This window comes from Coregonus lavaretus (genome assembly GCF_964263955.1).
Source record: "Coregonus lavaretus genome assembly, chromosome: 5".
Taxonomy (NCBI): Eukaryota; Metazoa; Chordata; class Actinopteri; order Salmoniformes; family Salmonidae; genus Coregonus; species Coregonus lavaretus.
The window spans coordinates 58,507,673-58,651,851 of NC_139992.1; the positions used below are offsets into that span (position 1 = coordinate 58,507,673).

Here is a 144,179-nt window from a genome sequence, read left to right on the forward strand (position 1 = left end):
TAGGCTTACTATATTTATTTCTCAACTTTCCTAATATTAAGAACATTGCTTCTCTTTACAATAGACGTATAGCCTACCTGGCTGTTTTAAAAATGAACCACAGGAAAAGCGTCCTCCATTCGCTATTTAAGTGCATAGATTACATGTATTTTTTCCCCTGCCCCTTTTTCGAGACAGGTGCATAATAATGGTCCATTCTAAATTAAAACAAATTTCACACATATTATTTAATATATGCAAAGACAAGATGAAATCAATAATAGTCTGATGGGTGACAATATTAGCCTATCACTTATGAATAATATATTATCACTTGTGAATGATGCCCAGCGTAAGGCAAGAAACAATGCCTTTTTCCCCCGACTTTTTCGAATCATAGTAGTACACCTCATGTAGCCTAGCCCATAGGCCTATATGTTTTGATAAGGTTTGTACCACAACTAAAGTTGCCAAATAACTTCTTAAAAGTAATCACATTAATCCGCTTTACAAGGGTTGTAGAGCCTAACTGGCATACGTAAGCAGCGCGTGAGTTTCAAGTTTGGGGAAGATCATTTCCACCATAAAAATGCACCTTTATAATAAAAGCATTACATGCATAAACGCATTTGCGGTCACTTTTGATAATGGTGTTTTCCCGCTAAGTTAACATTCGCTCTTATAGCCTACTGCCGTGTGCGCATTGCTGCGCTTTATAATGTGAAGAAATAGCCGAATAGTTTATCAACATTTTAAGATAAACGTTCTGATCTGTTGCGTCAGCTTCATTGCGTAAAAAATGTTTTTTGATGCTAATTTGGGACTGTCCCAGACTGTTTGGAATATTTATTTCTCGCACAGAATAGAATAGGTCAACTTTTGTACTATGAGGGATAGTAGATTGACATAGGCTAGTGCTTTTGTTGTTTGTTAGGCCTACTCATCTTGTCGGCTGACGGAAAGTAAATGTGGACAGTTCTCGGAATTGGATAACGACGCGCGCAGTTGCGTCCCCGATGTGTCTGTCTAAACTTGTAGCCTGTGAGAAAGACCCGATCATGTGATGGAGAGCCATGTGAGTGAGAGGCGCTTCGGAGCACGCAGCACTCAGGGAGAAGGGAATTATAATTATTATATTCAGCCTAAGGGCACAACGGCCACTGGCCGCAAAAGGCATGGATTTTTATAGGGGGCATTACGACCACACAAAGGGGATGCCGCTGGGAAATTCGAGGCATTATCAAGTACTTGTCAAATTGTGAATGGGAGACTGATGAAGTGTGTACAGCCTGCACAAAAAAACAAAGCAGAGCTCATGCCTTTCATGCAACTTTTTTCAAATCATCATTAGAGTCGCATTATGCAGCCTTACAGTGTATTAAAAATCAAAACATATAGCCCAACGTTTGTAGAACAACTAAAGTTACATGAATAACTCTAAAATAACTCTAAACACTAAAGTTTAGGTCCAAAAGGCTCCTTAACAGCTTCTACCCCCAAGCCATAAGACTGCTGAACAATTAATCAAATGGACACACAGACTATTTACATTGACCCCACCCCTTTGTATTTACACTGCTGCTACTCGCTGTTTATTATCTATGCATAGTCACTTTACGCCAACCTACATGTACAGATTGCCTTGACTAACCTATACCCCCGCACATTGACTCGGTACCGGTACCCCCTGTATATAGCCTCATTATTTTGTGTTACTTTTTATTTAATTTTTTACTTTAGTTTATTTAGTAACTATTTTCTTAACTCTATTTCTTGAACTGCATTGTTGGTTAAGGGCTCGTAAGTAAGCATTTCACGGTATGGTCTACACCTGTTGTATTCGGCGCATGTGCCATATAACATTTGATTTGATTTGAAATTAAGCATATAGGAGTACCTATTTATTTGTTAACCACTCAACACAGAATAGCCGCATGTGCGCACTCCCTCAAATCGTTTGGAGAAAATATAATTTATATTTTATTCAGCTTTGTTCAATTCTATTCTTCATACTATAAAATAATGCCAAGGAATTCTAAGCAAATCTTGTCTGCTAAATGAACTAGTGTAGCCTACAGCCATATGGCATAGCCAGATGAGGACCTAACATAAGGACAGCTCAGTGTATGCTATTCTGTTCTTCTGAAATAGACTACTTTTTCTTCATATCATGTTTCTTTAGGCCTGTCTAAAATAACTAATGGATTTATTGTGCAGATGTAGGCTATATAACATGGATTTATTAGACTCTTTAAAATGTAGATGTTCCAAAGGTCTGCATCAGTGGAAGCCAGGAGATGCTAAATGTGTATGTTAATTAACGGTCAATTACACTGAGACTGGCAGTTATTTGCTTGACAATCACCGGCTAACATAATTTTGTGACCGCCACAGCCCTAGGTATGACCATCTTAAAACAATTCCATTTGTTAGCGTATACATAACCAGCTGTCTTATTTCTAGGTACCAGTATACTCACCACCATTGGGGACCAACAAACTCCAACCACCTAGGTCCTTGGCAGGGCATGCAAACCATAGTTGGTCAATCCGTATAGCTAGGGCTTTTTAGTCTCAAACGTGTTGGGGGCAATGAAACAATGGATCCCCATTCAGGGAGGGGGTTTGATTAATCTCGCCCGGGAAGCCCGTGTAGGTGTGTTTTGCACCAGCTGAAAGTCGATCGCATTCAATTTGGAACCGGGCTGCCTCCCGGGCGTGAGCCAGGTGCCCCGCTCTGTCTGACGGCAAAGTCGGCTCAAAACAAAAGTGACTTAATTAAGCACGTGTACTAATGAGTAGGATTCTTTTTCACATGCAAAAGTGATTGTTTTTGATAAAAACCACTATCTGCCTTCCCAATGAAAACTATGTAGTTTGAAAATTCAAACATTTATTTTAAGGAACATTGATGTATGTTTCTGGACGATACATCATGCTGCTTTGTTGACAACGTGACCGAGTGGTGCAGATTACTGTTCGATTTGAGAAGGGTAAAATAACTCATTCACTGAAGGGAAGGGAAGTGGGCTGAGGGGCGATTTGCACGTGAAGCTTGGCAAAAGGGGGCATGATTTGTTGACATAATGGCTACTCTGACTATTTGCATTGACACCCTTTAGAAAAACGAATTTGCACTGACTCTCTTGCACTGGCTCTATGCAAACTCACTGGACTATACCCACACACTCACACATACTACACTGACACTCCAACACAGTGCATTCGGAAAGTATTCAGACCCTTTTTTCCACATTTTGTTACGTTACAGCCTTTTTATTAAATGTTTTTTTCTTCCCCTTATCACTCTACACACAATACCCTATAATGACAAAGCAAAAACAGGTTTTTATAATGTTTTGCAAATTCATACAAAATAAAAAACGGATATTACATTTGCATAAGTATTCAGACACTTTACTCAGTACTTTGTTGAAGCACATTTGGCAGCGATTACAGCCTTGAGTCTTCTTGGGTATGATGTTACAAGCTTGGCACACCTGTATTTGGTGAGTTTCTCCCATTCTTCTCTGCAGATCCTCTCAAGCTCTTTCAGGTTGGATGGGGAGCGTCGCTGCACAGCTATTTTCAAGTCTCTCCAGAGATGTTTGATCGGCTTGAAGTCCGGGCTCTGGCTGGGCCACTCAAGGACATTCAGAGACTTGTCCTGAAGCAGCTCCTGCGTTATCTTGGCTGTGTGCTTAGGGTTGTTGTCCTGTTAGAAGGTGAACCTTTCCCCCAGTCTGAGGTCCTGAGTGCTCTGGAGCACGTTTTCATCAAGGATCTCTGTACTTTGCTCCGTTCATCTTTCCCTCGATTCTGACTAGACTCCCAGTCCTTGACGCTGAAAAACATCCCCAAAGAATGATACTGCCACCACCATGCTTCACCGTAGGGATGGTGGCAGGTTTCCTCCAGTCCTGACGCTTGGCATACAGGCCAATGAGTTCAATCTTGGTTTCATCAGACCAGAGAATCTTGTTTCTCAGTGTCTGAATGTCCATTAGGTGCCTTTTGGCAAACTCCAGACGGGCTGTCATGTGCCTTTTTACTGAGGAGTGGCTTCCGTCTAGCATAAAGGATTGGTGGAGTGCTGCAGAGATGGTTGTCCTTCTGGAAGGTTCTCCCATCTCCACAGAGGAACTCTGGAGCTCTGTCAGAGTGACCATTGGGTTCTTGGTCACCTCCCTGACCAAGGCCCTTCTCAACCCGATTGCTCAGTGTTGCCGGGCAGTCAACTCTAGGAAGAGTCTTGGTGGTTCCAAACTTCTTCCATTTAAGAATGATGGAGGTCACTGTGTTCTTGGGGACCTTCAATGCTGCACATTTTTTTGGTACCCTTCCCCAGATCGGTTCCTCGACACAATCCTGTCTCGGAGCTCTACGGACAATTCATTTGACCTCATAGCTTGGTTTTTGCTCTGACATGCACTGTCAACTGTGGGACCCTATATAGACAGGTGTGTGCCTTTCCAAATCATGTCCAATCAATTGAATTTACCACAGGTGGACTCCAATCAAGTTGTAGAAACATCTCAAGGATGATCAATGGAAACAGGATGCACCTGAGCTCAATTTCGAGTCTCATAGCGAAGGGTCTGAATACTTATGTACATAAGGTATTTCAGTTTTTTATTTTTAATACATTAGCAAAATGTATAACCTGTTTTCGCTTTGTCATTATGGGGTATTGTGTGTAGATTGATGAGGAAGATTTTTAGCATAAGGCTGTAACTTAACAAAATGTGGAAAAAGTAAACGGGTCTGAATACTTTCCGAATGCACTATATGCTCACACTCACAACACACACACACACACATATTGACGCGACACACACTCACACATAGACATACTTTCACACTCTTTACATATGCTGCTGCTACTCTGTTTATTATTTATCCTGATTGCCTAGTCACTTTTACCCCTACCTACAGTGAGGGAAAAAAGTATTTGATCCCCTGCTGATTTTGTACGTTTGCCCACTGACAGACATGATCAGTCTATAATTTTAATGGTAGGTTTATTTGAACAGTGAGAGACAGAATAACAACAACAAAATCCAGAAAAACGCATGTCAAAAATGTTATAAATTGTTTTGCATTTTAATGAGGGAAATAAGTATTTGACCCCTGTGCAAAAACATGACTTAGTACTTGGTGGCAAAACCCTTGTGGGCAATCAGAGGTCAGACGTTTCTTGTAGTTGGTCACCAGGTTTGCACACATCTCAGGAGGGATTTTGTCCCACTCCTCTTTGCAGATCTTCTCCAAGTCATTAAGGTTTCGAGGCTGACGTTTGGCAACTCGAACCTTCAGCTCCCTCCACATATTTTCTATGGGATTAAGGTCTGGAGACTGGCTAGGCCACTCCAGGACCTTAATGTGCCTCTTCTTGAGCCACTCCTTTGTTGCCTTGGCCGTGTGTTTTGGGTCATTGTCATGCTGGAATACCCATCCACAACCCATTTTCAATGCCCTGGCTGAGGGAAGGAGGTTCTCACTCAAGATTTGACGGTACATGGCCCCGTCCATCGTCCCTTTGATGCAGTGAAGTTGTCCTGTCCCCTTAGCAGAAAAACACCCCCAAAGCATAATATTTCCACCTCCATGTTTGACGGTGGGGATGGTGTTCTTGGGGTCATAGGCAGCATTCCTCCTCCTCCAAACACGGCGAGTTGAGTTGATGCCAAAGAGCTCCATTTTGGTCTCATCTGACCACAACACTTTCACCCAGTTCTCATCTGAATCATTCAGATGTTCATTGGCAAACTTCGGACGGGCTTGTGTATGTGCTTTCTTGAGCAGGGGGACCTTGCGGGCGCTGCATGATTTCAGTCCTTCACGGCGTAGTGTGTTACCAATTGTTTTCTTGGTGACTATGGTCCCAGCTGCCTTGAGATCATTGACAAGATCCTCCCGTGTAATTCTGGGCTGATTCCTCACTGTTCTCATGATCATAGCAACTCTATGAGGTGAGATCTTACATGGAGCCCCAGGCCGAGGGAGATTGACTGTGTTTCTTCTATTTGCGAATAATCGCACCAACTGTTGTCACCTTCTCACCAAGCTGCTTGGCGATGGTTTTGTAGCCCATTCCAGCCTTGTGTAGGTCTACAATATTGTCCCTGACATCCTTGGAGAGCTCTTTGGTCTTGGTCATGGTGGAGAGTTTGGAATCTGATTGATTGCTTCTGTGGACAGGTGTCTTTTATACTGGTAACAAATTGAGATTAGCAGCACTCCCTTTAAGAGTGTGCTCCTAATCTCAGCTCGTTACCTGTATAAAATACACCTGGGAGCCAGAAATCTTTCTGATTGAGAGGGGGTCAAATACTTATTTTCCTCATTTAAAATGCAAATCAATTTATAACATTTTTGACATGCGTTTTTCTGGATTTTTTTGTTGTTATTCTGTCTCTCACTGTTCAAATAAACCTACCATGCAAATTATAGACTGATCCTTTTTTTTGTCAGTGGGCAAACGTACAAAATCAGCAGGGAATCAAATACTTTGTTCCCTCATTGTACATGAACAACTTACCTCAATTACCCCAACTTCCTTGTACACCTGCACATTGACTCGGTCCCGGTACTCCTTGTATATAGGCCTTGTTATTGTTAGTTTGTTGTGTTACTATTTCCTTATGTACTTTTTAAAAACGTTTTAACTCTGCATTGTTGGGAAAGGGCTTGTAAGTAGGCATTTCATGGTAAAGTCTACACCTGTTGTATTCGGCGCATGTGACAAATACACATTTGATTTGATTTAATTCTAATGCAAACCCAACCTTCATTTTGTCGCACTCGTTGTGTCGCACTGAGGTGCCAAACTCAGTTTTAGACGAGACTGACTTCATGACCAAAATTATTTTATTTACTTTGTAGTCAATTTTGACACTAGAATAAATGTTTCTGACTACTGTCAATGGCACATACAGTGGGGAGAACAAGTATTTGATACACTGCCGATTTTGCAGGTTTTCCTACTTACAAAGCATGTAGAGGTCTGTCATTTTTATCATAGGTACACTTCAACTGTGAGAGACGGAATCTAAAACAAAAATCCAGAAAATCACATTGTATGATTTTTAAGTAATTAATTTGCATTTTATTGCATGACATAAGTATTTGATCAACTACCAACCATTAAGAATTCCGGCTCTCACAGACCTGTTAGTTTTTCTTTAAGAAGCCCTCCTGTTCTCCACTCATTACCTGTATTAACTGCACCTGTTTGAACTCGTTACCTGTATAAAAGACACCTGTCCACACACTCAATCAAACAGACTCCAACCTCTCCACAATGGCCAAGACCAGAGAGCTGTGTAAGGACATCAGTGATACAATTCTAGACCTGCACAAGGCTGGGATGGGCTACAGGACAATAGGCAAGCAGCTTGGTGAGAAGGCAACAACTGTTGGTGCAATTATTAGAAAATGGAAGAAGTTAAAGATGACGGTCAATCACCCTCGGTCTAGGGCTCCATGCAAGATCTCACCTTGTGGGGCATCAATGATCATGAGGAAGGTGAGGGATCAGCCCAGAACTACACGGCAGGACCTGGTCAGTGACCTGAAGAGAGCTGGGACCACAGTCTCAAAGAGAACCATTAGTAACACACTACGCCGTCATGGATTAAAATCCTGCAGCGCACGCAAGGTCCCCCTGCTCAAGCCAGCGCATGTCCAGGACCGTCTGAAGTTTGCCAATGACCGTCTGGATGATCCAGAGGAGGAATGGGAGAAGGTCATGTGGTCTGATGAGACAAAAATAGAGCTTTTTGGTCTAAACTCCACTCGCCGTGTTTGGAGGAAGAAGAAGGATGAGTACAACCCCAAGAACACCATCCCAACCGTGAAGCATGGAGGTGGAAACATCATTCTTTGGGGATGCTTTTCTGCAAAGGGGACAGGACGACTGCACCGTATTGAGGGGAGGATGGATGGGGCCATGTATCGCGAGATCTTGGCCAACAACCTCCTTCCCTCAGTAAGAGCATTGAAGATGGGTCGTGGCTGGGTCTTCCAGCATAACAACGACCCGAAACACACAGCCAGGGCAACTAAGGAGTGGCTCCGTAAGAAGCATCTCAAGGTCCTGGAGTGGCCTAGCCAGTCTCCAGACCTGAACCCAATAGAAAATCTTTGGAGGGAGCTGAAAGTCCGTATTGCCCAGCGACAGCCCCGAAACCTGAAGGATCTGGAGGTCTGTATGGAGGAGTGGGCCAAAATCCCTGCTGCAGTGTGTGCAAACCTGGTCAAGACATACATGAAACGTATGATCTCTGTAATTGCAAACAAAGGTTTCTGTACCAAATATTAAGTTCTGCTTTTCTGATGTATCAAATATTTATGTCATGCAATAAAATGCAAATTATTTACTTAAAAATCATACAATGTAATTTTCTGGATTTTTGTTTTAGATTCCGTCTCTCACAGTTGAAGTGTGATTAAAAATTACAGACCTCTACATGCTTTGTAAGTAGGAAAACCTGCAAAATCGGCAGTGTATCAAATACTTGTTCTCCCCACTGTAGGCCTTTTTCAAAGGGATTAGTAGTTTTTTAGGGGCAGTTGATCTTTAAGAAATTATACACTGCTCAAAAAAATAAAGGGAACACTAAAATAACACATCCTAGATCTGAACGAAATAATCTTATTAAATACTTTTTTCTTTACATAGTTGAATGTGCTGACAACAAAATCACACAAAAATGATCAATGGAAATCAAATTTATCAACCCATGGAGGTCTGGATTTGGAGTCACCCTCAAAATTAAAGTGGAAAACCACACTACAGGCTGATCCAACTTTGATGTAATGTCCTTAAAACAAGTCAAAATGAGGCTCAGTAGTGTGTGTGGCTTCCACGTGCCTGTATGACCTCCCTACAACGCCTGGGCATGCTCCTGATGAGGTGGCGGATCGTCTCCTGAGGGATCTCCTCCCAGACCTGGACTAAAGCATCCGCCAACTCCTGGACAGTCTGTGGTGCAACGTAGCGTTGGTGGATGGAGCGAGACATGATGTCCCAGATGTGCTCAATTGGATTCAGGTCTGGGGAACGGGCGGGCCAGTCCATAGCATCAATGCCTTCCTCTTGCAGGAACTGCTGACACACTCCAGCCACATGAGGTCTAGCATTGTCATGCATTAGGAGGAACCCAGGGCCAACTGCACCAGCATATGGTCTCACAAGGGGTCTGAGGATCTCATCTCGGTACCTAATGGAAGTCAGGCTACCTCTGGCGAGCACATGGAGGGCTGTGCGGCCCCCCAAAGAAATGCCACCCCACACCATGACTGACCCACCGCCAAACCGGTCATGCTGGAGGATGTTGCAGGCAGCAGAACGTTCTCCACGGCGTCTCCAGACTCTGTCACGTCTGTCACATGTGCTCAGTGTGAACCTACTTTCATCTGTGAAGAGCACAGGGCGCCAGTGGCGAATTTGCCAATTTTGGTGTTCTCTGGCAAATGCCAAACGCCCTGCACAGTGTTGGGCTGTAAGCACAACCCCCACCTGTGGACGTCGGGCCCTCATACCACCCTCATGGAGTCTGTTTCTGACCATTTGAGCAGACACATGCACATTTGTGGCCTGCTGGAGGTCATTTTGCAGGGCTCTGGCAGTGCTCCTCCTTGCACAAAGGCGGAGGTAGCAGTCCTGCTGCTGGGTTGTTGCCCTCCTACGGCCTCCTCCACGTCTCCTGATGTACTGGCCTGCCTCCTGGTAGCGCCTCCATGCTCTGGACACTACGCTGACAGACACAGCAAACATTCTTGCCACAGCTCGCATTGATGTGCCATCCTGGATGAGCTGCACTACCTGAGCCACTTGTGTGGGTTGTAGACTCCGTCTCATGCTACCACTAGAGTGAAAGCACCGCCAACATTCAAAAGTGACCAAAACATCAGCCAGGAAGCATAGGAACTGAGAAGTGGTCTGTGGTCACCACCTGCAAAACCAGTCCTTTATTGGGGGTGTCTTGCTAATTGCCTATAATTTCCACCTGTTGTCTATTCCATTTGCACAACAGCATGTAACATTTATTGTCAATCAGTGTTGCTTCCTAAGTGGACAGTTTGATTTCACAGAAGTGTGATTGACTTGGAGTTACATTGTGTTGTTTAAGTGTTCCCTTTATTTTTTTGAGCAGTGTATGATTAGACTAATCTCTGGATCATAATATAAGATTTTGACAGTGTTCCTTCCTAGCCAAAATGTATCTTTGCATTACCGCTGTCAGATGACAAATAGGTAATAGGGTATTTTATAATGTTGTCTGGTGAAATGAATAAGTGAATGTTCACCACATACACTACCGGTCAAAAGTTTTAGAACACCTTCTCATTCAAGGGTTTTTCTTTATTTTTACTATTTTCTACATTGTAGAATAATAGTGAAGACATCAACACTATGAAATAACACATATGGAATCATGTAGTAACCAAAAAAGTGTTAAACAAATCAAAATATATTTTATATTTGAGATACTTCAAATAGCCACCCTTTGCCTTGATGGCAGCTTTGCACAGTCTTGGCATTCTCTCAACCAGCTTCATGAGGTAGTCACCTGGAATGCATTTCAATTAACAGGTGTGCCTTCTTAATGTGTTTCATTTAATCAGTTATAATAATAATATGCCATTTAGCAGACGCTTTTATCCAAAGTGACTTACAGTCATGCGTGCATACATTTTTGTGTATGGGTGGTCCCGGGGATCGAACCCACTACCTTGGCGTTACAAGTGCCGTGCTCTACCAGCTGAGCTACAGAGGACCATGATAGAAGTTGTGTTGTGTTGTGACAAGGGGGGGGTGGGGGTGGGGGGGGTGGGGGGGTTAAAGACCAAGTCCATATTATGGCAAGAACAGCTCAAACATCAACTGTTCAGAGGAGACTGTGTGAATCAGGCCTTCATGGTCGAATTGCTGCAAATAAACCACTACTAAAGGACTCCAATAAGAAGAAGAGACTTGGGCCAAGAAACACGAGCAATGGACATTAGACCGGTGGAAGTTTGTCCTTTGGTCTGGAGTCCAAATTGGAGATTTTTGGTTCCAACCGCCATGTCTTTGCGGTGTGGGTGAACGGATGATCTTAACCAGAATGGCTACCACAGCATTCTGCAGCGATACGCCATCCCATCTGGTTTGGGCTTAGTTGGACTATCATTTGTTTTTCAACAGGACAATGACCCAACACACCTTCAGACTGTGTTATGGCTATTTTCCCAAGAAGGAGAGTGATGGAGTGCTGCATCAGATGACCTAGCCTCCACGATCTCCCGACCTCAACCAAATTGAGATTGTTTGGGATGAGTCAGATGGAAGCATGAAGGAAAAGCAGCCAACAAGTGCTCAGCATATGTGGGAACTCCTTCAAGAATGTTGGAAAAGCATTCCAGGTGAAGCTGGTTGAGAAAATGCCAAGAGTGTGCAAAGCTGTCATCAAGGCAAAGGGTGGCTATTTGAAGAATCTCAAATAGAAAATATATTTTGATTTGTTTAACACTTTTTTGGTTGCTAGATGTTTCCATATGTGTTCTTTCATAGTTTTGATGTCTTCATTATTATTCTACAATGTAGAAAATAATAAAACAATAAAGAATTAACCCTGGAATGAGTAGGTGTTCTAAAACTTTTGACCGGTAGTGTATGTTTATCTTTCACAGAAGTGGTGGAGTATGTAATGCATTTAACGTTTACGTTTATAACCCTCTAGACTTCAGATGAAATTACATAGGTAAACGGCAAGACCATAAAACCCTGCACACTCACTATTCCCTCCCATCAATTTTCACATACTTTAGTTTAGTTTTTTTAAATAGGCTGGTGGACTTTCTTATTATCATGTTTGTACAAGGAGATTAACTCAAGGGCAACAAATGGCCCTTTTCTGTAAAACATTGAAAAACACAAACATTTACATTGAAAGTCAACCAGCTGTTTTCTCTAAAGGTATCAGTCAATAGAAGAGACCCTTTTCACTGCTGGGACAAAGAGAGGGTAGGAGGAGGAGGAGCTGTGGGAGGGAAACGTTACAAGGGCAGCCAATAAGGATGAGACCTCCTTGCCCCCGCCTTCGAAATATGGCAATCCTCTTCACTTCTCCCCCTCTGGCTGGTGGGCTGCAGTGTGCTGGAGGAGAATGGTGCATGTGGAGTGAATCAGTGGCAGTGGGCATGTGACAGTTCAATCTGGGAACCTGATCAACACTGCTGGTTGAGGACGAGTGGGCAGCAGCATTATGGATTGCAAGAATGGATTCCAGCTGGGTATCTCCCTTTTAGTGGTAGTCTTGGTGGGCCATTGTGAGGCATTCTGGTTTTCCTGGGGCAGTACAGACGGTACCACTGAGGCCCCATTACTGGACAATGAGGGATCTGGGAACCCAGTGACTAGCAGTGAATTACCAACGCCGGAGAACATTGAAGAAGTGGGGGCAGATATCATTGATATAGCAAGCGGGATACATACGTTTGTGCAAACTTCGGACCAGAATGCGAAGGACTCGGAGGCCCCCAAGCTGATCACTGTGAGGTCACAAGCCAGGAATGAGCGCCCAATGGAAAAGGGCGCCGGTCGGCCCACGTCAAGGGGAAGTAAACCTGGTAATGACATGTCCGCAGTACAGGGTATGGGATCTGGTCTCTGGGCGTGGTCAGGGGTTGGAAGTGGATCTGGATCTGGATTTGTAATCGGGTCGGGATTTGGGTCTGGTTCTGAATTCGGAGCCCGGACTGGATTTGGTTCTTCGTCTGAAATTGAATCTGAATCTAGTTCTGAATTTGACTCAGAGTCTGAAATCAGATCTGGGTCAGAAATCAGATCTGGGTCTGAAATCAGACATGGGTCTCAAATAAGACCTGGGTCTGGAATTGGTTTTGGGTCTCAATCTGGATCTGGGTCTAGCATTGAATCTGGATCTGAACCAGGAGCCTCTATGTGGGAGAGCCAGGAGGGAAAAGTTTTACCCACAGACCTCATAGGTTTAGCAGAGAATGTTGAGATGCTGGGTATTACCCAGGTGGACCTTGCAGAAAGTGCTTTGGCCGAGCACAACAGAACAGCTGAGGAGCATGCTACGGGTTTCCCCATAGACAGTCAGCCCGTCCCAAGTGTTAATGTCTCTCTTGAGACAACTCCCAGTAGCAGCAGTAGCAATATAATAATTAACAGTAGCTCTAGTTGGAATGCCAATCATTTCAACTCAACAGAGTATTCTGATGATTCAGGTGATTTACTAACCCCTTTCGACAGCAACCACTCTCTCTTAGCTACTAGTGAGACGCCGGCCCTGGAATCCCCACGCTGCTTGCCCATAGATTTCCGTTTGCCTTTCTGCAAATCCATGGGTGGCGACAGCTTTGTGTTGCCCAACTATTTCAATCACGGCAGCGTGGAGGAGGTCCGGGCTGTTTTGGGCTCTTGGGCGTGGCTCTTGGGGTCGCGCTGCCACCATAGCCTGGAGTGGTTTTTCTGCCTGCTGCTGGTGCCCAGGTGCCCCCAGGGACTGCCACCTTCTTGGCCTTGCCGCAGCTTCTGCGAGGTCCTGCAGGACAGCTGCTGGACAGTCCTCGATGAGGGCCACCTCCCTATGGAGTGCCACTCTTTGCCTGATGAGGACGACGGGTATCAGTGCTTGTCAGTTAGTAACCAGAAAGGTAATCCCTGGTTAAAATGTATCCCCTTTTTGGGAATCCATTTTCAACCATCCCCAATCTCACCCTCCGTTTCTTTTTTTATCACCCAGTAGTCCTTTGACATTTTTCTCGTGTTTTTTAGGGTCATCCTGACACAGTGTGTTTTAAGTGCATTATATGACGGTTCAGGGGACTAACCAGTGTATTTCCGTTTGCAACTCAACCCTTCGGCAAAAACAACGGTGTGAGCAAAGACTAAACAAGCATGGCACTGGTGCTTTCCTAACAGCCCAAACCTGTTGCATGTCAATGTATGTTACATTGAGCGCATGGGAAGTGATTATTTTGGCTTTTGTGGTTTGGCACGATACATTCAACCAGCCCACCTTTGTGTGTGAATATACTTGCATGACAGTTGATCTTATTTTAGATTGATGACTGTTTCAACTTGGAGACATATTGACACCAGTTGCATGTATTTCAATGGCCTTGAGCATGATGGGGAAAGATAAATGATACTGGTAGAGAACTTTTTTTTCCCCCCTGTACAACATAAACCCTGTTCAGTCTGCATATAAAAGTGGCTGGCTGCACATGCAACATTGTTCCTCCGCTAGTTGGGCAGAAGTTGGGTTGAGCAATAATTTGCCTATGCCATCAGTGTACCAGGATGGTAGCTCATTATATTCAGTTAAGTCAGCCAACAGCTATCACTGACCTTTCTAGCAGCCTCCGATCTCATGATTAGATCCCACCCTGCTGTTATGGTACAGTGAGAGGGGACTCTCAGGATTCACTTTTGGCCTAAGCATGTTGTGGGAAAATCTCTAAACCACATGTTGAGCTCCAATTTACTTTATTCTCTTTGCCAGGTAGTAATGTGGAAACACATGCTTATGGTTGCTATGTCAAACGAGTGCATTTTCTTTTGTAGGCGGTTTTCTGAATCAGCACAGAACTTTTCAAATACTTCAACAGGCACATTTCCTAAAATGATAAAACATGAAAATGGTACAATGTATGAAAGTAGGTGGTGTAGGTACACTACAAAAGTATGTGGACACATTCTCGTCAAAAATCTAATTCCAAAATCATGGGCATTAATATGGAGTTGGTCCCCCCTTTGTTGCTATAACAGCCTCCACTGTTCTGGGAAGGCTTTCCACTAGATGTTGGAACATTGCTGCGGGGACTTGCTTCCATTCAGCCACAAGAGCATTAGTGAGGTCGAGCACTGATGTTGGGCGATTAGGCCTGGCTCACAGTCGGCGTTCCAATTCATCCCAAAGATGTTCGATGGAGTTGAGGTCAGGGCTCTGTGCAGACCAGTCAAGTTCTTCCATACCAATCTCGACAAACCATTTCTGTATGGACCTCGCTTTGTGCACGGGGGCATTGTCATGCTGAAACAGGAAATGTCCTTCCCCAAACTGTTGCCACAAAGTTGGAAGCACAGAATCATCTACAATGTCATTGTATGCTGCAGTGTTAAGATTTCCCCTCACTGGAACTAAGGGGCCTGATCCATGAAAAACAGCCCCATACCATTATTCCTCCTCCACCAAACTTTACAGTTGGCACTATGCATTCAGGCAGGTAGTGTCCGTCAAACCCAAATTCGTCCATCGGACCACCAGATGGTGAAGCGTGATTCATCACTCCAGAGAACTTGTTTCCGCTGCTCCAGAGGCGTTGTTGCTCATAGACGTTTCCACTTCACAATAACAGCACTTTCAGTTGACCGGGGCAGCTCTAGCACGTCAGAAGGTGACGAGATGACTTGTTGGAAAGGTGGCATCCTATGACGGTGCCACGTTGAAAGTCACTGAGCAGCCATTCTACTGCTAACGTTTGTCTATGGAGATTACATGGCTGTTTTCTTGATTTTATACACTTGTCAGCAACGGGTGTGGCAGAAATAGCCGAATCCACTAATTTGAATGGGTGTCCACATACTTTTGTATATATAGTGTATATTTCAATGACGGAAGTAATTCAAAAGGAAATGGACGAAAAAAGAAGGGGCACATTGTTTGCCCTATTAAGACCCCATGAATGTTTTGGGGTAAGGCATTCCACAGTTTACAAGAAGTAGGTGTTTAAAGGTACTGAAAATGGCTCCAGATTACGAAGTTGTAAAATAAATGTAGTGGTGGAAAGTTATGCATTTTCACCCTGACCAGGGTGGTGTATTTGGAGTTTCAGTAAGTGCTCAAATTCATATCATCAGTCTTTACACTATCTCTTTTTACGGCACTGCTATCTCTAACACAGCATGCTCCACTGACAGGCTTTAGTGGACAAGATGTCTCTGGTCCGACACTAAGTGAATCTGTGGAGTGAATCTGAAAAGTCTCAGAAGTGTAGGAAACACCAATGTGATTCTCTGAAACATTCAGAATATGTGCCAGCTAAATTAAATAAAAGTCACATTGTAAATGACTGTAGGACAAGTCATACTTTGCACTCATGTTAGTGAGTGAATTAGTCCTTGAGGGCAGGAATTTTTATTGCCGCTTCTAAGAGCAGTAGTTCAGCAGTGAGGCTGAGGCATCTGTGCTTGGTATTGCCTATTAGAGCTGCCTTGAGGTACAGCTCTATCTATCCATTACAGCCTATCATCTTAGTCGAGACCAAAAAAAAATCCCACTAAAAGATCATCTGGTAGCACTCATCCACATAATGGTCCCTCAGACACTACAGGCTGACTCTCAGGTATGGATTGATGGTTGAAGTCCATCAGCTGGCGCAAAACAAATGAGTTTTGGGTGTAACCTAACAAATGGCTCTCTTATCATATTACTCCCTTTCTGGGCGATCGCTGAGATGCTGAGCACACAATTGCCTTAAAACATGCACAAATGTGTGATTTACTTTAGTAAAAAAAAACTACTCATATGGTACCTGTTACGATGGCAGAATTATTCGATTTTCTGAAGTGAACTGCAGTGGTGCAGTTCAGTGTTGAAATGTTAACAGAGTTAACAGGTTGACGGCTTCAGCTTTCATTAGACTGCAGGACACGGTTGAATTGCCGAGCTAATGTTTCACAACCTGTAAAGACCAGGCCTAAAACTTAATATGGGTAATTTTCCAACCCCCAACACACTTCCACCACATCCTTCCCTCGCTGGTAAATACTTTCATAGTGTTTGGTGTGCTTCGTCATGGCTATTATTTCAAACACTTACCGCTATCTACATTTCCTATGGCCATCGTGTGTGGGAGAGGGCACTTTCTTTATCCCTATCTGTACCCCTTCATGCCCCTGCTAGTCATTTGAATGGTGATGGGCCGCCTATGGAACAGTCTCTCATCGCCTCCCTTTATAATTCTGAGCCGGAATTTGGGCGAGTGCTTGGTGTGTTCACAGGGGGTTGTCATGTTGACTTCATCAGAGCCCTGCACAGCAGACTACAATGAGGCAGTTCACACACTTTCTATATGGAGAGATGTGTGTGAGGGTCACTGCCTGTGGGAACATTGCACTGCTATTGACCTTGTGCATGAGTGGATCAGATAGTGGGTAGTTCTATCACGTTAACAACTGGGAGCACCCCAGTGGCATGAAAACAAATGGTTTAACTCATTAGCCATTTTAGTCATGTCTATGGTTTAGTCATGGTCACTTGCTTTCCTTTGAAAGATAAGCGGTCACAGATATCAGGGTTGTTGGGGTCAATTGCATTTACATTTTATTTGTTTTAACGTGGTAAATTGGGGACATTTCCTAGAAAGTCCTCTTTGAAAAGAAGGAGACATTGGGTAAGGGCACTGACTGACCTAGTATGGGGTCCATTCCTGCAGTGGTCAGCAGGTGGCGCTAGTAACTAGTTATCCATGTTCTAAGATACCCCAGTATTTCTATATCATTAATGATATTCTCCCTTCAATGTGTAAATATACCTGATGATGAATGAAATTGTCTCCGTGAATTGTGTATACATTGGCCAATGTATAGGATGATGCTCCGTATGAATCGTATGACCAATGGGAAAGAAGAATGACCTGTAATATTTGTTGGTACATCTCCCATGCATTGTTTTCTTTTTGTTTTGTGTTGCTATGTATGCACTTACATCCTTCAGTAGGCCTATTGGCCATTTCATAGACTATAGGCTATAGGCCTGCCTACCTCTGGAGGGATAGGGTGGGTGGGAATAGAGATAGGAAAGTCATGTTGATGTTAGGTAGTATATATCCAATTTGTAAGTCGCTCTGGATAAGAGCGTCTGCTAAATGACGTAAATGTAAATGTATATGTTTGTGTATGTGTATGTATCTTGTTTGTTTATTTTGGTCTTGTCTGAATAAATAAACTATATAAAAAAGGAGATTGCTTCATAAAAGGGCAATCTGCAGTTCAAACAATAACAAAGTAGGCACCCTGCCTCTGTTTTAAATAGCGGCGGGATGTAGAAATGTAACCACTCTTAAATTCATTCACTATGGATGCAAGGACTAACCAGCCATGATTTCAAAATTATAGTTTGAACAATGTTTTATCCACAATGCAGTGGTTCCTTGCAGGGAGTCTAATATTGTATCCCATGACAGGAAGGCTTAAAGCTGGCACAGATCTCACGCAGGTGTTTGCCAAGGAAAAGTTTTCTAAGCTGCACTCTGAGGGTTCCAATTATGGGCACAATGTTCTCAATCATTCATTGACAGAAGCTCCTAGCTCCCTTGTTTCTGTTACAATGGGAAGACCAATTAAATTGTCCTTAGTATGGTAGAGATACAGAAGTAATTTTCAGCTGGAGGATGACCATGTGGAGTACCTCTTGATTTAACAGTTTTCAATTACTTTTCGTCATTTTGGTTGCCATTTAGTTTTTTCCAGAGCTATTCATTGAAGCATTGAAGGAACACCCTGCCAAATTGCCCAAGGTATAACATTCCGATCTCGTCATTTTCTGAGGTGATAGGATTAGGGCCCGGTACCGAGTCTGCAGAGCTTAAGTGGTACCCACTCCGTCAGCACTTGTCTTTGGGAAATCGAGCTAGTTGTCTTTTCATAGCAAGTTGTGACTAAAAAAAGCCTGTGGGTGAAACTAGATCTGGTCGGCATAATAGGTTAACTGTTCCATAATGAGGGGGCTTGTGTTCGGAAAACTCAGAATGCTGTAGGAGCACACAGTGCCAGGAAAAGGAGGACTCGTGCAGTAGGTTTGGCAAGGCACATCGAAAGATCAGATGACCATATCATAGGAAAATGAGGTAAGGGCATTAAGAACATTTTTACATTTACATTTTTAGTCATTTAGCAGACGCTCTTATCCAGAGCGACTTACAGGAGCAATTAGGGTTAAGTGCCTTGCTCAAGGGCACATCGACAGATTTTTCACCTAGTCGGCTCTGGGATTAGAACCAGCGACCTTTCGGTTACCGGCACAACGCTCTTACCCACTAAGCTACCTGCCGCCCGTGGAAGGTGGAGAGGAGGCAAAACTTTCCCTCCAGAAGGAACTCTATGATCTCAGACTGAGCGACTAGGCTCTGTTCGGGAAAAGGCTCTGTTTGTCTATTGTCATAAGACACAGATCTTTGTCTTTTTGTTTTATCCCAACAACCCTGAGACACCCCCATGGGTCAGCCAAAGTGCAACGCCCCTGCAGACGTTTAGGGGTTAAGTGGTGCCTTGCACAAGCGCAGGAGATGATGACTAGGACTTTGATGCCAGCAACCCTCCAGTTGCTGGCCCACTCCCCACCAGACTTTTTACCATTGAGAACTGGCAGAGAGAGTGAGGGGGTTTGTGTGTTGACCTGCAAGTGCAGGCCTGCCCGTCCGTCTGTGGCCCCTCGAGGCGTCACTCTCACTTTATCCTGACTAACATCTTGTGGGGCAGTGCGAATTACGATTTATTGTTTTCTGTTAACGGGGCAATAGTCATGAACCCACAACACCCTCTGGTCTTTTGAATGGGGCCCTCACCTGCAGCAACAAATGCCTAGTCCTGTTTAGGGTCATATGTCTTGCTTACTTAGGTAATATGTGACCGACTGGCTCGATACGGTCTTATGTAGCAACATTTGAAATTGTGTTTTTTACATTGGATAAAAGTAGAGACAGAGCTAGAAAATTGTATATCATACACTGCAGTTCAGGAACAATGGGAAAGTAATTCTGCTTTGAAAGTTGATAAACTTGTAACCTCACTTTTGAGAAAATGGCCTTTCAATGTTTTGGTATGCCTACTGAGAGCTCTTCTTTGTCTACACCCATTTGGCATCGTTCACACCCTCTTAAGCTTTAGCCCCACCCATCTCTTTAAGGGTTGATCAGAGCGTTCTGTCCTAACAGCAGTCTAGCACCCAAGCTAACTGGCTAGCTTGCTAGCTACTTCCAGACACAAATGAGAAAACAGCGCACTCTGACCATTTTACTCACCCAATCAGAGCTGGTTAGGCTGTTTTTATGTTATCCAGAGCGTTGGTGACTGCAACTGTGCTGCTGGCAACAATTTACGTTTTTTTGCCAACGTTTACTCACACCGGCCATATTCAACGGGTGTTGAGTGTTCATAAATTTGTCAGTTATTCTGCGCTCTGGCACACTCAGACGAGAGTGCTCTGAAATCGGAGTAGATAGCCAGAGCGAATTTACCAGCTATGTCTATCAACAGCTGTCACAGTGACATCATTAACATTCTATTGAAATGGTTACTTGCATAGTGGAGTCTTTTTGTTAAGACATGTAGCTAGCTAGCTAAACAATGAACCATAATCCCAACTCATGACGTAACTACCCTGCATGAATCTGCAGGTAGCTAACAAACCAGGTTCAATGTTAGCTAGCTAACATTAGGCTATAACTAGCAAAGCAAATGGCTCTGACATACGAATAATATTACTACACAGATCATACACGTAATGTTAGCTAGCGATCCAGCCAGCTAACGTTAGCTAGCTAGCTAACAGTACACTTTAACTTGAAATGAAAATTAATTGCTGACAAAATTAGAAATGTGTAATATCTGAAAATGTAGCTAGCTAGACTATCTTACCCATATACATGGATGGACGCTTCTCCCTCTGTCACAGATGCCATGGTTGCCCTTAGTTTGAAGATGTAATCCGGAGAGATGTTTTGTCCATCTCCTTAGCTATCATACTCTAATTCCACTGATTTGAAAACTCTGTCCTCCAGAAAGTGGAGAGCAACACTTATGCAGTTCTACTCCGCAAGATATATATATATATATATTTTTTTAAGCTGTGTTAGACAGGATTACCTACACATACTAACCAGCTCAAATAGACAGAAGCGCGCTACATGGCAGACCAATTCGAACTCATCTCTCGGCATGTCCAGCCCACTCATTATCTCAGGCAATCATGGCTTGCGGGAAGATTGCTGTCTTTTTCTGTGGCTAAACCAACTAGGCTCGTAATTTAACAATTGTATTCTTATTTACAGATGGCATACAAATGTGTTATTAAGGCACATGTAAGTTCACATTTTCCAGAAGGCATTTCTGCCCAAAAATGCATAAAAAAAAAAAAAGTTATGTTCAAATGGCTCTCCTGTGAAGTAGTGACGCGCGACATATGCCTAGTTTCCTGAAACTAGTCACATATACAGAATTATGCATGCTGAACTTTTAAATCCAACATTATAGTGTTGATATGCACACATTGGTGTCTAGCTGGGTTGGAGAACAGAACATGACCCAAATAGAGAGTTGTTTGGCTTTTTCATCAATTGTGTCAAATTATGTTCTAATCTCTCTGGCACCGATAGATTGACGATGCAATAAGCGAGACACAGGAAGGGGCCGCTGTTATTTCAGACCATATACACCACACCTTTTTTATATTATGTTTATAGGAGTGCTCTTCCATAGCTTTGGCATTGGGTTAAGTAGATTACCTCATATGTTTTACCTTTCAACCTAACCCCCTGCAGGCCCTAATGGCCTACACTTCTCATAGCTCCCCAGGAGGACGTTGAACCTTGTGTAATGACTCATATAACTTGTTTATCAGTCATCTGAAGTTTCTCAAATAATGTTTTGTAAAGGCTTAAAAAAACATGTCAGCTGATACTCCAAAGATGATCAAACAAATATGTAGAGGCTTTGTAGAAAAAGAAAAAAAAACATTTGTTTTTCCATTTGAGGTTCCTTCTTTATCCTTGACTGATAAGATTTTTATCTCCCATAATGTTCAATATTTATAAAGATATATTGATTTATATTTTGAATTAGAATTATGATGAAATAGGACAATTTGAGAAAGGTTATTTTCTTATCACTGTGCGATAGAGGTGCATTTTCTCACTACAAATCACAATATGCAGATTTGGGGTCGAGAGGACACACAGGTCTTTGTGTTCTCTGTTTATTTCCAAAACTTCCCCCATTATTATGCACTGATCCCAGTTCCAGTCACCCGGGGTGATGGAAGAGGGAGTGCAGATATTTGGGGAACACAGCTGTAGGTTTCCTGTTGCACTGACATGATGACATTTAACAGAGGTCACCTAATTAAAGGAGAACTGGTGTGTGTGTGTGCGCTGAAAGATGTTGGAGTAGAAGTCAGGAATTCCATTTAATAAATTCCATCAAATGAATGAATTCACTGATTCCATTCAGAAATGTATCATTATTATTATTATATATATTTTAAATGTAATTAATTTCTTATATAGAATTTATCCTTATGCAGATTATACAGTGCATAATTGTCTTCTACTTACAAAACTACAGCCTGATTACCCTTAGACCTATGTTTCTTTGTGATGATCTTGTGATGCACAGAGATCCTAATTCTGTGTTGTGATGAGTGTCATAAGCAGGGACGGCTTGTTCAATAGGGCGATATGGGCGACGCACTGCCAAACGGGAAAAGGAAGGGATTTTTTTTCTAATCAATTATTTAAAAAAAAATTAAATAAAAAAAAATATTTTTTTTTTATAAATTTATAAAAAATTATATCACGGCAACAGCAGTTATCAGTGTTCACGTCTGATCTGCCAGCCACTAAATGTCAAATCAGGCTAAAGTCGTGCTTCAAATGGCCCCGCCCGTTTTTTGGGCGATTTCAGTCAGGTTGAAAATCGCCCAGAAGTCTGTCATAGACTCCCATGTAAAATCTAGTTTTGTCACATTTCAAAGCTTTCAATACATTCTCTATGGGTGTCTGTGGGCTTGCACTTACGCGCTTTCGTCATACATAACGTAACCACGAATGAACGTAACTAAGAAAAGACCAGGTAGCAGCCTCATTCAATTCACTACTACTATCAAAATGGCTAGGCTTCAGTCCAACTCGATTGTGTGTTTGAAAGAAGTTCCTTTTTGTCGGCGAACAAATGAAGATAAATTGGCAACGAAACAATTAGGACCCCCCAGACCAAATTTAATAATTCAACAGGTGTCTACTAAAGGGGGGAAGTCCTACACCCGAGGATTTTCCAAAAATTGGTATGAACGGAAAACCTGGCTAGCAGGCTGCGATGTAGCTAATGCAGTTTTTTGCTACCCCTGCTTACTCTTCCACCCTGAAGGCGGCACAGCAGACAGCACCGCTTGGACAGCGACTGGTGTAACCGACATACACCATCTTTCAGAAAAGATTAAGAAAAATTAGCTGTCAAAGACCCACATATAGCTGTTTGAGATTGTCTGCTTTTGGGAGAGTGAATATTGCCACTCAACTGGATGAGGGATACAGGCTAGCTGTCCGCCGCCACAACGATGAGGTTAGCAACAGCAGAGTCGTGAACACTGTCTACGAGAATCGAGACGACCTCATATAATGTTTTGAAGCCATCCGGACGGGTTCATTGGGTTCATTTGACCAGCACACCTTGAGAGAGGCAGCTGGCTACGTGAGGATACTACATGATGAAGATTTAATTTTTTTCCTGCGGCTTTTTCACAAAATCATGCCCCACGTCGACATTCTGTACCAGAAGCTACAGAAGAAGGACATCGATGCTGTCTCTATCAAACGTGCCCTCGACAGCTTCACAAGCAAGTGCAGGCCATAAGGTAAGATTAAACAGATATCAAAAAATGTGGTAAAAGCTCTTGTTGATCCTGCAATCTGAACAAATACCAAGATGCTGTATTTTCAGCTGATATTTCATTTGTTTATGGAAATGCATATTGTTTATGCAGTGTTGAGGAATGTGAAAGAACACCCTTGATTATTTTTACTGTGATAACTTATTTTGCTTTTGTAAGCCAACACTTTTGAGATCAGTCAATAAATGCTTCTGGTATTGACTTATATGCTGCCCCTGTCTTCATGTTGTTGCTGGACATATCTTTTTAAAAATGTGTGTAGGTCACCTAAATCATCAGAAAAATTGCCCTCCCTGAGAATTTGTTCAGGAGCCGCCACTGGTCATAAGCATTCGGTTTAGATGTACATCTATAACCCCCGGAACAAGAATCTGGGTGGTAAGGTCTCAATGGTCTTTTCAGTACTTGTAGTGCATCTGATCTAACTGAAACATACAGTGTGAATTAACTCTGATTTCATTTGCGGTCCAATCAAGGATAATCGTCCTCCCTTTTTTAGATTAGATTAACTTTTTTTCCAAAACATGATTGGGTGAGAAAGTGATTCACATTTCGAAACACATTGGAAAAAGCAGTCGGAGGCACTTGTTTGAATAGACTTTGGTTTTGTAAGCTTTCTCTATCAGACTTCCCGTTTTCTGTTAAGCTGTGTCACTTTGTTAACGATCTTGTTAGATCCTAACGAGTTACTTCAAAGTCATACAGACAACGAAAAAAGGTTCACACACTGGTAGTACACTTTGTGCCTTGCAATATTGCATACAGTCGGTCATATCCCCCTTGGATCTATTTGAAATGCTGTCGTTTGAAATCAAAATAAGTATGGGGTCACTTAAAGTAATGATTCACCCATTTTGAATGCTATATTGTTTTTGCGCATCTCTGAGCGATATTCTGCCGATTCCCTGGGTCATTTCATGTTTTCATCATTATCTGAGCAATTGCCGTTCAAGCATACATAAATTTGGTCTGTATGACATAGCATTGCGATAAAGCCGCTCTCACTACACTGGAAGTTAATAGGAATACGACTTTTAGATCGCGAAAACGTCTATCATACACGTTAGATTTCAATACTGGCCGATGTCATTACGCGGGGGGTTGTCTTCTCTTGAATGAGCCATTGATCATACTTTTGCGATATTCCTACCTCGAGAACTTTAACAGAGGGTCTAACACATTTCCCCTATTTGTCTGCCTCTTTAGTGCATTGCATGGTGCCCGTTGCGAATGTCACATCGATATGGTGAGATTGTAGACTCCTAAATTGATAGTGCAGTTTGTTTAGGCGATTTTACAGCGAAATAGCTATTTCACATGCTGATATTGACTTTAGTATTATTGTAGTACGTCCAGCCAGCCCATAGAGAGAGCATTGCATTGTGGGCTTTGTAGTCGACTTGAGCTGCAACAGATTACGCAACGATTTTCACATGTTGCTACCAACCTTATTATAAGGACAACATGAAACATTTGTTCACAAAAATATTGTTCTCACATATTAGTGTTATATAACACTGGAAATTATAGGAATGAGTGGCACCACATCCTAATAGGGTAATTTTTACAAATAAAAATATATAAATTCATTAAATATGCACATACTGTATTTGCATATCACACAAATACATTTTTCTGGACATTGGATGAAGTCGGCCTACATTTTTGTATTTCATTTTGTTAAGACACTCCAGGACTGGACTTGTACATAGCAGATTGTGGATAAATACTTTTTTCATCTTATCTGTAAATACTTTTGAAGAAAATGTCATCTAGAATAAAAATGTGACAACATATCAACAATTACCTATGTATAAGTCTGAATAATATGTTTAAGGATAACCACACACACTGTGATGAATGCAGATGCTTCTGAGAGGCTGAGAAAAATGTGTTGGCGTGTAGGAAGAGTCTGACTTTTGGGAAATGGCAGTTAAAGTACACTGAATTTAGACTACCAAATGCCAAACACCTATTTAGACCCGATACCCATCTCTTCTATTTAGACCCAATACCCACTACTACACATATTCCGGTTTGTAACATTCTCTATGAAAAGGGCTTTTATATTATGTGTGATGATACATTTCCATCAACTTTTGTACATTTCTTTTTAGATGGACCAAAATACAAAATAATCTCAAAATTGATAAGTAGATGCAAAAATGTCATTTTTGCCTGTGGTGCCTGGCCTTAACTGACCCCCATGTTAAAACAATCTGAGACTGGCTAGCATGGAGTTCCCCTTATCCAATGTCAGTGAGGGAAGAATGTCATGTCGGCATGCATTCACAAGGGACTTTGGGCTAAAATACCTCCGTCTGTTGAAGGGATCTAGGTTCTTATAGGTCCCAGGAGAAGTGTTCTCCCAATGCTTTTTGGGGGGATGTCAAAGTTGCTATTAGTTTTTATAACCCACTCCATTATTTTAAGGCAGGCAATAGGAGTTGGCTTGTTTGAATTAGGTCCTTTGAGAAATGCCCCCATATACAGTGGGGGAAAAAAGTATTTAGTCAGCCACCAATTGTGCAAGTTCTCCCACTTAAAAAGATGAGAGAGGCCTGTAATTTTCATCATAGGTACACGTCAACTATGACAGCCAATTGATATTTTTTTTCTCCAGAAAATCACATTGTAGGATTTTTAATGAATTTATTTGCAAATTATGGTGGAAAATAAGTATTTGGTCACCTACAAACAAGCAAGATTTCTGTCTCTCACAGACCTGTAACTTCTTCTTTAAGAGGCTCCTCTGTCCTCCACTCGTTACCTGTATTAATGGCACCTGTTTGAACGTGTTATCAGTATAAAAGACACCTGTCCACAACCTCAAACAGTCACACTCCAAACTCTACTATGGCCAAGACCAAAGAGCTGTCAAAGGACACCAGAAGAAAATTGTAGACCTGCACCAGGCTGGGAAGACTGAATCTGCAATAGGTAAGCAGCTTGGTTTGAAGAAATCAACTGTGGGAGCAATTATTAGGAAATGGAAGACATACAAGACCACTGATAATCTCCCTCGATCTGGGGCTCCACGCAAGATCTCACCCTGTGGGGTCAAAATGATCACAAGAACGGTGAGCAAAAATCCCAGAACCACACAGGGGGACCTAGTGAATGACCTGCAGAGAGCTGGGACCAAAGTAACAAAGCCTACCATCAGTAACACACTACGCCGCCAGGGACTCAAATCCTGCAGTGCCAGACATGTCCCCCTGCTTAAGCCAGTACATGTCCAGGCCCGTCTGAAGTTTGCTAGAGTGCATTTGGATGATCCAGAAGAGGATTGGGAGAATGTTAAATGGTCAGAAGAAACCAAAATATAACTTTTTGGTAAAAACTAAACTCGTCGTGTTTGGAGGACAAAGAATGCTGAGTTGCATCCAAAGAACACCATACCTACTGTGAAGCATGGGGGTGGAAACATCATGCTTTGGGGCTGTTTTTCTGCAAAGGGACCAGGACGACTGATCCGTGTAAAGGAAAGAATGAATGGGGCCATGTATCGTGAGATTTTGAGTGAAAACCTCCTTCCATCAGCAAGGGCATTGAAGATGAAACGTGGCTGGGTCTTTCAGCATGACAATGATCCCAAACACACCGCCTGGGCAACGAAGGAGTGGCTTCGTAAGAAGCATTTCAAGGTCCTGGAGTGGCCTAGCCAGTCTCCAGATCTCAACACCATAACAAATATTTGGAGGGAGTTGAAAGTCCGTGTTGCCCAGCGACAGCCCCAAAACATCACTGCTCTAGAGGAGATCTGCATGGAGGAATGGGCCAAAATACCAGCAACAGTGTGTGAAAACCTTGTGAAGACTTACAGAAAACGTTTGGCTGTGTCATTGCCAACAAAGGGTATATAACAAAGTATTGAAAAACTTTTGTTATTGACCAAATACTTATTTTCCACCATAATTTGCAAATAAATTCATTAAAAATCCTACAATGTGATTTTCTGGATTTTTTTTGTCTCATTTTGTCTGTCATAGTTGACGTGTACCGATGATGAAAATTACAGGCCTCTCTCATCTTTTTAAGTGGGAGAACTTGCACAATTGGTGGCTGACTAAATACTTTTTTTCCCCACTGTAGGGTCGGCTTTCAAAAGTTAAGAGCAAAACGTCATTGTTTAGCATTGCAAAGTGTTCTAGCACAGTGTTTTGTTGGGCTGTGTGTCAGTTGCAATTAACTTCAGCCATATAATTTATTTGTTTGTAATATTTCCCTGATATCTAATTTCCATTCTCGTTTGGAGTTGATTGACATGTTGGTATGCTATGCACAATTTATCCAAGGAAGTTTCCAATGTCACGTCATATTTCTCTTAAATATTAGACCAGGAATCATTGAAATATCATTACGTTAATGCAGATCTTCAAGTGACACTGGACACTGGGTTTAATGACACACGTTTAATAACATTGCTGCCCACTTCCCTCCCTCACAAAACACTACTAAGAAAGTGGTGGCAGTCTGCTTTTACCCTGCAGACCAAAACTCACAGTGTCAAACCCCAACACACTAATAGAGCACTCTAACCCAATCCCGCCATGCAGCCCACCCCGTCATCAGCGTTTCCTGTGTGCTCTGTACTAACTTACTGTTTCTCTTCAGTAGATGAGATTGGTGTCTCCCTCCTGCACCTGATCGGGGACCCTCCCCCAGACGAGATCACAAAGATCTACGGCCCCGACAACAGCCCCGGCTACGTCTTTGGTCCCGACGCCAACACGGGCCAGCTGGCACGCGCCCATCTTCCCAGCCCCTTCTACCGGGACTTCTCCCTCCTCTTCAACCTGAAGCCCCAGTCCACCAAGGGCGGTGTCATCTTTTCGGTCACAGACGCCTCTCAGAAGATCATGTACGTGGGCGTCAAGCTGTCGCCAGTCAAGGCGAGCAGGCAGAATGTCATCTTCTACTACACAGAGCCCGACTCGCAGGTGTCGTACGTGGCGGCCACCTTCTCCGTGCATAACCTGGCCGACCAGTGGAACCGCTTCTCCATCTCCGTGCTGGACGACAAGGTCACCTTCTACATCAACTGCGACGACCAACCCCAAGTGGTACGCTTCGAGAGGTCCCCAGATGAGATGGAGCTGGAGGCCGGAGCCGGGGTGTTCGTGGGCCAAGCCGGAGGGGCCGATCCCAATAAGTTCCTGGTATGTATCATGCTATTACTGGACATTTTTATATCTGATTTCGGGTCCGTTGTGTTTCAACTTCGTCAATGCGAAAATGTATAATTCATCATTTCCTGGATTGAAGGAGTTGAAAGGCAATTTTACCCCAAACCCTGTCTTATATTTTACTTAGGGCCCTATCCTGAATAGCCTATGGGATGATAATAATAGCATAAGAGTAGGATCTGTAGTCCGCAATTCTGTCTCAAACTCAAACTTGAGCAGAAATCATAAATCAGAACGTCCGAGGCAGTCCAAGATGAATTCATAGTTTTGACTTATGTGCACTTATCTCAAGCCCTACTATCCTTATAACATTTCCTACTGGAGAAATATATCGGTGTCATGGGCAAGTGGAATCGGAAATCAGACCGGTCAGGGCTGCCCTCCTAGCCAGGCTGAGTCAGACACGTGAAACGGAAACCGTTGTGTCAGGCTAACCCCTTTTATGATTTGATTGCCCTTAATTGGCCTGCTTTAAATCAAAACATAAAAGTGGTCTGACCCCGACCATTCCCTGTCTCCTCCTGGGAAACACAGAGGTATAATTGGTGGACTTCATGGTAGGGGATCAATTAGCTCCAGCTGGCCCTCCCCTCCACCCCCCTGTGTAAGTGCTGCAGCTGACCCTTATACCGTCGCTCTGCAGCACCCAGCACCCAGCACACAAAGACAGGTGTCCCTGTAAGCAGAGGGCACAAGCAGACAGCTGCTTCTGTGACCAGGACAATTGCCCTTATGTTCCGAGCAAATGCAAGGCTGTGCCCTTTGTTTAGTTTTCGCTGACATTGTTATCTGAAGTTGGTATCTCCTCATTCAGTAGATTGTAGGGTAATACTTTAGCATAGGGATCATGTAGTGGTCACTAATTGGCAGTTTAAAGTGTGTATATAAGTAGCTAGTTAGACCTTTGTGTGCTATAAGCTATGTATCAGGCCTTTATTCAGTGTTTCATTTTCTACTTGTGTGAATAAGGAAACAATGAATATGCTACTTATTTGCTACTTATCTTGCAAATCAGTGGCCTAATGTCATCCCTATACTAAAGTGTTACCGGTTGTACATTCAAATCTGTAAAGGTTAAGACCTAACATTCCGAGAATGAACCCTGTTTGAAATTAATGAATGAAATTTAGTACAGTTTATTTCTGACTATTTGGCTTGCACTGGGACAATGTTGCTAGGATAAAGCAAAAGTTGAGATTCAACTTAAATTGATCCCCCTCCAAGAAAAAGATTCAAGTCAGTATCTTAAGCCAGTGTTTCCCAGCTCCAGTCCTTGAGTACCCCCAACCGTACTCATTTTTATTGTAGCCCTGGACAAGCACACCTGATTCGCAAAAATATGTGCTGTTGGGGGTACACAACATGGTAAGCCATGCAATCATATGATGTGAGAATGAGAACAGGTATAGACACATACTGAAAGAGAAAGACATTTGACCTGCCTTTTGACAAATAACGCAATATTGAATGCCTTTTTTATTGCTTGACTTACTTACATATTTCTGCGAGGATTCATTAGTTCCCAGACAGCATCGTAATTATTGTTTTACTTGCTGTCTATAAATGTACAGATGGTCAGAAACCCTGTCTGATTAAACGAAGATAATTGGATGATTTAAAACATGGTCAGACGAAGCAATGGTATCTTTATTCCAATAAAGTACGAACGGGCGATACAAAAACCTCAATTTGAGGGATAGTCTTTTTGTGCGTATTGACCCTGAGATAGACATAGAAAAAGATTGACGGACATGGGTTCATTTTATGTCCATGGCATGGCCTTTAAAATATGGGAATGTGTGTAGTCCTACCCACTGTTGACTGATTTTGCTAGGCTTTTTACCATTTTTTTTGTGATTTTGCTGGGCACGTCTTCAAGAAAAGTACACCTCAGGGACTCGGAATACTCAGAGCAGAGTCCCTAATAGCTCTCATTTGGGTTCAAGACCGGTCTGTCCTATCTTGACAAGACCAAATGAGGGGATTTAGACAAAAGGGTTTGGCCAAATGTCAGGGCATTGTCTCTTTTTTCCTACAAGCTGTGTGGAAGGGAGGTTTTCATATTTTTAAAGACAGTTCTTAGAGGCAGCTGAGGCAAACAATGGTTGTTTACATAGACCCCAGGCATTGCTTGAGTTCAGACACTTATCATTGCATTATCTGTAGACTCAACGCAGGGAGTTGAACCCTTATGCCTGCACTGAGGTGGTACAGGCCAGTTAGAATGAATTACCTTTTGAGGTAATTGTTTAAAGTCAAATGTTTAAATAGTCCATGAGATTGACATGATAGTTTTAACATATTTTAAAGCTATACATTGTTCATTTACACAGACTCAAATGACAACAGAAACATAAATAACAGAGTAATATCACCTTTTATTTTGGGTTATAATAGGGTAAGATAGTACCTGCTCCCAGGCCTGGAAGTAACAGTGGTGTCACATTCGTTTAAGGACGGGTCAGACCAAGGCGCAGCGTGAAATGCGTACATGTTTATTTAAATAATAAACACACGACAAAACCACAAACCAACGAAACGTGAAGTCCTAAGGCTACACACAAAACAAGCCTACTCACGGAACAAGAGCCCACAACTAACGAGTGCCAATAGGCTGCCTAAGTATGATCCCCAATCAGAGACAACGAGCAACAGCTGCCTCTGATTGGGAACCACACCGGCCAAAATAGATCTACACATACTAGAATGACAACATAGAAAACACAACATAGAACACCACACCCTGACTCAACATATAAGAGTCCCCTGAGTCAGGGCGTGACAATTGGAAATGAAAAGGCACATAGGGTATACAGACTCAGCTTCATATTGGAAAACTGTCTAACAAAGTCCTCATCAAATAAATCAAATAAATATCTTTGATAGCTATTTAGGGACATTGAAGGCTCGTGAACACATTTGTGGACATTCATCGAAAGAGAAGCTCTTCATAACTATAGCTTTTATACGTTTAAAACATGTTAAAAGCAAATTCTCCTGAATCACATGATTTGGCTTTTTGATTGACTTCATAAGATGCTATTAATGCGAGACATTGAAAGAAGCTCTTGTGGTGGCGATTTTGATGGACTGGGACAGTGGAAGATGAGTGTCATATCACAGGCATCCATTTCATTTCTCAACACTTGGGCGGCTGTAATAAACCCCTCGGCTTCTCCAGCGAGGGGGGCTTTCCCACAACAAACACCACACAGATCAGGTACACATGTTTGAAGACACAGGACTTCAGAGGGAAGATATATGTTTGATTTATGTTTAGAGCAGGGCCGAAGCGTGTGGGCTTAATGGGGCAGAAGAATGCGGACGTGTACAGGCAGAGGACCAGCTGTGCGCAGCAGCACCACAACATGCCTTGTTTTACGTCACCCCACACACAGACACACACACCAGACATCAAAAGCCATGTATTGACAACTGTGTGTGTGTGTGTGTGTGTGTGTGTGTGTGTGTGTGTGTGTGTGTGTGTGTGTGTCTGCCTGCGTATATGTGCTTGCCTGTGTGTGTTTTCCTTCATAGGGGGTGATTGGGGAGCTGAGGGTTGTTGGAGACCCCCGGGCTGCTGAAAGACAGTGTGAGGAGGAAGGGGATGACTCGGATGTGGTAAGTGAATCTTGACCCGCCCACCCATACATAAACAAAGGCGCAGCAGCATAGCGCTTATACAGTTGGCTTAGCAGGATATGGGGAGGCTTAAACTTAGAGGGAACTTGGGGTGCGTTCACTAGGAACCAAACAGAAGCAAAGGGGCTGAAATCGGGAGGGACCTACCTGAAGAAACACTAGTTCTTCATTGCAAAACGTTTTGCTACAGTTTGCACTAATGAATACAACCCTGGTCTCTCTCCGCCCAGGCTTCAGGGGACGGCGGAAGTGGCGACGTGGAAGGGAAACTGGACGGGAAGAAGAACGGCCCGGTATGATCGTTTGACTAACATTTTAGTGTTAAAATGTTGTTGCCATCCACATACAAGCGCGTTCAGTCTATCTAAGCATTTTTCCCTTTCGGATCTACACTCTTGGGGACCATGATCTAAAACCAGGTTATCCGCGACGTTTCAAAGGTCACAGAGTTTGAGCAGCAAGGCTTGGCTATGTACTGGTTGTAGGAAGTTTGGTAATGTCGCCACATGATGGGTTTTTACTACACTGAACAAAAATACAAACGCAACATGTAAAATGTTGGTCCCATGTTTCATGAGCTGAAATAAAAGATCCCCGAAATTTTCCATACGTACAAAAAGCATATTTATCTCAAATTTTGTGCACAAATTTGTTTACATCCCTGTTAGTGAGCATTTCTCCGTTGCCAAGATAATCCATCCACCTGACAGGTGTGGCGTATCAAGAAGCTGACTGCAGGAATGTCCACCAGAGCTGCTGCCAGAGAATGTAATGTTAATTTCTCTACCGTAAGCCGCCTCCAGCGTCCTTTTAGAGAATTTGGCAGTACGTCCAACCGGCCTCACAACCGCAGACCACGTGCATTGCGTCGTGTGGGCAAGCGGTTTGCTGATGTCAACGTTGTGAACAGAGTGCCCCATGGTGCGGTGAGGTTATGATATGGGCAGGCATAAGCAAGGGACAACGGACACAATTGCATTTTATCAATGGCAATTTGAATGCACAGAGATACTGTGACGAGATCCTGAGGCCCATTGTCGTGCCATTCATCCGCTGCCATCACCTCATGTTTCAGCATGATAATGCACGGCCCCATTTCGCAAGGATCTGTACACAATTCCTGGAAGCTGAAAATGGCCCAGTTCTTCCATGGCCTGCATACTCACCAGACATGTCACCCATTGAGCATGTTTTAGATGCTGTGGATCGATGTGTACGACAGCGTGTTCAGTTCCTGTCAATATCCAGCAATTTCGCACAGCCATTGAAGAGGAGTGGGACAACATTCCACAGGTCACAATCAACAGCCTGATCAACTCTATGCAAAGGAGATGTGTCCTGCATGAGGCAAATGATGGTCACACCAGATACTGACTAGTTTTCTGATCCACGTCCCTACTTTTTTTAAAGGTATCTGTGACCAACAGATGCGTATCTGTATTCCCAGTCGTGAAATCCATATATTACGGCCTAAATCATTTATTTCAAGTGACTGATTTCCTTATAACTCAGTAAAATCTTTTAAATTGTTGCATGTTGCGTTTATATTTTTGCGCATAGCTGTTGTAGTGCCTCATTTGTATGAAAATAGTTTTTGAATAATAGTCACATAATGAATGTGATGGATCTCTCTCTTCCTCCCTCTTTCTCCCACCTCTAAAATGGGACGAGGAGGTACAAAAATATGTGTGGGTTGAGGACGGTAGACCGACAGTTACGGTACGTGCCCTGAAATCCATTTATCTGTATATGTTGGCGTTCACCCACAAGCATGTGAATTTTCACCTTTTGATGTGTCAGGACTTTACTCTCTTCTCGTGAGCGACGGACACATGGGTTGCACCCCAAATGGCACCTTATTCATTATTTAGTAGGGATGTAGGGAACTCTGTAAAACTATGTAGGGAACCCTATTCTAATGGCACCCTATTCACTACTATAGTGCACTATGTATTTCAAACTGTGGGGAGGGGGTGGGTAGTGGGGAATGTATATGGCCGGTTTGGCTGTGGGTTATCACCTGGACGATGTCCTAAACTAACACGAGCATCATCCCTGCCACCAACATACAAACACACCCACACACTACTCCCACAGACCTGGGCAATGCATTGTATTCGATTACTTTACCCTCTACAACTAGCAAATGTTGCAGCACAACCTCCAGCCTCCATACAACGCCACAGTCGGGGCACGCCGGTCCAATTACAGTGGAAGACTAGGTAGAAAACCAGATGTGTCTGATCCAGCTCAGGGCGATGATATCTCAAAGGTTCTGTTTTGTTATTTTGACTGGTTTCTCAATCAGACTTAAAAGTTGTTAGAACAGGAATATGGAGGTAACGGAAAGAGATGGCGGGAAAAGCTGTGCCTGAAGCGGAGGTCTAATACTCTGTCTTCGGCCTGCCACACCTTGTAGGTTCCACAGGGCTCCAGGTGCACGGGCTGACTTTGAAGCCTTGTGCCACTTCACACAGGCTTTCCATCCACCCAACGTGTTTATTAGCATCGTATGGAGCAGCTGTTACCCAACATCCCGTTGACTTTGACCAGATTGTCTGAGCTTGAGCCTATCTGACTCCCGCTCAAGCTCGGACAATGGTGCACTAAGGGCAGGAATTCAATAAAGTCCGCACTGCAGATGTACGACAACATTGTTCCTGCTCCATTAAAGGGCTTGTTGTAACTGTGCAGGATGTGATCTTGACATACATGTTTACTACAGTGCAGATTGTATTAAAGCAGCCACTCAAACACTTAGAAGTGTTGAAAGTTAAATCATTTTTGGTATGATGAGTTACCTACCGTCAAGCTTAAGAAAACTTGCAAACTCCCATTACACAGTTGTCTGGGTGAAAGTGCGTATAGTTTAATATTGTGTGAGATTTTTTTATTTTAAGACTCAGCTCGTGACAGTGAAGTAAACAGACATCTTATTTCATTACATTTCTCACACAATTGTGTCTCGAATCTCATGTAGAGTCCGGGATTAGGCGTGTGTGTATTTGGTGTGTGAATATGGTCCTTGTGCCAGCTTTATCTTGTTGCATTAGCTTTGTGAACTAAATAGTTTAGTTCAGAGAACATATAGCAGACAAGTTTCAATCTGCATCGGGCAAAATTGGGCTTGTGCCTTCTATGTGTAACACCCTGGCTCTGGGACTCTATATGTTGAGCCAGGGTGTGTTCTTTCATTGTGGTGTATTTCTATGTTGGGAGGTCTAGGTTGTTTATTTCTATGTTGGCCTGAGTGACTCCCAATCAGAGGCAACGAGTGTCAGCTGTGGCTGGTTGTCTCTGATTGGGAGCCATATTTAAACTGTCTGTTTTTCCCTTTGTGTTTGTGGTTTCTTGTTCCGTGTTGGTCTATGTTACCTAGGACGTTACGAGTCGTTTGTTGTTTTGTTGATTGTCCGTATTTATCACTAAAGATAAATAAACATGTTCGTTAATCACGCTGCGCCTTGGTCCTCCTCTCTTAACGACGATCGTGACAGAAGAACCCACCATACAAGGACCAAGCAGCGTGTCCAGGAGCAGGCAGACTGGACATGGGAGGAAGCGCCGGGTAAGGAGATGGAGAGGCTGGCGATGGCCCAGGTGGGCAAATCGTGGTCCTGGGAGGACATGCTCGGGGGCAAAGGGCCATGGGCTAGGATTAAGGCCCTGGCGAGAGAGGAGCAGCGGCGTCAGCAGTGTCATCGTCGGACGGACGAGAGGCAACCCCAAAAAAATTTTAGGGGGGGGGCACACGGCATGGGCGGCTGGGCAGCTGGAGGCTGCCACAGGGCGATTTGGAGAGGAGGCCACCGGGTTTTGGGGGCCAGAAGGCAGGTTGGCGGAGCCTGGATGGAGAGCAGAGCCAACTCCCCGTACTCAGGCATGGCAGCATGAGACTGGGCAGGTTCCGCGGTATGCGGAGCTGCGCACTGTGCCACGAGTGGTCCGGCATAGTCCGGTACGTCCTGTGCGAGCACCCCGCACGTGTTGTGCGAAGGTGGGCATGCAGCCAGGACAGAGTGTGCCGGCTCAGCGCTCGTGGCCTCCAGTGCCTCTCCTCGGTCCCGGATATCCTGCGCCAGTGTCACGTGCTGTTATGCCAGTACGGGTACACAGCCCTGTACGTCCTGTGCTGATGCCTCACACAGAGTGTGTAAAGGTAGGCATTCAGCCAGGACAGGTTGTGGCAGCTCTTCACTCCAGGTCTCCTATCCGTCTCCACAGCCCGGTCCGGCCTGTCCCTGCTCCACGCACCAAGCCTACGGTGTGCGTCGCCAGCCCGGTCCGGCCTGTCCCTGCTCCACGCACTAAGCCTACAGTGTGCGTCGCCAGCCCGGTCCGGCCTGTCCCTGCTCCACGCACCAAGCCTACGGTGTGCGTCACCAGCCCGGTCCGGCCTGTCCCTGCTCCACGCACCAAGCCTACGGGGTGCGTCGCCAGCCCGGTCCGGCCTGTCCCTGCTCCACGCACCAAGCCTACGGTGTGCGTCGCCAGCCCGGTCTGGCCTGTCCCTGCTCCACGCACCAAGCCTACGGGGTGCGTCGCCAGCCCGGTCCGGCCTGTCCCTGCTCCACGCACCAAGCCTACGGTGTGCGTCGCCAGCCCGGTCCGGCCTGTACCTGCTCCTCGCACCAAGCCTACGGGGTGCGTCGCCAGCCCGGTCCGGCCTGTCCCTGCTCCTCGCACCAAGCCATCACGCTGCGCCTTGGTCCTCCTCTCTTAACGACGATCGTGACACTATGGTTAAATTAATTTGTGTTTTTCAAATCCATCACCACCCAGTGCCTCGTCTGTCCCCACCCTCTTCACTCCCACCTCTCAGAAATGATGAGCGCATGGGAGTATACGTGCAGGTCTGTTTTATTACATATATCCCATTGGATCTGTCATATAACACTCACTGAGTCAAATTCTTCACATAGCCAACTTCAGGCCCTACAATAGGAAGAATGTTTGCCCACAGAGGAAACTGGTTAATTTTGTGAAGAATTCCATACTTTTTCTTTCACATTGCCCCCCTCCATTCATCTATCCATTCATCTCTCCCACCCAGTACTCCCCTCTCAGATTCCACAGGTGACAATATGAGGCGTGTCACCTGGTGAAGAATGAGCTTAGAAAACACGGGTGTTAGGTTTTATCTTCCTCTCCCTGAGGGGGGTGAGTCTGGAAATGGCCTCTCCTCTTCCCCCCTGCAGATTCTCCCATCTCTAGAGCGCTAGCGGTGATGACAGATCTTTGGCAGTCCTTCCTTGTCTCTACTCCCCAACACACACACAAACACACAGTACACACACAGACACACACACACCATGCCACACACACCCTGACACTTACACCCAGACACACACACACACACTGAAACATGTGCACACACAGACCAGCTCCTCCACTCTATTCTCTGACCACTATCTTAAGAGCTGGAGCCCAAAATGGGTCACATTCCTGTTGCCAGACATGTTCCTCCCAACCAAAATACCTGCTGCCTGTCGCCATCCCATCCACTCCCAGTAGGAGAACGTACACCCACCGTCTCGCTCACAGGGTCAACTCACTATTGTATATTCATAACGGGCACACATAAACTTGGCGCCACCATCACAGCTCTTTGCAACACCACTGTAGAGACTAACTCACAGAGGGGAAGAGAGAGTGTTTTTGCTTGGTCATGGGTATTCATTTGTTTAGGGTAAGCTAGCCCGAGAGGAAATTACATAATGGACACCAGACACAGTGCTAGTCTGCCAACCATTAGCACGTTTGATTACCCCATAACAAAAATAAAACACAAAACATATAGTACATACAGTGGAGTCTGAAATTATTGACATCATACCCCCAAGACATGCTAATCTCCCGTTATTGGTAATGGTGAGAGGTTAGCATGTCTTGGGGGTATGATCTTTGACCCTCTAACTTTCTCACTCATCATTATTTACGATTCGTTCAGGATTATCCGTAATCATGGTAGTATCCACATTAATGTAGAAGTGTTTAAACCATATTCTATTCTCATTTACAATAAAATTAACTCCAAAATGTCACAATACATTATTTACCATTAATTTCTATTGGGCACAAAATAATCTGAAACACAACCAAAACTAACTGCAAATGCATCCAACAAGTTTGTAGAGTCACAAGCTTGATGTAGTTAATTGTGTGCTAGGAATATGGGATGAAATACTAAACTTTTGACTACTTTATTAATAAGAATCTTTAGGGGTGTCAATAATTTGACCACTACCTTTTTTTTAGAAAAAAACAATATTACATAATCTTTCTCTGAGCAATTGTATTAGTATAAAATAATATAATTTCCCAATTTTTTTTGCATACAATATAGCTCAGTATTTGAATTTTTTATTTTATACAGTCATTATTGCTCATCTTCACCAAGGGTGTCAATAATTTTGGACCCCACTGTATAGTGTCAAGTTTTAATGTCGCATGCACATGTACAGTGAAATGCATGTCTTGCAAACTCAAAAACTCCTTAAATGTCATTGTTTTCTTTGTTTGAAAACTACAAATAAGCTAGCTATTTGGCAATATTATGGAAGTGGAGAAGCCAACTTTGAGTATTTGAGTGCCAAAGTTGTACCACAACTTCTGAAAATTAGAATGTATGATTACCCCAAACATGTCCTAAAACATCCAACATAATCTCTTTACAAGTCATTGTTTATGGTTAGGGAACTACTGTACAAATATCAATTTAGCAATATGCCAGTTGGGAAGCCAACTTTGAGTTGTCCTTGGAGCTGGATGTATTTTTATGGTCATATTAGGTCATATTATTACCACATAACAACAAAAATCATCACAACATGAAGTCGGAAGTTTACATACACTTAGGTTGGAGTCATTAAAACTTTTTTTTTTAACCACTCCACACATTTCTTGTTAACAAACTATAGTTTTGGCAAGTAAGTTAGGACATGTACTTTGTAGTAATTTTTCCAACAATTGTTTACAGACAGATTATTTCACTTATAATTCACTGTATCACAATTCCAGTGGGTCAGAAGTGTACATACACTAAGTTGACTGTGCCTTTAAACAGCTTGGAAAATTCCAGAAAATGATGTAATGGCTTTAGAAGCTTCTGATAGGCTAATTGACATCATTTGAGACAATTGGAGGTGTACCTGTGGATGTATTTCAAGGCCTACCTTAAAACTCAGTGCCTCTTTGCTTGACATCATGGGAAAATCAAAAGAAATCAGCCAAGACCTCAGAAAGAAAATTATAGACCTCCACAAGTCTGGTTCATCCTTGGGAGCAATTTCCAAACACCTGAAGGTACCACATTCATCTGTACAAACAATAGTACGCAAGTATTAACACCATGGGACCACGCAGCCGTCATACCGCTCAGGAAGGAGACGCGTTCTGTCTCCTAGAGATGAACGTACTTTGGTGCGAAAAGTGCAAATCAATCCCAGAACAACAGCAAAGGACCTTGTGAAGATGCTGGAGGAAACAGGTACAAAAGTATCGATATCCACAGTAAAACGAGTCCTATATCGACATAACCTGAAAGACCGCTCAGCAAGGAAGAAGCCACTGCTCCAAAACCGCCATAAAAAAGCCAGACTTCGGTTTTCAACTCCACATGGGAACAAAGATCGTACTTTTGGGAGAAATGTCCTCTGGTCTGATGAAACAAAAATAGAACTGTTTAGCCATAATGACCATTGTTATGTTTGGAGGAAAAAGGGGGATGTTTGCAAGCCGAAGAACACCATCCCAACCGTGAAGCACGGGGGTGGCAGCATCATGCTGTGGGGGTGCTTTGTTGCAGGAGGGACTGGTGCACTTCACAAAATAGATGTCATCATGGGGAAGGAAAATTATGTGGATATATTGAAGCAACATCTCAAGACATCAGTCAGGAAGTTAAAGCTTGGTCGCAAATGGGTCTTCCAAATGGACAATGACCCCAAGCACACTTCCAAAGTTGTGGCAAAATGGCTTAAGGACAACAAAGTCAAGGTATTGGAGTGGCCGTCACAAATCCCTGACCTCAATCCTATAGAACATTTGTGGGCAGAACTGAGAAAGCGTGTGCGAGCAAGGAGGCCTACAAACCTGACTCAGTTACACCAGCTCTGTCAGGAGGAATGGGCCAAAATTCACCCAACTTATTGTGGGAAGCTTGTGGAAGGCTACCCGAAATGTTTGACCCAAGTTAAACAATTTAAAGGCAATGCTACCAAATACTAATTGAGTGTATGTAAACTTCTGACCCACTGGGAATGTGATGAAAGAAATAAAAGCTGAAATAATTCATTCTCTCTACCATTATTCTGACATTTCACATTCTTAAAATAAAGTGGTGATCCTAACTGACCTAAGACAGGGAATTTTTACTAGGATTAAATGTCAGGAATTGTAAAAAACAGAGTTTAAATGTATTTGGGTAAGGTGTATGTAAACTTCCGACTTCAACTGTAGCTCCATAAATGTAATGGTTTTCTTTGTTACAGATCTACAAATACTCATGTAGCATCAATATGCACGTTTTATCTCTTTGGAGCTCAGCTGGATATATTTTTATGTTTGTTTTTCAATGCTGTTTTACCGTCTTTCTCTAGACTACTCCTCCGTCGTCACGCCCAATTCAGCAGCCCCCGGTGACCCGGCAACAACCAGAGGTGTCTCCCAAGAAAGAAACGGGTGAGTTCAATAGGTCATGGTCTAGACCAGGACTCCCCAGCCCTGTGTCTGGAAAGCTACCCTCCTGTAGGTTTTTACTCAAACCCCAGTTGTAAATAATCTGATTCAGTTTATCAACCAGCTAATTATTGGAATCAGGTGCACTAGATCAGGGTTGGAGTGGAAACATACAGGACGGTAGCGCTCCAGGAACAGAGTTGGAACAGCCCTTGTCTAGACATGACAGACTGTTGTATGGGTTTGCAAGACCACGAGTCACATTGGTTGACTATTGTAGATGTGTTGGTAGGACTTTATAATAATATTAATATAAGATAAGATGTACTTTATTGTCCATTAATTTACAGAACAGAAATGTGTCTTTATGCACAAACCCCAAGCATAATTTATATGATTTGTGTTAATGATTTGTGTAACATGCGTAAGTATAAATGATCTATTATTGGCTTGTAAAAAGTTATTATAAAGTGTTACCAATGTGTTACATGCATCTGTATTATATAGTGGCTTGCTAAAGTATTCCCCCCCCCCCTCCTATTTTGTTGCCTTACAACCTGGTTTGTATAATTTAATTTACACAACATGCCTACCACTTTGAAGATTAAAAATATTGGTTATTGTGAAACAAGAAATAAGACAACAAAACAGAGAACTTGAGCGTGCATAACTATTCAACCCCCCCAAAGTCAATACTCTGTAGAGCAACCTTTTGCAGCAATTATAGCTGCAAGTCTCTTGGGGTATGTCTCTATAAGCTTGGCACATCTAGCCTCTGGGATTTTTGCCCATTCTTCAAGGCAAAACTGCTCCAGCTCCTTCAAGTTGGATGGGTTCCGCTGGTGTACAGCAATCTTTAAGTCATACCACGGATTCTCAATTGGATTGAGGTCTGGGCTTTGACAAGGCCATTCCAAGACATGTAAATGTTTCCCCTTAAATCACTTGAGTGTTGCTTTAGCAGTATGCTTAGGGTCATTGTCCTGCTGGAGGGTGAACCGCCGTCCCAGTCTCAAATCTCTGAAAGACTGAAACAGGTTTCCCTCAAGAATTTCCCTGTATTTAGCGTCATCCAGCATTCCTTAAATTCTGACCAGTTTCCCAGTCCCTGCCGATGAAAAACATCCCCACAGCATGATGCTGCCACCACCATGCTTCACTGTGGGGATGGTGTTCTCGGGGGGATGAGAGGTCTTGGGTGTGCGCCAGACATAGCATTTTCCTTAATGGCCAAAAAGCTCAATTTTAGTCTCATCTGACCAGAGTACCTTCTTCCATATATTTGGGGAGTCTCCCACATGCCTTTTGGTGAACACCAAATGTGTTTGCTTACTTTTTTCTTCAAGTAATGGCATTTTTCCTGGCCACTCTTCCATAAAGCCCAGCTCTGTGGCGTGTACGGCTTAAAGTGGTCCTATGGACAGATACTTCAATCTCCGCTGTGGAGCTTTGCAGCTCCTTCAGGGTTATCTTTGGTCTCTTTGTTGCCTCTGATGAATGCCCTCCTTGCCTGGTCTGTGAGTTTTGGTGGGCGGGTTTGTTGTGGTGCCATATTCTTTCCATTTTTTAATAATGGATTTAATGGTGCTCCGTGGGATGTTCAAAGTTTCAGATATTTTTTATAACCCAACCCTGATCTGTACTTCTCCACAACTTTGTCCCTGACCTGTTTGGAGAGGTCCTTGGTCTTCATGGTGCCGCTTGCTTGGTGGTGCCCCTTGCTTAGTGGTGTTGCAGACTCTGGGGCCTTTCAGAACAGGTGTAGATATACTGAGATCATGTGACACATAGATTGCACACAGGTGGACTGACTTTAACTAATTATGTGACTTCTGAAGGTAATTGGTTGCACCAGATCTTATTTAGGGGCTTCATAGCAAAGGGGGTGAATACATATGCATGCACCACTTTTCCGTTATTTATTGTTTTGACATTTTTGTCCATTACATGAAATCCAAATAAAAATCTATTTAAATTACAGGTTGTAATGCAACAAAATAGGGGGATGAATACTTTGCAAGGCGCTGTATTTTCATGTAGTAACAGTGGCCAGTTGATAATGATTTACATGGACCACATTTTTTGACAAGATTTTATGAGAAAGGTTCATACCATATGCAAGCTATGTGATGACAAATTATTTTCATGATTTAGGTAGACTACTGGTTATTTTCAGTGGTGAAAAGTACTGAAGTAAAAATATTTAAAGTACTACTTAAGTAGTTTTTTGGGGTATCTGTTTATTTTTTCTATTTTTGACAACTTTTACTTTTACTTCACTACATTCCTAATGAAAATAATGTACTTTTTACTCCATACATTTTCCCTGACACGAAAAGTACATTTTGAATGCTTAGCAGGACAGAAAATGGTCCAATTCACACACTTATCAAGAGAACAACCCTGGTCATCCCTACTGCCTCTGATCTGGCAGACTCCCTAAACACCAATGCTTCATTTGTAAATGATGTCTCAGTGTTGGAGTGTGGCCCTGGCTCTCAGTAAATAAATAAAAAACAAGAAAATTGTGCCGTCTGGTTTGCTTAATGTAAGGACTTTAAATTATGAATACGTTTACTTTTACTTTTGATACTTAAGTATATTTAAAACAACATCTTTTTAGACTTTTACTCAATTAGTATTTTACTGGGTGACTTTCACTTTAATTTAGTCATTTTCTGTTAAGGTATCTTTACTTTTACTGAAGTATGACAATAGGGTACTTTTTCCACCACTGGTTATTTTAAATTGCATTACCCATTTAAGGGATACCCTATTAAATTCAATGCAAATACATATCCATCACAAATATTACAAACTTACCCAAACCGTGAACTGATATGAGACATACAGTACCTTTAGAAAGTATTCATACTCCTTGACTTATTCCACATTTTGTTGTTACAGCCTAAATTAAAAATTGATTAAATATATTGTTTTTTCTCACCCATCTACACACAATACCCCTTAATGTCAAAGTGTAATATTTTTTGAAATGTTAGCAAATTTATTGAAAATGAATTACAGAAATATAGAATTTACATACGTATTCACACTCCTGAGTCAATAATTTGTAGAAGCATCTTTGGCAGTGATTACAGCTGTGAGTCTTTCTGGGTAAGTCTCTAAGAGCTTAATGGACTACTTTTGCCCGTTATTCTTTTCAAAATTCTTCAAGCTATGTCAAATTGGTTTTTGGTCATTGATAGACCACCATTTCCAGGTCTTGCCATATATTTTCAAGTAGATTTAAGTCAAAACTGTAACTTGGCCATTCAGGAACATTCACTGTTTTCTTGGTAAGCAACTCCAGTGTAGATTTGGCCTTGTGTTTTAGGTTATTGTCCTGCTGAAAGGTGAATTCATCTCCCAGTGTCTGGTAAATTACAAGCATACCCATAACATGATGCAGCCACCACTATACTTGATAATATGGAGAGTGGTACTCAGTAATGTGTTGTATTGGAATTGCCCCAAACATAACATGTTGTATTCAGGACAAAAAGTGAATTGCTTTGCCACATTTTTGCAGTATTACTTTAGTGCCTTGCAAACAGGATGCATGTTTTGAGTATATTTTTATTCTGTCCTTTTCACTCTGTCAATTAGGTTAGTATTGTGTAGTAACTACAATGTTGTTGATCCATCCTCAGTTTTCTCCTATCATAGCCATTCAACTCTGTAACTATTTTAAAGTCACCATTGGCCTCATGGGCAAATCCATGAGCGGTTTCCTTCCTCTCCGACAACTGAGTTAGGAAGGACACATATGTCTTTGTATTGACTGGGTGTATTGATGCACCATCCAAAGTATAACTAATAGCTTCACCATGCTCAAAGGGATCTCCAATGTGTGCTTTTTTATTTTTACCAATTTACCAATAGGTGCCCTTCTTTGTGAGGCATTGGAAAACCTCCCTGGTCTTTGTGGTTGAATCTGTGTTTGAAATTCACTGCTCGACTGAGGGAGCTTACAGATAATTGTACACTACATGACCAAAAGTATGTGGACACCTGCTCATCGAACATCTCATTCCAAAATCATGGGTATTTATATGGAGTTGGTCCCCCCTTTGCTGCTATAACAGCCGCCACTCCTCTGGGAAGGCTTTCCACTAGATGTTGGAACATTGCTGCGGGGACTTGCTTCCATTCAGCCACAAGAGCATTAGTGAAGTCGGGCATTGATGTTGGGCGATTAGGCCTGGCTCGCAGTTGGTGTTCCAATTCATACCAAATGATTTCGATGGGGTTGAGGTCAGGGCTGTGTGTAGGCCAGTCAGGTTTACATTGACTGCATTTAGACCTTTAGACCACACTAGAAATGTGACAAGTGAGTGTTGGTGCCAATTGTGTTGGTCACCTAAACTGAAGAATTGAGACACAATTTTAATTCACTTCCTTGCCCCTGTCCAATCAATAAACAACAATAAAACTAGCTTTGCCAACTATTGGTGCCATTTTTTTTTTCTCAGACCACAATTGGTACTGTAGTTCAAGCCACAGGAATGCACATTGATCTGTGTACCAAGAAATAGTGTAAAAGAAAGTGTCTTACTTCTTCTTGGATTCTGTTCAGTCAATGTCGATGACGCGGGCCGGTTTACTGTGGAGTCCAAGTCTGCTGCTCCAGGACTGCAACAGGACAACTGCGGTGTCATCTCAATAGTCTGAAATGGCCAGTTGCGATTGTAGCATGTAAATCTTGGTGAATGCTTACCACAGCTACACCTGTCTGGCAGCGAAACAGTTCATTCAGCCTCATTTACTGCCTTTTTAAAAAACATAGCTGTTATGGCTGACTTGCTTAAACAAGTGTTGTTTCTACTGAAATGTAAGATGTACAAACTATGGCATAAGGGAACAATGAGCGTATAAGAGACAATCAGTAATTTCGATTAAGACATTAATCAGCGAGCTAAGACGGACGTAGTCAATATAACTATTTGTTCAGCACTTTTGAAATGTACAGTGACATAATTCAGAACATGGGCTGTTCTTACAGTATTCTCCCTGTACACCAAGTCAGAATCGTAGGGTAAATAAAGGGGGCATATCAGCAGACAATGAAAGCTCTTACAATATTTGATGATGACATTTCCGTAAAACAGGCTACATGTGCACCACCAAGTCAGAACAGTAGGCTAAGTTATGAGGGGGAAAGGTACCAAATTATTAGGGTGAGGCACATGGGCTACTAACAGCTTACTACACAACATACACTTAGTATTACTTTCTTAGCTACAGTATACATATCTCCCTGGCATATTAAATCATTTATGCAGCAGCAAACAATACATTTTTGGACTCACCTTGTTGTGCTGTGCTCACTTGAACAGGAAGGTGGCGCGGCTGTCTTTCTTGCGGGCAAATTATGCCATCAAACTTTGTCATCAAAGTCTGGCATTCTCTGGATTTAAGGTGCTTTTAAGACAACTGGGAACTCTGAAAAAAACAAGGTTGAATCATGATGTCAGTGATCTTCAGGTCGGAGCTCTAGAAAGAGGCCCGAGTTCCCGACTTGGAGTTCCGAGTTGGATTCCGAGTTGGATGACTCGATTTGCTCCGGTCTTGGTCTTGAATCGGTCTCGCTTTAGGTGGTCTCGAACACAACATTAGAAAAAAATGGATTACCTTTTTTACCAGGAATTTACATTAGTGGAGATAGAAGAAAACGGACACGGAGAAGAAGTCACTTCAGATTATTGAGATGCACCCACAAAGTGTCGGACTCGGATGCTCTCACTCTGGACTGCAGGATATGCCATACTGCATGTTGCATTGGCATGCAATGGATTGCATATGTATCTGGACTTGTAAGTGATTGGCACTGTGGGTAGAACTTATTTTTTATAGATGCTTCATTACCTTTCCCCAAACTATAAGGTGTCATCTTCAACTGTTTTACTACGTTGCACAACAACAGTCCCGTGTAGCTCAGTTGGTAGAGCATGGCGTTTGCAACGCCAGGGTTGTGGGTTCGATTCCCATGGGGGGCCAGTATGAAAATGTATGCACTCACTAACTGTAAGTCGCTCTGGATAAGAGCGTCTGCTTAAATGTAACTGTCTCTTTGCTTTGTGTTGAAAATGTCATAGTTGACACTTGTAGGTTTTGGGATATCTATAGGGGCTATCCAAATTAAGTGTTTACCAATTTAAAGTGCCTGCTTGGTTGGTGGAATGATGGGATGAGGACTAGGCCAAACATGGATTTACGGAAACGATGTGCATGCAGGTGTGGAATTTTGACTCCGTCCAGAAGGTTATGACCATATCCTCCAAGGCTTCTCGACAACCTATAAATTACAGTCGGTAGTCAGGACACAAGGATGCTCTGGCCAACAAACGAGAAAGCCATTTCCTGCCGGTATAGTGGGGGAGGAAATGTAGGTTTAGGATAAGGATGCAACCATTCATTATTTTTGAAGAGGTAATAACTTTTGCCTTTCTTTCTCTCAATCTTTCTTTTGTTTTCCAGGCCCGGGTGTATCTAGAGGAGAGAAGGGTGACAGAGGAGAGAAAGGAGACAGAGGTCCTTTCGGTCCAAAGGGAGATTCTGGGTCTGAGTCGGGCACACGAGGAGAAGCACGTGGAGAGAAGGTGCATACTTTTTGATTAATTTTAAATAAACAAATACATGACACATTCATACAGTGTACTAGTTAAAATTCCATGAAACAACATGGTTGGTCTAAAACTTCTATAAAAAAACATTACGGTGTGAACAAGATGACATACCAAAATGTCTATTCATTTTCTATTTAAAAGCTTCATATGCTCTAGGTGCATTAGAACCTGTGTTCAATATCCATATATTGAAGTGAATACAGGATATACACTGAGTGTACAAAACATATTTCGATGACATGGACTGACTAGGTGAATCCAGGTGAAAGCTATGATCCCTTATTGATGTCACTTGTTAAATCCACTTCAATCAGTGTAGAGGAAGGGGAGGAGACAGGTTAAATAAGGGTTTTTAAGCATTGAGAAAATTGAGACATGGATTGTGTATGTGTACCATTGAGGGTGAATGGGCAAGACAAAAGATTTAAGTGCCTTTGAATGGGATAGCGCACCGTTTTGTGTCAAGAACTGCAATACTGCTGGGTTTTTCACACTCAACAGTTTTCCATGTGTATCAAGAATGGTGCACCACCCAATGGACATCCAGCCATCTTGACACAACTGTGGGAAGCATTGGAGTCAACATGGGACAGCGTCCTTGTGGAACGCTTTGGACACCTTGTAGAGTCCATTCCCCAATGAATTGAGGCTGTTCTAAGGGCAAAAAGGGAGGGGGAGGGTGCAAGTCAATATTAAGATGGGGTTCCTAATGTTTGGTGAATGTGTTATTTCTTAAGCACTTATTCTCAATTCACAATGTCACAACACTTGCTAGTGTGGAAGGATGCTTTTTGAAAGAACTCATACAGGGCCCAGGTGAAGCCTGCACCCATAAATCTTATTGCTTGCAAACACGCCACAATTGTTTGGTCATATACATAGATACTAACATGTTCTTTGTGTTTTTTCCTGCAGGGAGTGCCTGGAGAAAAGGGAATGAAGGTATGTTCAAATGATCTATTATTGTCACCTTGTTGTGGTCCCAAATACTGTTGAATGCTCCCTCAGGTTTATTATTTATTGTCTGGACGAAGACCTTAAGTTCGAAACGTTGCACAATAAAACTGCACGGGCCTTCAACAGAAAGCAGGTATCGGCCTTTATTTTTTAAAATGTATCTATCTTTCTGACTTTACTTTTTGTACCCTGCACCTGCAAGTTACTGGATGTGTGTGTACACTACTTCTAAACATGTGGTCCAAATAACCACATAATAACGAATGGCACTCCAATTGTCTTGTTCATGTGCTGGTCTTTTGTATTTTATAATCAGTCTCCCCCATACCTTTTTATATAGCCTCATTATAATCAGTCAATGCATTTTGATCAAGATGGAGTGACTTTGAATGAAGCACTCGCCTACCCTTGTACTTAAATCTCTTGCTCAGATTAGTGTGGACTCTACGACCTACTGTTGAAGGGAGGATTTTATGGATATGTCAAAGCCTTTGTGTTCAGTTCATTTTTAACTCTGTCATCCATTGAATCAATTGGAAGTAAAATTGTCTTTCTTCACCTCCTGAACTGCGACAAATTATGCCAACTCCCACCATTATCATCTTCTTTATTCTCTTAATTTAAAGTCACATTTATATCTGGTATGTGTAGCATGATGTACTAATTACTGTACCCATATTGTTATGTACAACACAACCAGTTTTATTTTTAAAAAGTTGTTCCTGAAGCTAACATAATGGTTTCCCATCTCCATACCAAGACGGTATTCTTTAGAAACAATGATGATGTATAACTTTTTAATGACTTTTTGATTGTCCTTTTGTCTCCGTAGGGAAAAGCAGGCTTTGGATACCCTGGGTCGAAGGGCGACCCCGGCCCCGCTGGTCCCCCCGGACCACCCGGCTCCCCGGGGCCCGCGGCAGAGGTGGTATCACGTGGCGACGGCTCCGTGATTCAGACGGTTGCAGGTCCCAGAGGACTAGCTGGAACTCCGGGACCCGCAGGCCCTGAGGGACCCGCAGGAGCCGACGGAGAGCCTGTGAGTTGCCTACCCTGCCCTTCCTCCTCCATACCACCAGAGGGCAAACAATAAGAAAGTTATTCAGTCAGCTGTGATTTGATTCTCCACATTTCTCCCAATGCACTTGCACACTCCCATCATGGATTTAAAAGCATTGGATTGGGGTAAACATTGGCTCGAGGGAGTTTCCACCATTGTTAAATCCATTAGAGGGAGTGTGCAAGTGGGCACTTCGGGAGAAGGATTGAGAATCGGAATGTACAGTAGGATGATTTAAGCCTTATGAGTAATCCTATATCTGTGCCTATGGGCCACTTCTACCTGGAATAGTGCTTAGCTTTTATGGCCAATTGCAACTAACAGGCAGAACTTAATTATTTTGTGACACATTTTAGACCAGGATATTTTATTTTCCCCTCTTGATAATAAATAGCCATACTTTATTAGACAAGTTGTAATTCATGGATTGCATAAATTGGAAAATAAAAAGTAATGAGTGTACTAACATGAGTTTTCCGTTCATATAACCTGTGCGGGTGATCTTAGTGCGTATTGATGGTTTAACGAGAGATCACCTGGAGATAAAACGGTGGTCAACAATGGTTGCAATTCACCCGTCGTTTTAAATCCTTTCCTTTTTGATCAGTGTAGTAGGCCATCCTTTTAATTTTGTTGTATTTGTCTCTTCTTCACAGGGTGATCCTGGTGAAGATGGATCTCAAGTAAGTTGACAACTTATTCAATGTACTTTGAACATTACCATGTAATGGATAACTAGTGGTGCAGTGATGATGGTTTGCCTTAAAGGTGCTACACATAGGATTTATTTTAATTTTTTTGCATTGTAATTTCAATGTCCTTAATATATCTGCAGTAATAGTGGAATGATAGTGTTTCAGAGTATTACTTACCCGCCTGTGTTGTGATTAGCTGTGATATTCGCTTATTGATTTCTCCCACCAGAGTGGCTTCTGTTGTCAAAATGGGAAAGCTGTTTTGACTTTGTGGTTTGTGTTATCTAGTGGAAATCGGGTCAAGTGGCCAATGTAGAAATCACTCTGTAATTTCCTGGTTGCTAAAGTCCTACACTGTTCGCTCAATTTCAATTTATGTTACAAAACAAGCACTGAATAGTGTAGGGAATCATTGTCCCATCTAAAGCGCTGTGAAATATATTTTCAATAACCAAAAATATTGTTTTTTACAGTTTTTTACCGAAAGTAAAAGGCTCAAGCGCGAGTCTCCGCCATATTACGGGGAAATGGGATGCGGGGAGAGATTTGTTTTGAATGCAGCCTAGTGCTATTACAATTCACCTAGCTTCCACATAGGGGAGAAATTCTGGAGCTGTGTTTGAATACTCATACTAACTGCACTAACAGTACTATTGTGATGTAAATTTAGTATGTAGTATGCTTATTGGTCATAGTATGGATATAGTTAGTATGCCAAAACTTCCCGGATGTCGTACTAAATTCGCCAAAATACGAAGTGTACAAGCAGTGGACACTATTTCCGTAGTTTTAGGGCCCATAATGCAATTCTTCAGAAAATGGGCGTGGCTTCACAACGTTTTCAGATTTTGAAGAAAATGGTAGAAAATATTCAGCCGAAGTCCGACGAGAGCGGATACAAATTCATTGCTTTAACTAATTATAACAAATGTTAAGAAAATGTTGACCAATGTAATAAAGTAATTACTTTTCAAATAAGTTACGTGACAATTTGTTAGTTACGCTAAACTTACGAACCACATAGCATATCATTACAGCAGTATGTACCAGTATGTTAGCTAGCTACCTATCTTTAGTTGGCTACTAATACATCGTCGAACTTGCCAATATATTAACTATATGCTATCTAACTAACTACCCAGCGTTTATTGACTTGATTATTCACGTCATTCTTCGCTTAGCTAAGTGGTATAGTTGTTGTCCGTTCTCAATGGGCATTGTTAATTCTGGCTATCTACTACGATTTCAGAGCACTCTCGTCTGAGTGTGCCAGAGCGCAGAATAACTGATGAATTTACGAACGCTCAACACCCGTTGAATATGGCTGGTGTCAGTAAACGTCCTCAAAAAAGCGTAATTGCCAGCAGCACAGTTACAGTCACCAACGCTCTGGATAACATGAAAACAGCCTAACCAGCTCTGCTAGGACGAGTAAAATGTTCAGAGTGAGGTGTTCTCTCATTTTTGTCTGGGAGTACAGTAGCTAGCAAGTTAGCCAGTTAGCTTGGGTGCTTAACTGCTGTTGTGAGGTCAGAACACAGTGTGCGCTCTGAACGCTTCGAATTTACAAACGGACAATCTGACGACGCTCTGAATTTACGAGAGCACTCTGGCACTCCAGATTGAATTTACGAACACACCCGAAATCGTAAGATGTCTAGCTAGTAATTTGTTATGCTAACAAGCTAGCAATAGGTTGCATAGCAACAGCATCAACTTCCGGTAGACAGGCGAAGTTATAGTACACTCAACTGAAAGGAGACCGTTTGTTTACAGTATACAAAAATTAATTAATAGTATATAGTATATACTCATTAAGTATGTAGTATATTAGTATGGGTATTCGAACACAGCTTAGGTGTAGCATCTTTAATTGCCAGTACTTGTATTTCTCAAGATACTAGTCTGCTCTCTGCTCTGTCTCTTACCCAGGGCCCTGTTGGACCGCCAGGCTTCCCTGGAACACCAGGAGACTCCGGTCTCAAAGGAGAGAAGGTACTATATGCTGTCATGTCATGACATTGTTGTATTGAGAAGCTGGCATCATGTAGCTTCGTCCCAGATCTGTTTATTCTGTATAGCCAACTCTTATGGTCGTTTGGCAAGACACTGAACAAAGGAGTTAGCAAGAAAACACAAACAGATCTCGGACCAGGCTAGACATTATCCACCTGTCGTCAGTTGCAGTCTGTTATCTGTGGATTGCCTGCCTCAATGAGTCAAAGACCAGTGTCAGTAATAGCCAGTGCCATGAGTGGGGGATCAATCCAGTTCAACAAAAGTCAAAGAAGACTTATTGATTGAAACGTTTCGAACGCTGCTTCAGATCTTGTGTAATAAACCACATGACCATATTGAGATGTACCCCTTGTTTGTGTCCCAAGTTGCACCCTATTCCCTTTATAGGGCGCTACTTGGGCTCTAGTCAAAAGTAGTGCACTATGAAGGGAATAGGCTGATATTCATCACGCAGCCCATGCCTAGGTCATTCAATACAAGTTTATTTGTCCCCTTAGGGCAATTACTAGCTAATCACTAATGCAGTCAGTCGTTCATTTGTGTCTGCTCCACAGGGTGACCGTGGTGAGGGCCAGCCGGGCCCCAGTGGACCTCCAGGGCCCCCCGGACCCCCAGCAGCATCCAGACACGACCGGCCGGTGAGTCCACATTGACCTCAGTCATTTGAGCCAAAGGCCTAGTTATGTATTTTCTACAACCACTTGCAGCTAGCAAAGTACCCTGAAACCACCAGAACAGGGTTGTTGATACCAAACATTTTCAGTTGAGATCAACAAATCATATTTTAGCTAAATTCTTTCAGATGGGAAGAAGGGGTCAAGAGAGCTACAGTAGTTGTGGAGCACATGACTTCTATGATGTGTCTGAGCTATTTCACCTTCTTTGTTTCAGACCTTTGTGGACATGGAAGGCTCTGGGTTCCCTGACTTGGAGACTCTTCGGGTAGGTACACTTTTCTTCTCCATAAGCAAAAGGGCCATAGATTGCCTCGTCATCCCACACTGGTTCAGGTGCAGTTGTTAGGGGTGTAGGGTGAAGTTTCCCCTAGACGCTGATCTTGGGTCAGTTTAGCATTTTCCTGACTAATGGTTAAGATTAGGATTGGGGGAAGGGAAGCTGATCCTAGATCTGCACCTAGGGGAAACTTAATCTCGGTGCGTTGTTAGGGCTCCACTACACCTGTATAAACAACCCCAAACTCAGTACAGATTGTTTTATGTATTCGCCTGATCAAACATCCAACTCAAGGAGCGCACAGCGTCCTACCTCAAATTGGAACGCGACTTGAGCTGTGAAATGCATTTGAAGGAATTTGGAAAGGCCTTGATTTACTTACCCGATGTCAAGCTGAAAGCATTCCTTGCTTTATTTGGTCACAAGCTATGATTTGATTTGATACAGTATGTTCCTTTTAAGATATGTTGTCCTTTACAAACTAGGGTTCATGGACGTCCATCAGCAGTTTACTCTGACAAAAATGTATTGATTTATTTACTTTTATTTTACTAAATTGACTGAGAATTGTACATTATTTTTTGCATCAACAAACTGGGAGAACAGTTGCAGGGGGAGGAGAGGAGTTGAATGGGCTAACATGATTCATGATGTATTCTCTGTGTATTTTCTGGGGTGATAGGGACTGCCTGGTTTGCCTGGCCCTCCTGGACCCCCCGGGGCCCCAGGTCCCGCCGTTGATGGGACAGGGCTCTCTCGCTCGTTTGGCCCCCAAGGTCCCCCAGGACAAGATGGTGCCCCTGGTCAACCGGTAGGTCCTCAGGAGATGCACCCTTCTCTCCATTTGTTTGCCTTTCATGTAACAAACCACAGTGGAACCATAATAGTCATAAGTGTTTCATTGTGTTTCTATCCATGATTATTTGTAATGGATGTACTGTGCTTTATCATAATGTCAGAGGGAAGGTGACCTATGTGCATTGATCTATATTTTACAAATATTTTTTATTAATATACTGTAACTAATAATCAATTGACTCACCACACCGCTGATACACTGTGCAAAGTGGAATGATTATGATGATGATTAAGTTAATAAACATAATATTAAGTCCTAAACTTGTGCTTTTTAGGGGTTACCCGGCCCACCTGGTACTGATGGTCGAACAGGAGTTGCAGGGGCCAGGGGAGAGAAGGTGACTGAAAAAACACAAATTATTCTAATGATCAAGCTCTTTCCATCTCTTCATCATGGCTTTTTGTGTCATTACCAAATGGCATCATTGATTGTTTTCTGAAGAGAAGTACCTATGGGACTTGAATGGGATCGCCGGAGGTAGAGTATCTCATGATAAACTGTAGACCACACTATTTACCAAGAGAGTTTTCATCTATATTTTTCGTAGCTGTCTATCTACCACCACAAACCGATGCTGGCACTAAGATTGCACTCAATGAGCTGTATAAGGCAATAAGTAAACTCATCCAGAGGCAGCGTTCCTAGCGGCCGGGGACTTTAATGCAGGGAAACATAAGTCCGTTCTACCTAACCAGCATGTTAAATGTACAAAAAACTCTAGACCACCTTTACTCCACACACAGAGACGCATACAAAGCTCTCCATCGCCCTCCATTTGGCAAATCTGACCATAACTCTATCCTCCTGATTCCTGCTTACAGTGAGGGAAAAAAGTATTTGATCCCCTGCTGATTTTGTACATTTGCCCACTGACAAAGACATGATCAGTCTATAATTTTAATGGTAGGTTTATTTGAACAGTGAGAGACAGAATAACAACAAAAAAATCCAGAAAAACGCATGTCAAAAATGTTATAAATTGATTTGCATTTTAATGAGGGAAATAAGTATTTGACCCCTCTGCAAAACACGACTTAGTACTTCGTGGTAAAACCCTTGTTGGCAATCACAGAGGTCAGACGTTTCTTGTAGTTGGCCACCAGGTTTGCACACATCTCAGGAGGGATTTTGTCCCACTCCTCTTTGCAGATCTTCAAGTCATTAAGGTTTCAAGGCTGACGTTTGGCAACTCGAACCTTCAGCTCCCTCCACAGATTTTCTATGGGATTAAGGTCTGGAGACTGGCTTGGCCACTCCAGGATCTTAATGTGCTTCTTCTTGAGCCACTCCTTTGTTGCCTTGGCCGTGTGTTTTGGGTCATTGTCATGCTGGAATTCCCATCCACGACCCATTTTCAATGCCCTGGCTGAGGGAAGGAGGTTCTCACCCAAGATTTGACGGTACATGGCTCCGTCCATCGTCCCTTTGATGCGGTGAAGTTGTCCTGTCCCCTTAGCAGAAAAACACCCCCAAAGCATAATGTTTCCACCTCCATGTTTGACGGTGGGGATGGTGTTCTTGGGGTCATAGGCAGCATTCCTCCTCCTCCAAACATGGCGAGTTGAGTTGATGCCAAAGAGCTCGATTTTGATCTCATCTGACCACAACACTTTCACCCAGTTCTCCTCTGAATCATTCAGATGTTCATTGGCAAACTTCAGACAGCCCTGTATATGTGCTTTCTTGAGCAGGGGGACCTTTCGGGCACTGAAGGATTTCAGTCCTTCACGGCGTAGTGTGTTACCAATTGTTTTCTTGGTGACTATGGTCCCAGCTGCCTTGAGATCATTGATAAGATCCTCCCGTGTAGTTCTGGGCTGATTCCTCACCGTTCTCATGATCATTGCAACTCCACGAGGTGAGATCTTGCATGGAGCCCCAGGCTGAGGGAGATTGACAGTTATTTTGTGTTTCTTCCATTTGCGAATAATCGCACCAAATGTTGTCACCTTCTCACCAAGCTGCTTGGCGATGGTCTTGTAGCCCATTCCAGCCTTGTGTAGGTCTACAATCTTGTCCCTGACATCCTTGGAGAGCTCTTTGGTCTTGGCCATGGTGGAGAGTTTGGAATCTGATTGATTGCTTCTGTGGACAGGTGTCTTTTATACAGGTAACAAGCTGAGATTAGGAGCACTCCCTTTAAGAGTGTGCTCCTAATCTCAGCTCGTTACCTGTATAAAAGACACCTGGGAGTGAGAAATCTTTCTGATTGAGGGGGGGTCAAATACTTATTTCCCTCATTGAAATGCAAATCAATTTATAACATTTTTGACATGCGTTTTTCTGGATTTTTTTGTAGTTATTCTGTCTCACTGTTCAAATAAACCTACCATTAAAATTATAGACTGATCATTTCTTTGTCAGTGGGCAATCGTACAAAATCAGCAGGGGATCAAATACTTTTTTCCCTCACTGTATAAGCAAAAACTAAAGCAGGAAGCACCAGTGACTCGGTTAATAAAAAAGTAGTCAGATGGCGCAGATGCTAAGCTACAGGACTGTTTTGCTAGAACAGACTGGAATATGTTCCGGGATTCTTCCGATAGCATTGAGGAGTACACCACATCAGTCACTGGCTTCATCAATATGTGCATCGATGATGTCGTCCCCACAGTGACCGTACGTACTTACCCGAAGCCGTGAATTACAGGCAACATCCGCACTGAGCTAAAGGGTAGAGCTGCCGCTTTCAAGGAGCGGGACTCTAACCCGGACGCTTATAAGAAATCCCGCTATGCCCTCCGACGAACCATGAAACAGGCAAAGAGTCAATACAGGACTAATATTGAATCATACTACACCGGCTCTGACGCTCGTCGGATGTGGCAGGACTTAAAACTATTACAGACTACAAAGGGAAGCACAGCCGCGAGCTGCCAAGAGACACAAGCCTACCAGACGAGCTGAATTACTTCTATGCTCGCTTCGAGGCAAGCAACACTGAAGCATGCACAACAGCATCAGCTGTTCTGGATGACTATGTGATCACGCTCTCCGTAGCCGATGTGAGTAAGACTTAAGCAGGTCAACATTCAAGGCCGCAGGGCCAGACGGATTACCAGGACGTGTACTCCGAGCATGCGCTGACCAACTGGCAAGTGTCTTCACTGATATTTTCAACATGTCCCTGACTGAGTCTGTAATACCAACATGTTTCAAGCAGACCACCATAGTCCCTGTGCCCAAGGACACTAAGATAACCTGCCTAAATGACTACCGACCCATAGCACTCACGTCTGTAGCCATGAAGTGCTTTGAAAGGCTGGTCATGGCTCACATCAACACCATTATCCCAGAAATCCTAGACCCACTCCAATTTGCATACTGCCCCAACAGATCCACATATGATGCAATCTCTATTGCACTCCACACTGCCCTTTCCCACCTGGACAAGAGGAACACCTACGTGAGAATGCTATTCATTGACTACAGTTCAGCGTTCAACACCATAGTGCCCTCAAAGCTCATCACTAAGCTAAGGACCCTGGGACTAAACACCTCCCTCTGCAACTGGATCCTGGACTTCCTGACGGGCCACCCCCAGGTGGTAAGGGTAGGTAACAACACATCTGCCACGCTGATCCTCAAGACGGGGGGCCCTCAGGGGTGCGTGCTCAGTCCCCTCCTGTTCTCCCTGTTCACGCATGACTGCATGGCCAGGCACGACTCCAACACCATCATTAAGTTTGCCGACGACACAACAGTGGTAGGCCTGGTCACCAACAACGATGAGACAGCCTACAGTGGGGAAAAAAGTATTTAGTCAGCCACCAATTGTGCAAGTTCTCCCACTTAAAAAGATGAGAGAGGCCTGTAATTTTCATCATAGGTACACGTCAACTATGACAGACAAAATGATGAAAAAAAATCAAGAAAATCACATTGTAGGATTTTTAATGAATTTATTTGCAAATTATGGTGGAAAATAAGTATTTGGTCAATAACAAAAGTTTCTCAATACTTTGTTATATACCCTTTGTTGGCAATGACACAGGTCAAACGTTTTCTGTAAGTCTTCACAAGGTTTTCACACACTGTTGCTGGTATTTTGGCCCATTCCTCCATGCAGATCTCCTCTAGAGCAGTGATGTTTTGGGGCTGTCGCTGGGCAACACGGACTTTCAACTCCCTCCAAAGATTTTATATGGTGTTGAGATCTGGAGACTGGCTAGGCCACTCCAGGACCTTGAAATGCTTCTTACGAAGCCACTCCTTCGTTGCCCAGGCGGTGTGTTTGGGATCATTGTCATGCTGAAAGACACAGCCACGTTTCATCTTCAATGCCCTTGCTGATGGAAGGAGGTTTTCACTCAAAATCTCACGATACATGGCCCCATTCATTCTTTCCTTTACACGGATCAGTCGTCCTGGTCCCTTTGCAGAAAAACAGCCCCAAAGCATGATGTTTCCACCCCCATGCTTCACAGTAGGTATGGTGTTCTTTGGATGCAACTCAGCATTCTTTGTCCTCCAAACACGACAATTTATATTTTGGTTTCATCTGACCATATGACATATGACATTCTCCCAATCCTCTTCTGGATCATCCAAATGCACTCTAGCAAACTTCAGACGGGCCTGGACATGTACTGGCTTAAGCAGGGGGACACGTCTGCACTGCAGGATTTGAGTCCCTGGCGGCGTAGTGTGTTACTGATGGTAGGCTTTGTTACTTTGGTCCCAGCTCTCTGCAGGTCATTCACTAGGTCCCCCCGTGTGGTTCTGGGATTTTTGCTCACCATTCTTGTGATCATTTTGACCCCACGGGGTGAGATCTTGCGTGGAGCCCCAGATCGAGGGAGATTATCAGTGGTCTTGTATGTCTTCCATTTCCTAATAATTGCTCCCACAGTTGATTTCTTCAAACCAAGCTGCTTACCTATTGCAGATTCAGTCTTCCCAGCCTGGTGCAGGTCTACAATTTTGTTTCTGGTGTCCTTTGTCAGCTCTTTGGTCTTGGCCATTGTGGAGTTTGGAGTGTGACTGTTTGAGGTTGTGGACAGGTGTCTTTTATACTGATAACAAGTTCAAACAGGTGCCATTAATACAGGTAACGAGTGGAGGACAGAGGAGCCTCTTAAAGAAGAAGTTACAGGTCTGTGAGAGCCAGAAATCTTGCTTGTATGTAGGTGACCAAATACTTATTTTCCACCACAATTTGCAAATAAATTCATTAAAAATCCTACAATATGATTTTCAGGATTTTTATTTCTCAATTTGTCTGTCATAGTTGACGTGTACCTATGATGAAAATTACAGGCCTCTCTCATCTTTTTAAGGGGGAGAACTTGCACAATTGGTGGCTGACTAAATACTTTTTTTCCCCACTGTATATGGAGGAGGTCAGAGACCTGGCCGTGTGGTGCCAAGATAATAACCTCTCCCTCATCGTTATCAAGACAAAGGAGATGATTGTGGACTATAGGAAAAAAAAAGAGGACTGAACACGCCCCCATTCTCATCGACGGGACTGTAGTGGAACAGGTTGAGAGCTTCAAGTTCCTTGGTGTCCACATCACCAACAAACTATTTTGGTCCAAACACACCAAGTCAGTCGTGAAGAGGGAGACTGAAAAGATTTGGCATGGGTCCTCAGATCCTCAAAAAGTTCTACAGCTGCACCATCGAGAGCATCCTGACTGGTTGCTTCACCGCCTGGAATGGCAATTGCTCGGCCTCCGACCGCAAGGCACTACAGAGGGTAGTGCGTACGTCCAAGTACATCGCTGGGGCCCAACTTCCTGCCATCCAGGACCTCTATACCAGGCAGTGTCAGAGGAAGGCCCTAAAAATTGTCAAAGACTCCAGCCACCCTAGACATAGACTGTTCTCTCTGCTACCACACGCCAAGCGGTACTTGGAGCGCAAAGTCTAGGTCCAAAAGGCTTCTCAACAGCTTCTACCCCCCAAGCCATAAGACTCCTGAACAGCTAATCATGGCTACCCGGACTATTTGCACTGCCCACACATCCCACCCCATCCCCCTATTTTATGCTGCTCTTACTCTGTTCATTGTTTATGCATAGTCACTTTTACTCTACCCACATGTACATATTACCTCGGCTAGCCGGTGCCCCCGCACATTGACTCTGTACCGGTACCCCCCTGTATATAGCCTCCCTACTGTTATTTTATTTTACTGCTGCTTTTTAGTTATTTGCTTTTATTTTTTTACTTAACGCTTTTTTTATTTTACTTTTCATTGTTGGTTAACGGCTTGTAAGTAAGCATTTCACTGTAATGTCTACACCTGTTGTATTCGGCGCATGTGGCAAATAAAATGTCATTTTTTTTTTTTTATTTGAATTAACTCAAGTTGATCACCTCTACATTCCCCCTCTACAGGGTGATCCAGGTGAACTCGGTCTTCCGGGAGCAGTCGGCGCGAAGGTGGGTACCGAGCCTTTTACTTTACTTTATCAAAAACTCCTTTGAAAACACAGAATTCAGATTTGAAAACATACAGTATTCTGCAAGGGCTTAAGTGTTCCCTCTATTCCTCTCTTCCTCCAGCAAAGCTCCTCCTCCTTCTACCTTCCTAGCTATCTCTCCAACCTGTTCTCTTCTTACTCTACGTCATCTTCCTCTCCTACACCTGCCAATATGCAGCAGGTACCAGGTCCCCAGCATGGGAGAGTGGACTTTCTGTGTCTCTAAGGCAGGGTTGTGATCATTAGGCACCAAACAGACTGAAACAGGGAGGGGCTACCTGAACTTCACTTGCAAAAGGTTTTATATTGTTTTCTGTTGGATGCCCTAATGAACACGACCCAGGTTTCTCTTACACCCACTTCCCTGGAGAACTACTGGGTGCGCATGCTTTTGTTCCAAATGCCTGCACAGCCAGTAGCTCTCCAAGACCAGAGTTGACGACCCTTGATTTTGTTTTAATGTGCTGTACTAAATGTAGTTTAAAAAATATGTTAAGAATGTGGAATGCCTAAAACAAATCAATTTAGCATGTCTGCATGAACTGTAGGGCTGACCCAATTTAGTCGACTGGTCGATTGTTTGGTCGATAGGCTGTGGGTCGAACGAGATTTCTTTAGTCGAGCAGTAGCAGAAAATATATAATTTTCATGATGTACAAGACACCTGTCTGATTCGCGCCTGTCTGAGTGGATTAATCCATTGTGGAGGCCGTGGGGATGGCACAGTCCATCACTCTGAGACGTGCTACTGAAATTGTATGTGGTTATATCACATAAGAACAATGGTGCAACACTAATAAAACATACTATTTTATAACAAATGGGCCTTCTCCCGCGTTGGATAGTGGTCGCTGTCCGCGGTTCTGAAACATCAGTGCGCTGTTGAATAGGCGCCTTTTCCTAGACCATGTTGCTATGTGCATAATAGCAAAGTTACCCAGCATATCGGTGTTGAGAACAATGCGGCGGAGGCAGCAGCGGAGTTAGGAGACGAGAAAACAGCCCTTGCCTTAATTGTCTAAGAAAAGTAAAGGAGAGAGGAAACCCCAACTTAATTAGGTCTATAATCAGTAGCCTGTTAAATGTGCCTGGCTTTATAAATCATCCATACATTGCATATGGAAAGTTTCAGACATTTACATTTTAGCAGACGCTCTTATCCAGAGCGACTTACGGTTAGTGAGTGCATACATTTTCATACTTGCCCCCACGTGGGAATCGAACCCACAACCCTGGCGTTGCAAACGCCATGCTCTTCCAACTGAGCTACACGGGACCACTTGCCTTTTTCCACATTTTGTTACGTTACAGACTTTTTTAAAATTGATTTGGAAAGGCACACACCTGTCTATATAAGGTCCCACAGTTGACAGTGCATGTCAGAGCAAAAACCAAGCCATGAGGTCGAAGGAATTGTCCGTAGAGCTCCAAGACAGGATTGTGTTGAGACACAGATCTGGGGAAGGGTACCAAAACATTTCTGCAGGGTCTGAATACTTACGTAAATAAGGTATTTCTGTTTTTATGTTTAATAAATTTGCACACATTTCTAAAAACTTGTTTTCTCTTTGTCATTATGGGCTATTGTGTGTAGATTGATGAGGAAAAAAATATATTTTATACATTTTAGAATAAGGCTGTAACGTAACACAATGTATATACAGGGAAGGGGTCTGAATACTTTCCAAATGTGCTGTATCTACAGAAATAAGACCGATCCTGCTTGTGTAGCCTACTGATTCCGTGAGCACCGAGCCTCATGCAACCACAAAATGTTGGATAAACAATTTCGGCTGCTTTTAGTCTTTGCTATGCTGTAATAAAGGCTTTACAATTTTTTGTTTTGTTAGAACAGCCTCTCTGGAATTACTTATAATTCATTTTGTGTTGTTTACACTGTTCCAAATTGTCCAAAAAATTATATTTATAATAATATTAACACTCCTTTTTCTTGATCTCCTTCTTGTTGTTATTATTATTATTATTATTATTATTATTATTATTATTATTATTATTATTATTATTATTATTTAACCACAATGGAGCTGTAGGTCTAAGTGCGCATCCTGTTTAGTCTTAATACTGTAACTTACTTAGGCCTATATTTCAATACTTATATAGGCTGTTGTATCAATCAATCATTCATTTGTTCATGTCATCACACAGCAATCAAGTCATTCATGATTTGAAATGCAATCAAGCGTTTTAGTTTTAAAATAAAATAACAAAGCAACCCTTGAATAGGCTAAATAGCGTACACAATAAATAAACAGTTCCTATGTAAGCAGTTGCATTCACGAATACATGCGACTGTTTTTAGTCTTTGCTGTAATAAAGGCTTTCCAAAAAAAACGTTACAACAGACTCTCTGGTATGTTTAGAATTTATTTAGTGTTGTTTACATTGTTCCAAACGGTCAAAAGATTTATATTGTAATCTAACATCACCTGTTTGTCACACATAATATGCACGCAGCGCTTGCTCCTTACCTTATTTTTCTTGATCTCCAGTATTTTCCACAACTGACTTCCCCTTTACCTCCTGAGCAACCAAACATTCCCCCGTTTCGAGTTTGTCACGTCATCTGCGTCCATTTTTCTGTCTCGTGTTATGGTGTTCTGAGTTATTTATAACCAATTTATTGATGTGATTATGATATGCTATAGGTCAGGGCCTATTGGTCATGTGCATGCGATGCATACAGTGAGCGAAAAAAGTATTTGATCCCCTGCTGATTTTGTAAGTTTTGCATTTGAATGAGGGGAATAAGTATTTGACCCCTCTGCAAAACATTACTTAGTACTTGGTGGCAAAACCCTTGTTGGCAATCACAGAGGTCAGACGTTTCTTGTAGTTGGCCACCAGGTTTGCACACATCTCAGGAGGGATTTTGTCCCACTCCTCTTTACAGATCTTCTCCAAGTCATTAAGGTTTCGAGGCTGACGTTTGGCAACTCTAACCTTCAGCTCCCTCCACAGATTTTCTATGGGATTAAGGTCTGGAGACTGGCTAGGCCACTCCAGGACCTTAATGTGCTTCTTCTTGAGCCACTCCTTTGTGGCTGTGTGTTTTGGGTCATTGTCATGCTGGAATACCCATCCACGACCCATTTTCAATGCCCTGGCTGAGGGAAGGAGGTTCTCACCCAAGATTTGACGGTACATGGCTCCGTCCATCGTCCCTTTGATGCGGTGAAGTTGTCCTGTCCCCTTAGCAGAAAAACGCCCAGAAAGCATAATGTTTCCACCTCCATGTTTGACGGTGGGGATGGTGTTCTTGGGGTCATAGGCAGCATTCCTCCTCCTCCAAACACGGCGAGTTGAGTTGATGCCAAAGAGCTCCATTTTGGTCTCATCTGACCACAACACTTTCACCCAGTTCTCCTCTGAATCATTCAGATGTTCATTGGCAAACTTCAGACGGGCATGTATATGTGCTTTCTTGAGCAGGGGGGACCTTGCAGGCGCTGCAGGATTTCAGTCCTTCACGGCGTAGTGTGTTACCAATTGTTTTCTTGGTGAGTATGGTCCCAGCTGCCTTGAGATCATTGACAAGATCCTCCCGTGTAGTTCTGGGCTGATTCCTCACCGTTCTCATGATCATTGCAACTCCACGAGGTGAGATCTTGCATGGAGCCCCAGGCCGATTCTAGCCTTGTGTAGGTCTACAATCTTGTCCCTGACATCCTTGGAGAGCTCTTTGGTCTTGGCCATGGGGAGAGTTTGGAATCTGATTGATTGCTTCTGTGGACAGGTGTCTTTTATACAGGTAACAAGCTGAGATTAGGAGCACTCCCTTTAAGAGTGTGCTCCTAATCTCAGCTCGTTACCTGTATAAAAGACACCTGGGAGCCAGAAATCTTTCTGATTGAGAGGGGGTCAAATACTTATTTCCCTCATTAAAATGCAAATCAATTTATAACATTTTTGACATGCGTTTTTCTGGATTTTTTTGTAGTTATTCTGTCTCTCACTGTTCAAATAAACTTACCATTAAAATTATAGACTGATCATTTCTTTGTCATTGGGCAAACGTACAAAATCAGCAGGGGATCAAATACTTTTTTCCCTCACTGTACGTGTCACGTAAAGAGAGCAAGGGTTGAGGGAATAGGGACTGTTTTTCCTAAACAAATCAGGGATTTCGGTAACATAACTTTTCAGGCAGAAATGGCTGTAATTATGTTGCAGCTTCAGCAACACGGACAGCGCGATAAACACTGTTGATGGTCTGTGGTGGTCGCTGCAGCAGGGAGGAGAGGGAGACAACGGGTGCTAGTCACAGTCACTCGCTGTAAGAAAATAAAATATACAGCGCAGCAAGTCTGAGCCCGGCCCGGCACAAATCAATTGTGGTCGGACTCGCTCTAGTCATTTGTGTGTCTTAATTATTTCATCAAAAGGGTCTCTTAAAGCATCAAACAAGCACAGTGCATATAGTTGATTTGATTAAAACACATAGGATGTCTATATATGGAAAAATACACTTTCGTCGACCAAGATTTTTGTTGTCGGGGACAGTCCTAATGATCTCTAAATCATGTTTCAGGCTAGACGACTATTTCAACTGTCGAATTACCTTATTTACAGTTGGTCAGTTTCTCCTAATGTTGCTTAGATTGCCCTACAATGTGATTAATACCTGTGTGAAGTGTGTCCTACTAGTACACTCTTAGAAGATAAGGTGCTATCTAGAACCTAAAAGGATGTGTTTGGCTGTTCCCATAGGAGAACCCTTTGAATAACTATGTTTGGTTCCAAGTAGAACCCTTTTGGTTCCAGTTAGAACCCTTCTGGGTTCTATGTAGAACCTTTTCCACAGAGAGTTCTACATGGAACCCAAAAGGGTTCTACCGTGAACCAAAAAGGGTTCTCCTATAGGGACAGCTGAAAAACCCTTTTGGAACCCTTTTTTTTTCAAAGAGTGTGGTGTGTGGATTGGATCTTATTCTTTGCATATTGCTGATAATGGATGCCTGACAATGACAATGGAAACCTACTCAGATGCTGTAATATAGCCAACAAATGGAACAATGGCTCATCAATATGATAATGACTGTTTTTTAATCTTGACTATCATCCCATTCCACAGGGCGCACAGGGATTGACTGGCAACCCCGGTCAGCCAGGACAGGGTGGATTGGCTGGCCTTCCTGGACCAATGGGACCAGTGGGACAACCCGGGCCACCAGGACCCCCCGGACCAAGCTATCATGCTGGCTTTGTGAGTACCCACCAGGGACGAGTTTCCTTATCTCAATGGTCTTTACGATGCATGATTACTAATGCCCAATGTTAATACTGAGTGTTTCATAATTTCACAATTCTCACTAGCTTGTCAAAAGATCTGTAAACATTACCCGGTGTTAAACTAATGCTGCATCAACATTCAGAGTTACATTTTATTGATCAGTTTAAGTACAACAACAGTTTTTGGTAACCTTAGTAAGCTATTTGAACAATAGGGGTGTTGTGATTTGTTATGGAAATGCCCATTACTTTAGTTGTATTAGGAATGAGATTCGCGCACATAACTCCGACTTTAGTGTTATCATGGGTTGATGTCAATGGGAGGCGTGTGGTTCTAATGTCAGGATTCGGTCCTTAGAGACTTAGTCTCTCGCTCTCTTGCTCTCTCTCTCTTGCGCTCTTGCTCTCTCTCTCTTGCGCTCTCGCTCTCTTGCTCTCTCTCTCAATTTTTCAATTAAATTCAAAGGGGCTTTATTGGCATGGGAAACATATGTTTCATTGCCAAGCAAGTGAAATAAACAGAAGTAACAACATCAACAAAAAACTATTAGAAATTAACAGTAAACTCAAAAAGGTTTCAAGAAGATCTAGAAATGTAAAGTGTTATATTTTCAGCTATGTACAGTGTTTTAGCAATGTGCAAATAGTTGTAGTACAAAATAAACATAAGTATTGGTGATATTTACAATGTTACTTGTGCTCCACTGGTTGCCCTTTTCTCATGGCAACGGGCAACAAATCTTGCTGCTGTGATTGCACATTGTGGTATTTCGCCTAACAGATATGGAAGTTTATCAATGTTTGATTTGTTTTCTAATTCTTTGTAGGTCTGTGTGATCTGTGGGAAATATGTGGCTCAAATGTTGTCAAACATTTGGCAGGAGGTTAGGAAGTGTAGCTCACTTTCCACCTAATTTTGTGGACAGTAGGCACATATCCTGTCTTCTCTTCAGAGCCAGGTCTGCCTATGGCGACCTCTCTCAATAGCAAGGCTATGCTCAATGAGTCTGTACATAGTCAAATATTTTCTTAATTTTGGGTCAGTCACAGTGGTCAGGTATTATGCCATTACTCTCTGTTTAGGGTCAGATAGCATTCCAATTGCTCTGTTTTTTTGGTTGATTCTTTCCAGTGTGTCATAGTTATCTTGTTGCTTTCTCATAATTTGGTTGGGTCTAATTGTGTTGCTGGCCTGGGGGTCTGTTTGTGTTTGAACAGAGCCGCAGAACCAGCTGGCTGAGGGGACTTTTCTCTAGGTTAATCTCTCTGTATGTGAGGTCTTTGTGGTGGAATGTGTGGGCATCACTTCCTTTTAGGTGGTTATAGAATTTGACAGCTCTTTTCTGGATTTTGATAACTAGCGGGTATAGTCCTAATTCCGCTCTGCATGCATTGTTTGGGGTTTTGCATTGTACACAAAGTATATTTTGCAGAATTCCAATTGGGTGTTCGTCCCATTTTGTCAATTATTGGTTGGTGAGTGTAACCCAGACCTCACAACCAGAGAGGGCAATGGGTTCTATAACTGATTGAAGTATTTTTAGCCAGATCGTAATTGGAATGTCGAGTTTTATGTTCCTTTTGATGGCGTAGAAGGCCCTTCTTGCCTTGTCTCTTAGATCGTTCACATCCTTGTGGAAGTTACCTGTGGTGTTGATGTTTAGGCAGAGGTAGATAGAATTATTTGTGTGCTCTAAGGCAACAGAGTCTAGATAAAATGTGTATTTGTTGGCCTGGCAACTGGACCTTTTTTGGAACATAATTTTTTTTATCTTACTGAGATTCACTGTCAGGGCCCAAGTCTGACAGAATCTGTGCAGAAAATCTAGGTGCTGCTGTAGGCCCTCCTTGGTTGGGGACAGAAGCACCAGATTATCTGCAAACAGTAGAGATTTGATTTCCGAGTCCAGTAGGGTGACGCTGGGTGCTGCAGACTGTTCTAGTGCCCTCGCCAATTCATTAATATAAATGTTGAAGAGGGTGGGGCTCAAGCTGCGTCCCTGTCTCACCCCAAGGAAATATATCTGTGTGTTTTGTGCCAATTTTAACTGCACACTAGTTGTTTGTGTACATAGATTTTATAATGTCATATGTTTTTCTTCCAACACCGATTTCAGTCAATTTGTATAGCAGACCTTCATGCCAAATTGAGTAAAACGCTTCTTTGAAATCAACAAAGCATGAGATGATGTTGCTTTTGTGTTGGTTTATTTGTTTGTCAATGGGTGTGTAGGGTGTATACGTGGTCTGTCGTACAGTATTTTGGTAAGAAGCCAATTTGACATTTGCTCAGGACATTGTTTTCACTGAGGAAATGTTGGAGTCTGCTGTTGATACTGCAGAATATTTTTCAGAGATTGCTGTTGACACAGATTCCATGGTATTTATTGGGGTCAAATTTGTCCCCACCTTTGCCATGACCCTGAAAGACATCGCACTCAACCGCAGTCCCAGCACCTCACACAGGTTCTGCATTTGATTGATAGTGTATATCAATTCGCCATGACATATATCACCAGTAGTATATTTACCGTTAATTCCTATAATTTCTAATCTACAATGTTTGTTACTTTGGTTACGGTAATTTCTGTTAATGCGTACAATATTATTTTTCCAGTCTTCCCGTTATCATTGTTGGAGTGGACACATTGTTTGCAGAGTGCAAAACCTATGCTACACTTGTTAGAAACACGTTTTGGTTTATTTCATTCCGTTTACGAGTTTTATCAATTTAGTCATTGTCTTTTGTTTATAGCGCTCCAGTCAATGTTGAGTTAGGACGCGCACGCATAGAAGTAGGCCTATAGGCTACCTGGCCTGTGCGTAAATGTAGGCATATAAATGTGCCCATTTGGGGATCTGATAGTATTTCTGATTGGCTTAACGCACTACCACTAATGACCTGTGGAGCTTCTCAAAGTAATGTTTTCTTCACCTCAAACAGAAAGCAAACAGTCTGTTTTTACATCCATTGAGAATTACAATAGTTCCTCTTTCCAGCTCTTTCCCGTTCGATAACCACTCAGCGTGAAAGGGAAAAATGTAATGCTCTGATCCAGTGGAAATGTCATAAAATAGGCCTACCTGATTACTTCTTATCAGTGCTTGACTTGGACTGAAATAGGTTCCGGTACTCATTTTGGGAGCTGGTACTGTTTATATTTAGGTGCAGGAGCTCCACAATACTTTTGAGCTAATATTCTATAAGAGGAACAGGAGCTCAAGCAGTAGAACATTTGAGGTGCCGGTACTCAGCTCCGGTGAGCTCCTGCCCAAGTCAAGCACTGCTTCTTATCCCATGTTCAAATAGCCTACAGCTGTGTCTGTCCTGAGCTCACTGGCACAGAAAACACTGAGGGCCCAGAATATTTAATACAATGATGCAAGTTCGCTAGCGCAAGCTTCAGGCCTGACCCAACTTAATAGATGATACAATGTTTCAAGTTTGTTGCAGACAGGCCATGTGTAACCAATGTGATTTATAGGATATTTATATATTTTTTAAATATATTTTCTACCTGCAGGCTGCAATGTTTTTATTTGTTGGCTTTTTATGTAGGCTATTTTTACATCGTTGGCAATGGCAATAGAAGTTACTTTTTAGGTTATTATTTTCATTTTGTTTTGGATATAATTTTGATTAACCACCTGACAATGATTTTGAGATACAAAGATGTTATTATAAACTAATGAAAATATTTCACGAAAATGTGCATATGAAAACCATAACTGGCACGCAGATCGGTAGAAATTGTAAGATAAATTGGCATTCCACATGAGAAAGGTTGCCGACTCCTGAGTCAGGTTACATTTTTTTTTTCTTCTGATTATCTAGATCTCTGGCGCCCTCTTGAGGCATTTGTCTTGTTTCATCAAACCTTAAGCTCAATGCATAGTGTGTGTCTATTAAATGGAAAAATACACGTTTAAAAATTTGGTCAAAACTTTCGATAGACCAAGATTATTTTGGGGGGGAACAGCCCTACTCTCTCATGAGTTGTTCATTGTCGCACCTCAGCTTTCTCCCCTCCTCCTTCAGCTGTGCTGTTTTTTTCCCTCCTGTTGGAATTTTGTCACCACAGTCCAGAGTGCAGACACGTCTCTCTCCATCTTCTGCTCTCTGGGTCTGGTTGAGGGGGTGTTGTTGTGCAGGTCTGTTGTGGTCTGTAATGTGTTTAATTACTGTTTGAGCTCTACCAGCTCATCCACCGGGTGGGTGAATGTATCCTTCATAATAATGCAGGAGCAGTGCTGTTCTGGGATCTGGGTCTGCTCAGTGCTGTGGGGGCTGACTCTCCTCTTGGGGTTGCTTGTCTGTGGGGCTGTTTGAGGATGGGGTGTGATCCGACTTGTTCGGGATGGGGGGGTCGTCACCAGGGGTGAGCTTCTCATACTGTACTTTCTCTTTGATCCTGTAAAAGGCCGGCTGAAAAGTTTTGAGGTTTCCCCTCACCATTACCATTCCAGACTTGAACAGGTTGACACAGACTGTCTCGTGTCCTCAATGTGCAGTATTCTGGGTTTCCACCCTGGATTAATACCCTCTCTCTTGACAGAGGGGTAGTGTGCTCTTATTGCCCTGTGCCATGCCAGGGGCTGGTCTGTGTGGAAGATGAGGTTGCTTACGTCCCATTCTTGTAACAGTCAGAAAATATTGTCTCTGGATTTTCTTTGAGGAGCTTATCTTTGTACTTTTTACATGCATGATATTTGTTTTCTGTGGGGAACTGCACTTTGATGGCCTCTGCATAGGGGTGTGAGGGCTCTTCATTTGGGTGGGGAGGCTTTGGTGCTCTGCTGGCATTGTTGTATTCAAGGTGAAAATGGAAGTTGCTGCCGGGACGTCTGGCCTGTCCTAACTAAGCATTTGAGTCTTCATATAGTAAGATATCTTATAGTAATACAGTGGCTTGCGAAAGTATTCACCCCCCATGCCCTTAAACCACTCAAGTGTTGCTTTAGCATTGTCCTGCTGGAAGGTGAACCTCCGTCCCAGTCTCAAATCTCTGGAAGACTGAAACAGGTTTCCCTCAAGAATTTCCCTGTATTTAGCACCATCCATCATTCCTTCAATTCAGACCAGTTTCCCAGTCCCTGGCGATGAAAAAGATCCCCACAGCATGATGCTGCCACCACCATGCTTCACTGTGGATGGTGTTCTCGGGGTGATGAGAGGTGTTGGGTTTGCGCCAGACATAGCGTTTTCTTTAAGCAATGGCTTTTTCCTGGCCACTCTTCCATAAAGCCCAGCTCTGTGGAGTGAACGGCTTAAAGTGGTCCTATGGACAGATACTCCAATCTCCGCTGTGGAGCTTTGCAGCTCCTTCAGGGTTATCTTTGGTCTCTTTGTTGCCCCTCTGATGAATGCCCTCCTTGCCTGGTCCGTGAGTTTGGTGGGCGGCCCTCTCTTGGCAGGTTTGTTGTGGTGCCATATTCTTTCCATTTTTTATAATGGATTTAATGGTGCTCCATGGGATGTTCAAAGTTTCTGATGTTTTGTTATAACCCAACCCTGATCTGTACTTCTCCACAAGTTTGTCCCTGACCTGTTTGGAGAGCTCCTTGGTCTTCATGGTGCAGCTTGCTTGGTGGTGCCCCTTCCTTAGTGGTTTTGCAGACTCTGGGGCCTTTCAGAACAGGTGTATATATACACTGAGATCATGTGACAGATCATGTGACACTTAAATAAAGTCCACCTTTGTGCAATCTAACTAATGATGTGACTTCTGAAGGTAATTGGTTGCACCAGACCTTATTTAGGGGCTTCATAGCAAAGGGGGTGAATACATATGCACGTACCACTTTTCCGTTATTTTTCTTTTTGTATTTTATTTAACAAGGTAATTATTTCATTTCACTTCACCAATTTGGACTATTTTGTGTATGTCCATTACATTAAATCCAAATAAAAATCAATTTAAATTACAGGTTATAATGCAACAAAATAGGAAAAACGCCAAGGGGGATGAATAATTTTGCAAGGCACTGTATATCTAGAGATTATTTTAACATCTTTCTTTTACTTCTTGGCCTTGGAAGTAGCTACAGATTGAACATCTACTCACTCAGTTGTAGGTTTGGTGGTATTTCTAGGTTTTGTCTGTGCTTTTTCTGCTGGTTGTTGTTTTGCTGGGTAGTCCTTGGCAGTTTTTGGTAATAAGAATAATTTCCAGATATTTTTGTCCAAATTCAAGGTTGTACGCTTGAAGTTTCTATTTGGATTGAAGATTCTGTTGTAAAGGGTAGTTTCCTGAGTAAGTCCATGTGAAAAAAATCTGGTTTATCGCACTCTAATTCTAGAGTTTTTGGAAAAAGTTCATGAGCTCATGACCTCTGTCTCGGTCTCTCTCTCTCCCTTTGTTTCTCTCTCTATCTTTTTCTTTCTGTCTCTATCTCTCTCTCCTTCCTTCCTTTCGCTATGTGTGAAGGACGACATGGAAGGCTCTGGTGTGGGAGTGGCCAATGGGGTTCCTGGAGCCAGAGGGCCAGAGGGGCGACAGGTGGGTGTCCTCTGCAGCTGGCATTCATTTTTAGATCCAATATATACTGTATGTTTGATTCTGACATTTTAATAGATTCTCTCACTGATTGTGCTTTTTTTCTGTTCACTTTCAGGGTCCTGCTGGCATCCCTGGCCTACCGGTATGAGCTTCACTTTGGTTTAAATTCATATCATTTCGTCAAGAAAAAATACAAATCGTTAAATAAAAAGTTTAGACAAACCAATACAATGCAATCCATCTCAATATTCTTACATGAATTCCTCCTCTTATGTGATCAGTTTCAATTTAACTAGTGGCTTGTATTTCACTCGATAGGGCAAGTCTGGTTTCCCTGGTATTCCTGGCGAGAAGGGAAGTGAAGGACTACAAGGAAGAGATGGCCGACCAGGGTTGGACGGTTTCCCTGGACCTAATGTATGTCAGAACCTGCTTCCCTTCACCCACCTCACAATATCTACATAAGGGTTATGAGTCATGTAGTTAGCGTTAGCTAGCTATCTGGGAACACCAATTCAGGTCCTGGAGACCTGCTGGTTGAGCAAGGTTTTGTTCCAGCCCTACACTAACATATCTGCTCCAGACTGAAGGTCATGATTAGTTGATTACATGTGACTGGTTTGTAGTGCAGCTGTGCTGAAAATTAAAGCCTGTCTAGATTTTATCTGTTCTTGCACACAAATACAACGATTAAAAATCAAAGTGGGGGACAAGGTTGGGGTTCAATCTTCAGCAAGTCAGCTCAGAGAAGGAACTGAAATAGAATTTTTTATAGACATAATTTTTCTAAATAATGGACTTTTTCTCACAAATGTACAGTTGAAGTCGGAGGTTTACATGCACCTTAGCCAAATACATTTAAACTCCGTTTTTCACAATTCCTGACATTTAATCCAAGTAAAAATATCCTGTCTTAGGTCAATAAGGATCACCTCTTTATTTTAAGAATGTGAAATGTCAGAATAATAGTAGAGAGTGATTTATTTAAGCTTTTCTTTCTTTCATCACATTCCCAGTGGGTCAGAAGTTTACATACACTCAATTAGTATTTGGTAGCATTGCCTTTAAATTGATTAACTTGGGTCAAACGTTTCGGGTAGCCTTCCACAAGCTTCCCACAGTAAGTTGGGTAAATGTTGGCCCATTCCTCCTGACAGAGCTGGTGTAACTGAGTCAGGTTTGTAGGCCTCCTTGCTCGCACATGCTTTTTCAGTTCTGCCCACAAATGTTCTATAGGATTGAGGTCAGGGCTTTGTGATGGCCACTCCAATATCTTTACTTTTTGTCCTTAAGCCATTTTGCCAAAACTTCGGAAGTATGCTTGGGGTCATTGTCCATTTGGAAGACCCATTTGCGACCAAGCTTTAACTTCCTGACTGATGTCTTGAGATGTTGCTTCAATATATCAACATAATTTTCCTTCCTTGTGATGCCATTCTTTTGTGAAGTGCACCAGTCCCTCCTGCAAAAAAGCACCCCCACAGTATAATGCTGCCACCCACGTGCTTCACGGTTGGGATGGTGTTCTTCGGCTTGCAAGGACCCCCTTTTTCCTCCAAACATAACGATGGTCATTATGGCCAAACAGTTCTATTTTTGTTTCATCAGACCAGAGGACATTTCTCCAAAAAGTACGATCTTTGTCCCCATGTGCAGTTGCAAACCATAGTCTGTCTTTTTTATGGCGGTTTTGGAGCAGTGGCTTCTTCCTTGCTGAGCGGCCTTTCAGGTTCTGTCGATATAGGACTCATTTTCCTGTGGATATAGATACTTTTGTACCTGTTTCTTCCAGCATCTTCACAAGGTCCTTTTGCTGTTGTTCTGGGATTGATTTGCACTTTTCGCACCAAAGTACGTTCATCTCTAGGAGACAGAACGCGTCTCCTTCCTGAGCGGTATGACGGCTGCGTGATCCCATGGTGTTTATACTTGCGTACTATTGTTTTGTACAGATGAACGTGGTACCTTCAGGCGTTTGGAAATTGCTCCCAAGGATGAACCAGACTTGTGGAGGTCTACAATTCTTTTTCTGAGGTCTTGGCTGATTTATTTTGCTTTTCCCATGATGTCAAGCAAAGAGGCACTGAGTGTGAAGGTAGGCCTTGAAATACATCCACAGGTACACCTCCAATTGACTCAAATTATGTAAATTAGCCTATCAGAAGCTTCTAAAGCCATGACATCATTTTCTGGAATTTTCTGGAATTTAAAGGCACAGTCAACTTAGTGTATGTAAACTTCTGACCCACTGGAATTGTGATACAATGAATTATAAGTGAAATAATCTGTCTGTAAACAATTGTTGGAAAAATTACTTGTCATGCACGAAGTAGATGTCCTAACGGACTTGCCAAAACTATAATGTGTTAACAAGAAATTTGTGGAGTGGTTGAAAAACAAGTTTTAATGACTCCAACCTAAGTGTATGTAAACTTCCGACTTCAACTGGATGTTTTTCTTTTTGGTTCCCCTTTCATTTTCCAGGGACAAAAGGGGGACAGAGGAGAAAGAGTGAGTATTTTCACATTTTCCTATAATTAAAATGTAATTCAAGGGACATAATAAAAGTTCAATTACATGCCTAAAGCAAGAAAATGTAACACTTATATAGTGTACCAAAAATGGAACTACCTACCAGGAAATCAATGTGTTTAGCAATTAACCATCAGGAGGATGAGAAAATCTCTGACCCAGTGTCAGTTATTAGGGGCAACTTCCACCCACTCCCATGAAGCATATGGAATCCGTGCCAGCATTTCTTTGTCACAAAAGGTTGATGTTCTCTTCGGTCTGTTTTTTAGGGTGAAACTGGTCGCGATGGAAACGGACAGCCTGGGCCACCAGGTCCACCCGGCCCACCAGGACAAATAATCTACCAGACCTCCAGCAGCGTAAGGCCTCCTCCCGAAACAACCCCTCTCTTTTTTTGTGTGAAACAAACATAAAACTTGGGCGTGCATAATTATCAACCCCCGCCCAAAGTCAATACTTTGTAGAGCCACCATTTGCAGCAATTACAGCTGCAAGTCTCTTGGGGTATGTCTCTATAGGCTTGGCACATCTGGCCACTGGGATTTTTGCCCATTCTTCAAGGCAAAACTGCTCCAGCTCCTTCACGTTGGATTGGTTCCGCTGGTGTACAGCAACCTTTAAATCATACCACAGATTCTCAATTGGATTGAGGTCTTGGCTTTGACTAGGCCATTCCAATACATTTAAATGTTTCCCCTTAAACCACTCGAGTGTTGCTTTAGCAGTATGCTTAGGGTCATTGTCCTGCTGGAATTAGTGCCATCCAGCATTCCGTAAATTCTGACCAGTTACCCAGTCCCTGCCGATGAAAAACATCCCCACAGCATGATGCTGCCACCACCATGCTTCACTGTGGGGATGGTGTTCTCGGGGTGATGAGAGGTTTTGGGTTTGCGCTAGACATAGCGTTTTCCTTGATGGCCAAAAAGTTCAATTTTAGTCTCATCTGACCAGAGTACCTTCTATACAGTGAGGGAAAAAAGTATTTGATCCCCTGGTGATTTTGTACGTTTGCCCACTGACAAAGAAATGATCAGTCTATAATTGTAATGGTGGGTTTATTGAACAGTGAGAGACAGAATAACAACAAAAAAATCCAGAAAAACGCATGTACAAAATGTTATAAATTGATTTGCATTTTAATGAGGGAAATAAGTATTTGACCCCCTCTCAATGAGAAATATTTCTTGCTCCCAGGTGTCTTTTATACAGGTTAAGAGCTGAGATAAGGAGCACGCTCTTATAGGGAGTGCTCCTAATCTCAGCTTGTTACCTGTATAAAAGAAACCTGTCCACAGAAGTAGTCAATCAATCAGATTCCAAACTCTCCACCATGGCCAAGACCCAAGAGCTCTCCAAGGATGTCAGGGACAATCGCACCAACTGTTGTCTCCTTCTCACCAAGCTGCTTGGCGATGGTCTTGGTCTTGTAGCCCATTCCAGCCTTGTGTAGGTCTACAATCTTGTCCCTGACATCCTTGGAGAGCTCTTTGGTCTTGGCTATGGTGGAGAGTTTGGAATCTGATTGATTGATTGCTTCTGTGGACAGGTGTCTTTTATACAGGTAACAAATTGAGATTAGCAGCACTCCCTTTAAGAGTGTGCTCCTAATCTCAGCTCGTTACCTGTATAAAAGACACCTGGGAGCCAGAAATCTTTCTGATTGAGAGGGGGTCAAATACTTCTTTCCCTCATTAAAATGCAAATACATGTATAAAATTTTTGACATGCGTTTTTCTGGATTTTTTTGTAGTTATTCTGTCTCTCACTGTTCAAATAAACCTACCATTAAAATTAAAGACTGATAATTTATTTGTCAGTGGGAAAACATACAAAATCACCAGGGGATCAAATACTTTTTCCCCTCACTGTACACATGCCAGGCACAAAATCCTCTCGCAGACTCTCAATTTAGCATACTTAACTGCCTGCTGATGGGCCATCAACGGACTTCCCATTGTATTCAAACTGATTGGGTAGGTTCCCAGATCATTCACACATGCCCAATGGTCAATCAGCTGGAAGTTGTCTGGACACTAAAGCTGTGAAAGTGAAGTCTACACAGTTCCAATCTTATTTATTCAAGCCGATGTATCGGTTTCGGAAAAAAACAACTGATATCGATAAAGATTTTCCATATCGGTGCACATCACTACTTGAAACCCTGGGTCATGGTCATTCGCACCAAATGGAAGAAAACAGACCGAAATAGGAAGGGACTACCTGAACTTGTCCAGTAAGAGAGTCATTTTGTTTTCCGTTGCAAAATGGACCTTAATGAATACAACCCCTGTATATGGTCGTCATTATACTATGGAAGTGTAGCATTTATAACAAAGATTAGGCTACACCTCTATGGAGATGGCAGTAACCATCTGTTTCCATTTGTTGTATGTTTTTATTTTTCCACCTTTATTTAACCAGGTAAACCAGTTGAGAACAAGTTCTCATTTAGAGCTGCGACCTGGCCAAGATAAAGCAAAGCAGTGCGATAAAAACAACAACAACACAGAGTTACATATGGAATAAACAAAACGTACAGTCAATAACACAATAGAAAATCTATATACAGTGTGTGCAAATGTAGTACGTTATGGAGGTAAGGCAATAAATAGGCCATAGTGCAAAAATAATTACAATTTAGTATTAACACTGGAGTGATATATGTGCAGAAGATGATGTGCAAATAGAGATACTGGGGTGCAAATGAGCAAAATAAATAACAATGTAAATAACAATATGGGGATGAGGTAGTTGGGTGGGCTAATTACAGATGGGCTGTGTACAGGTGCTGTGATCAGTAAGCTGCTCTGACAACTGATGCTTAAAGATAGTGAGGAAGATAAGTGTCTCCAGCTTCAGAGATTTTTGCAGTTCGTTCCAGTCATTTGCAGCAGAGAACTGGAAGGAAAGGCGGCCAAAGGAGGTGTTGGCTTTGGGGATGACCAGTGAGATATACCTGCTGGAGCGCAAACTACGGGTGGGTGTTGCTATGTTGATCAATGAGCTAAGATAAGGCAGGGATTTGCCTAGAAGTGATTTATAGATGACCTGGAGCCAGTGAGTTTGGCAACGAATATGTACTGAGGACCAGCCAACGAGAGCGTACAGGTCACAATGGTGGGTAGTATATGGGGCTTTGGTGACAAAACGGATGGCACTGTGATATACTACATCCAATTTGCTGAGTAGAGTGAAGGAAGCTATTTTGTAAATTACATCGCCAAAGTCAAGGATCGGTTGGATAGTCAGTTTTATGAGGGCATATTTAGCAGCATGAGTGAAGGAGGCTTTGTTGCGAAATAGGAAGCCAATTCTAGATTGAACTTTGGATTGGAGATGCTTAATGTGAGTCTGGAAGGAGAGTTTATGGTCTAACCAGACACCTAGGTATTTGTAGTAGTCCACATATTCTCAGACCCGCCGAGAGTAGTGAGTCTAGTCGGGCTGGCGGGCTGGCGGGTGCAAGCAGCGTTCGATTGAAGAGCATGCATTTAGTTTTACTAGCATTTAAGAGCAGTTGGAGGCCACAGAAGGAGTGTTGTATGGCATTGAAGCTCGTTTGGAGGTTTGTTAACACAGTGTCCAATGAAGGGTCAGATGTATACAAAATGGTGTCGTCTGCGTAGAGGTGGATCTGAGTCACCAGCAGCAAGAGCGACATCATTGATATACACAGAGAATAGAGTCGGCCCGAGAATTGAACCCTGTGGCACCCCCAATAGACTGCCAGATGTCCAGACAACAGGCCCTCCGATTTGACACATTGAACTCTATCTGAGAAGTAGTTGGTGAACAAGGTGAGGCAGTCATTTGAGAAACCAAGGCTATTTAGTCTGCCAATATGAATGCGGTGATTGACAGAGTCAAAAGTCTTGGCCAGGTCGTTGAAGACGGCTGCACAGTACTGTCTTTTATCGATCACGGTTATTATATCGTTTAGGACCTTGAGCGTGGCTGAGGTGCACCCATGACCAGCTCGGAAACCAGATTGCATAGCGGAGTAGGTACGGTGGGATTCAAAATGGTCGGTGATCTGTTTGTTAACTTGGGTTTCAAATACTTTCGAAAGGCAGGGCAGGATGGAAATAGGTCTGTAACAGTTTGGATCTAGAGTGTCACCCCCTTTGAAGAGGGGGATGACCGCGGCAGCTTTCCAATCTCTGTGGATCTCAGACGATACGAAAGAGAGGTTGAACAGGCTAGTAATAGGGGTTGCGACAATTTCGGCAGCTAATTTTAGAAATAAAGGGTCCAGATTGTCTAGCCCAGCCGATTTGTAGGGGTCCAGATTTTGCAGCTCTTTCAGGACATCAGCTCTCTGAACTTGGGTGAAGGAGAAGCGGGGGGGGGGGGGGGCATAGGCAAGTTGCAGCGGAGGGTGCAGAGCTTGTGGCCGGGGTAGGGGTAGCCAGGTGGAAAGCATGACCAGCCGTAGCAAAATGCTTATTGAAATTCTCGATTATCGTAGATTTATCGGTGGTGACAGTGTTTCCTAGCCTCAGTGCAGTGGGTAGCTGGGAGGAGGTGCTCTATGTAATTAATATATAACGCTATCACTGGCGTAGTGCAGTTTCTCTGAACACCCCGCAAAGTCTGAGTTTGCACCCCCCCCCCCCCCCCCCCTTAATGCTCAAACGCATTAAGAAGGAAGACATTCGACAAATTAACTTTTAACAAGGCACACCTGTTAATTGAAATGCATTTTAGGTGACTACCTCATGAAGCTGGTTGAGGGAATGCCATGAGTGTGCAAAGCTCTCATCAAGTCAAAGGGTGGCTACTTTGAAGAATCTCAAATATAAAATATATTTTGATTTGTTGAACACTTTTTTGATTCCGCACGTGTTATTTCATAGTTTTGATGTCTTCACTGTTATTCTAGAATGTAGAAAATAGTAAGAATAAAGGAAAACCCTGGATTGAGTAGGTGTGTCCAAACTTTTGACTGGTACTGTATATTAGGTGAAAGCTACAATTTCACAACCCACATTTAAGAAATACCATTTGCAGTAGTTTTCCCAAGGGGCTGTGTCATTTTCATAAATAACATTATTCCTTCATCGAGATATTTTATTAATGTTCTTATAGAAAACAAATGTTATTATGTTGCAAAACCTATTGAGACATATCATGCAATGAAATCCTGGTAATGAGTCATGTCCTTAGAGAATTGAGGTGATTGGAAAATTATTCTGTAGGGGGAGATAGTGGAAATCCTTCACACTACCACAAAATATTGATTTGACTTAATGGGTATACATCCCTACCAAATATTTGGAACGATGTGTGGCCTTACTTAACCAGTCATGAAAAAGGGATATATCATTTAAACATATGTTATGTTGTCTCTCCTTTTCTTTTCTGTAGGGTGGAGCTGGTCTACCTGGCCAAGCTGGATTCCCTGTAAGCATTGAGTTTCCTAATGTTATCCTACAGGTCGCTTAACATTGTCTTCCTACAGTTCTTCTAACGTTGTGTTCTAACACATGTAGATGTCATAGTGTGGTGTATATTTGCACTGAAGGACTAAATAAACCAAGCATCAGTGCTAGTTTGATGTGTGATTAACAGCACATTTGGAACTTGTTGTATGTTCTAAAAGGGCCCTATTGGACCAAAGGGCAACATGGGAGACCCAGGCCAGCCCGGTTATGGAGTCAAGGTCAGTGATGTGACCGCACAGCAACATAGCCCCGTCATTAGTGCTACAGTGTACCACTATATAAGGCCCATTCCCAGCAAGTGTTTCTTCTGTGGGGGTTAACAAATTAACTGCTTTTCTTATGTGTATCTCTTCTCAGGGCGAGAAGGGCGAGCCTGGCTTAATCATTGGGCCTGATGGGAGTCCTTTGTACCTGGGAGGATTGTCGGGTGAGAAGGTGAGCATCTCAATATTGACTTCTGTTTGGCTCTGTCTTATCTGGCTGTTGGCCTCATTAAACACCAACTCTCCATCTTCTGTAGGGCGACAGAGGACCTGCTGGACCCGTCGGGCCTCCTGTAAGTACTTCTAGGCTTATTACTTTACATTACGGTTTTACCATTTGAAGCTGCCTTAAATTAAACTGAGACTCAGCGATATGACGTGGTCACGAGTTTCAAGTTTTATTAGTCGTATGAACAGGATACACCGTCCAATGAAAGGCTTACTTGCAGGTTCCCTTTCGATAATGCAACAACAATAATAAAAAATTAGAATAAAAGGTAAATGGCTCAGTAGAATAGAATAAAACATTTAGCAGACGTATAAATACAGGAAGGCACTCAACAATTTATAGTACAATATTTACACGTGTTTCGGGGAAGGGGGGTTTGGAGAGCAACTAGTTAAGTTGGGCAGTATTTAGCAATAATAAATAAATAAACGTCTAGTAGCAGCAGTTGTGATTTGTGTGTAGTATGAGTGTGGATGTGTGTGTGTGTGTATGTTTGGGTGTGTGTGTGCATGTGTGCTAAGGTGCAGAGAGTCAGTGAGGGTAGTCAGTCCAGTTCAAGTGTTCAGCAGTCTGATGGCTTGTGGATAGAAACTGTCTCTGAGCCTGTTGGTCCAAGACCAGATGCTCCTATACCATCTGCCAGACTGTAAGGGAGTGAACAGTCAGTGGCTGGGATGTGTGGGATCCTTGACGATACTGCGGGACTTCCTCAGGCACCGTTTTGTGTAGATGTCCTGAATGGGTGGGACCACGGCCCCATTGAGCAACAGTAGGGCCAGAGATATTGTCAAGAGAGAGTGTGAGGCAAGAGTCTGCACTTGTCAGCACCAACACAGATACTGTTGAGCATCTTTGCATGTGCACGACAGTTCACGTCTCTCTTCTGCAAGGGGATAGCTACATGACAGCAAATGCTGACATGTGCAACCACTCGCTTCATGCAGTCTTAGTTTGTGTCCGAAGTAGCCCTGTGCTTCGTGGTAAACACATATTGCTGAGTCTACCTTAAATAAATTGAGCTGCCATGTATATCAATCCATTAACTTGTCCAGTGATTTTGTTGTCGACGTTTAAAAAGTTTGCATAGAAAATGGATTTGGCAATTTCCTGCTAGGGTGCATTTCAATTGAACTATCTTGTGTCGATAAAAACAGCTGGACGTAATGATGTCACATCTAAAAAGGCAAATAGCGGCAAATTGCACATTACTAAATTGCCGACAGGCTATATGCCCTCCTACATATACGTTTCATCTCTTAGGTATAGCTAGCGAAAGCCAGCATGTTTCAAATGCAATAATATAATATTATAAACCGGGTAGTTTGGCTCCTGGATGCTGATTGGTTGAAAGCTGTGGTATATCAGACAATATAACACAGGTATGACACAAAACTACTAATTATGTTGGTAACCTGTTTTTAATAGCAGTAAGGCACCTCAGGGGTTTGTGGTATATGGCCAATATACCATGGCTAAGGGCTGTATCCAGGCACTCCGCGTTGTGACGTGCTTAAGAACAGTCCTTAGCTGTGATATATTGATGGTGCCTTATTGCTTAATTATACCATGGCATTGTTGAATAGTAGTTTCTGATTGACTTGAAGGGCATTCTAGAGTGTGCATTATTTCCCTATAATGCACAGTATATCAGCATGGTAGAATTCAATGGCTATAGTTCATTCTTACAGGTTCTATGTTTGAGCTGCTTTTGAAAGTAAAAGTCGAATTTAAAACATTATTGGCATTGTTGAATTCGATTTTCATAATGGCAAGCTAGGACTGATGGTTTGGTTAGCTAAACTAGAAAGTATGTTTGGTTACCAAATAAACTACTGTAGCTATCTAGTAAACTTGCTAGCTACTTCAGTGGATGTTGAACACAGTTGAACAAATTTGTTAAATTATAGCCATGGTAGAAAAGGGATAATCAACTAGGGGCTCTATGCGTTCTCTGGAAAATAATGCAGTTCCGTGGAAGGTGAGTTCCACACACCTTCCACGTCATTCATTATTTTCCATAGAACGCATAGCCCCTCGTTGATTATCCCTTACATATTTGCCATATTCTAATAATTGTCATGTGCCAACTTATTGCCACGGTCCATGCCATGGTGAAACTTGCACTCCTGTAGATCTGAAATAATTGGATGGTGAAACTTGCCAGTCAACCAGAAAAGCAAGGTGAAGCAATTCTGGCATTCTTGAAAGTCAGGACAATCCTTGTCCTGCAAAGAAACATTATTTTTATAGTTGAAAAAATTGATTTTGCATGCAATTCAGGCATTTAGAATTAAATGTGGAGCTTTATAGTTACTCAGTGACATCACGTACCTTCTAAATGATTCGGGAATCATCATTAATTTAAAGAAAAAACAGTTTCCATCATAATTTGTTGCAATAAAGAAAGTTTGACAATATAAAAACCCACCCCTGTCGAATGGATAAAAATGTTTCTAGTGAATGTGTTTTTGTCACATATGAGTGATGTGTTGTTTGTGCAGGGGCCGTATGGACCTTCTGGGATAAAGGGTGAATTTGGAATGCCCGGAAGACCTGTAAGTACTGGAGCTAAATTTATAACTTTACAATTACAGTAGGGGCTCAGTAGCGTGACAGTAGTAGTGTCACACAAAGCAATTTGGACGCAATTTCTGTTGCAGATGCAAATTGCAAGTGACATAATCTAAAGCTAGCAATCTAGCCAAGCTAGCGACGAGCTAGCTAATGCAGTTCATGTTAGACATTTTCAGTTAAAACTGAACAGAGAAATGTCTGTGTTCACTTATAAAATTACCTTTATTGACTGCCAGACCATATACTGTACATAAACCACGACTAGCCAGCGTGTCTAGAATTGTTTATACCAGGGGTGTCAAACTCATTTTGCCCCCACGGCCACATTCGGTCTTTTGGATTTGGAAATGTTCTATGTTCCCTGACTGTCTAGCTTTCATTTCGGTGATTATTAGCGAGCTGGACACTGTCAAGAAACTGTATTAATGTAGGTCCATTATCAATTCAACACAGTTATGATTTGGTTTTAGTCATTTAAAAGTATATTAAGTTCATTCCCGCGGGCCCTATGTTTGACACTCCTGGTTCATACATTTCCCATTTGGCATGTATTTTTTGTCGCGATTTGCAGCTGCACTGACAGCTGTGTTGACATGACAACTGGGCCGGAGTTCTAATTGGAACGATATCACGAATCATCTAAGCTTTTTTCTGCTCACTGATTGGATATTGAATGCAGTAAGTTGCGCAAAATAGGATTGTTTTCTGTCTCTTGTGATGCAATGCAACTAAGTTGCAGGGAACTTTGGAGGGGAGACATAGAGCTACCCAGATGCAGCTTTGTTGCAAGCAACATAAATTGCGTCCAGATTGCTTCTTGTGACATCGACTTAAGAGGTACAGATGTTTCCTTGCCTTGAACAGGTATGGAATAAGTCAAAATGTACATAACATCTATTGCCAGTTTGTGTGTAATTATGGAAAGTAAGTTAGGAAAGTATCGATATACGGAATGCTACAACAACTACAACTACTACTACTACTACTACTACTACTACTACTACTACTAGTATTATCTCTTGTAATTGTTATTACTGCTTTTATTATCTCTAGTGAATGCTTCTTGTGTAAGGCCTGTGTAGTATCTAACTGTCCATGTCTGTTTCCTACAGGGTCGTCCTGGTGTAAACGGATACAAGGGTGAAAAAGGAGAGCCATCCACAGGAGCCGGATTTGGCTACCCAGTAAGTGTGACATGTGCATATAACAATGCACTGGGCCGGTTTACAATACAATGGAAGTGCACTGTCTAATGTCATCTCTTTTCAGGGTGTCCCAGGCCCACCTGGGCCCCCAGGACCAGCCGGACCAGCTTTGCCTGTGGACCGCTTCAACGTGAGTTTATCAGAATCCTTATTCCCAAAACCAGGGTTGTGTTCATTCAGCACCAAATGGAAGAAAACAGACTGACACAGGGAGGGACAACTTTTACTTGTCCAATAAGAAACAATCATTTTCATTTTCCAGTGCATGCCCTAATGAACACAACCCTGAAGATCATGTACCATCGATGCCATTGGCCACAAAAAAGTATATAATGCCATCTTCATCTAGGAATAAGAAACAAGATATCATGTTTGTGTGCAAAATACTGGAAAATACTTTAATGTGTAATTTCCCATTTGTTGCAGGGATATGACGCCTCAAGGATTTATCCTGGTATGCTGACAATGATTTGTTGTTTTTACGTCAAACGTAATACATCATGAAGACAGAGGATTAAATTTGACACATGAGCATACCCAGCAGTCAACAAAATGAGGAGTTGAAAATGAAGAGACAGTTTTTATTCTTTAAAGAGACATAAACAGTTCCCCATCAACCTTCAATTTGATTCAGCTATTGAAGAAAGAGGGATTCATGATCAACCTACTGTCAAGAGATTAGGCCAATGGTTTCATAAAAAGCACCTAGATTTGGGGGAATTTACTGATAAAAACTGGAACATCAAATAGCGCTGTCAAGGTTTAATTTAGACTTCGAAATCCATTCTGTTTTAATGTAAGGCTAACCATTCCATTAGCCCATAAAAAGTTACATTTGACTGCCATTGGGCATGGGTAGTGCATACAACCATCACAATACAGTGATACAAATTAGATTTATTTCCAATGAAAATGTTTCCGTATTTATTTTCTAAACTGTATATTCTTCACATGTTCACTGTTTTTTGTAGCGACAAAGGGGGAGAAAGGTGATCACGGAGCTCAAGGTCTCCCAGGAACGCCAGGTAAGACTTTTATGTCTCAATACAGCACAGGGATAATAACAACCACCTGGTTTTATCTTAAGGCTACAATTCAACCTTTATGCTTATCGTGATATTTTGTATTTTATTTCCAGGTGTGGCCTCTAACTTAGACATACTCACATTCAAGGTACAGTATTACCATTAATAGTACTACAGTATGCATTACATACAGGGATTTAATAGCTAAAATAGTAGGATTGTAAATGTTGGAACACTGGTTTAGATGGCGTAAACGTTCATGGAAAAAGCACAAATTTGGCGGAACAGGTCGTTAAAAGATATTCACAGAATAAAGAGGTGCATAAACAGCGTTTACAAACAGTTACCCTCCACTACATTGCTGATTAATTTTCAATCTAGCCTTAGATAGTTCTTCACCACTCTGATTTGGTGTAAAGAGCACTCTACTGCCAGTCCAGATTCCGCACTCTCATCTTCAATTAACCTAAAACCTAACAAGAAGTGAAATGCTATTATCCCATACCTACATAATGCTATCATGCTTAAGAAGATGGGTAAGGTTGCCAGGACAGAGCGTTAATAGCTGTTTGTCTTTGCAGAATGACCTGAAAGGAGAGCGCGGGGATTCAGGAGTGAAGGGGGAGAAGGGAGAGCCAAGTGGTGGGTATTATGACCCCCATTTTAGAGGACAACAAGGCCCACCAGGACCCCCTGGAAACCAAGGACTTATGGTACGAAATTGAGAGGACATAAAATGCATGTTTAAAGGAACTTATCAAAACCTGATATCAGTCATTAAGACACCTTACAATATCTGTCATGTCTTGCTAACAAAAATGGAAAGAGAGCCTTATAATGAATGGGGCATAAGTAAAGTTAAACGTTATTTTCAACAACAAAAAATATCACAGGGTCCAAAGGGAGATTCCATCATGGGCCTCCCTGGTCCCCAGGGCCCACCAGGCTCCCCAGGGATCGGCTACGACGGTCGTCCAGGAATCCCAGGCCCACCAGGTCCTCCCGGGCCCCCAGGGTCCCCCTCACTACCAGGGGCCTATAGACCTAACCACTGTGAGTTTCCTAACCAGTGACAAACACAATGTCACAATAGTCTTCAATAGGGTATACTCCCAAGGTAAATTTTACATTGGTGGTGGGTTGGAGAGAGGTACACCACGTGCTTGACGCTGTGAAAAGCAACTACACTGAGTGTACAAAACATTAGGAACACCTGCTCTTTCCATGACATAGACTGACAAGGTGAATCCAGGTGAAAGCTATGATCCCTTATGGATGTCACTTGTTAAATCCACTTCATTCAGTGTAGATGAAGGGGAGGAGACAGGTTAAAGAAGGATTAATAAGCCTTGAGGCAATTGAGACATGGATTGTGTATGTTTGCCATTGAGGGTGAATGGGCAAGACAAAATATTTAAGTGCCTTTGAATGTTGTATGGTAGTAGGTGCCAGGCGCACCGGTTTGTGTCAAGAACTGTAACGCTGCTGGGTTTTTCACGCTCAACAGTTTCCTGTGTGTATCAAGAATGGTCCACCACCCAAAGGACATCCAGCCAATTTGACACAATCCCTGTGAAACACTTTCGACACCTTGTAGAGTCCATGCCCCGACGAATTGAGGCTGTTCTGGGGGCAAAAAGGGGTGCAACTCAAGATTAGGAAGTTGTTCCTAATGTTTTGTACACTCAGTGTATATCATATCATCATCATTTCTTTATTTCTTCATCACAGCCATCAATATTCCTGGTCCCCCCGGACCTGCTGGACCACCTGGAACTCCTGGTCACACCTCAGGGGTAAGTGGTCATCCCACGGTCTGACATACAGTATTTGCCCCCTTTCTGATTTTCTTTATATTTGCATATTTTTTTACACTGAGTGAACAAATAACACAACATTTCTATTAGTGTTGCACGGTATACCAGTACCACGGTAATATCACGGTACCAAAACGTCATGATACTTATGATACCAATACCTTAGTACTGTTCCATATGATACTACCACATTTTTCAGCCCTACCGATCTAAAGAACCTGCTGGCAGCTGTTCTAAAATGTTTATAAAGACAGTTTTGTTTATAAATTCAGTTGAATTTAAGCAACAGCCACTAGTCTCTTGTATGCGCAGGTCCAATAATATCCACTTCACTTTCATGCGCATATCATGTGTGGCAGCTGTAATCAGCCAGCCGCATCCCCTACCAACCCTCACTCACCTGCTTCTCTCCATCCACTGTTCATGCGCATCTATTCCTCCATTCGTTTTTAAAATATAATTTAGCTGTGATGGTGAGCGGGGATGCAGACCCTGATGCGTCTTCTGTTGTAAGATTTGTACATGTGTTACATTGGAGCACCGCGCAGAGCGAGCAAGGTTGAAACATTGTATAATTTCATCGCCTTTTATAACCAAGAGTACAGGCCAATCTGAGTAGACTTTGCAAGTTCACTGTCATGCAGCCTCTGAGTGCCAGAGAGGTAAAATCGAGCACCATTTCACGACAGGCATGCTGAAAGACCCTTTTCCTATATTCCTGTGGCAATCAAATTTGCCTAGACCAACTGTCTAGTTAACAGGTTAGCTAGCTAGGTAACATGACTGAACAACGTTGTTTATCAAACCAATAAGTAGCAACCCGGGATTAGTTTAAAAAGGCCCGCGACACGGCCTACCACATGGTTTGTGAAATTATATAAAATGGTTGAGAATCCCTATAGATAGAAAAAAAGGCATCTCCGTAGAGCTACAGAAAAATAAAGTTCTCGTCTCTAGCCTAAACGGTTAAAAACATATTTCTGGAGATGACTTTTTTTCTTTCTATCGGGATTCACACGCATTTTATATAATTTCACTAAACATGTCGTGGGCCATTTTACACTAATCCTGAGTCTCTAATTATTGGTTTGATAACAAACAATATTTTTCATTCACGTTACCTAGCTAGCTAACATGGTAACTTGACAGTAGGTTCTATTGGTTGCAAGAATTTTGTATAATACAAATTTTGAATCCGGCGTCATTTCATAAGCCATGTGCCATTGAATAGGTATGAAAATCTCTTCCCAACTATTTAGCAATCTACAGTGCCTTCGGAAAGTATTCAGACCCCTTTATTTTTTCCACATTTTGTTAGGTTACAGCCTTATTTTTCCCCCTCATCAATCTACACACAATACCCCATAATGACAAAGCAAAAACAGTTTATTTTTTATTTGTTATAAAAACTGAAATATTACATTTACATAAGTATTGAGACCCTTTACTCAGTACTTTCTTGAAGCACCTTTGGCAGCGATTATAGCCTTGAGTCTTATTGGGTATGACGCTACAAGCTTGGCACACCTGTATTTGGGGAGTTTCTCCCATTCTTCTCTGCAGATCCTCTCAAGCTCTCTCAGGTTGGATGGGGAGCGTTGCTGCACAGCTATTTTCAGGTCTCTCCAGAGATGTTCGATCAGGTTTAAGTCCGGGCTCTGGCTGGGCCACTCAAGGACATTCAGAGACATGTCCCAAATTTACATTTTTACATTTTAGTCATTTAGCAGACGCTCTTATCCAGAGCGACTTAGTTATTTTTTTTCATACTGGCCCACCGTGGGAATCAAACCCACAACCCTGGCGTTGCAAACGCCATGCTCTACCAACTAAGCTACACAAATCCACTTCTGCATTGTCTTGGCTGTGTGCTTAGGGTCATTGTCCTGTTGGAAGGTGAAACTTCGTCCCAGTCTGAGGTCCTGAGAGCTCTGGAGCAGGTTTTCATCAAGGACTCTGTACTTTGCTCCGTTCATCTTTCCCTCGATCCTGACTAGTCTCCTAGTCCCTGCTACTGAAAAACATCCCCACAGCATGATTCTGCCACCACCATGCTTCACCGTAGGGATGCTGCCAGGTTTCAGGCCAAAGAGTTCAATCTTGGTTTCATCAGACCGCTCTTGCTCCTTCACTACACTGTCTGTGTGGGTGGACCATTTCAGATTGTCAGTGATGTGTACACCGAGGAACTTGAAGCTTTCCACCTTCTCCACTGTGGTCCCATTGATGTGTATAGGGGCGTGCTGAAGTCCAGGATCAGCTCCTTCGTTTGGTTGACATTGAGAAAACAATATGGGACCTTCAATTCTGCAGAAATTTTTTGGTACCCTTCCCCAGATCTGTGCCTCGACACAATCCTGTCTCGGAGCTCTACGGACAATTCCTTCAACCTAATGGCTTGATTTTAACTCTGACATGCACTCTCAACTGTGGGACATTTACATTTACATTTTTGTCATTTAGCAGACGCTCTTATCCTTATATAGACAGGTGTGTGCCTTTCCAAATCATGTCCAATCAATTGAATTCACCACAGGTGGAGTCCAATCAATTTGTAGAAACATCTCAACGATGATCAATGGTAACAGGATGCACATGAGCTCAATTTCGAGTCTCATAGCAAAGGGTCTGAATACTTATATAAATAAGGTTTTTCTGTTTTTAATATTTAATAATTTTACAAAAAATTCTAAAAACCCGTTTTTGCTTTGTCATTATAGGGTATTGTGTAGATTGCTGAGGAAAATGTTTTATTTAATCCATTTTAGAATAAGGCTGTAGCGTAAGAAAATGTGGAAAAAGTGAAGGGGTCTGAATACTTTCCGAAGGCACTGTATATGGCACATCTGTCAATTTTTTGTTCCTTAAGTTAAACTGGTATACTTTCATTTATCACAATTTTCTTTAACCAATTTTGGTCCTTAATGCAGGGCCGACAGACAAGCTCCTTACGTTTTCCCTCTTCTACTTGCCTCTTCCATTTTTGCGGTAATGCTGCAATTAGTTGGTTGTAATTTTGGGTAGAGCAGACATTTCCATATATTTTTGTTAGCTGCGTATGTGACCTAACTCCACCAGTCCTATTTATGATATAATTTACAAAGATTATACCTAAAAAAAAAGAAAATCCTAAAACTATGTTTTTTAAAAATCAATTAGTATATTTGAGTTTAACCATAATATTTTTTGTTATAATTGTTCTGTCTTTTGTGGTGGATTAAACTGAAATTGCAACCAACTTTCTATGGCTTGTTTTAAAAATAGCGATATTTCATTTTCAAATAACCGAAAGTGAGAGATTGTAATCTGAATAAAGGGAAAAAGGCCATTCTTGAACAAGGGGTGAGACATTCTTACTAATCTGCTAGAAAACCAGTTCGGATTTAACTTTTGTATGACAGAAGCCTTTGGTGAGAGGTCTAATGCTTTAATTTGTAATCATTTCTGCCGTCCGAATTCATATTCATGAAATAAATAGGACCGTTTAATTTTGTCTGGATTACCGTTCCAAATTTGCTCATATAATTTTTAAAAACAATTCGCTAAACTTATTTAATACATTTAATTAGCAAAGTTATGCAACACCCGATTCCCCTGAGTGAAAAAAGTAATTGCCCCCTTACACTCAATAACTGGTTGCGCCCCCCTTTAGCTGCAATGACTGCACCAAAGACTTTCTTGTAGTGGTTGATCAGTCTCTCGCATCGCTGTGGAAGAATTTTGGCCCACTTCTATGCAGAACTGCTTTAACTCAGCAACATTTGTGGGTTTTCGAGCATGAACTGCTCATTTCAGGTTCTGCTACAACATTTCTATTGGGTTTAGGTCTGGACTTTGTCTAGGCAATTCCAAAACGTTATATTTGTTGCTTTTCAGCCATTCTGATGTAGAATTGCTTGTGTGTTTTGGATCTTTGTCTTGCTGCATGACCCAGCTGCGCTTCAGGTTCAGCTCATGGACAGGCCTGACATTCTCCTTTAGAATTCTCTGATACAGAGCAGAATTCATGGTTCCTTTAATGATGGAAAGTCGTCCAGGTCCTAAGGCAGCAAAGCATCCCCAAACCGTCACACTACCACCACCATGCCTGACCATTGGTATGAGGTTCTTACTGTGGAATGCAGTGTTTGGTTTTCGCCAGACATAACGGGACCCATGTTATTCAAAAAGTTGACTCAAGTTTGCCAAAACACACCTGGAAGCACCTGTCAATACTCGTCAAGACTCCTGGAAGAATGTTCTATGGACAGATTACTCAAAAGTTGAATTTTTTGGACAACATGGGTCCCATTAGGTCTGGCGAAGCTGGGTCATGCAGCAAGACAATGATCCAAAACACACAAGAAATTCTACATCAGAATGGCGGAAAAGCAGCAAATATATATTTGGAAATAAGGTATTTCAGTTTTTTATTTTTAATACATTTGCAAAAATTTCTAAAAACCTATTTTTGCTTTGTCATTATGGGGTGTTGTGTGTAGATTGAGGGAAAATTATAATTTTATCCATTTTTGTAACGTAACAAAATGTGGAAAAAGTAAAGGGGTCTGAATACTTTCCCGAATGCACTGTATCTATAAGGTCCCTCAGTCGAACAGTGAATTTCATACAAAGATTCAACCACAAAGATCAGGGAGGTTTTCCAATGCCTCGCAAAGAAGGGCACCTATTGGTCGATAGGTAAAAAAAAAAAGAAGATATTAAATATCCCTTTGAGCATGGTGAAGTTATTAATTACACTTCGGATGGTGTATCAGTACACCCAGTCACTACAAAGATACAGGCGTCCTTCCTATCTCAGTTGCCAGAGAGGAAGGAAACCGCTCAGGGATTTCACCATGAGGCCAAGTTACAGAGTTTAATGGCTGTGATAGGAGAAAACTGAGGATGGATCAACAACATTGCAGTTACACCACAATACTAACCTAATTGACAGAGTGAAAAGAAGGAAGCCTGTACAGAATAAAAAATATTCCAAAACATGTGTCCTGTTTGCAAAAAGAAAATGTGTCAAAGCAATTAACTTTATTATAGTGTTATGTCACAAAGTGTTATGTTTAGGGCAAATCCAATACAACACATTACTGAGTACCACTCTCCATATTTTCAAGCATAGTGGTGGCTGCATCATGATATGGGTATGCTTGTAATCGTTAAGGACTGGTGAGTTTTTCAGGATAATAAAGAAACGGAATGGCGCTAAGCACAAGCTAAATATTGAGGAAAACCTGGTTCAGTCTGCTTTCCACCAGACATTGGGAGATTAATCCACCTTTCAGCAGGACAATAACCTAAAACACAAGGCCAAACCTACACAGGAGTTGCTTACCAAGAAGACAGTGAATGTTCCTGAATGGCCGAGTTACAGTTTTGACTTAAAAAATGGTTGTCTAGCAATGATCAACAACCAATTTGACAGAGCTTGAAGAATTTTGAAAATAATGTGCCCTGTATTGCACAATCCAGGTGTGGAAAGCTCTTATAGACGTATCCAGTAAGACTCACAGGTGTAATCGCTGCCAAAGGTGCTTCTACAAAGTATTCACTCAGGGGTGTGAATACTTAGGTAAATTAGATATTTCTGTATTTCATTTTCAATAAATTTGCAAAAATGTCTAAAAACATGCTTTCACTTTGTCATTATGGGGTATTGTGTGTAAATGGGTGTGAAAAAAATCTATCTAATCCATTTTCACTCACTTCAGGCTGTAACACAACAAAATGTGGAATAGGTCCAGGGGTATGAATACTTTCTGAAGGCACTGTATATGTACCATAAACCAGACTGCTGTATTCAGTTAAGTGAATTCAGTGGATTGACCTCATAAAAAAAACAGATGCAACGATTGTAAAGGTGTACTGTATTTTGCATTGGGTTTTTTTATGGTCAAAAGTTAATGTATTCATCATAACTAATAGGATTATCTGGTTATTTGTCTGATTTGATGCATGCAGTCTTGTTTATGTACAATAATATGTACTGGTCTCCCCAGGTGACAGTTTTGAGGTCATACGACACCATGATTGCTACTGCAAGACGCCAGTCGGAGGGCACCCTCATCTACATTGTTGACAAAACAGATCTCTACATCCGAGTCCGCGATGGATTCAAACAAGTCCTGGTAGAGTCATTAATTTTTCTTCATGTGAGAAATGTGTTCATAAGGTAGGAAGGAGCTGGAGACGCACATTCAAAAAGTTGAAGTGCAGACCAAAAGAAACTTAGAAAAACACAAACTCAGCAAAAAATGTATGCGTATTCTTATTGTTTTCCAGCTCGGTGACTACAGTCCCTTCTACAGAGATCTGGTAAGTTCTTCTATCAATATAAAAATGTATCAACTTATTTAATTAATAGCTATTGATATATTTGAGGGAACAAAGTCATAAAATCAAGGATTACTTTTCATGTCAAATAAATAAAGATCTTAATCTCCAGGACAACGAAGTAGCGGCAGTCCAGCCTCCCGCTGTTGTCAACTACCCCCAGTCTCAGGATCACTCGGCCAACAATGGAGCTGAACACTTCTCCCTAGGCGGTACCGCCACCCACCCCATCGAGCCTCCTCCTCGCAAGCCCGTGGAGATCCCCAGGCCTGCCAAACCCGACAACCACAACCCCAACCCCAGATACCCCCCTCAGTACGACCCCAGATACCCCCCTCAGACTGACACTAGGTACCCCCCTCAAACAGATGGCCGCTACAGCCATGTGCAGCCTGAGAACAGGTATCCCGTTCAGCCCGAAAGCCGATACCCGGTCACCCCCCAGCGAAGACCCGTTCCCCTTCCTGTTCCCCAGCCTGCCAGTCACTTGCACACATCAGGGCCAGGAGTGAGTACCTTTATCATCATTTAATGTGCCTTCCCAGAAAGTATGTATGTATCAAATGGTCTCATCTAAATAGTGTGTGTAGACCTAAGCTGAGCTGTTTTTATAACTCATCTCTCTTTTCTGCTCAGCTCCACCTGATCGCCCTGAACATGCCCCAAGTGGGCAACATGCGGGGCATTCGTGGTTCAGACTTCCTGTGTTTCCAGCAGGCTCGTGCTGTGGGTCTGAAGGGCACCTTCAGGGCTTTCTTGTCCTCCAAGCTCCAGGACCTCTACAGCATAGTTCGCAAGTCCGACAGAGACAGCCTCCCCATCATAAACCTGAAGGTGTGTAAACATACTACTGAAAGCACAAGTATAGACTGTGGGATCCCACTTCTGACACCAAATTTACATTGAGTTTAGTGAAGCAACCTATTCATTAGCTTTTCATGAAATTCCAGTAATGAAATAAGTAATGAAATGCTGCCATGGGTTTTCATTTTAACCTTGTTTCTCTTGCTGACGAACATATATGCTCTCTCTCTTTAGGATCAAGTGCTGTTTAATAGCTGGGAGTCTATGTTCAGTAAGACTGGGGGCAGGATGAAGGAAAATGCACCAATCTACTCCTTTGATGGCAGAGATATCCTTAGGGACAGTGCATGGTGAGTGGTGGCCTCTCAGACACAGCTACACAGTAACATCTCCAGTGTTACATTAACTCTAATAGTGTTAACTCTACAAAGTGCATCTAATGCATTAAAGTCCCTGTAGCTGGCTAGCTAGCTACAGTGAGTTGTTCAAACTATTCTGAGTTGTTGTTGAGTTCTTCAAACTATTGTAAAACTATTCTGAGTGAGTTATCTTGTCCCATTTGCTTCTTCGTAATTTGGTAAGTTTGCCAATGTTATAACTTAAAGATGTAAGGTGGTACATAGCTAGCTAGCTACGCAAGTTTTTTAACTTACGTTTTTGCTAAACTAGCATTGACAGCTCTGTGTACATAATCCAAGATAACATACAAATAGCTAGCTAACAACATTTAGATTATACTAACTGACCAGCTAGCTTGCAATCGCCGCACGCTGCAGCTCTATGAGCTAGTCAGAGAAAAGCTTGCTAGCAAGCCAAGCTACTAGATTGCTATCAACAGCCAGTTGCCCTGGGCAAAATACGTTTGGTCAGAGAAGCAGTCCTGAGCAGCATTCTTTGAATCAGAGCGATATCTTGTGGTGGACGTCATCTAACAGTATCCTAAACCTTACAACAGTTTGAATACTGGTCCATATCCCTCTGCCTTAAATGTAACTTTAAAAAAATGTCTATATTATCATACTACACAGAGTAAATGTTACACTTCCTAAAGTGTTTGCTTTTTAACACTTTCAAAGAGTTTATGTAAATGCAAACACTTGTTATTGTTGCATTCATTCTCAATGGTGTAAAGTGTTAAACATCTATTCCACCAGAGTCATTATTTTTATTCTAATAGTTTACCACCTTTTAACACTGTGAAATGTTTGACTCTAATAGAGTTGAATACCTTTTAACACTGTATGGTCTAACCTTAAATTATACACATGTAAAGCTGCTTAATTTATCAATGTAAACAGCACCCTAACAGATGGGACATTCTCTATTAGGCTGTTATAGAGAATCTGCAATTTTTTTAATCTAATCGTGCAGTATCGTTCTTATTATGGCAAATAGTTACTTTCTCATTAGTCATAATGAGTGTCGTCATAAGCAAAATTCCTTTGTTATAAAGTGTGGTAGCCTAAGTGGTAGTCTATGTATGTATGATATGCCAGGGCTTATGCCATACTGCTTATAACAGTGTCATGAAGGCACTGTATTATCACTGTTAACTGGATAGATTTTTTATAAAATTAGTCTAATAAGGTGAAGTACTTGAGGTGATTAACATAATTAATTCCGATTTGTTTCCCTTCAGGCCTGAAAAAATGGTCTGGCACGGCTCTAGCAGCGAGGGTCACCGCCAAACTGACAACTACTGCGAGACATGGAGGGCAGGAGACCGCGCAGTGACAGGCCTAGCATCCTCACTGCAGTCCGGCCAGCTCCTACAACAGTCGCCCAGCAGCTGCTCTAGCTCCTACATAGTGCTGTGTATCGAGAATAGCTATCTCTCACACTCCAAAAAATAATTGTAAAAACCATCCCTGTCACTTTGGTCCTAGTAAACGCATTACAAGTGTCCAAACAAGCCCATTCCTCCTCCCTCCGCCCCTAAAAATATGACATATTTCGAACTGGGTCTGCAGCGCTTGCCTGGCAGAGAAGCTTCCCATTGTCTTCTCTATCCCTTCCATAATGCCAAAGAGACGGGTCGAACAGAGAGGTGTTTGCCTTTTTCTCGGGGCATTGGCACATATTTTCTAAGGGGTTGAACAAGAGAAGAGAAGCTAACTGCGGCAGCATTTTTTTATTGTATGCGTAAAAAAATATGTTTGTATATGATATGTCTGTTTTGAGTTTTATTAGCATTTCTGATTTTATCAATTTTACTTTTGAATCTGTCTTTAAATGTGGTATATTCAACCATTTTAATGTACCATTTTCCAAATGTTTGTTTGTTTTATTTTCATTTCATTTAAGGCTTGTAGTTTACTAAAGGGTACAGTAACCTTTTAAATGATATTTTAAGAATTAAAGAAGATAATAGATATTTATTTTTAAATGAAGTTATGTTAGAACACACAATTTGATTTACAATAGTAACAACACATGAAAAATGCCCTAATCCATATTGTAGTCAGCACTTTTTCACAGACTATTTCATACACTTACACAGGTGAGGGTGAGTTTCCTAACCTAATATGGAAAACTGTACGTTGTAAAAATGAGTGTGTGGTTTTTGAAATGCATGTCAAAAGAGATTGTGCTTTGATGTCAAGATACTTTAAAAAATAAAAATAAGTAAATAAAACTAAGATAAGATATGATGACTCTTAGAATAAAAATTACTAATTACTATAATGTTATATACCAGGTCACAAATATGTAAAATGTGATTATAAATATGATTTCTTTCAATTCCACATTCCACAGATGTAGGATCTTAATTTGATCACTCTATGTTGCTGAGAACTTTCGTTCACAGCAGGAAATGCAAACTTGTAGTGTATTTAAGTTTTAAAAAGCTTCTAAAGTTTGAAATTTCAGACTTGATTTGCCCTTTCAAAAAATGTATCAACCCCTACAGAAATTGCCATTAATTATAATTCACATAATTCACATTTCCTGTTGCTGCAGGATACTTTTTCTGCTGTTGCAAACTGGTTCAAATTAAGATCCTACATCTGTAGACGTTTACTGTATATGTCTAGTTACCATTTTACATTTGGTGAACATTATGTTTTATACGTCCTCATTGGGCATAGCCTACACTAAATTCATCATACTCATATCCAAGACGCAAGTTACAAGGTCTTTCATAACCGTAAAGCAGATGCAGAGACAAATTTGATGGAAGGGTCAATTTTGCTGTTATTAAAAATAAATTAAAATCCTGTTGATAATAACCTACCATTGGGGTTTGAAAATGTTTTGAGTTCAATTTGGTGCTAATCTCTATTGGAGTGACTGCTGACTGTGATGGTTGAGGAAACCCAGATATATTTTATTAAGACACTTTGTAGTAAGTATCCTCGTGTTGATGAATTTCTGAGGCTATCTTGGCTATAGTGCTACTGTTGTTTCTTGACTGAACCAGTATGAACCTGTGGATATTCATTATTTTTGTAACCAGTATGTGCTGTATCATTTCGTAGAGGCACTGAATAAACATTTTCTTTTTTCTTTTATTCATGAGACTGTGGATGCAAAGTTTTTTGCAATAATGTTTTTTTAACCAATGTTTTGTGTGGCCAATATTTCAAAGTAGTGTTACATTATGACTGGTTTTGTTGTGGAAAATGTATGTGCTGAGCGAGTGGGTTTAAAATATGTAAACCCATTTCCACCGATACTTGGACATTAAATACATTCTGCTGCTATCATGTGGATAGAAATACAGCAGTTTCTATTCTTATCCAATTGCGTGGTTATCATAATTTGTCTGCTTACCAGCCAAATTAACAAATATTTGGTCAACAAGGCAAAATCTTAAAGGTCAACAACTAATAATCCCTAACATTAATTGAGATTGAGATTTTTTGCATGTGGTAAAACTAAAATGTTGATTTTCAAATTGATTCTTATGTATTTGTTCAATGTAATGACTGGAATATTCCTGTTTGGAATTTCTCTTCTCTGTTTTCTCCAGAGTAGATTTTTCCCAAGGAAACTAGTCCCCTATCCAGATTCATGGTTGTCACAGACAACCACCTTTTGATGAGATTGCAATCCCACCTCATCACCTTATACTCCAACAGACCTGTCTACTATCACCGTTTTATGGCCCACTCAATGGGATTTAGCTGTGTGGCCTTGCAAGCACCTTCTTAACACAAATCAGAGAAGGGTGCTCAAGATTCCTTGTAGGTGGTCCCTTAAATAAGGCCGTCGGAGTAGGGCTCAAGCATACTGCATATATGTGCCCTCTGTGCATATACAGTATAATGGTCCATGCCAAAGCTATTGGCACATAGGTCCAGATTGTAAAAATGAACAATCATAAAGTACAGATTGGTGGTCCAGGTCCACCACATTGTTGTTGGTCATTGTGATGTGTGCATTCTGTTCAGTTAGATACATTTTTATATAGAACGACACATAGTTGTGAAAGATGGATGAGGATCCGTCCTGCGTATCTGTATGATTTTGTTAATTAACTTCATTGTAGTGATATGGTGTGGTATGTGCTGCTCCAGTGACCTTTGATTGACATGATTCATTCTATGGAACTCTGACTCTTGCAGGGCTCTCAATCCTTCCCAGACAAGACTGGATTTGATCAAAAATGACAACAAAAGGATAATTCGGAGGCAATGGAGAAGGATGGGATTGGAAAAGAAGAGGGCTCCTAATGCTGAAAGTGGTGCGCCTGGTTTTCGGGTGATTCTGCTAAAATATAGGAAAAGGCTTAATTTGTAACATTGAGTTACCACAATGACATGTTTTGATAAAGACTGAAATACAATTTACTAGCTGCTAAGTGTCCTAGATGCTCAAAACAAAAAGGTGCCTGAAAATATATAAAAACCAACATGTAAATACAGCAGCAGAAGAAAAAGAAACATAGCACCCTACTAAATGTTATCTCAACCACAGCTTTCTCTTAAGTGTCTCAACCCATCGAGCTTCAGTAGTGTGACTGGTATGGGGCTAATATTAATTTACTGGGGGGCTCAATGTCGTCGAGGCGGTCTCTGGTTGAAAGAAAAATAACTAGCATTAAACGCTGTTCGCTATTCTACAAGATCTTTGATTGAGTAAATCTTTCAGGGAAAATAACATAATTTCCACATTAAGTCTCCCTGACAGAGTGGTGTGTTAGAACAACGTACAGCTGGCTGCTGTGAAGTGCCTGTTGACCATCTCAACAACCTAGCTGCCATGGGAGAGCTATATTTAGGAGCTGGTAAGTAATAACTAAGCACGTCCAAATGATCCACATGGACGGTAATGATATAAGAGCGAGACGACTAGATATTGGGCTTAATTACATTTGGGGCGGAAGCAAAAGCTGTGTCTGTCAGAAGATCTGCCTCTGTTATACAACCCCAGTGACTCACCCACGACCGAATCCAACAACATCTCGGCTAACAAGCAGGGCTTTATGCTTTCCCCTCAAAGCTCCATAAAATGTATTGTATTCACAGGTCTTGAAGAAGTATCCAATTCTTTATATTCATAAAACACCCCAAAATAACAACGTTGGAGTCTACAGACATTTTCTTTCAGCTTGACCAAAGCTGTTCATAAGGAAAGACATTAGACTATAGATTCAGGTTTTGTAATCATATATTTTATTGAGATACAGTGGCTTGCGAAAATATTTACCCCCCTAGGCATTTTTCCTATTTTGTTGCCTTACAACCTGGAATTAAAATTTATTAAAACATATTTTTGGGGGTGAAACAAACAAGAAATAAGACAAAAAACGGACAACTTGAGTGTACATAACTATTCACCCCCCCCAAAGTCAATACTTTGTAGAGCCACCTTTTGCAGCAATTACAGCTGCAAGTCTCTTGGGGTATGTTTCTATAAGCTTGGCACATCTAGCCACGGATTTTTGCCCATTCAAGGCAAAACTGCTCCAGCTCCTTCAAGTTGGATGGATTTTGCTGGTGTACAGCAATCTTTAAGTCATACCACATATTCTCATTTGGATTGAGGTCTGGGCTTTGACTAGGCCATTCCAAGACATTTAAATGTTTCCCCTTAAACCACTCGAGTATTGCTTTAGCAGTATGCTTAGGGTCATTGTACTGCTGGAAGGTGAACCTCCGTCCCAGTCTCAAATCTCTGGAAGAATGAAACAGGTTTCCCTCAAGAAACATCCCCACAGCATGATGCTGCCACCACCATGCTTCACTATGGGGATGGTGTTCTCGGGGTGATGAGAGGTGTTGGGTTTGCGCCAGACATTTTCCTTGATGGCCAAAAAGCTCAATTGTAGTCTCATCTGACCAGAGTACCTTCTTCCATATGTTTGGGGAGTCTCCCACATGCCTTTTGGCGAACACCAAACGTGTTTGGTTATTTTTTTCTTTAAGCAATGGCTTTTTTCTGGCCACTCTTCCGTAAAGCCCAGCTCTGTGGAGTGTACGGCTTAAAGTGGTCCTATGGACAAATACTCCAATCTCCGCTGTGGAGCTTTGCAGCTCCTTCAGGGTTATCTTTGGTCTCTTTGTTGCCTCTCTGATGAATGCCCTCCTTGCCTGGTCCGTGAGTTTTCGTGGGCGGCCCTCTCTTGGCAGGTTTGTTGTGGTGCCATATTCTTTCCATTTTTTAATAATGGATTTAATGGTGCTCCGTGGGATGTTCAAAGTTTCTGATAGTTTTTTATAACCCAGCCCTGATCTGGACTTCTCCACAACTTTGTCCCTGACCAGTTTGGAGAGCTCCTTGGTCTTCATGGTGCCGCTTGCTTGGTGGTGCCCCTTGCTTAGTGGTGGCCCTTGCTTAGTGGTGTTGCAGACACTGGGGCCTTTCAGAACATGTGTTTATATACTGAGATCATGTGACACTTAGATTGCAGACATATGGACTTTATTTAACTAATTATGTGACTTCTGAAGGTAATTGGTTGCACCAGATCTTATTTAGGGGCTTCATAGCAAAGGGGGTGAATACATATGCACGCACCACTTTTCCGTTATTTATTTTCTAGAATTTTTTGAAATAAGTTATTTTTTTCATTTCACTTCACCAATTTGGACTCTTTTGTGTATGCCCATTACATGAAATCCAAATAAAAATCTATTTAAATTACCGGTTTTAATGCAACAAAATAGGAAAAACGCCAAGGGGGATGAATACTTTTGCAAGGCACTGTATTGTGCAATCCATGCTGCTTTGATGCATAATGTAGCATGCTGGCAGTGTTGATCAAATTGGAGTGTCTAAAGGTAAAAGTCTAATCTGAAACTTATGCCATACAAACTTGATTAACTGTTTAATGGATTTGATTATTTGAAAGGCGATCAAATAAAATAAATTAAATGTGTAAAAATACTATATTCAAAACGTAGCGACCTCATCAAGGTATCAACGTAGCGACCCCATTGGTATCAAAAGTGGGATAGCATCATTATAAACCATATTCTGGCCGGGTCTGAGGCACAGTTCGTTTTCCATAATCCGAGAGGTGTTTGTGTATCTACTGGATGGTTGAGGACATTCTTTTTGCTACTCTTATTTAAATGAGTTTTGTATTTTTGAGAAATCTGAAGAGGGGCATCCGTTAAACAGTAAATAAACGTTTTCTATGAACTTTTCCTTTCATTTAGTTAGATAATTAGCAACTATTTCCCACTCCTTACAGTAAATCCCACAGTATTCCCTCTGACATTTAAGTACTCCTTTATTCTTTAAATATTTGATGAGGATGAGGTTATCTTGAGTGGCTCCTCCTGGAATCACACAGCTATAGCTTTATCACTCCAACTCTCTCTCACTCTGACTCTGATTTCCGATGGATAACTGCCAAAACCAAGTATAAAATGGGACAAAGGCAAAAGTGGCACTCTCGGATTACAATACGAGTTCAAACTTATAGGACAGACCATCCAAAAACTACCATAGTTGTGGTTGAAAAGCCTTGAATTGGCAAGTTAAAAAAGGCTAACCAATTTGGTCAGGGCCTGAAAATAGTTGGAAGCTAAAGTTAGCAGTTGGTGAAAGTGGCTAGGTAAAAACAACCTAAGCATGGATTGCACTCTGTCGTTGTCTGTAGACTGCTTCCAAGGTAAGGAAACCAATGTCATTTTGAGTGAACTATCCCTTTAAGAACTTCACATTTTGTGTGAACTACCCCTTAAAGTACTGTCGATCCATAATTTACCCAGGCCAATTTACCTTGCATACATAGTTCACAGCTCACTACCCTCTCCTGTCTCTGCAGAGTCAGCCGGCTGCATATCCAATGTGACATCTCCTTCTATCTCCCATCAATGCAATGCAGTGCCTTAGACCGCTGCACCACTCGGTAGGCCAAGACTAGTATTTTTTATTCCGATAAAATGTTTTTATGTGAAAAAATTTTCCCCTGGTCTAAAAAAAGATCCCAGGGCAGTGTTTGGGGAACGCTGCTGTAAGAACACAGAATAAAACAATTAATAAAAGTCCCATGATGGTAGTGACTTCCCAAGACTCCTATCACTTATTAACCATCAGTTATTACTTTAATAAAATATTTCAATTGTATATTCCATTAGTTTTATTTGATGACTTTATTATTTTCATTTCAAGTAATCTCTATAGAGCTGCTGTCTATGCTGTCTGACAAAATCACTATTTTAGTAATTCAACGTAAATAAGGCATACTTTTATGACTACTGAAAACCAACTATCAATCACTTAGATCATGTATTTTCAGGCAGAGATACCTCACAAAGAAACTGCTCTCTATATATCCCCTCTTGATCATGCATTCTTCTTTCCTCTTATGTACAGTGGGGAGAACAAGTATTTGATACACTGCCGATTTTGCAGGTTTTCCTACTTACAAAGCATGTAGAGGTCTGTAATTTTTATCATAGGTACACTTCAACTGTGAGAGACGGAATCTAAAACAAAAATCCAGAAAATCACATTGTATGATTTTTAAGTAATTAATTTGCATTTTATTGCATGACATAAGTATTTGATCACCTACCAACCAGCAACAATTCCGGCTCTCACAGACCTGTTAGTTTTCTTTAAGAAGCCCTCCTGTTCTCCACTCATTACCTGTATTAACTGCACCTGTTTGAACTCGTTACCTGTATAAAAGACACCTGTCCACACACTAAATCAAATAGACTCCAACCTCTCCACAATGGCCAAGACCAGAGAGCTGTGTAAGGACATCAGGGATAAAATTGTAGACCTGCACAAGGCTGGGATGGGCTACAGGAAAATAGGCAAGCAGCTTGGTAAGAAGGCAACAACTGTTGGCGCAATTATTAGAAAATGGAAGAAGTTCAAGATGACGGTCAATCACCCTCGGTCTGGGGCTCCATGAAAGAGCTCACCTCGTGGGGCATCAATGATCATGAGGAAGGTGAGGGATCAGCCCATAACTACATGGCAGGACCTGGTCAATGACCTGAAGAGAGTTGGGACCACAGTCTCAAAGAAAACCATTAGTAACACACTACGCCGTCATGGATTATAATCCTGCAGCACACGCAAGGTCCCCCTGCTCAAGCCAGCGCATGTCCAGGCCCGTCTGATGTTTACCAATGACCATCTGGATGATCCAGAGGAGGAATGGGAGAAGGTCATGTGGTCTGATGAGACAAAAATAGAGCTTTTTGGTCTAAACTCCACTCGCCGTGTTTGGAGGAAGAAGAAGGATGAGTACAACAGCAAAGAACACCATCCCAACCGTGAAGCATGGAGGTGGAAACATCATTCTTTGGTGATGCTTTTCTGCAAAGGGGACAGGACGACTGCACCGTATTGAGGGGAGGATGGATGTGGCCATGTATCGCAAGATCTTGGCCAACAACCTCCTTCCCTCAGTAAGAGCATTGAAGATGCTTCATGCTCTACAACATTCGGAGAGTACGACCCTGCCTTACACAGGAAGCGGCACAGGTCCTAATCCAGGCACTTGTCATCTCCAGTCTGGTTTACTGCAACTCGCTGTTGGCTGGGCTCCCTGCCTGTGCCATTAAACCCCTACAACTTATCCAGAACGCTGCAGCCCGTCTGGTGTTCAACCTTCCCAAGTTCTCTCATGTCACCCCGCTCCTCCGCACACTCCACTGGCTTCCAGTTAAAGCTCGCATCTACTACAAAACCATGGTGCTTGCCTACGGAGCTGTGAGGGGAACGGCACCTCCTTACCTTCAGGCTCTGATCCTACACCCAAACGAGGGCACTACGTTCATCCACCTCTGGCCTGATAGCCCCCCTACCTCTACGGAAGCACAGTTCCCGCTCAGCCCAGTCAAAGCTATTCGCTGCTCTGACACCCCAATGGTGGAACAAGCTCGGACAGAGGAGTCACTGACTGCCTTCCGGAGACCCTACCTCTTTAAGGAATACCTGGAATAATATAACAGTAATCCTTATACCCCCCCCTCCCCCACCCCCCCATAAAATAAAAACAAAAAATAGGGTGGTTGTCCCACTGGCTATCCTAAATTGAATGTACCAATTTGTAAGTCGCTCTGGATAAGAGTGTCTGCTAAATGACTTACATGTTAAATGTAATCTTGAAGGGACAAAAGCATGGATTCGCTTTTCTGCATCATATTTGGACAAAACATTTCAGATTTTTCCAATGTTACGAAGATGGAAAAAAGAGGCTCTTGAAAAATAATTGATGTGTTCATCCAAAAGAGAGATCAGGCTCCAGAGTAACGCTGAGGTCCTTCAGTTTTATTTGAGACGACTGTACAACCATCAAGATTAATTGTCAGATCAAACAGCAGATCTCTTTGTTTCTTGGGGCCTAGAACTAGCATCTCTGTTTTGTCCGAGTTTAAAAGTAAAACATCTGCTGCCATCCACTTACTTATGTCTGAAACACGGGCTTCCAGGGTAGGAATATTTAGGTCTTCACCATTTTCATCAAAATGTACAGCTGTGTGTCATCTGCATAGCAGTTGACATTGTGTTTCTGAATGACATTCCCAAGAGGTAGAATATATAGTGAAAACAATAATTAGCCTTGCACGAGCCTTGGCTTGTGCGAGCTGTAAAAGCTTATAGGAGCAGGAGCCAATCTCCTGTTTCTGTAGTGTGAGGCAGTTCGATGTACAAGTACAGCCCCTGAACAGAATGCTAGTCTATCTCATGGCCTTACCCCCAATCTATCTCCTTAATGCTGAGTGCCAAGCAGAGACGCATCAGGTCCCATTTTTGCAGTCTTTGGTATGACTCGGCCGAGGATCAATCTCCCAACCTTCCAATCTAGTCACAAGGCCACTGAATTGAAAACAATAGTGGTCCTAAAACGGAACCTTGAGGAACACCGAAACTTACTATAGATTTTTCAGAGATGAAATTATATATTTCCGACAGATAAGATCTGAGCCCGTGTAGACCAATTAGGGTTTCCAATCTCTCCAAAAGAATGTGGTGATGATCGATGTTGTCAAAAGCGGCACTAAGGTCTAGGAGCACGAGGACAGATGCAGAGCCTTGGCCTGATGCCATTAAAATGTAATTTACCACCTTCACGAGTGCGGTCTCAGTGATGGGGTCTAAAACCAGACTGGAACGTTTCGTACACATGTCTTCAGGAAGGCAGTGAGTTGCTGAGCAACAGCTTTTTCTAAAATGTTTGAAAGGAATGGGAGATTCGATATAGGCCAATCTTTTTTACATTCTCCAGGACAAGGTTTTGCTTTTTCAGAAGAGGCTTTATTACTGGCACTTTTAGTGAGTTTGGTACACATCCGGAGGATAGGGAGCCATTTATTATTTTCAGCATAGGAGGGCCAAGCAAAGGAAGTAGCTCTTTCAGTAGTTTGGTTGGAATAGGGTCCAGTAGACAGCTGGAAGGTTTAGAGGCCATTACTATTTTCGTGAATGTGTCGAGAGATACAGGATTTAAAAACTTGAGTGTCTCCATTGATCAGAGGTCCTGGCAGTTCTGTGCAGACTCAGGACAATTGAGTTTTGGAGAAATACACATATTCAAAGAGGAGTCCGTAATTTGCTTTCTAATGATCATGATCTTTTCGTAGAAGAAGTTCATGAATTCATCACTGCTGAAGTGAAGTCCAGCCTCACTTGGGGAATGCTGCTTTTTTGTTAGCTTTGTGACAGTATAAAAAATTAATGTAGGATTGTTTTTATTCTCCTCAACCAGGTTGGAAAAGTAGGCTATTTGAGCAGCAGTGAGGGTTTTTCGATATTGCAAGCCAGTCGGAAGACTTCCAATTTGGTGGAGCACCATTTCTGTTCCAATTTTCTGGAAGCTTGCTTCAGGGCCCAGGTATTTTCTGTATACCAGGGAGCTAGTTTCTTGTGACAAATGTTTTTTGTTTTTAACGATGTGACTGCATCTAGGGTATTACGCAAGTTTAAGTTTAGATCCTCGGTTAGGTGGTTAACAGATTTTTGTACTCCAGTGTCCTTTGGGTAAGTGGAGGGATTCTAGAAGGGCATCTAGAAATCTTTGGGTTGTCTGAGAATTTATGCTACAGCTTGGTTGGGGTCTGAGCTAATTATTTATTGCGATTGCAAACGTAATAAGATGGTGGTCCGATAGCCCAGGATAGGTCCAAAAGGCTTCTCAACAGCTAAGACTCCTGAACAGCTAATCATGGCTACCCGGACTATTTGCACACCTACCCCATCTTTTTACGCTGCTGCTACACTGTTAATTATTTATGCATAGTCACTTTAACTCTACCCACATGTACATATTACCTCAGCTACCTCAACTAGCCGGTGCCCCCGCACATTGACTCTGCACCGGTACCCCCCTGTATATAGCCTCCCTACTGTTATTTTATTTTACTTCTGCTCTTTTTTTCTCAACATTTTTTTGTTGTTGTTGTTTTATTTAACTTTTTTATTAAAAAATACATGCATTGTTGGTTAAGGGCTGTAAGTAAGCATTTCACTGTAATGTCTACACCTGTTGTATTCGGCGCATGTGTCAAATACAATTTGATTTGATTATGAGGAAAAACATTTACATCCACAATATCTATTCCACGGGACAAAACTAGATCGAGGGTATGATTGTGGCAATGCGTAGGTCCCAAGACATGTTGGACAAAACCCACTGAGTCGATGATGCCTTCTGGAGTGGGTCTGTGGACTTCTCCATGTGAATAGGAATAGGAATTCAAGGAACTCAGTGAGGAATGCTGTATACAGCCCAGGAGGCCTGTAAACAGTAGCTATATAAAGTGATTGAGTAGGCTGCATAGATTTCATGACTAGAAGCTCAAAAGATGAAAACATAAATTGAAATTTGCTGTCATTTTACATTTACATTATTTAGCAGACGCTCTTATCCAGAGCGACTTACAGTTAGTGAGTGCATACATTTTTCATACTGGCCCCCCGTGGGAATCGAACCCACAACCCTTGCGTTGCAAGCGCCATGCTCTACCAACTGAGCTACAACTGAGCTAAATGTTAGAAACACCTCTGCCTTTGCGGGATGCGCGGGGGATATGGTCACTAGTGTAACCAGGAGAAGAGGCCTCATTTAACACAGTATGTTTTAGTCATTTAAAGTAAAAAGCTAAAAAAGTTTGTCAGGTAGCCAAGTAGCAACAAAAAGCACAGCAGCACAGAGACAACGCAGAAGTGAGAACCACTTACATGTCACACAGAGACAATACATGGCACACAATCACAAATGACACACCACACGCTGCTACAAACAAGTCAGTAGTGAGCTTACTATGTCAACCAACGATTACATCATCTTACGAGGCAACAGGATCATCATCCCCCAGCTCTTAGAAGCAGAGTGCTTCAGCTCGCCCATGAAAGACATCAGGGCATTATAAAGACTAAGACACTACTCAGAGAAAAGGTATGGTTTCTCTCCATAGACCAATTGGCAGAAGCCACTGTTAGAAACTGCTTAGAACCTCTGAGCAGGTTTCAATGGCCCTCTCCCCACAGGAGAGTATCTACTAGTAATTGTAGATGAGTATTCTCACTATCTAGTTGTGGAGATCGTGAACTCTACATCAGCCAATGCTGTCATTCCAGTCATGGACAAAGTCTTCTCTGTGTTCGGGATACCCAGAGTTGTTAAAACAGACAATGGCCCTCCTTTCAACAGCGACTGAATAACTCAGTTTGCAACCTACCTAGGGTTTCATCACCGCAAGATCACCCCCCTCTGGCCGCAGGCTAAAGCTGCAGCAGAACTGTTAATGTGCACTACAGAGACATCACCTGCTGAACTGATGTATACATTTACATTTTAGTCATTTAGCAGACGCTCTTATCCAGAGCGACTTACAGGAGCAATTAGGGTTAAGTGCCTTGCTCAAGGGCACATCGCAAAGTGTTGTTTATAATGCAGGAGGAGGAGAGCTATAAATTTCAGACGACACATCTAATCCACAGCAGGAACTTCCATATATGGACATTGTCTTCCGTATTAGAATGCAGTCTTAGAGCAGGAATTGTCTGTGGGCACAGACCTTTATATTGGAACGTGGCCCTGAGCAGGAACTCCATACATGGGCACTGACATTAATATTGGAACACAGCCCTGGAGCAGGACCTCCATATATGGGCCCAACACCCATATTGGAATGCGGCCTATTAGCAAAGAACTCCATATATGGACATGGAGTCGTGACCATGCCAATTTGCTCACCTACATCCAATCTTCATTGGCCACAAGCCCACTTCACTCACCTGCATCCCCTAGCTTAATCAATCACCCTCATAGTATTTAAATGGCATCCATCATCACGTCTTTGTACATCTGCCTAGTGAACATGCTGTACTGCAAGTTTGTGCTGAGCCATTGAAAAGCAGAGTGGCCTCTGATGACCCTGTGGAATATTCTTCGCCCTGCTGTCGTTCTCGGTCTGGTTTCTATGTCAGCCACCTCAGCATGCTCAATGGATCCTGCTGTGACTGGTCCGTCATGCTGCCTTACTGCCTGGGTCCATTACCGTGGTTCCGCCCACAGCTTATCCAGACTTGGAGCTCCTGGCCGTCGCCTCCTCTACTACAACCTCCCTTTACTCTAGGATAAACAGAAGACAATGAAAAACACCACTTCCAGCGGCCCCTCTCGCCTTCGTGGAGGCTCCTCTCGGCCACTATCACCCCACCTCCCTCGCCACTCTTCTTGGCCACTATCACCCCTCCTGTGGCTCCTCTCGCCTTCTCTGCCAATATCACCCCTCTTCCCACATTGCTCCCGCGGTTCATCTGGACCAACCATTGAGGAAGTCGTCTAAACCGTTCCATTGTTTCTGCAACTACTCCCTCCCCCCAGCTTTCAGCTCTAAGGACTCCTGTCACAGAGGGAAAGTTAAAGTAATGTTTGAAATGTGTTCTCCACGACACCCTTCCATGGCGCGCCTCCACGGTGCATCTCCTGCGTCCACAGAGCGGCTCTATGGCGCACCTCCACACCCCACCTCCACAGTACCCCCTGCCTCCGGGGTTCAACACCTGTCTTCCCTGCGGCCCCTCTTGCCTTCTGCCATTTCCCGGGTCCTCCAGATGAGACATTCTGGCAGCCATGACATGTACCCTTTGTCTGCCTGGACCATTTTGGGGGCAAACTACTTAAACTTTTATTTTACCTTTGTGCGAGTCTTAACACTCATTCGACCAACATGGTAATCCATTGAAAGATGCACTAAACTGGGAAAATAAACCCACAGTTACAAAGGCAACCCTGAGCAAGATAATGCTAAAGATGGTGATTACAGAGCTAGCTCCAGAGGATAACCTGGCTAAGGAGTTCGCAGCCACTTGGGAGCCAGGCCTACCCACTTGGGAGCCAGGCCCAGCCAATCAGAATGAGTTTTTCCCCACAAAAGTTATTTATTACAGACAGACATACTCCTCAGTTTCATCAGCTGTCCCGGTGGCTGTTCTCAGACAATCCCGCAGGTGAAGAAGCCAGATGGGGAGGTTCTGGGCTGGCGTGGTTACACGTTGTCTGTGGTTGTGAGGCCAGATGGATCTACTGCCAAATTCTCTAAAACGACGTTGGAGGCGGCTTATGGTAGAAAACATTCAATTCTCTGGAAACAGCTCTGGAGGACATTGCTGTAGTCAGCAAGCCAATTGCACGCTCCCTAAACACTTGAGACATCTGTGGCATTGTGTTGTGTGACAAAACTGCACATTTTAGTGGCCTTTTATTGTCCCCAGCACAAGGTTCACCTGTGTAATGATCATGCTGTTTAATCAGCTTCTTGATATGCCACACCTGTCAGGTGGATGGATTATCTTGACAATGGATAAAATGCTCATTAACAGGGATGTAAACAAATTTGTGCACAACATTTGAGAGAAATAAGCTTTTTGTGGTATGGAAAATTTGTGTAATCTTTTATTTCAGCTCAAGAAACATGGGAACAGTACTTTACATGTTGTGTTCATATTTTTGTTCAGTGTACAAGTAAAACTTTAACCAGGTCGAGTAGATGACTTAGCTCGTTCACCAAAGGGCATCTTGGCCAGTCCAATTTGATACCCTGCTTGCCTGGACCAAACCCTGGACCTCCTGAACTTCCTGCCTGCACTCCACACCTCGCAGCCTGCTACACAGGCTCAGATGGAACCGAATTTCTTTCTTTCACCGCACAGCCATCACATGGCCTTCCTCACATGCAACTCGCCACACCGAGACAGAACAGAGCCTCCCGCTTCCACCTTATGGCCATCACATGGCATTCTCCACAGTGTCATGTCGAGACGGAACAGAGCCTCCTGCTTCCACCGTACAGCGACCACGTGGACTCAAGGTCTATTGAGTTGACTACATCACTGCTTCCACGTCCTCTCCAATGCCATTTCATGGCTTTCTCCATGCCGAGATTGGACAGAGCTTCCTCCCACCGCCTTCTGCAAATTAGCCCCACCTACGCCGAGACAGGACTGAGGGTCCCGCATGCACCTTTTCTCTAGCACCCGGCCCAAGCTCCCATTTCCACCGCACACCCACCTACCTCGCTGCATGAACTAAGCCCATGCCGAGCCCGGACTGTGCCTCCTGCCCTCACTCACCTTCTCTCCTGCAGCCGGGACTCATCTCCACCCAAAAGCCATTGCCGAGCCCCAATGCTGCACCCTCCATTGCTGTTGACCGGGCCTTCTGCAGCTTGATCTTTTGAGGGGTCCCTATGTCCCTAACTGCGACCTATCGTCACATCGCCCACCAGCACCTCCCCTCCTACTACACCACCTCAGCAGCCTCCAATTCACAGAGAACACGTTCCTACTAACGGGCATCTGTAAGAGGCAACCACCACCATTAGACAACCACCATCACCGGCACCCCATCACTGGCACCCCATCACTGTCAATATTCTCTCCATCAGTATCACCGTTCCCAGCACCGGCCTTTTCTCTTAACAAACCAACTGAACCCTGGAAACCATCCTCACACTCATCTTCAGGTTCCTTTGGCACACCACTTCCACTACCGCACCCTACGGAGTCTCTGTTCATCACAGACAGAGACCTCCCCATCACCAGACACTGGTTCCATTCACACCTGAATGCCTCTCTTTCCAGATAGGAGCAGCCATGGCAACACACAACGGCCTTCCCAAGGCATATTCAACATCCCCTGGTCCACTGACACACCACCACCCCGTCTGCCTCCCCATCGAGTCACCCTCCAGGCTTCCTGCACAATGGCGGGCCAGCTCAACCCCAGTCCACGACTAGCAGGGGGGCCAGTACAAGCTTGGCTTACGGCCAGGGGTTGGCCTTGCCAGCAGGCTCAGTGCAACTCCAGTTCACGACTGAGGGTTGATCATGCCGGGAGGCGAGCTACCAACCCCCGATCCACGACCGGGGCCGGCCTCCCCAACCAACTTACCCACAAGGCCACTTGCAAAATGGGGGGTGCCAGCTCAACCACGGGCCACAACCAGGGGTTGGCCCTGCTAGCAGGCTCAGCACAACCCCGACCACCATCCACGCCAAAACCCTCATTCCAAACATAGCAACTACTATCCCTTCTGACATGCTCATCAGATGGCGAGAAGCTGAACTTGTAAAATGTACACAAAGATCCCAACAGTTGGTCCCACCAAACTAGGTGTCACAGACTGTGAAATCAGACAGAGAGACAACAAGGCAAAGATGAAGGCATGTTCAGACAAACTTTGACATGCCGTGCTTAACACTCTCACTCTAGGCGACATCGTGCTACACCGCCAACCCAAGCACCACAAGCTCACCACACCCTACAACACAGAGCCATACACTGTGTCAAAGACTCAATGGTCACGGCCATGAGGAATCACAAGGAACTCCTCATTCTTCAAGAAGCTCAACCCAGAGCTACAGGACTCCTCATCTGAGTCTGATGATGATGATGATGATGATAACACTGTCATTTTCACACCACCACTATAAGGTATCCCAGTAGGTATAACAGACAGCCTCCGTCATACCTCCATGATTATGAGTATTCTCACGGACTAAAAAACTAAGACTGTTCCAAAACAAGAGTCTGTTAAAAACGAAGCAAAAGAGACAGTTGTGTCTTAAAATAACTGTAGGGTCAGTTGAAAACAAAACAATGCCTTAAGTTTGCATTTGAGTAAATTGTTCACGTATGGTTATTACATGCAGAGTAATAGTCAAGTTAAAATGTTTGTATAAATACACAGATGTTTGACAGATGAAATGCTTGACATTACTAGAAGTACAACTGTATTTTCATTCTGTAAAAAAAAATACAATAAATAATGTTCTTGGCACGACAGTGCATTAACATTAATTGTTTACGACGACACCTAATGGTGGATCCATAGTACTACAGTTTATGCTAGTCAGTCAACCACTGAACATGTACACTGCCTTCCGAACTTATTTACACCCCTTGACTTTTTCCACATTTTGTTGTGTTACAGCCTGAATTTAAAATGGATTAAATTGAGATTTTTGGTCACTGGCATACACACAATACCCGATAATATCAAAGTGGAATTATATTTTTTGCACACCACCTTTTCACATGTGAGGAGAACAACATGTTTTCATGTGAATAGTAGATTGAAATGCACATGAAAACATTGCACCGGTACCCCCCTGTATATAGCCTCCCTACTGTTATTTTATTTTACTTCTGCTCTTTTTTTCTCAAAACTTTTTTATTGTCATTGTTTTATTTTAGTTTTTTATAAAAACAATTATGCATTGTTGGTTAAGGGCTGTAAGTAAGCATTTCACGATAATGTCTAAACCTGTTGTATTCGGCGCATGTGGCAAATAAAATTTGATTTTATTTGATTTTCAGTTTCACATGTGGGGATTTAATGTTATTCTCCTCACATATGAAAAGGTGGTGTTAACATGTTGCGGAAGCAATGTTTCCACATGTGGACTTGCCAATTCTGTAATGTCATTCTGTATAGGTGTAATTTAGCCTGTCCCTGGAGCTCAGTCTGTTTATTAGAAGAAGTCTTGTTTTTGTATGTGAAATGTGCCTATTTCTAAGCCATCCATTGCGTTATTATTGTAGTCCTCCATGGTGTTGCAGCTACAACTAGCGGAGACATTTGCCTGCAGCAGTAACACTCTTCTTCACGTTGGTCTGTGACTGTTGGAAGAAAAGCCAGAAATACTCAGAGAAGCTAACTAGTTATGTGTCTCCTTATTTATTATGTTTTCAGGTTTGTACACATTGTTTCATTTTCAAAATCTAGAGATAACATGTTTACCTAAACTCTGAGTTTTCTAGTAATTTTGATGTATAATTTAAGTGTTTTGACCGAGTGAAAAACAAGTGAGTTTTATCCCATTCATGTGTGTAGTCAAGCTAAGTAGCTAGCTAGCTTTGATAAAGATGGTGCCGATGGGGAAGGCCGACATCTTACGAGTTAAAACCTGACTTTGCCATTTAGTGACTTTTTTCGTGTTTATCTTTACTTTTTTGTACAGAAAGTTATCACATGGCCTCCTGAGTGGCACAGTGGTCTAAGACACTGCATCGCAGTGCTTGAGGCGTCACTACAGACCTGGGTTCGATCCCAGGCTGGGTCACAGCCGGCTGTGACTGGGAGATCCATGAGGCGGCGCACAATTGGCCCAGCGTCGTCCAGGTTAGGGGAAGGTTTGGCCGGACTGGATTTCCTTGTCTCATCGCGCTCTAGCGACTCCTTGTGGCGGACCGGGCGTGTGCAAGCTGACTCGGTCGCCAGCTGGACAGTGTTTCCTCCGACACATTGGTGTGGCTGGCTTCTGGGTTAAGCAAGCAGTGTGTCAAGAAGCAGTGCGGCTTGGCAGGGTCGTGTTTCGGAGGACGCATGGCTCTCGACCTTCGCCTCTCCCGACTCTGTAGGGGAGTTGCAGCGATGGGACAAGACTGTAACTACCAATTCGATATCAATGAATTGGGGAGAAAAAGGGGTGAAAGTGATTAAAAAAATTACAAAATATGTTATCACATACTATTATCACATATGACCGCCAAGCACTTTTGGACATCAGATTGACATTTACATTTTAGTCATTTAGCAGATGCTCTTATCCAGAGCGACTTACAGTTAGTGAATACATATTTTCTTTTATTTTTCATACTGGCCCCCCGTGGGAATCGAACCCACAACCCTGGCGTTGCAAACGCCATGCTCTATCAACTGAACTACCTCCCTGCCGGCCATTCCCTCCCCTACCCTGGACGACGCTGGGCCAATTGTGCGCCGCCCATGAGTCTCCCGTTCGCGGCCGGCTGCGACAGAGCCTGGATTGACAGTTGCTAACATCGATTTCGACTTCAAATCTGACTTCAACTCTGACTCCTGTTCTCTTGTTCACACCAGATGCTATTCCTTTTTGTTTCATGGGGTACCAAAACGCCGCAGGCATAGACTTGGTAGACGGACTGGCATCCTTGTGAGACTGAGACGTATTGAAAATCGACCGGCACTCCCCTCCGTTTTATTGGCAAATGTCCAGTCACTCGAGAATAAGATGGATGAGCTTTGTTCGAGAGTCTCCTATTAGAGAGACATGAAAAACTGCAATATTATAAGCCTTGCAGAAATGTGGCTGGCTCAATCTATGAACATAGAACTGATATAGAATACCTCATGGTAAGCTGCAGAGCCTTTTATCTACCAAGAGAGTTCTCATCTGTAATTATACGGCTGTCTACATCCCTCCACAAGCCAACACCACTTTGGCACTTAACAAACTGTATGGGGCCATAAACAAATAAACAAAAAAACTAACTGCACAACCAGATGAAGCGTTTCTGGTGGGCGGAGACTTTACCGCTGGGAGACTTAAAATCATTCTACCTCACTTCTACCAACACTACTTCGGCGCCACTAGGGGTGCTAAAACTCAACCACTTTTATTCTACCCACAGAAACGCATACAAGGCCCACCCTCATCCTCCTTTTGGCAAATCAGACCATGACTCTATCTTCCTGCTTCCTGTTTACAACCAAAAGCTCAAACAGGAAGTACCAGTGATGCGCTCAATACGGATGTGGTCCGATGAAACAGACGCAAGACTACAAGACTGTTTTGCTAGTACAGACTGGGATATGTTCCGGGATTCATCTGATTGAATTGAGCCGTTTACCACATCAGTCACAGGCTTCATCAATAAGTCCATAGATGAAGTCGTCCCCACAGTGACTATACGAACTTATCCAAACCAAGAAACATGGATTACAGGCAATATCCATGCTGGGCTAAAGGCTAGAGCTACCGCTAATACAGACATGGGACGCATACAAGAAAGCCCGCTACGACCTCTGACGAGACATCAAACATGCAAAAGGTCAATATTGGAGGAAAGTGGAATCCTATTACACCGGCTCCAACGCACGTCGGATGTGGCAGGGCTTGCAGATGATAACATATTACAAAGGGGAACCCAGCCATGAGATGCCCAGTGACACAGAACTCCCAAACGAGCTAAATGCCTTTTATGCTCGCTTCATGGAAAACAACACAGAGTCCTGCATGAAAGCCCCTGTTGTTCTGGATCACTGTGTGATCTCGCTTTCCATGGCTGAGGTGAGTAAAACCTTTTAACAGGTTAACAGTCGCAAGGCCGCCGGGACAGACAGAATACCAGGTTGCGTTCTCAGAGCATGCACAGACCAGCTGGCAAGTGTCTACACTGACATTTTCAATCTCTCCTTGTCCAAGTCGGTAATCCCAACATGTTTCAAGTTGACCACCATTGTCCCTGTTCCCAACAACTCCAAGGTAACCTGCCTAAATGACTATCGCCCTTTAGCACTCACATCTGTAATTATGAAGTGCTTTGAAAGGCTGGTCATGACACACAGCAACACCATCATCTCAGACACCCTGGACCCACTCCAATTCGCATAGCGCCCCAACAGATTCACAGATGACACAATCTCAATTGCACTGCACACTGCCCTCTCCCACCTAGACAAGAGGGGAAATAACTATGTGAGAATGCTGTTCATAGACTACAGCTCAGCATTGAACACCATAGTCCCCTCCAAGCTCATCATCAAGCTCGGGACCCTGGGACTGAACATCTCCCTCTGCAACTGGATCCAGGACTTCCTGACAGGCCGGCCCCAGGTGGTGATGGTAGGAAACATTACCTCCTCGACACTGATTCTCAACACGGGGGCCCCACAAGGGTACGTCCTCAGTCCCCTCCTGTACTCCCTGTATACCCATGACTGCATGGCCTCACACAGTTCCAACTCCATCGTCAAGTTCGCTGACGACACGACTGTAGTAGAACTGATTACCAACAACAACGAGATGGCCTACAGGGAGGAGGTAGGCACTCTGACGGCATGGTGCCAGGTAAACAACCTCTCCCTCAACATAAGCAAAACAAAGGAGCTGATTGTGGACTTCAGGAAGAACCAGGCTGGGCACACCCCATCCTCAGCGTACACATCTCAGAGGAGCTGAGCCACCCGAGCCATGGCCTGTTCTCCCTGTTCACATCACTCAGACACAGGCAGTATAGGAGCATCATGGCAAAAACTAAGACTGGCCAATAGCTTTTACCCCCAGACCATCAGGCTGCTGAATAGCCACCACTACATTTACATTTACATTTTAGTCATTTAGCAGACGCTCTTATCCAGAGCGACTTACAGGAGCAATTAGGGTTAAGTGCCTTGCTCAAGGGCACATTTACGTCATTTAGCAGACGCTCTTATCCAGAGCGACTTACAAATTGGTGCATTCACCCTATAGCCAGTGGGATAACCACTTTACACTTTTTTTTTTTTTTTTTTTTTTTTTTTTTTTTGGGGGGGGGGGGGGGGGGGTAGAAGGATTACTTTATCCTATCCCAGGTATTCCTTAAAGAGGTGGGGTTTCAAATGTCTCCGGAAGGTGGTGAGTGACTCCGCTGTCCTGGCGTCGTGAGGGAGCTTGTTCCACCATTGGGGTGCCAGAGCAGCGAACAGTTTTGACTGGGCTGAGCGGGAACTATGCTTCCGCAGAGGAAGGGGAGCCAGCAGGCCAGAGGTGGATGAACGCAATGCCCTCGTTTGGGTGTAGGGACTGATCAGAGCCCGAAGGTACGGAGGTGCCGTTCCCCTCACTGCTCCATAGGCAGCACCATGGTCTTGTAACGGATGCGAGCTTCAACTGGAAGCCAGTGGAGTGTGCGGAGGAGGGGGGTGACGTGAGAGAACTTGGGAAGGTTGAACACCAGACGGGCTGCGGCATTCTGGATGAGTTGTAGGGGTTTAATGGCACAGGCAGGGAGGCCAGCCAACAGCGAGTTGCAGTAATCCAGACGGGAGATGACAAGTGCCTGGATTAGGACCTGTGCCGCTTCCTGTGTAAGGCAGGGTCGTACTCTCCGAATGTTGTAGAGCATGAACCTGCAGGATCGGGTCACCGCCTTGATGTTAGCGGAGAACGACAGGGTGTTGTCCAGGGTCACGCCAAGGCTCTTCGCACTCTGGGAGGAGGACACAACGGAGTTGTCAACCGTGATGGCGAGATCATGGAACGGGCAGTCCTTCCCCGGGAGGAAGAGCAGCTCCGTCTTGCCAGGGTTCAGCTTGAGGTGGTGATCCGTCATCCATACTGATATGTCTGCCAGACATGCAGAGATGCGATTCGCCACCTGGTTATCAGAAGGGGGAAAGGAGAAGATTAGTTGTGTATCGTCAGCGTAGCAATGATAGGAGAGGCCATGTGAGGATATGACAGAGCCAAGTGACTTGGTGTATAGGGAGAATAGGAGAGGGCCTAGAACTGAGCCCTGGGGGACACCAGTGGTGAGAGCACGTGGTGCGGAGACAGCTTCTCGCCACGCCACTTGGTAGGAGCGACCGGTCAGGTAGGACGCAATCCAGGAGTGAGCCGCGCCGGAGATGCCCAGCTCGGAGAGGGTGGAGAGGAGGATCTGATGGTTCACAGTATCAAAGGCAGCAGACAGGTCTAGAAGGACAAGAGCAGAGGAGAGAGAGTTAGCTTTAGCAGTGCGGAGAGCCTCCGTGACACAGAGAAGAGCAGTCTCAGTTGAATGACCAGTCCTGAAACCTGACTGGTTTGGATCAAGAAGGTCATTCTGAGAGAGATAGCAAGAGAGTTGGCTAAAGACGGCACGCTCAATAGTTTTGGAAAGAAAAGAAAGAAGGGATACTGGTCTGTAGTTGTTGACATCAGTGGGATCGAGTGTTGGTTTTTTGAGAAGGGGTGCAACTCTCGCTCTCTTGAAGACGGAAGGGACATGGCCAGCGGTCAAGGATGAGTTGATCAGCGAGGTGAGGTAGGGGAGAAGGTCACCGGAGATGGTCTGGAGAAGAGAGGAGGGGATGGGGTCAAGCGGGCAGGTTATTGGGCGGCCTGCAGTCACAAGTCGCAGGATTTTATCTGGAGAGAGAGGGGAGAAAGAAGTCAAAGCATAGGGTAGGGCAGTGTGAGTAGGACCAGCAGTGTCATTAGACTTAACAAACGAGGATCGGATGTCGTCAACCTTCTTTTCAAAGTGGTTGACGAAGTCATCCACAGAGAGAGAGGAGGGGGGGGAGGGGAGGGGGGGGGGGGGGGGGGGGATTCAGCAGGGAGGAAAATGTGGCAAAGAGCTTCCTAGGGTTAGAGGCAGATGCTTGGAATTTAGAGTGGTAGAAAGTGGCCTTAGCAGCAGAAACAGATGAAGAAAATGTAGAGAGGAGGGAGTGAAAAGATGCCAGGTCGGCAGGGAGTTTAGTTTTCTTCCATTTCCGAATCCGCTGCCCGGAGCTCTGTTCTGTGAGCTCGCAATGAGTCATCAAGCCACGGAGCTGGAGGGGAGGACCGAGCCGGCCGGGAGGATAGGGGACACAGAGAGTCAAAGGATGCAGAAAGGGAGGAGAGGAGGGTTGAGGAGGCAGAATCAGGAGATTGGAGGGAGAAGGATTGAGCAGAGGGAAGAGATGATAGGATGGAAGAGGAGAGAGTAGTGGGAGAGAGAGAGCGAAGGTTGCGGCGGCGCATTACCATCTGTGTAGGGGCAGAGTGAGTAGTGTTGGAGGAGAGCGAGAGAGAAAAGGAAACAAAGTAGTGGTCGGAGACATGGAGGGGAGTTGCAGTGAGATTAGTAGAAGAGCAGCATCTAGTAAAGATGAGGTCAAGTGTATTGCCTGCCTTGTGAGTAGGAGGGGACGGTGAGAGGGTGAGGTCAAAAGAGGAGAGGAGTGGAAAGAAGGAGGCAGAGAGAAATGAGTCAAATGTGGACGTAGGGAGGTTGAAATCCCCCAAAACTGTGAGGGGTGAGCCATCCTCAGGAAAGGAACTTATCAAGGCGTCAAGCTCATTGATGAACTCTCCAAGGGAACCTGGAGGGCGATAGATGACAAGGATATTAAGCTTAAATGGGCTAGTGACTGTGACAGCATGGAATTCAAATGAGGAGATAGACAGATGGGTTAGGGGAAAAATTGAGAATGACCACTTGGGAGAGATGAGGATTCCTGTGCCACCACCCCTCTGACCAGATGCTCTCGGGGTATGCGAGAACACATGGTCAGACGAGGAGAGAGCAGTAGGAGTAGCAGTGTTTTCAGTAGGAGTAGCAGTGTTTTCACCACTAGTCAGCTACCTGCTCCCCATGTCCTCCTCCTGACTCACGGACTTCCTACCCCCCTCTGCTCCCCATATGGACATCCCCCCCGCCACGGACATTTACCCTGCCCCCACCCCAATGGACATTTATCATTGCCACAGTTGTTAATATGTATATGTTATTATTATTATTTTTTATATTACCTATTTTTATTATATTTGTATTGTTATCTTTCACTTTGTCCTGCATTCTTGGAGCTCAAGAATTGCACTGTAATTACATCTGTAACCCTGTATATGTGACTATTAAACTACTTTAATCTAGCTGGGGCTAGCTGGGAAGTCTCACGAAAATTCTCTCCCACAGAGTGAAAATCTACCTTTCAACACATCGGTGCGCAAATACGAAAACGCTATCAAAGTCCACTTTACATGCGTTTAATGGAAAATTAAGCTTGACAGTTTGCTATTGATCATTTATCAACCTGAGAACTCGGCGGGTGTATCAATCTGGAGAAATAAAATAAGACTTGTGAAATCAAGCGTGGCCCCGATATACAGAGAGTGCATGGGTCAAGTGTGTGTGTGTGTGTTTATTCATCTATGTGCGTGTGCATGCATATCTGCACATTTCTGCATGCATGTTCTTCCATGCATGTGTGTCAGTGTGCAGAGATATCCATGACCTAACTCCACTTCGCCAAACCCGCTCTTTCTTCTGGAGGCAGTCTTTGCCAGGTCTGCAGTGGAGCATGCAGTGTTATTGTGCTGGGTTAAGTGCCTCAAAATCTAATTACTCTGATGTCTGTTGCCGTCTTAAATCACACTTATTGGCTAAGTGCACTGGTTTGTCTGTCCTTCAGAGGAAAGCTCCTTCACACTTCTCCCTGAGTAATAATTCCAATTGGATATGAGCAATTGCACTTATTGGCTGGGGCACGGCGATGGCTGCCGGGTCTCTGATTTGCTGCCAGGGGTGTCTATTGGCTGCTTGCTATTGGCTCCTGGGAAAGAGTGGGAGGGTAGCTCTCCCTTTCCTCCTCCTGTGGTAGAGCGTGTGAATGCAAGGACTCCTTTCTCTCATTGTTTGAGTGACTGCAGGTATTGGTGTCTGCCTCTGAGCGCGCGCGCGTGTGTGTCTGGGAGTGTGTGTGTTGGAGAGGGAAAGAGATAAAAAGAGAGTGAGGCGAGCAGCGTTTCTTCTCCCCCTCTAGCCTCCCCGTCTCCCTGCTCCCTGTCACTCCATTCTTCTTCCTCCCGGACCACCCTGCCTCCAGTCGGATAGACCCTGGACCTCCCCAGGACCCTCCTCCCATCACCCCTTTGACTCTCCTCACTTCTCCGACCAGCTTTGTCAACTGAGCAGGTAAGATGCTCATACTGCTGCGACTCTCCTTATCTCCCCCTTTATTATTCCCTCTTTGGATTTCTCTGTCCTTCTCTCTCTCTCCCTCTCTCTCTCTCTCTCTCTCTCTCTCTCTCTCTCTCTCTCTCTCTCTCTCTCTCTCTCTCTCTCTCTCGCACTGTCTTTCTAGCTTTCAAGTTCTCCCTCTAGCAGTTCCCCTCAGAATTAGGCATGTTTTGAAAGTGGAAGGTAAAGGGAGATTAAACTTGGGAGGTCACAGTCTTTTGTCCCTCCAACTGATATCACACAGAGAGCTTACCTTTTCTCCACAGTAATACATCTTCATCTTTCCCATCTCCCTTTGCAATATTGGGCCCTCAGGGTTAGAGCAGAAGCTAACACAGAGAGAAGGAAATTAGCTCTCCTACTTCAAACTGTTCCGGGTATAAATGGTCTGTGACAGTGCACCATATTTTGGTCGCATCCTTAATTGATTTACACTGTTTACTGTTGTTTGCAATAACTATTTATAGATCTCAAAGTATCAGCATGCGCTAGCTACTTCCCCAAATCGAGAATACGCAGGTCCACCAGAAACCAGAACACATGACATTGCACAAACGGTAATGACTTCAGAACGTTCGCTTGATTGAATCGAGCAATCTTTCTCCAGCAAGCAGTACCAACATTAGCATGCTCTATAAAGCATTTCTGCCAACAGCAGAAGAAGAAGGAAAAAAGCTGCTTTGTCCTCCACACGGACTCCACACATCCTGTGCTTTGCCAGGAAGGGGATGTTGTGCGATACTAAAGTGATTTTTAGACGTCAATACTGCTGGGCCACCGGAGGTTTCAACAAATTTAACTCAGCCTCTGATGCTCGGCTATTTCAAAGGGACTTCCCCTGTGTAAAGGGTGACCTTTCTATTTGTGATAATGATTTTTTAATTTGCTCCGAAAATGCATCCGCGCTAAAGCCTGCTGGGAGTATGGGACCTTTAAGTGAAAGCAACTCTCTTGGGGGGTAACAGCCCTTGCTGAGATTGTTCTGTTGTGTTCTGTACATTTACAATGGACTATGAAAGTGCTGTGGGGACCCCTTGAGACTACAATGACTTGTGTCCTTTCTACTTTAAACAACATGGGTTAATTTAGTCTGAGAGAAACTTACAGTACCTCTGTGTCATTGATTGCAGTTGCATATAGCTGTTATTGAAGTTGAGTGTCAGGGAGAAGTGATGAGGCGTAGATTAGTTGTGTGGATTTTTCAGAGAGAACAGGTGTCTTCATTTACAACGATATCCCTATGAAGCCGAGCTGGCTCTGTGCCAAAGGCAGGATCAAGTGAAAGTGGCTCTTGAAATTTCCGCTAAGCTTTTACATTTTTCTTTTGCCACTTGAATAGGTGTCCGCAATATGGCAACAATTTCAAATGTTTAAGGTTAGGGATAAGCTCAGACATTAACTCAAAATTCTTAAGGTTAGGCATTAACTCAGAATGGTTAAGGTAAGGGTTAAGGTTTGGGATAGGCTTAAAACAAAAATATAAAAAACAACTTTATCACTGAATTCGAACTTGCAACCTTTGGAATCAGAGGCAGATGCTTACACCCATCCACCATCCCCGTTCACAATGCCGAAACCTACTTGAAGGTAACAGCGCTCACTGTTGCCCCTTGTGGCCAGTCTCCACGTCATCTCCCGATGTCCTCAGACATGGATGGACGTTGAATAATGACTTGTGTCACGGGTGACCTGGCTGCTTCTCTCTCTCTCTTCTGTTATCTTCTGTTATCTTCTGTTATCTTCTGCTCTCTTCTCTTCCCTTCTGTTCTCTTCTCTTCTCTTCTCTTTATAAGGAGTGGTGGTGTGTTGGACTCTCTGAGACACAACACTAGTATGTCATGCCAGAGGTTAAAGTTCAAATAAGATCATCTTGTTTGGTAATCCGAGGGATGGAGCTGGGGAAATGTAACTAGTGTCATATTGCTTGACAGAGTTATGGAGGCTAGGATTGACAGTCTTTGCAATTGGCATGATAGTTTTAAGCATTTTGAATATAGTTTGTTTACAATACTAACAGCCTTTGATCTTGGGGGTTTCTGATTGGATAAGACAATTGTACTGAGATCACAAGGCATTTCTAAGTTATATTATTCAAGAACCAATGGGCATCTATCATTAATTGAAGGGCAACAATAGTCAAAAGTTGAAACTTAAAAGAGGCTTTGTTCTTTCATCAACATGCTAGTGTGTACTATTCAATGATTTATATATACACTAGATGACTAATAGAGGGTGCTGTGTTGAAGCCATTCACCCACCGTGCCTCTATCTTGGCACCCCCCCCCCCCCCCAATAAAAAATATTTTGCAAGCTATATAAATGCATTTATTAATGTATACATTCGTTTTTGACATTTATTCTATTTCAGACACCTTAATGCAAACTTTTAATTAAAAAATATATATATTATGTGAGCTAAACATAAACATTTTAAATAAAAACAAATATTACAACATTTTCCTTAAAGTATAATTTTTAGACATGCATGTAATTTATTTGTATTATTATTATTGTTTTTAGTCATTTAGCAGACACTCTTATCCAGAGCGACTTACAGGAGCAATTAGGGTTAAGTGCCTTGCTCAAGGGCACATCAACAGATTTTTTGCTCTGGGATTAGAACCAGCGATCTTTCAGTTACTGGCACAATGCTCTTAACCACTAAGCTACCCAAACATTTATTTGAAACACTGTAGAATTCCATTCATTCCTATGGAGGACTGCTCCTACTGAGGAGTGCCAATATGGCTGACCGGTGGCTTCAAAGCCTCTCAAATCAAATCAAATGTTATTTGTCACACATACATGTTTAGCAGATGTTATTGCGGATGTAGCGAAATGCTTGTGCTTCTAGCTCTGATAGTGCAGTAATATCTAACAAGTAATATCTAACAATTTTACAACATATACCCAATACACACAAATCTAAGTAAGGAATGGAATTTAAGAATACATATTTACATATATGGACAAGCAATGACAGAGCGGCATGGACTAAGATACAGTAGAATATTATAGAATACAGTATATACATATGAGATGAGTAATGCAAGATATGTAAACATTATTAAAGTGACTAGTGTTCCATTTCTTAAAGTGGGCAGTGATTTCAATAGGCAGCAGCAGTCTCTAATGTGCTAGTGATGGCTATTTAACAGTCTGATGGCCTTGAGATAGAAGCTATTTTTCATTCTCTCGGTCCCAGCTTTGATGCACCTGTACTGACCTCGCCTTCTGGATGATAGCGGGGTGAACAGGCAGTGGCTCGGGTGGTTGATGTCCTTGATGATCTTTTTCGGCATTCCTGAGTTTGTGAGGGTTTCACCACACTCCCAGAGCCCTCACCTCCTCCCTGTAGGCTGTCTCGTCATTGTTGGTAATCAAGAATAATACTGTTGTGTCATCTGCAAACTTGATGATTGAGTTGGAGGCGTGCTTGGCCACGCAGTCATGGGTGAACAGGGAGTACAGGAGGGGGCTGAGCACGCACCCTTGTGGGGCCCCAGTGTTGAGGATCAGCGAAGTGGAGATGTTGTTTCCTACCTTCACCACCTGGGGGCGGCCTGTCAGGAAGTCCAGGACCCAGTTGCACAGGGTGGGGTTCAGACCCAGGGCCTCGAGCTTAAGGATGAGCTTGGAGGGTACCAATGGCCAATACATAGCATCAGCAATCCAGGGTTTATATACATCATTGCGTGGTAGCAAAAGTGAAGTGGAAATGTTGCTAACACTTTACTTAAACCCATAGTAATGCACTATTATTCTTTATAAGCAGGTATGATACCTCCCTTCTTGTTATGCCACACCATAATAAAGGATACCTTATGTAGTGTTATCGAAATGTTGGAGACTCAAATATATAACACAACTTGAAAATAATTTGTGACATATAGTATCTCGAAGTAGTTCCACCACTACCAAACAGTTGCATTGTCAGAAATGAAGCAATAATACAATACAATAATGACACTGAGTCTATTCTCTTTGAAGGGCCTTCTTCTTGTCTTGAGCCATGCTCTCAAAGCAGCTGGTCCCTTTGTGCTTTGGCTGCTTCTGCCTGTTCCGGATCTCATGCTGCCCTGGCTTGGGAGTTGCCTCGGCGGCAGTGGCACAGCACGAAAAGGCCACTGACATTCACTGGCCGGTGTCCCCATGTCTGCCAGATGGGATGGGGAGAGCACAAAGCAGACACATACAGTACCAGTAGCATGTACTCTGGTCAGCTCTGGGTTCTGTTGTCATGAACGCTCTTTAGTTTGACATTGTTTTTGTCTTTAAAACGGTGCTGTCTGACAAAAAATGATAGTTTTAGGCATTCCATGTTCCGAATGATTTGAGCTATGTTGACATTTCTGTTTTTATCTTTCTCTTAAATGTAATTTAGCATACACCTTTATTTCTGCAATAATCTCACCTTGTTTGAACCCTTATAGGCCTATGAGCTGTAGGCTATGATATTGCTGCGGTATAGGTACATTGTTCAGAGCATGTCTGTGGTCAATACATTATTCCCTAACAACATATTGTAGATTAGAATCCAATATTTCTAACGCCTTAATGCCCTTTTGATGCCCTATGGACACAGCTGCACTACGCCACAGCAATGGCAGGACACTGCCTTGTGTCCCATGTTTCTCTCCCTCTCTCCTTCATCTCAGCCCTGATTGGTAAACAGGCCTCCCCCACTGCGCTGGGGTTGTAACTTAAAGGCATCCGGCCCGTGTCATAACTCAAAAGCAAATGCAATGCTGGAGGGGGCTGAAACTGAACGCTGCACCTTTTCAAAGTTGAGGCTATAGGAGAGAATGATGGCCTGTGAATTCAGGGGCCTTTTGTCTCGGCAATGTAATTCAAGCCGGCGATGGGCTGTGAGATCAATGAGGGGCTGAAGAGCCCAGAGAGAGAGCGAGAGAGGGGTGGAGCTTGGCGCTTTGCCTCCCGCTGCCTGTGTTAACGTCGCACTGGGTGGTGCAGTTAGGTCGTGAATAGGCATGCTGCCACAATGTCAAAAAGCTATTTTTATACCCGTTAATACATTGGGGGTTCGGAGAAATGCTCTAGTGGGATGTAACGTGGAAATATTATTGTTGGCTAGGAACAGGCCTGGCTTTGTTGATCAAAGTATGGTTGGTGGCATGGGAGGGATGCTGTGATTCCATTACAACCAGATCAAAACTGGTATGCAGGAGTTCAACACTCTGTTTGTGCTGTTTGAACCCAATGATTCCACAGATTAATGTTTATTGTTTATAATAAAAGGAGAACATGTTTCCTTGCACGGTGAGAACAATATAGTTTCACCTTATCCTTGAAACCCATGGATGCTGGTTTCAATTCAGTAGGACCCTAGGTCCCAAAAGCCAGAGCAAACTGGAGTTTAAAGTGGTCATTGACCTAAGCTAGTCACACTTTAGGGTTCTGCTTTCAATAGTGCCCTCAAAAGCCATACCTACTGTACTGTAACACTGTGTGCTCTTGCAAAGAGACACATCTGCAGCTTATACAGAAATGCTATCTGGTAATGTCAAGAAAAATGTAAGGGATACGCTTGATTCTGTCTCTTAGCCCGCATTTAGCCCACACGCTCTCAGCGCTTTTGCTTGATTAAAAGCAACCCAGGAGTTTGTAGTGCACGGTAGGTGCAAGCGCAAGGGCTGACAGCTTAACCGCTGATTATTCAAGCCTCTTAGGCTAAGCCACGGCACTCGAATGATTAACATCGACTCTTTTCCCCCTCTCTCTCTCTCTCTCTCCGTCTCAATCTCTCTCTTTCATTCTGTCTTCATTGGGGGAGTGGAGTTTAGGAAATGGGAAAAGATGGAGACAGCCCGCAGAAGGCAGACCTGTTGTCTCGTAGCTCGTGGGGATCAGTGCATGGCACAGTGATTCATGTGGTGCAGAGGCTTTATATACACATAATCCACACCAGTAGCGTAGCAGCGATGGTTGACTGTGTGAGGCGAGCGCACCGGCCAGGCTCTCCTATTGCGCCCCCTCCTCCTGCCACAGGGGTGTGAGAGTGTGTCACCAGGTCACGTGGTTATGAAGCAGCGTCTGACACACAACTCACTCCTCTCCCCAAGGGGTCATATCATCACCACTTCTGAAGAGTGCCAGTGGCTCGTCAAGACAGCAGATATTTCTAGGGTTAAAGAATGTTCCTGAAATGGGGAAGGCTGTGAAGTATTCTTTGAAACTTGCTTTGTCCAGGTTTCTTGAAGAACTTTAAAGAGCATTCCCCATGATATACATGTCATGATATGACCGTAAGAAGTGTGTGGCAAAAACAATGTGATCACAGTTTTGGTCTGCTGTTTGGTCTGTGTTGAATTGCCTTCAAAGCATCTCTAGAAAGTGTACACTCTAGCATTAGATCATAACATCATGAGAACATTGCCACACGTTCGACATACATGGTACACCCTTTGTTTGATACTGTTCGGACTGAGAATGATCATCAACTTGTGTCAGAGTTATCGAATCATAACGAAAGCTCTTCTCCTTGGTAGTTGGGCTGTGTTGGATTACCCCTCCGACTTGTTGGCACAGCCACAGACGACAGCACAGTGACACGCCTGCCGGACAGATTGGCCCCAGTTGGGGGGGACATAGGGTGGGAAGGAAAAAGGTGTTGGCTGCCACTGAGGTGTCATTATTACCTTTTGTTTGGCTAAAGCACTACAGCCTTAGGGTACCCACTACCTAACCACGTTTGAACTTGAAATACCAGGTGTAGATTTGGTTTGATTCCCTCTCACCCCCTTTTGAGAGAGGATGGGGGATGTGCCCCTTCGGCTTGCCAGACACACTTTCCCTGAGCCGCTGGTTTTTCAGCTCCCAAGGCATCCGCAGAGCCCGCTAAGTCAGCAAGAACGCTGCCGAGTGTGCATGTAGAAAAGAGCGGATGGCTGTAGGAAGAATGAGAAACATTTCCCTCTCCGCTCTTTGCAGTGTACAGGGCCTCTCTGTCTATTGCGTCGCCTGCAGAAACCTAAATACGCTTCAAATCCCATTATTCCCATTATCCCACCTTCCCTAGTCTCTGCGCTAATTCATTAGTCACTAAAAGTTTCAGACCCCCTGGCCCGATTTCATCAAAACTGTTAACCAGGTTTTTGGGTAAGACAAAACAGCATTCCCTCTAGCTCTGCAAGAATTTATGTTTCGGATAAATGTAGTCAACAAAATTATTTCAATGTGAACCAAAACAACTTTACTGTATTCTAGGTCTAACTTTGCAACACTAGGAAAAAAATAACATTCTCCACCTTAAACCTAGCCCTTCGTTTCATCCCTTTGTCTTTCTCTACCTCCCACCCATGCCCCATCCCCTTCACATTATGAATGGAATGCTATTACCCTCTTCCTACTCTCTATTATTCATATAATGCAATGCTGAAACTGTGTCAGTGCTAAAACTTAGCAGACCATGGAGGATCTCCAGTAATGCTGCCTCCTTTCCTTCATCTGCACTGATCAGACACATGGACCGGTGAGGGTAAAATAGGGTAATATGCTGAGAGCCAACAGGGGTGTCTGCTGTCACCTCACCAGTTGTTTAATGAGAGGAAGAAGGAAAGGAAGCCACCTTAGACCATTGAGATGAAGTGCAGGCCTGGACCAAAATCCTGTTTCTGTCAACCATGAAATGAAAGGGTCAAAGATCATTGGTTGACAGATACTAGGATGTTTTTTTTTTTTTATCTTGCTTTTCTAGACTGACACATTGGCCTCCTGACAACGGCAGAACTCCTCGAGGCATCAAGTGGTGCGCAATTAAGAACAGCTCCTTGATTTTGACATTTTAAAGAGCTCATCACCAAGTTGAGCCGCAATCTGTTTCCTGCAGGCAAATCTAAGTAGCAGATTACTTAGTGTGGTGCGATTTCTCCCACCAAGTTTGGAGTTTGATCCATCGGCTAATTCGCTTTCATCATCTCTCAGAGAGTACCGCAGCCTGTGACATCATGATGCCCCCCCCCCCCCTTATTTCTTGAAAAGCAGAAAAGAAGCACTATCTATTATACTCTGGCAGGGGACAATAATGTGTGTGGGGGAGGAAGAGGGGGTGGTATGGGTGATATTGAAGTCTGGGGAAATGCCTTTGAATTTTCCAAAATATTTTTATTTTTTTCTGTGGGATTAAGACATTAAAGTCTCCAAATCATCAAAGTGCTTTAATGTCACTGTTTCATGAGGAGGGGATCTGTGTTGCCTCTTGAAGGTGTGAGCAGCATGTCAAACGCTGCTAAACGATTCAGCATATTACTCTTCCTCTCCCCGACCAATCTTATTTTATTTTACCTGCATATTCAAATGACTAATACCGCTTTTGTTGTTGAGTCGATCGTGGTTTGACTTCGACAGTATTTTAATGGTTATGTTCCAAAATTATAGAACATTATATTTTCAGTGAGAGAAAGGCCTTGTTAATTTGTGTTTAAACGAAATGTCAATCAGTTCACCCATTTACACCATTTTATATCTGTCATATTGTCAGGTCCACCTTGACACCCTAATTAGTGAGGAGATCTTTATGCTTCTGTATGCATGTGTGGTTATGAGAGATTCAGGGGGAAAGAGAGTGAGTGAGTGAAAGTGAGTGACAGAGAGATAGACAGAGACGGAGGGAAGGCGACAGACAGACCGACCGACAAACACAGAAAGAGTGATGAGAGAGATGCATTAGACACAATTACACATTAAGGAGCAATCAAGCTTCATTTAGGACTTGATCAAAGAGAGAGAACGGGATGGGAACAGGCATTGAAAAATTGACTGGTCAACATTTTTTTCTGGTCATTTATCAGATTTATGAAATAAGACATATAACATCTGCAGAACATTTGTAATTGTCCACATGTGGGGAAAATAGCAACTGTGACATTTCCATACACATAAGGAGGTCATATATGTATTTTAATGCAGGAAAATGTGTTTGACTGATATAGCTGTACTGCCCAAGTAATGACATTCCATGAGAACAATATTCAAATAAAATAACATGTGCTGAATACAACAGGTGTAGACCTTACAGTGAAATGCTTACTTACAAGCCCTTAACCAAGAATGCAGATTTAAGAAAAATAAGCGTTAAGTAAAAAAAAAGACAGGTAAAAAATGTAAATTAAAATAATTAAAGAGCAGCAGTAAAATAAAATAACAGTAGGGAGGCTATAAACAGGGGGTACCGGTACAGAGTCAATGTGCGGTGGCACAGGTTAGTCGAGGTAATTGAAGTAATACAGTGGGGGAAAAAAGTATTTAGTCAGCCACCAATTGTGCAAGTTCTCCCAATTAAAAAGATGAGAGAGGCCTGTAATTTTCATCATAGGTACACGTCAACTATGACAGACAAATTGAGAAAAAAAATTCCCAAAAATCACATTGTAGGATTTTTTATGATTTTTTTTGCAAATTATGGTGGAAAATAAGTATTTGGTCACCTACAAACAAGCAAGATTTCTGGCTCTCACAGACCTGTAACTTCTTCTTTAAGAGGCTCCTCTGTCCTCCACTCGTTACCTGTATTAATGGCACCTGTTTGAACTTGTTATCAGTATAAAAGACACCTGTCCACAACCTCAAACAGTCACACTCCAAACTCCACTATGGCCAAGACCAAAGAGCTGTCAAAGGACACCAGAAACAAAATTGTAGACCTGCACCAGGCTGGGAAGACTGAATCTGCAATAGGTAAGCAGCTTGGTTTGAAGAAATCAACTGTGGGAGCAATTATTAGGAAATGGAAGACATACAAGACCACTGATAATCTCCCTCGATCTGTAGTCAATGAATAGCATTCTCACGTAGGTGTTCCTCTTGTCCATGTGGGAAAGGGCAGTGTGGAGTTCAATAGAGATTGTATCATCTGTGGATCTGTTGGGGCGGTATGCAAATTGGAGTGGGTCTAGGGTTTCTGGGATAATGGTGTTGATGTGAGCCATGATCAGCCTTTCAAAGCACTTCATGGCTACAGACGTGAGTGCTATGGGTTGGTAGTCATTTAGGCAGGTTATCTTAGTGTTCTTGGGCTCAGGGACTATGGTGGTCTGCTTGAAACGTGTTGGTATTACAGACTCAGTCAGGGACATACTAGAGGGCCAGAGTTTATCCTCCTCTCTAATTTATGGCAGTGTTAAGGTGTCAAGACCGGCACAGCTAGGCAATAACTTACACAGACGTTAACACAACACTCAGGCAATACATCATTACATTTCTTCCCCAAATGTGCGGTGTTATGGCACTAACTGGTGGTCGTATGGGGAACTTGTTTGTGGCAATATCACTTCCTTAGTGTCAAAGGAAATAAAAATAAATAAAGATCAAAAACACAACAAAATATAGTTCTCCCACCTTAATCATCTACTTGGACTCTATTCTATGTATGTCCATGGTCTTGGCTAAATTACTCTATCATGACATTTGTTTAATGTCATATCTAGGGCGATCCTACTTGAAGATGGGTAGTTAAGGCACTCTCTAAAATGGCATCCTGAATGACAAAGCTTCCATTGGTGGCATTACAGGGCTGACCTAGCGAATTCTGGGGAAGAAGCTGGGTGTGCTGTGGATGGGTCACCTGATGGGTTTTTGGAATCTATTGCCAGTTTTCCGAAAATCGGGATTGTTTCCATCCCACAGGTGATCCTAGCATAAGACCTCATTAGATCTTCCATTGCGCGTGTGCACCTGTGTACATAGTAGGTGCACACGCCAAGGGCAATAAGACCAAGGATCATGGTAACAACAGTCAGGATACTGTCCAGCACCGTTCAAGAATGGTTGACAGACCAATCTTTTGGCTTATTGCCAATCATGTCAACTAAAAGTGCCTCATTCAGTACGCTAAGATCAACAGTCACCGGTCCCTCTTACTGAATTTGGTTTTGAATAGCTGGTGGTAACTCAGCCATTGATTCCCTACCACTTCCACTTGCGTGGTGGTGACTCCACCTCTTGCTGTTAGTTTGGCTCTACAGCGTTCTTCGCTGGTGATAGGCTTAAGGCCACAAAGGCGCTCAGTGTTATCCCTGACGAAGGGTTTGTAGGACACAAGTAGAGGACGTCTTTGGTTAGAGTACACATTAACAGGTTAGGGGTGAGATAGAAATCTGGATTGTGTTCCTGATAAGCTATGACTGGAGGTGTGATTATTTTCACATGGGTGTTGTCGCGCCAAAATCCTACGTTTAGAACTGTTTTCAACCTATAGATATTCTCCAGTTCAACAACCGGCAGCATCAGTAAAAATCCTAATTCATTTTGATTAACATCAAAGTGTATTGGAATTGCAGACCCCAGACTGTAGGCCAGGTGGAACTGTAATGGCTTTATCATGGTTGTGGTAGCTGAGGTCAATATGTTGTGCACCATTGAGAGGGACACTAGATATGAGGGGATTCTATTCATGGCCAAGTGGTCCATAGAAGAGCAAACTTCACAGATAAAATCTTCCAACAACAATCAAACCAATTGGACATGGGCATAGTCATGGTTCATGACCTCTACTAGCTTGCCTACCGACAGGAGGGTTTTGTTCAGGAGAGTAGCATGTGTGTTTACCACCAGAATAGTGTCCTGGAGAGACCTTCCCACATGCTGCAACCTGTGTACTTCACGTGCAGAAGAAGATGCGGTATCATCCTCCATGACGACGGAGTATATCAACAGGTCGTTGTCAGAATCGACATCCAGCCTGAACGTTGATGTGTCGTCCAGTGGCAATACGGGAGTTATTGCGATTGCCTTTGACGGACAAGTAAAAAGCGTCCCTTCCTCACCACATAGGTCTAGGGAGGAAGGAAGAGGCCCAATCACGGGAACAATAAGTTCAAAATCATGGAATGAGTAGTCAATCAATGTTCCTAGCTGAGTGTGCCGAGGAATGGAGATATCCGCTTGAGTCAGATTCTGCACCAAGAGGTAAGTGGATCTAGCGTTTAGCTCCAACAGCGGGTTACCATTGATAGTTAGCCCCAATTCGAATAATTGCGGCGAGGGTTGGAAGAACACAGTGGTGCCTTCCATCTGGTAGCCGGGCGCCAGGTTCAGTCTTATAGAAACCTCTGTGGTTCTTGCCGGTATCACCACGGCGGACTCAGTTATCACGTAGCAAGCTTCAGGAATAGTCTGCCCGGATGCCATTCGCACAGGGTCGAAAGATAAGGCATGTTGAGCTAGCTGCGCGAAAGACCAAAGAACTTGGTGTATGGTATCGAGTTTAACACCCAATCTCACCAAAATGTCCACTTCCACATAGACTATATGTGGGAGGTTCACGACAACCAGTAAGTAGTGAAATACTTCCTTGTTTCCAATGCGGATTGATAGCGCACATACCCCTAAAGCGGTGAGTGTAATCTGGGGAGTTGTTCCCAGTGGGAATCTGAATGTTTTCAGAACAAGGGGGTGGCAGTTAGCCGCTTTTGAAATGTCGTTGAACATTTCCAAACTGATTGCAGATTTTTCGGACCAGGTTGCCTGTATGGCATACTCAACCATTGTGCCGTTTAGGCACACGCCGCCTATCAGTGGAGGGTGGTATGTATCGGCTGGTGATTAAACTAAGCTACATAGGAAAACCTAATGTTCAGTTAGTTTCCGAGTTGAACTAGTCACCTTGTCATCTGCCACAAATGGCGGACTCATTACTAAGTTCACTGGGGGTATGTCAGTTGACGACGCTGAGCTGTCGTCATCGCATAATGTATTGCATGTAGCCTTCGATGAAGGCGGTGGTGTCAGCTGAGTTATTGCGATTTGTGCCCAGATTTGGTTGGATTTCCAATCCATCAGTGGTACCAAACGGTCTATTAAATCCATCCCAATCAGCATATGCTCGGTGTCAATGCTAGTCACGTACACATGGTGGACAAGTGACACGCTTCCAAGTTCAGTTTTAGTAGGATACGCTTGGTAAGAGGCGAGGTAGCCTGAGTGAAATCTCAAAGTTTAGTGTCACATCGTTCCGTTTTTTAACCAATGTTTCACTTAGTCCACTGCCCTGTTGAGTTCATCCAGCAAAGTTTGAGATATGAGGGAAATAGTCGAACCCGAATCTATCAGTGCATCAGAGGTCAAACAGTCCTCTAAGACAGCTTTGAGGTATGGCCTGTACGAGGTTTTTCTGGTCATATCGCCAACAAAGTGGAGTGGGTTGGCAGAACGGAGTGGTGAGTTATCTGTGTCGATTTTTAAGACAGACTGCTGTACTTCGTGACCCAGTGGGTCCTCTATAGGAATGGGAGAGGAATCAGCTGTTGCAACGCTTCTTACCTTGTGCGTCGCAACATCTGTATCATGGTCTCTAGACAAAGCCCATCGGCTTGTGTCTAGATCGAGTGAGCCCTGGCCTGGGATTTGCATAGGGCGTGGTTAAGGTGAACGTTTCCGACCTCGCAAATGGTGTTAATTTCGGGGGACCCATTCTCCGGCAATTTCATGCCTAGTCATGGTGACTTACAGTGGCTTGCGAAAGTATTCACCCCCCTTGGCATTTTTCCTATTTTGTTGCCTTACAACCTTGAATTAAAATGTATTTTTGGGGAGTTTGTATCATTTGATTTAAACAACATGTCTACCTCTTTGAACTTGCAAAAATTTTTGGGGGGTGAAACAAACAAGAAATAAGACAATAAAACAGAAAACATGAGCGTGCATAACTATTCAACCCCCCCAAAGTCAATACTTTGTAGAGGCACCTTATGCAGCAATTACAGCTGCAAGTCTCTTGGGGTATGTATCTATAAGCTTGGCACATCTAGCCACTGGGATTTTTGTCCATTCTTCAAGGCAAAACTGCTCCAGCTCCTTCAAGTTGGATGGGTTCCGCTGGTGTACAGCAATCTTTAAGTCATACCACATAAATTACAATTGGATTGAGGTCTGGGCTTTGACTAGGCCATTCCAAGACATTTAAATGTTTCCCTCAAGAATTTCCCTGTACTTAGCGCCATCCATCATTCCTTCAATTCTGACCAATTTCCCAGTCCCTGCCGATGAAAAACATCCCCACAGCATGATGCTGCCACCACCATGCTTCACTGTGGGGATGGTGTTCTCGGGGTGATGAGAGGTGTTGGGTTTGCGCCAGACATAGCGTTTTCCTTGATGGCCAAAAAGCTCCATTTTAGTCTCATCTGACCAGAGTACCTTCTTCCATATGTTTGGGGAGTCTCCCACATGCCGTTTGGCGAACACCAAACGTGTTTGCTTATTGTTTTCTTTAAGCAATGGCTTTTTTCTGGCCACTCTTCCATAAAGCCCAGCTCTGTGGAGTGTACAGCTTAAAGTGGTCCTATGGACAGATACTCCAATCTTCGCTGTGGAGCTTTGCAGCTCCTTCAGGGTTATCTTTGGTCTCTTTGTTGCCTCTCTGATGAATGCCCTCCTTGCCTGGTCCGTGAGTTTTGGTGGGCGGCCCTCTCTTGGCAGGTTTGTTGTGGTGCCATATTCTTTCCATTTTTTAATAATGGATTTAATGGTGCTCCGTGAGATGTTCAAAGTTTCTGATATTTTTTTATAACCCAACCCTGATCTGGACTTCTCCACAACTTTGTCCCTGACCTGTTTGTAGAGCTCCTTGGTCTTCATGGTGCCGCTTGCTTGGTGGTGCTCCTTGCTTAGTGATGGTACTCTGGGGCCTTTCAGAACAGGTGTATACAGTATATACTGAGATCATGTGACACTTAGATTGCACACAAGTGGACTTTATTTACATTTACATTTTAGTCATTTAGCAGACACTCTTATCCAGAGCGACTTATAGTTAGTGAGTGCATACATTTTTCATACTGGCCCCCCGTGGGAAACGAATCCACAACCCTTGCGTTGCAAGCGCCATGCTCTACCAACTGAGCTACAGGGGACTGTATTTAACTAATTATGTGACTTCTGAAGGTAATTGGTTGCACCATATCTTATTTAGGGGCTTCATAGCAAAGGGGGTGAATACATATGCACGCACCACTTTTCCGTTATTTATTTCTTAGAATTTATGTAGTTATTTTTTTCATTTCACTTCACCAATTTGGACTATTTTGTGTATGTCTATTACATGAAATCCAAATAAAAATCCATTTAAATTATAGGTTGTAATGCAACAAAATAAAAAAAACGCCAAGGGGGATGAATATACACTGCTTAAAAAAGTCAATCACACTTCTGTGAAATCAAACTGTCCACTTAGGAAGCAATACTGATTGACAATAAATGATGTTCACATGCTGATTCACATGCTGTTGTGCAAATGGAATAGACAACAGGTGGAAATTATAGGCAATTAGCAAGACATCTCCAATAAAGGACTGGTTTTGCAGGTGGTGACCACAGACCACTTCTCAGTTCCTATGCTTCCTAGCTGATGTTTTGGTCACTTTTGAATGCTGGCGGTGCTTTCACTCTAGTGGTAGCATGAGACGGAGTCTACAACCCACACAAGTGGCTCAGGTAGTGCAGCTCATCCAGGATGGCACATCAATGCGAGCTGTGGCAAGAAGGTTTGCAGTGTCTGTCAGCGTAGTGTCCAGAGCATGGAGGCGCTACCAGGAGACAGGCCAGTACATCAGGAGACGTGGAGGAGGCCGTAGGAGGGCAACAACCCAGCAGCAGGACTGCTACCTCCGCCTTTGTGCAAGGAGGAGCAGGAGGAGCACTGCCAGAGCCCTGCAAAATGACCTCCAGCAGGCCACAAATGTGCATGTGTCTGCTCAAACGGTCAGAAACAGACTCCATGAGGGTGGTATGAGGGCCCGACGTCCACAGGTGGGGGTTGTGCTTACAGCCCAACACCGTGCAGGACGTTTGGCATTTGCCAGAGAACACCAAGATTGGCAAATTCTCCACTGGCGCCCTGTGCTCTTCACAGATGAAAGCAGGTTCACACTGAGCACATGTGACAGATGTGACAGAGTCTGGAGACGCCGTGGAGAACGTTCTGCTGCCTGCAACATCCTCCAGCATGACCGGTTTGGCGGTAGGTCAGTCATGGTGTTGGGTGGCATTTCTTTGTGGGGCCGCACAGCCCTCCATGTGCTCGCCAGAGGTAGCCTGACTGCCATTAGGTTCCCGAGATGAGATCCTCAGACCCCTTGTGAGACCATATGCTGGTGCGGTTGGCCCTGGATTCCTCCTAATGCAAGACAATGCTAGACCTCATGTGGCTGGAGTGTGTCAGCAGTTCCTGCAAGAGGAAGGCATTGATGCTATGGACCGCCCGTTCCCCAGACCTGAATCCAATTGAGCACATCTGGGACATCATGTCTCGCTCCATCCACCAACGCCACGTTGCACCACAGACTGTCCAGGAGTTGGCGGATGCTTTAGTCCAGGTCTGGGAGGAGATCCCTCAGGAGACCATCCGCCACCTCATCAGGAGCATGCCCAGGCGTTGTAGGGAGGTCATACAGGCACGTGGAGGCCACACACACTACTGAGCCTCATTTTTACTTGTTTTAAGGACATTACATCAAAGTTGGATCAGCCTGTAGTGTGGTTTTCCACTTTAATTTTGAGGGTGACTCCAAATCCAGTCCTCCATGGGTTGATAAATTTGATTTCCATTGATAATTTTTGTGTGATTTTGTTGTCAGCACATTCAACTATGTAAAGAAAAAAGTATTTAATAAGATTATTTCATTCATTCAGATCTAGGATGTGTTATTTTAGTGTTCCCTTTATTTTTTTGAGCAGTGTATTTGCAAGGCACTGTATCTTTTCCCCCTTTCTCAACATTCTTTCGATGCAGTACATCTCTTATCAGAGCTTTTAGAGAGCTTTGGGTTACGTTTTGGTCGTCATCGAACCCTTTGTTACTCTTGTTACACTTGTTACCCTTGTTCGCTGACCATTTGTGAGGGTTAGATGCAGGAACGTAGCTGCCAGATCGACCTCTGCTGGGCCTACTGCGGTGGTCATCGGTGTGGTATGTACGTGGTAGACACACACCTGGTGCGTCATCTTTTTCCGCTCCTGTCCCTGATGCCGCACCCACCAACTGGAGTGATTGCACCCTCCCAATCTTGAAAACTGAGGTGGCCGAGTTCTTAGCCCGGCCGGCTTTGGATGCATCAAAAGCTGTGCTCGCAAGCTCTCAGAGTGCCGAGATTGGCAAACCAACGTGGGCAGTAGGGCCCAAGTAGTTAATGAAGTTGGGATACATGTTTGACAGAAACATTTGCTTGAATGGTAAAAGCTCTTCCATTCCTGTTTCAGTGAGCATGCAAAAGTAATCTGAACGAAGCCTATGATAGTAGTCTTGTGGGTGTTCATTCCGAGCTTGTTTAACAGTATTATCCAGTGAGCTGTCGTGTTTGCGAGTCGCAGAACCACTGAATTCTATTTTCAAAGCTGTGGCAAGTTTAGCGTAGTTGTTTTGCACGTGTTGCTGTAGTAGACGGATGAACCTTGTCACGTGTCTGTTGGACTTTCGCTTCAACGGGTAAAGCCTGTCAGTATTCGTAGCATTCGGGTAGCCATCCAAGGTGTCCTCTATGTCTGCTAAGAACGTCTCAGTGTGGTTTGGCTTACCTGAGCGGGGTCAAAGATGCTGAAGTTTTTGACGATTTTGTCAAGGCGTTCCGCGGCAAGTGCGCGGGGAGCGTCTGCTCCCTCTCGTGGGGAATTTTTGACTGAAGGGCCAAGAGGAAAAGGCAAATAGAAATTTTGTTGGCGTAGTGGCGCCATGTTACTCTGGGCCGAACGACCAAGATGAAAAGACTGAGGGACCCCTATGAGAGGTGAAGTCTGAAACCTCCTGTCGTCTACACTACGTTCCCCAGGCTCCGGTTGCGAGGTTGGTTGCTCGGTTGGGTAGCCATGTGGTAGCGCGTGGCTGTTCTGGAGTTCCTCCAGATGGTACCTAAGGGTGGTGTTCTGCTGCATCTCAGAGTCCACTTGGGAGCTGAGGGTATTTATTTTAGATGTGTCAGTGTCGCAGTTGCTCCGTTCAGCCTCATACTTATCTGTCATGGTTTGCAGGGAGAGGTCTCGAGTGCAGTTTTCCAACTTCCTCACCTGGGTTCTCTCATTGTTCATTCGGTCAGCGACTTCAATGAGTTCCGCTGTTTTGTCATCCAACTTGGTCAAGGTGTTTATTAACTGATCGTCTTTGGTCTGCAGCTTTTGGAATAGAACATTATTGCTTTGAGTGGTGTCATTTAAAACTGCTTGCAGGGCATCAAGTTGGTCACCCTTGTTTTTTGCTAGCTCGTCAGATTCATTAAGTTTTGCGTGGACTACGTCGTATTTACTGTTGGCTAAATTCAGTTGTTCTTGTAGAAAACAGATTTGTTCGAGAGTTTGTGCTCATTCTTCGTCATAAGTGTTTGCCAGATCTTTTAATTGATCCGTTCTCAAATGCAGCTCCTCGGCTAACAGCATCTTGTCTTTGTCGGCTTTTGTCATTAGCTTCCTGGTTCTCTCCACCTGTCCCTTCATCTCAACAGTTTCTTGCTTGTGTTCTACTGAGCACAGCGGTATTGGACCAATGTCCATCTCTGCTGGTGGGCATAGTTCAGGGCTAAACTGGAGAGAACCTTTACAAGGCATGTGCCTGCCGGCCTATTTTGGATGGAGTCAGTCGCGATTTCTGCAGGTTTTTTGCTTATGGCATTGTGATCTAACATTCTCAACCCTTCGGCATAGTTTGGATTTGCATCGCTGCTGAGGTCAGCGATCAAGCTTTCTGTGGGTGAGGGTTCACTTATTAGCGGGGGAGTGGATGGCACCCCCTCTGATAGCTTGCTCATTTTGATGATTATTAGTTGTTTAAATGTATTTAAAATGTTGGGTTTTGAGTCGTTGGAAGCTGCAGAAACGATTTTATTCGGTTTACAGACATCAATGAATCATCAATACTGGATCAGTAATGTGTGAGTTGGCTTTTAACAAACTTGCAAAAGCTATTTTAATTTATTAATCAATGTTATTGATTAATCATACCTGTATAGGCTATCTGGGAATTAAACGTTTTAATTAACCTGATAGCATTGTTGTATCTAGGTTAATATGGAAAAGTTTAAATTGTCTCCTTTGTTGAACCAACCTGAAAAGGTATGTTCGGCAATTTAACTTATTAAATTGAATGAGACAATGAAATCCAATCATTTGAGATTGGATGGATATCATACAGTGTAACCCGTTGTAATAGTGTGTTAAGAGTGTGCCCTCACATTAATTGTTTCAAAAACAATTACTGGCGATTCTTCACCACCAGAGGTCGCTGATCGCAGAAAGCTGAAATCAAACGGGAGTCCCGAGGGGCAGAACTTCCGTTGGAACAAAGGGAAAAACAAAAATGGCTGCTCTCCCTTCGTTAGCTTAGCATCTAGTGCAAAGCTACCCTACTTGTACAGGGAATGTAATTTCCACGCACACACAGGGTCCCCTTTAACAAGGGACGTTTTTTTTTTATGACGTCTCACATTAACCCTTTCGGCGATTCTTTGGCTAGCAATGTTTTACCCGGAAGACGCAAAACATAAAATACATGTTTTTGCCATTGGTCTTACTCACACTACCGAAGCGTGATAGACAGAGAGATAATACTTTGCTTCGGCCATCAACTATATCTTCTCAAATTTCTTTAATTGACTGGCCCATATGTCTTAGCTCAAGAAATTAATGCTCTTGATAACTGCATTGGCTGGCTCATATGTCCTAGCTTGTAGCATTCAGTAACTCCCCTACACACTGTCTTTTCGTCAGATATACAACACCAGAGTCAATCTCTCCCTACCAGTATCTGGATGAAAATGTACCACAAACACGCCACTCTCAACAACAATCCTGCCTATAGCATTATAATCATGTAATAATTAACTCATTAGGAATTTGGGGCACCACAGGAAAAGTTGTTTAACGAGTTACCGTTTCCCGAATTAACTCTAAAGATATCTAGATATCTCTTGTCATTTAACAGTCATTTATTAATAATTTACCTCATATCAGTCTCATTCTGAAAGTCGTAGACTCTTTGAGTCTGCACGAACCCGGGACTTACTGATCATTCTGTACCACACAAATTGATTTCATTATTTATTTCCTAACTAACTAAAAATGTTAACACAAGATACAAACACGTACATAGTATAGGTAGGGATTAGAAACTTAATACAATGAAAACGGGTCCCTAGTGGACTAACACAATATGACACTTGTTACAAAAGATGGTGAGAGAGAGAGAGAGAGAGAGAGAGAGAGAGAGAGAGAGAGAGAGAGAGAGAGAGAGAGAGAGAGAGAGAGAGAGAGAGAGAGAGAGAGAGAGAGAGAGAGAGAGAGAGAGAGAGAGAGAGAGAGAGAGAGAGAGAGAGAGAGAGAGAGAGAGAGAGAGAGAGAGAGAGGAGAGAGAGAGAGAGAGAGAGAGAGAGAGAGAGAGAGAGAGAGAGAGAGAGAACACTTGGATACACATGGAACTACGCTCACAGTAATCCTAATACCTTGCCTCGAATTGCCGCCCGTTTGGTAAGAAGTAATGCATGTATTTACGAGGTCTTCGTCGTGTATCTGTTGGACCCAGGCCTTTGTGGGAAGGGGTCAATTGGGCCTTCTCTTTCTGATGGCCTTTTAGATGTAAGGCTCTGATTGTCCCCAAGAGGTCACAACGTCCTTCTTCTTAGTTGTCTGTTTACTTTCACTCGTTCTGGAAGTGGTCTTCTGAGGATGGCTAATCAGCCGTGTCGATGATCCCCTGTGGCGTGATGAGAGCAGTGTAGTAGACGATGGTTTGAAGAGAGTAACAGGATGCTCCCACTTAAGTCACCTTCTTAGATACAGTACTTAGAACAGCTACTCAGCCCTAACATTGATTGTTAGTGAAGGCAACTTTGTCGTCTTCACCTCGTGTTGATTTTCAGGCTCGCTGCAGCTTGAGGTCCGTCTAGTCTGATCTGATAATTCTTAACTCAATCTTTTATGCATTCGGGTAAAGAGGGGCGTTTCCGTCATACTGACACTCTCTGAGCTCCATCGGGCGTGGCTAGTTACGGGACAAAAGTATTATCATAACTATGTTAGAAAGCTAAAATCACATTCCTATCTGCACGAAAGCATTGTCTTCCTCCTTGATATTTTCTACACAACATAAAGGATGTAAACCTGATATACACAGTGTAAAAGCTCTTCAAGTCACAATGTTTTCGTTATAACGCCTTTATACCATTTCTAATGACATCACAAAATATACATTCATTTTCCATATTCCATTTCTCATCATTTCCAACATTTGGATGTTGCAATATATTGTCCCAACGTTCATTGTTGGATTTTGAAGTTTTTGGGAGGCAAAAAGTATCTGAAACAAAGGCATTCCTTTCACCAAACTATAGAGCCAGAGATATATTCAGGGAGAGTCATGACACATGTAATACATTTTAATTGACGGGGAAATACATTAGGCATTCAAAACAACTTTTTAAAACCTGTCATGACACCTTCATGAGTAGGCCTATTGCACAAGCTTGCTGAGCTAAAGTCTAGGCCCCTCAAATTCAAATCTGGACCTCAAAGCCAGTTTCACTGATTTTTTCATTCTTCCACTCTAAACAGGGACTGATTTAGACCTGGGACACCAGGTGGGTGCAATTAATTGTTAGGTAGAACGAAAACCACCAGGCTCCGGACCTCATAGGGTAAGATTTGAATACCTCTGGCCTAGGCATTATTTTGGGTAGCTGATGCAGGTCTTCAAGGTTACTTAACACATTACACTGGAATCAATTTATCAGGGGCCATCACCTACTGCCATTGTGGCCTTGAGTCAAGGGCTTGAACACAGACTCCAGATTGTGGCTTTAACAATAGATTTGTTCACATGGTTATTGATGGTACTTGTAAATAATATCATGGGTCAGTGCCTTCTTTTCCCACTCCACCGCTTGACAGGACATTACACGCACGCACACACACACACACACACACACACACACACACACACACACACACACACACACAGACACAGCACGCATGCACTTACACACACAAACAGGACTGTGATGACCAGGCAGAAAGCCTGGCTCCTCGGGCATAAATATGTCCAGGTTCAAGA

At 43.1% G+C, this 144,179-nt stretch overlaps 1 protein-coding gene across 1 annotated transcript; it reads left to right on the plus strand.

The window, feature by feature from the left end:
* Positions 1-12,232: 12,232 nt before the first annotated feature.
* LOC311129313 (collagen alpha-1(XVIII) chain-like) lies at positions 12,233-98,261 on the plus strand (the record flags this gene model as incomplete). The annotated part of the gene is made up of 42 exons (XM_084161593.1): positions 12,233-13,649; positions 28,286-28,827; positions 32,392-32,475; positions 32,727-32,789; positions 34,102-34,215; positions 41,097-41,178; positions 45,755-45,829; positions 47,656-47,777; positions 48,720-48,746; positions 49,594-49,800; positions 50,478-50,504; positions 52,449-52,511; positions 53,090-53,173; positions 53,427-53,477; positions 54,172-54,300; positions 54,623-54,685; positions 60,694-60,738; positions 65,872-66,003; positions 72,458-72,529; positions 72,645-72,671; positions 72,848-72,946; positions 75,014-75,040; positions 75,331-75,420; positions 80,432-80,467; positions 80,667-80,726; positions 80,866-80,943; positions 81,029-81,064; positions 83,502-83,555; positions 84,687-84,758; positions 84,844-84,909; positions 85,206-85,233; positions 85,751-85,804; positions 85,918-85,952; positions 86,386-86,517; positions 86,698-86,857; positions 87,536-87,600; positions 93,615-93,743; positions 93,898-93,930; positions 94,061-94,456; positions 94,585-94,782; positions 94,987-95,102; positions 96,392-98,261. The coding sequence occupies 42 exons, from the start codon at positions 12,233-12,235 to the stop codon at positions 96,603-96,605; spliced, it is 5,604 nt and encodes a 1,867-aa protein (XP_084017719.1). The 3' UTR covers positions 96,606-98,261.
* Positions 98,262-144,179: the final 45,918 nt, after the last annotated feature.